The 107518-nt window shown below is 43.4% G+C and overlaps 2 protein-coding genes across 4 annotated transcripts; one reads left to right on the top strand and one right to left on the bottom strand.

Annotated features, from left to right (window-relative positions):
* Positions 1-4493: 4493 nt before the first annotated feature.
* mllt10 (MLLT10 histone lysine methyltransferase DOT1L cofactor) lies at positions 4494-76966 on the bottom strand. Of its 3 annotated transcripts, XM_041861661.2 has the most exons (20): positions 76710-76966; positions 69454-69616; positions 63785-63864; positions 61130-61184; positions 57110-57219; positions 56932-57035; positions 55846-55939; positions 51654-51746; positions 39260-39355; positions 38707-39040; positions 36675-37376; positions 18744-18898; positions 10840-10957; positions 9575-9656; positions 8028-8227; positions 7708-7857; positions 7552-7616; positions 7145-7422; positions 6834-6915; positions 4494-6279 (listed from the first exon to the last, which is right to left on the bottom strand). In XM_041861661.2, the coding sequence occupies exons 2-20, from the start codon at positions 69614-69616 to the stop codon at positions 5989-5991; spliced, it is 3252 nt and encodes a 1083-aa protein (XP_041717595.2). In that variant the 5' UTR covers positions 76710-76966; the 3' UTR covers positions 4494-5988. The 3 variants fall into 3 exon arrangements, with proteins under 3 accessions (XP_041717595.2, XP_041717596.2, XP_041717598.2); XM_041861662.2 differs by lacking the exon at positions 76710-76966 and having other exon boundaries at positions 7579-7616; positions 69454-70393; XM_041861664.2 differs by lacking the exons at positions 51654-51746; positions 76710-76966 and having other exon boundaries at positions 69454-70392.
* Positions 76967-82645: 5679 nt separating this feature from the next.
* Positions 82646-88835, top strand: skida1 (SKI/DACH domain containing 1). Its single transcript, XM_041861665.2, has one exon. The coding sequence runs from the start codon at positions 83081-83083 to the stop codon at positions 85760-85762; it is 2682 nt and encodes an 893-aa protein (XP_041717599.2). The 5' UTR covers positions 82646-83080; the 3' UTR covers positions 85763-88835.
* Positions 88836-107518: the final 18683 nt, after the last annotated feature.

The following is a 107518-nucleotide window of genomic DNA, read 5'->3' as shown; positions in this document are numbered from 1 at the left end:
ATACAAAGAGTTAATTAGAAGACCCAATGTATTTAAAGACACACACACTCTCTCTCTCTCCCTCCTCTCTCTCTCTCTCTCTCTCGCCTGTCCTTTCTTTACTGAACCTCCCCAGTTTTTGACTACATTCCACGCTCAGCGCTGTGCTCTCAGTATCTTTCTCTCTCTTTCTGTGCATCTGTGTGTATGTGTGTGTGTGTGTGTGTGTGTTGGGGTCACTGGACCACATGTAGTGCTGCCTTTCCCCACCCTTGAAGAGACTGGTGATAGGTGGAGGGGATGGGGGAGGGGTCAGAGAGAAGAGAGGGGGTGTTACAAGGCCTAGATTGTAGGCTGCAAAAAAAATAATGGAAAATTGCATTTATGCACAAAATCTATTCACACATCCATACTCTCTCTCTCTCTCTCTCTCTCTCTCTCTCACACACACATGTTTGTTTTACTATCCTTGTGGAGACCAAACAATTGATTCCCATTCAAAATAATATTTTTCCTAACCCTAAACCTAACCATTAACCTTAACCACTACCCCTAACCCTAATTGTAACCATAACCCTAAACCAGCTTTTTTCCTTGTGGGGACCTGCAAAATGTATTTTCCTTGTTTTACTATCCTTGTGAGGAATTCTGGTCCCCACAAGGATAGTAAAACCCAAAACACGCACACAGGGCCTCCCTGCATCTCCATAATAAATGAACTCCCACGCTCCTGCAGGTGAATGGGTCTCTGTGTGCGTGGCGCAGCCTGCGGGTGCCTGACTAAAACGAATTGCCCTCCTCATGTCTGGAGATTACACCCATTTTAAATCCTATCCCCTTGACATCCGTTACAGCTGGAATTATTTAACATAGCCTTATAGGAACGACTCAGGCCCTTCCTGGACTAGGTTCTATTATTAATTATTATGAGTCCAATAATGAGCCAATGACGTGTCTATTTTTACCTGATGATCTCAGATCTATATCCCGTCACATTCATCATAACCATGCAGGATTACATTAATATCTGCCATCCTAGGGTGTCTGGGTCATGACAGTTCATCTTTCATCCTGATCCTGAACCGAGAAACACACAGGCCCGACCAGACCCGGTAAACAGACCCATTCACCCATGCAGCCTACACTGACTTCATAACGTGATATGTTCTATTTATCCACCAATCACAGTAATCAATTGATTAATCAATTAATGTTGATCCTCACAGGGGGAACTTAAAAGCATGCTATTGCTAACATTGACCTGCATTGGTTTTTGGTTAGGAAATGCTAATGGTAGTGCCTACAAAACCAAAGCATGGATTACAGTTTCGCGTTGTCCGTAAACTGATTTCAAGGTAAGGAAAGAAATATGTACATTTGTAATTCAGCTGAACCATCCCTTTGAATATTATTTGAAACATTCATCAGTTGATAGGCTACAGTAGAGCCTTCTACAACAAAGGGCTCTGGACTGCAGTAGGCCTTAACTAAACATGAAAGCATTACAAAATAAAAGTAGCCTAATATAATCTCGTCAGAGAGTGCTCAGAGTCAAAGTAGATACAGTTATTGAAAATGAAAAGGCCTATAAATAGATGCGTGTAGCGTTGGCTAAATTAGTCTAGATGTAGCTAACCTGCTTCTACAGTGCTGCTGCTCACGTTGTCTCATGCGACAACGCACGTTTGTGTTTACTGTGTTGCCTGTATTTCCCCATTGCGATGGTGAAACACATGCACGGTAAATTATGCATTTAGGCTATATTAGTTGGATTTCTAAATAGGATATTTTCAGAGTGCAAAGTCTAAATTTAACGTAAAATAAACAAATACATTTCAGAACAAAATATCTGGTTTATTTTAAGGCTCTGTGGGCTGCTATAGCCTACATTGAATCGTAGTTTAGTGGTGTGTTCTGCCGTTTTCCAGTTGTCAGCGGGGTGGAGTTGATCTGTAAACCGAGCGAGGTGCAGCGGACTGTGGTTATAGCCCACAGTCCTAACCGTTGACTTCGGCTCCAACATGGAAAACGAGAAACTGAAGACTGATCACCGTTAGTCAGTCCGTGTCTGAAATGTCTCACAGTTTAAAACAGAGTTGCACTATAAACAATATATTCTAAAAACAGTCGATGGGGAATAGCAGAAATAAAACAAACCGACTGTTTTTAGAATATATTGTTTATAGTGCAACTCTGTTTTAAACTGTGAGACATTTCAGACACGGACTGACTAACGGTGATCAGTCTTCAGTTTCTCGTTTTCCATGTTGGAGCCGAAGTCAACGGTTAGGACTGTGGGCTATAACCACAGTCTGCTGCACCTCGCTCGGTTTACAGATCAACTCCACCCCGCTGACAACTGGAAAACGGCAGAACACACCACTAAACTACGATTCAATGTAGGCTATAGCAGCCCACAGAGCCTTAAAATAAACCAGATATTTTGTTCTGAAATGTATTTGTTTATTTTACGTTAAATTTAGACTTTGCACTCTGAAAATATCCTATTTAGAAATCCAACTAATATAGCCTAAATGCATAATTTACCGTGCATGTGTTTGACTTTTGTTTTCACCATGGCATTTAAAATAGGCCTATTATAATTGAGTTTACATGATCAGATTTTGTGTTTGTAAAATGTCAAATGTATTTGTTCAATAACAAATAGTGTAATAATTTAAGGCACTTCAATCATGAGGTTTTGAGTGATCATTTCCTAAATATTTCAACAAATTCTAAAATGGACATTATTTCATAGGCTACACACCAAGCCTTCCAATGTATTTGTTGCTTGATATAGAATGAGAGAGTAGGGGTAGAGGCCTTCTCCCCTCTCTCTAGCAAGCTCTCTCTTCCCATTCTCTGTGAGCCCTGGGCAGGCAGAGTGGCTGGGAAATCCCCCTGCTCTGGAAGAGGCCTGCTGGGGTTCAGGAGTGGACTACAGAGAGATGAAGATTAGGAAAAGAGAGGAGACAGAGAGAGATTAGTGTCAGATGGAAGCTTTGCATACTGTCTGTACTGTACATACACACACACTAACATCCTTCACTCAGTCGTATAGGTAAATAGCTAGAAAGGACATTAGAAGTCTGTGTGTGTATTGAGGGGAAGAAGTATAGGACAGAGTAGCCACAGAGAGTAGGAGTAGTAGTTCTAGGAAGAGATGAGTATGGAGAGGGGTAGGATGGGGGGATGGACAGAGGAGTGTCAGTTAGCAGAAGAATACAGGCTGTCTGTGTGTGAAGAGGGATGAGGGAGAATCCTGCTGCTTCTCCTCAGGACCATTATCCTACAGGAGAGGAACCTGTGGGGGGTATCCTATACACATAGGTCTGATCCCGTCAGCTGCTCCCAAAGGCTTCAGTGCTTTCCTCTCTTCTATTCTCCTCTCCTCTTTCCCTCTACCCTCTCCCCATACCCTTTCTCTTCTCCTCCCTCCCTTTTTCCTCTCCTTTCCTCCGTTCCTGGCCCTAAACACCTCTGTCAGAGCGATCTGGTTCTATGCTGAACAGGAATCTTGGCCAGGCAGTTTTCAGTGGATCATCCCCCTCACGACACGCACACAGGATTAACCCCCTCACGACACCCATCCCATAATAATTTAAACCAAACTACAGCTGCTAATGGTTTTCCGCCACACTCTTGAGTTATTCTAACTGGTAATTATATGATTAATTTGAATGACTAAATTGAATAACTCATTAGATGTTTAAATGAATTACTAAATGCATGTTTAATTATTACTTAGGACTTCTTTTGAGCTCTTCATCTGGACATTTTGGGCCAGTTTCCCGGTCCCAGATGAGCCTACTCCTGGACTAAAAAGCTCAATGGAGAATTGTGTGTGAACCTGCACCCCTGATGTTCTGGGGCTTAGTGTTTGACTTTTGATCAGGCACCTCGTTGGGCAGCATGGTTGTCCTCCCTTAGCTGTCCCCCCCCCAGCTGTTCGGGAAGCAGTGGCTGCTGGGAGGTTATCAATGATGGACGCCAGCTCTGCTCACACTCCTGAAGGGGAATGCTGTGAATGGATTGAATGAGAGGGAGGAGAGGAGAAAGGGGTGATGTCGAGAAGAAAGACGGGGGAGGAGAGAAGGAAAGTGGTAGACAAGGAGGTAGGGAGGGGGCATGTTTAAACAGCCTGGACTTGAGTGACAGGGCTGATAGAGGGTGGGCGGAAGAGGGGGGTTGAAGAGTTGCTGGGGGGGCTGAGATGTGAGGGGTAAGTGAGCTTTTAATTTCCCCGAGCAGAAGCAGATGTAGCAGAATGGTACACACACACACCGCTAGGCAGCGGGAAGGCATCAGGGACAGGGGAGCACAGTGTGTTTGTGTGTGTGTGTGTTTGTTGGGGCAGGGGACCCTGGACCAGTATAAAATGGGCATGCAGAAACTGTTAAACACTAGAGAGAAGACGGCTAACGATAGAGAGCGAGAGTCAGTGTTTATCATCATTTCATCCGTCCAGAGATAGAGGTTAAACAAAGAGAAACACACGTTATTAGACAGCAGGCTTAGAGGAGGTAGATCTGTTCTTTATTCAACCAAAGTGTAAAAATGCTGTTGACAAAAAGCACTTGAACAGGGCTGTTAATCAAGCTTTAACCGTCTTCCCACTAGCTACACTGTGACTCCTCATCTTTTCACCAACAGTCTCTTTCTTTCTTTATCCAGAACATATAATTATTTTGGTGTTTTGAAATACAAACATTTGAGGAGGTTTTATGATTTTTCAGTTGTACAAAATTGATCCAAACAAAAGTGAACACAGATGGAAACGTGGTGCCCAGAGGTGGCGTATAAAATGATGGTGCAAAACGAATAAAAACAACAAACCAATGTCCCTGCACATATAAAAATAAATTAATACTTTGTGTCCAGTCACCATCGCCTGTTGTCTGGTCCTAAGATTTTCACACACAAAATTAGGCTTCATTGGCTATCCTTCACACCAACACGGCCAATCACAATCACTTATTTACACCCCACAGCCAATGAAAAATATATATTTATTTACACAAACGACGTCAAAACTGTGGCATTGAACCCACGCCCCTTCCCACAATAACAGCTATGTACACAATCACCACCACCAACCACCTCCATCCGCCAGTAGTTCAATCTAATCTCAATACACAACTTTTTTTCCCCCCATCAAAAATGTTTACAGCAAGATTTGGGTGTGAAACTTTAAACAGTAGTATAAAACAAATGTTTGAAGAACAGTGGGTACTTTGAAAATATAGCATCCTGTACCCATTATTACATAAACAAATGCTAAATAAATAAAAACAGAATTTATAAAGTTGGCTTCAGTATTTTGTGAACGCATCAAAATCCATTTCCTGGCTTCCAGCTTCTCAGAATGTTGCATGATCTGTTGCCTGGTCAATGCAGCTTGACAGCCAGTAATATGGTGAGAATGGATGACTGACAGGTCGAGGAGCATGAGTAACCCCGCCCCCTCGGCCTTAGGCACTTGGGGAATGGACCCTGACTTGCCAGTCCTGACTGTTGTGGATTCCTATTGGCCGATGCTGAGGGTTGAGGGACCCTGATAGGCTGGTGTGTGAAGTAGGTAAAGCAGAAAGAGAGTCATAACAAGGCTTCCATGGCTGAGCGGTCAGTCAGTCTTACATTAGAGTGGTCTCTGGTTAGGTCTTATGCTGGTCCATACACTCAGACAGACAAGAGGTAACAGCAGTTACATGTCCAGTGCAGGACTCCTCCATCTCATAAAACTGTAAAATGTCATAGTTCCCAGACCTCATCTCTCCAGCAGAGCTATGAGTCATCGGTCAGCTGTGTTAGTGTCCTCATAGTTTTTGTAGTTTAAAGTAATTGTAGTTCTGTGGGCTAGCTTGTGTGCTGAACGCACAGTACTGATCAGAGTTCATATGATGGTGGAGACCCCTGAGAGATAGAGAGAGATGGATAGAGGAGAGACAGAGATAAAAAAAAAAAGAGAGAGAATGAGCAACAGAAAGAGCAAGATTGCTGTTTTGTGGGTCAGGTCTTCTCCTGTCCAGTGACTCCTACAGCCTTCTCAGCCAGCCGGGGCTTCTGTGCAGTGGCGTGTGTGTGTGTGTCGGGGTGTGAGTGTGTGTGTGTGTGCAGTGCCAGGAAGGGGTTGGCGGTGATGGTGCCCTGGCCATGGGAGGAGGAAGGGAGGGAGGTGATTGGCAGCTGAGCGGAAGAGAGAGCGATGGAGGGAAGCTGGGAGGAGGAGGAGAGAGACTGGAGTTGGTGGAGGTCCTGTTGTTGCTGCATCAACTGGTACAATAACACCTGCTGCTGTTCCTGGAGGGAGGGGGGAGGGGAGGGGAGGGGGAGGGGGAGGGAGGGGGGAGGGGGAGGGGAGGAAGAGGAAGAGAGAGAGGGGAGGGGGAGGAAGAGAGAGAGGGGGAGGGGGGAGGAAGAGAGAGGGGAGGGGGGGAGAGAGAGGGGGAGGGGGGAGGAAGAGAGAGAGGGGGAGGGGGGAGGAAGAGAGGGAGGGGGAGGGGGGAGGAAGAGAGGGAGGGGGAGGGGGATGAAGAGAGAGAGGGGGATGGGGAGGAAGAGAGAGAGGGGGAGGGGGAGGAAGAGAGAGAGGGGGAGGAAGAGAGAGAGGGGGAGGGAGAGGAAGAGAGAGAGGGAGAGGGGGAGGGGGAGGAAGAAAGAGAGGGAGGGGGAGGAAGAAAGAGAGGGAGGGGGAGGAAGAGAGAGAGGGAGGGGAGGAAGAGAGAGAGGGAGGGGAGGAAGAGAGAGAGGGAGGGGAGGAAGGGAGAATTAATCATGTGACCTTGGAACTCTGATAAATAAGCCTGCTGTGTTTAGTACAGTGGTGCTAGGTGTGTGTGTGTGTATGTGTTTACCGCAGAGGGCTGTGAAGACAGTAGCTGTTGTAGTTGGTGCTGGTGCAGTAAGAGCCTCTGCTGCTCAGACAAGGCACCCAACCTGAAAACACACAGACATATACACACACAGTTAGAAAACTACAACACACATACACTCTCTCCCCTGCTTTTAGCAGTAGCTGAGCTGCAGGAGAAAGTATAAGGGAATCAATTTGAAGCCAAAAACAGACAGACATTTCAATCAATGGAAGGACAGGCAGACAGAAAGACAGACTACCAGGTAGCCAGGCAGACAGACTCAGACAGACAGTCAGATGTAGTGTACCTACCTGTTGTTAATGGAGCTGGAGATGGGCAGAGTGGCGCTGGTTCCCGGTGCAGAGGTGTGTGTGTGAGTGTATGTGTGAGGGCTGGAGGTAGTCTGTATGACTCCGTTCAGAACCCCCACTACCCCCCCCATCCCTAGCCCCGCTCCCCCTCCCAGCATCATGGTTCCCATGGCAACCCCGTTGAGCTGAGGTGGCTGGGGGGGGCTGTGAGAGACGGAGGGGGGGGTGGACAGAGAAGAGGTAGATCCACCACTACTACGACCACACGACACGCTATCCTGAGAGAGAGAGAGAGAGAGAGAGAGAGATAACTTTGTTAACCAGTATCTCCTATGCAATCTCTTACCATTCCAACAGCCCTCTGTAATGACAGTATAACAACTAGTGTGCTAGCTGGGTTCACTCACTATGTGCTGGAGCTTCAACTGCCTTACCTGAGCAGGTATGGGTAGAGAGGAGTCACTCTTCACATCTGTAACACACAACATCACACAGGCAGGCAATGAGAGTGACAGTTTGTATGCGTGTTTGTTAGGGTGAGGCGGTAATAGGAGTGTGTGTACCTTGGGCAGCAGCAGTAGGAGTGAAAGGCACAGACAGCTGAGCTGACAGGAGCTGCAGTCGTTCTTTCTTCATGGTGAGAGTTTTAATCTGGTCCTCTAGACGCCTGTTCTCCTGCTGCAGCTGGTGGAGGGACTTCAACATCCCCAACACTACCACAGAGAGAGAGGGAGAGAGTAGGAGAGAGGGAAGGAGTGACGGGGGGACGGGACGGGGGGGGGCACTATATTAAACCAATACAATTTAAGTATCCAAACAATGCAATGATAGGCGAGTAGATTATATTTGATGAATAAAGTAATGTACGTGTGTGTGAGCTCACCATCTCCCTGTGCTCCTTGCTGCAGTAGGAACTGTTGTCCGTCGCTCCACTGTCTCTCCAGCAGCTGTTCTATAGAGGTGGCCACCGGGGGTGCTGTGTCTCCTCCACCTCCCTGACCTGACCCTAGCCCCCCCAAACCCAACCCTGACCCCAACGACCCTGCTGGGTCATACCGGATCTGCAGCCCACCTAGAGGAGAACTGGAGGGAGAGCGGGAGGGGTGGGTGAGAGAGGAGGGTTGGGGGGGAGAGAGAAAAGGATATTAACAACCAAACATAACATCAATTTGTCCTTAAAGTGTGAGCTATTGAAAAGGGGGAGAGAGAGAGAGAGAGAGAGAGGTGTGTGGTGGGCACCCACGGTGCAGTAAATCACTGAGTTTAGACTGATGAGTGAAAGAGAGAAATAAGATGGGGAGGAAAAAGAGAGAACTACACACAACGAAACCAAACAACTTATTGGAAAATTCAGCTAGTAAATGTTCTCCCCCTTATGGAGCAAACTGAAGGAAACCTTTTTCTTCTTAAAGGGAAGATAGCAGAATTAGGTTGCTGATAACATTCTGATTTGTTTCATCCTTCCAACAAAAAATCCCAATATGACATTTCACTTTTCATTTGCATTGTGGGAGAAATGTATATTTAATCTGAATTTGACCTAAGAAGTAAAGCGTTCGGAAAAGTGATGTCAAGAGAAGAACACACAAGTGAATACACAGCAGGAGTGAAGCCACTGTCCACATAAGACGGTAAAGACCCACATCATACAGAGTCCTATTGTTTTAGAAATATATTTTTGGCACTGAATAAAGCCAACTTACACTATATATACACAGGGTATGTGGACACCCCTTTAAACACACGCTATTCACCATAAAAACAGAGAAAAAGGCAAACTATCTTTGTAAAAAGATAAACGAGCAAAAAGAAACGCAAGCGCAGAGCTGAAGGACCTTTCCCACCATCACAGAGGAGAGATGGAAACACCTGTAGGGGGAGGAGAGATGGAAACACCTGTAGGGGGAGGAGAGATGGAAACACCTATAGGGAGAGGAGAGATGGAAACGCCTGTAGGGGGAGGAGAGATGGAAACACCTGCAGGGGGAGGAGAGATGGAAACGCCTGCAGGGGGAGGAGAGATGGAAACGCCTGCAGGGGGAGGAGAGATGGAAACACCTGCAGGGGGAGGAGAGATGGAAACGCCTGCAGGGGGAGGAGAGATGGAAACACCTGCAGGGGGAGGAGAGATGGAAACGCCTGCAGGGGGAGGAGAGATGGAAACGCCTGCAGGGAGAGGAGAGATGGAAACGCCTTTCGGGGGGGGGGGGAAGAGAGAGGGAAAGAGACCAGAAAGAGTGTTTGTGGGAGGGAGAGAGAGAAACCCACACACATAAGAGGCCAGCAGAGGGGAAGAGAAGAGAGGAGAGGAGAGGAGAGGGGGATGGGCAGAGATTTTTTTGTGTGGAATGTAAATAAGGGCTCACTGGTAATAGGGGGAGTGTGTGTGTGCTCACTGGGTAAAAGGGAAAAATGTGTGTGTGTACTTACCGCGGACAGAGGGTGGTCTTGGGAGAGACTCGTCTGGAGAAGCCCGGAGCTCCAATGCTGTTTCCATCTCCTACCTCCTGATCTATACACACACACAAACAGTAAACAACACACTTACCACACTGTGATTGCGTCTCTCTCTCTCTCTCTCTCACACACACTTTCTCTCGCCATCTCTCTCTTCTCCCTCCAGGCCAGACGTCTCTTTTCATTTTCCTCTGCCAGAGTAATAAATCACACACACACACCAGCATGCACACACACACACACACACACACACCAGCATGCACACACACACTCACACACCAGCCAGCATGCACACACACACACCAGCATGCACACACACACACCAGCATGCACACACACACACCAGCATGCACACACACACACACCAGCATGCACTCGCCTCCACTTAAGAAAGTCAATCTTAACTCCGATTTTACCCCCTTCCCCTCTTTTCTTTTCCTTTATTTTGAACCCTTTCCATACTTCTACCAGCAGCCCGTCATTCAAAAGCACAAACACGCCCACGGTCAGTTGCAATATGGTTAACCCCTAGAGATAAGGGAGGACCAATGGCTGCAGGTGGTACTGAAACACCAGGAAACACTTTATTCCCCACTTTTCTCCTGCTCCTCCCCCTTCAGCCCGCTCCCCCCCCTTTCCTCCCACTCCTCTCCCTTATTCCCACCACTCCCCCTTTTCTCCCACTCCTCTCCCTTCATCATCCCACCCCTCCCCCTTTTCTCCCACTCCTCTCCCTTCATCCCGCCCCTCCCCCTTCATTCCGCCCCTCCCCCTTCCCCCCCTTCAGCCAGCTCCTCCCCCTTTTCACCCACTCCTCCCCCTTCATCCCGCCCGCCCCTCCCCCCTTTCTCCCACTCCTCCCCCTTCCTCCCCCCTTTCTCCCACTCCTCCCCCTTTTCTCCCGCTCCTCCCCCTTCCTCCCGCTCCTCTCCCTTTTCTCCCGCTCCTCCCCGTTCCTCCCGCTCCTCCCCGTTCCTCCCGCTCCTCTGCCTTCATCCCGCTCCTCCCCCTTTTCTCCCTCTCCTCACCCCTTTTTCCTCACGACCTCCACAAGCACACCACCTTCACCACCCACTCACTAAGTGCTGTATGTGTGTATGCATGTGAGTGTGTGATGTAACCTGAGCAGTGGGTCAGTGGGTGTTGTGATCTCTGAACCCTCTGTAGACCATGGAGCGTGATCTATCCATGATCAAACACACACACACGCACACACACACACACACGTTGGTGCCAACCTGCGGGGGAAGCCTGAGACTGTGCGATGAGAGCAGCCATGGCAGAGTTGGGGTTGAGTCGGTTTCCAAACATGTGGGAGGGAGCCATGTTGAACACTGGACCTGGTAACCCACTCACCTACAGGGGAGAAAGAGAGACTCAGTTACAATATATGGAGGATGACTGGATGGAGTTGGTAACATAAGGGGAGACGCACACACACCCACTTCCTTATTTCAATTTGCAACGCACGCACACACACTGTGCTTGGAGTAGCTCCAAGTCCTCTATATGTAGTAAATAGGCGTGATATCCTGCTTCCCTGGGCCCCCTCTCCGCTCAACTATGTATGGGAGGTGGGGGTCAGGGAGTGTGTATGTGGGGGGTGGGAGTTGGACTTGGAGGGTGATTGGTGGAATTAGAGTATGACCGCCCCCCACCCCCCTTCTCCTCCATGGTGCCTGTCAGATCACATCACAGTAGAGGAGACAGAGAAGGGAGGGGGGGAAGGGGCAGAGAGGGGGACAACTGGGCAAATAGAAAGAGAAAAAGAAGAGAGGCGGAAAATAGAAGCCCCTGCTCATTTGGAAGGTGGACGGGCTAAGAGTTCAGGGGTCAGAGATGGGGGGCGTAGCTGGAGTGGTTCATGATGTTCTATGGAACGATATGAAACATGAGCCCATAAAAAACTTAGGGCTGGCACAATTACAGTATAACTGTGTAAACGACAATTATGGATGAAGACAGTCATGAAAATAGAATCGCCTTCATAACCGTAAAAATAATCAAGTATATATTTTGTTTTTAGGTGTGTGTGGAAAGAACAGCTGACTGAAGGCAATCGTGCGGTTGAGTCCGTTTCTGCCTTAACATGGACTCTACAGTAACATGGACTGTATAACTTGATGAAACTTTGTTGCTCCTTGCTGAAACAAGCAAGGTGTTGTAGCAAACAAGTCTTTGGTTGCCAAGGAAATGCCTCCCCTCCCTGTAGCAACAGTCAGGAGTGGAGAAAATGTGTTTAGAAAAAAACGAGGGCTGTCCAACTAAACAAAATCTTGGTCGACCGAGAGCCATCTGTTCTTTCGACCAATCGATTGGTGGAAAAACGTGTGTTGTTCCATATATAGACACATCCTATGTGTTTTAATCACATTTCAATTTATAAAGCCAGGCACATGTAACAGTTAGGCTGTTGATTATAGACCTAATTAAGTTGGGGTTTCCTCTCCTCACTTTTCTTAGACAATTAAGGCAAGGGCTGTTTTCTCGTCTCCTAACTCCGCCGCATTGTTCTCAACACCAATATGCTGGGTAACTTTGCTATTATGCACATAGCATACAGTGGGGAGAACAAGTATTTGATACACTGCCGATTTTGCAGGTTTTCCTACTTACAAAGCATGTAGAGGTCTGTAATTTTTATCATAGGTACACTTCAACTGTGAGAGACAGAATCTAAAACAAAAATCCAGAAAATCACATTGTATGATTTTTAAGTAATTACTTTGCATTTTATTGCATGACATAAGTATTTGATCACTTACCAACCAGTAAGAATTCCGGCTCTCACAGACCTGTTAGTTTTTCTTTAAGAAGCCCTCCTGTTCTCCACTCATTACCTGTATTAACTGCACCTGTTTGAACTCGTTACCTGTATAAAAGACACCTGTCCACACACTCAATCAAACAGACTCCAACCTCTCCACAATGGCCAAGACCAGAGAGCTGTGTAAGGACATCAGGGATAAAATTGTAGACCTGCACAAGGCTGGGATGGGCTACAGGACAATAGGCAAGCAGCTTGGTGAGAAGGCAACAACCGTTGGCGCAATTATTAGAAAATGGAAGAAGTTCAAGATGACGGTCAATCACCCTCGGTCTGGGGCTCCATGCAAGATCTCACCTCGTGGGGCATCAATGATCATGAGGAAGGTGAGGGATCAGCCCAGAACTACACGGCAGGACCTGGTCAATGACCTGAAGAGAGCTGGGTCCACAGTCTCAAAGAAAACCATTAGTAACACACTACGCCGTCATGGATTAAAATCCTGCAGCGCACGCAAGGTCCCCCTGCTCAAGCCAGCGCATGTCCAGGCCCGTCTGAAGTTTGCCAATGACCATCTGGATGATCCAGAGGAGGAATGGGAGAAGGTCATGTGGTCTGATGAGACAAAAATTGAGCTTTTTGGTCTAAACTCCACTCGCCGTGTTTGGAGGAAGAAGAAGGATGAGTACAACCCCAAGAACACCATCCCAACCGTGAAGCATGGAGGTAGAAACATCATTCTTTGGGGATGCTTTTCTGCAAAGGGGACAGGACGACTGCACCGTATTGAGGGGTGGATGGATGGGGCCATGTATCGCAAGATCTTGGCCAACAACCTCCTTCCCTCAGTAAGAGCATTGAAGATGGGTCGTGGCTGGGTCTTCCAGCATGACAACGACCCGAAACACACAGCCAGGGCAACTAAGGAGTGGCTCCGTAAGAAGCATCTCAAGGTCCTGGAGTGGCCTAGCCAGTCTCCAGACCTGAACCCAATAGAACATCTTTGGAGGGAGCTGAAAGTCCGTATTGCCCAACGACAGCCCCAAAACCTGAAGGATCTGGAGAAGGTCTGTATGGAGGAGTGGGCCAAAATCTCTGCTGCAGTGTGTGCAAACCTGGTCAAGACCTACAGGAAACGTATGATCTCTGTAATTGCAAACAAAGGTTTCTGTACCAAATATTAAGTTCTGCTTTTCTGATGTATCAAATACTTATGTCATGCAATAAAATGCAAAGTAATTACTTAAAAATCATACAATGTGATTTTCTGGATTTTTGTTTTAGATTCCGTCTCTCACAGTTGAAGTGTACCTATGATAAAAATTACAGACCTCTACATGCTTTGTAAGTAGGAAAACCTGCAAAATCGGCAGTGTATGAAATACTTGTTCTACCCACTGTATGTATATACACACACACACACACTCACACACTACCGTTCAAAAGTTTGGGGTCACTTAGAAATGTCCTTGTTTTCGAAAGAAAAGCAATTTTTTTTGTCCATTAAAATAACATCAAATTGATCAGAAATACAGTGTAGACATTGTTAATGTTGTAAATGGCTGATTTTTTAAGGAATATCTACATAGGCGTACAGAGGCCCATTATCAGCAACCATCAGTCCTGTGTTCCAATGGCACGTTGTGTTTGCTAATCCAAGTTTATCATTTTAAAAGGCTAATTGATTATTAGAAAACCCGTTTGCAATTATGTTAGCACAGCTGAAAACTGTTGTGCTGATTAAAGAAGCAATAAAACTGGCCTTCTTGAGACTAGTTGAGTATATGGAGCATCAGCAATTGTGGGTTCGATTACAGGCTCAAAATGGCCAGAAACAAATAACTTTCTTCTGAAACTCGTCAGTCTATTCTTGTTCTGAGAAATGAAGGCTATTCCATGCGAGAAATTGCCAAGAAACTGAAGATCTCGTACAACGCTGTGTACTACTCCCTTCAAAGAACAGCGCAAACTGGCTCTAACCAGAATAGAAAGAGGAGTGGGAGGCCCGGTGCACAACTGAGCAAGAGGACAAATACATTAGAGTGTCTAGTTTGAGAAACAGCTACCTCACAGGTCCTCAACTGGCAGCTTCATTAAATAGTACCCGCAAAACACCAGTCTCAACGTCAACAGTGAAGAGGCGACTCCGGGATGCTGACCTTCTAGGCAGAGTTGCAAAGAAAAATACATATCTCAGACTGGCCAATAAAAAGAAAAGATTAAGATGGGCAGTCTGAGATATGGCTTTTTCTTTGCAACCCTGCCTAGAAGGTCAGCATCCCGTAGTCGCCTCTTCACTGTTGACGTTGAGACTGGTGTTTTGCGGGTACTATTTAATGAAGCTGCCAGTTGAGGACCTGTGAGGCGTCTGTTTTTCAAACTAGACACTAATGTATTTGTCCTCTTGCTCAGTTGTGCACCGGGGCCTCCCACTCCTCTTTCTATTCTGGTTAGAGCCAGTTTGCGCTGTTCTGTGAAGGGAGTAGAGTACAGTCATGGTCAAAAGTTTTGAGAATGACACAAATATAAATTTTCACAGTCTGCTGCCTCAGTTTTTATGATGGCAATTTGCATATATTCCAGAATGTTATGAAGAGTGATCAGATGAATTGCAATTAATTGCAAAGTCCCTCTTTGCCATGAAAATAAACTTAATCCCCAAAAAACATTTCCACTGCATTTCAGCCTTGCCACAAAAGGACCAGCTGACATCATGTCAGTGGTTCTCTCGTTAACACAGGTGAGAGTGTTGACGAGGACAAGGCTGGAGATCACTCTGTCATCCTGATTGAGTTAGAATAACAGAATGGAAGCTTTAAAAGGAGGGTGGTGCTTGATATCATTGTTCTTCCTGTTATCCATGGTTACCTGCAAGGAAACACGTGCAGTCATCATTGCTTTGCACAAAAAGGGCTTCACAGGCAAGGATATTGCTGCTAGTAAGATTGCACCTAAATCAACCATTTATCGGATCATCAAGATATTCAAGGAGAGAGGTTCAATTGTTGTGAAGAAGGCTTCAGGGCGCCCAAGATTGTCCAGCAAGCGCCAGGACCGTCTCCTAAAGTTGATTCAGCTGCGGGATCGGGGCACCGCCCGTGCACAGCTTTCTCAGGAATGGCAGCAGGCAGGTGTGAGTGCATCTGTATGCACAGTGAGGCAAAGACTTTTGGTGGATGGCCTGGTGTCAAGAAGGGCAGCGAGGAAGCCACTTCTCTCCAGGAAAAACATCAGGGACAGACTGATATTCTGCAAAAGGTACAGGGATTGGACTGCTGAGGACTGGGGTAAAGTCATTTTCTCTGATGAATCCCCTTTCCGATTGTTTGGGGCATCTGGAAAAAAGCTTGTCCGGAGAAGACAAGGTGAGCGCTACCATCAGTCCTGTGTCATGCCAACAGTAAAGCATCCTAAGACCATTCATGTGTGGGGTTGCTTCTCAGCCAAGGGAGTGGGCTCACTCACAATTTTGCCTAAGAACACAGCCATGAATAAAGAATGGTACCAACACATCCTCCGAGAGCAACTTCTCCCAACCATCCAATAACAGTTTGGTGACGAACAATGCCTTTTCCAGCATGATGGAGCACCTTGCCATAAGGCAAAAGTGATAACTAAGTGGCTCGGGCTTAATCCCATTGAGAACTTGTGGTCAATCCTCAAGAGGCGGGTGGACAAACAAAAACCCATAAATTCTGACAAAGTCCAAGCATTGATTATGCAAGAACGGGCTTCCAGGATGTGGCCCAGAAGTTAATTGACAGCATGCCAGGGCGGATTGCAGAGGTCTTGAAAAAGAAGGGTCAACACTGCAAATATTGACCCTTTGCATAAACTTCATGTAATTGTCAATAAAAGCCTTTGACACATGGAATGCTTGTAATTATACTTCAGTATACCATAGTAACATCTGACAAAAATACCTAAAAACACTGAAGCAGCAAACTTTGTGAAGACCCATACTTGTGTAATTCTCAAAATGTTTGACCATGACTGTACACAGCGTTGTACGAGATCTTCAGTTTCTTGTCAATTTCTCGCATGGAATAGCCTTCATTTCTCAGAACAAGAATAGACTGACGAGTTTCAGAAGAAAGTTGTTTCTGGCCATTTTGAGCCTGTAATCGAACCCACAATTGCTGATGCTCCATATACTCAACTAGTCTCAAGAAGGCCAGTTTTATTGCTTCTTTAAATCAGCACAACAGTTTTCAGCTGTGCTAACATAATTGCAAAAGGGTTTTCTAATGATCAATTAGCCTTTTAAAATTATAAACTTGGATTAGCAAACACAACGTGCCATTGGAACACAGGACTGATGGTTGCTGATAATGGGCCTCTGTACGCCTATGTAGATATACCATTAAAAAAATCAGCCGTTTCCAGCTACAATAGCCATTTACAACATTAACAATGTCTACACTGTATTTCTGATCAATTTGATGTTATTTTAATGAACAAAAAAATTGCTTTTCTTTCGAAAACAAGGACATTTCTAAGTGACCCCAAACTTTTGAACGGTAGTATATACACAGCTCTGGAAAAAATTAAGAGACCACTGCAAAATTATCAGTTTCTCTGGTTTTACTATTTATAGGTATGTGTTTGGGTAAAAATAACATTTTTGTTTTATTCTATAAACTACTGACAACATTTCTCCCAAATTCCAAATAAAAATATTGTCATTTAGAGCATTTATTTGCAGAAAATGACAACTGGTCAAAATAACAAAAAAGATGCAGTGTTGTCAGACCTCGAATAATGCAAAGAAAATAAGTTCATGTTCATTTTTAAACAACACAATACTAATGTTTTAACTTAGGAAGAGTTCAGAAATCAATATTTGGTGGAATAACCCTGATTTTCAATCACTGCTTTCATGCGTCTTGGCATGCTCTCCACCAGTCTTTCACATTGATGTTGGGTGACTTTATGCCACTCCTGGCGCATAAATTCAAGCAGCTCGGCTTTGTTTGATGGCTTGTGACCATCCATCTTCCTCTTGATCACATTCCAGAAGTTTTCAATGGGGTTTAGGTCTGGAGATTGGGCTGGCCATGACAGGGTCTTGATCTGGTGGTCCTCCATCCACACCTTGATTGACCTGGCTGTGTGGCATGACGCATTGTCCTGCTGGAAAAACCAATCCTCAGAGTTGGGGAACAATGTCAGAGCAAAAGGAAGCACGTTTTCTTCCAGGACAACCTTGTACTGGCTTGATTCATGCGTCCTTCACAAAGACAAATCTGCCCGATTCCAGCCTTGCTGAAGCACCCCCAGATCATCACCGATCCTCCACCACATTTCACAGTGGGTGTGAGACGCTGTGGCTTGTAGGCCTCTCCAGGTCTCTGTCTAACCATTAGACGACCAGGTGTTGGGCAAAGCTGAAAATTGGACTCATCAGAGAAGATGACCTTACTCCAGTCCTCTACGGTCCAATCCTTATGGTCTTTTGCAACCCTCAGCCTGGCTCTTCTTTGCTTCTCATTGATGAAGGGCTTTTTTCTAGCTTTGCACGACTTCAGCCCTGCCCCTAGGAGCCTGTTTCGAACTGTCCTCGCCGTGCACTTCACCCCAGCTGCCGTTTGCCATTATTTTTGTAGGTCACTTGATGTCATCCTACAGTTGTTGAGTGACATTTGAATGAGTTGGCGGTCATCCCGGTCAGTAGAGTCGTTTTCGCCCTCTGCCGGTCTGTAGCTTTGTTGTCCCCAATGTCTGCTGCTTGACCTTGTTCTTATGAACCGCCGTCTTTGAAATTTTAAGGATGAAAGCAACCTGACGCTCACTGTATCCCTCTGCCAGTAAAGCCAGAATTGAACCCTTCTTTTCCTCACTCAAAACTTTCCTTTTCAACTCTTTTGGCATGGTCAATATTTATTTTTTGATTAATATTACTTTTGAGGTACTATTAGCACTGTTTTTACCATCCAGCTGATCCTATTGCAAGAGAATAGTGATGACCACAGCAGTGGTTTTTATACTTTTCCTCATTAAATAAGATTTGGTTCAGGTGAACACCTAATCAGTACCTAATTCAGTAGAATGAGGTGTGCCTGTGTTGGAATTCAACAGACACTGGAATGGAATGGCTGTCATACATGTAGAGATGCTGATTTAAGAAAAATGTGCAGTGGTCTCTTTTTTTTATTTTTATATATATATATTTTTTTTTACAGTGACCGCGGGCATTTGGCTGCCCAATAACCATCATCCAAAATTCCAAGACTGTCACAGCCCTAAAAACTCCTCTGTCATCCTTTTCTAAACCTATTTAAACTTAATTTAACTAGTATGTCTCTGACAGTAACGTTGATCTGACTCTGTTCAGTACAGGCCTAGTCTGTGTGTGTGGTGTGTGTATGTACTCACATGGGGGGATGCTGTGTTGGTCATGGGGGCTGTGGCAGTGAAGGGGGTGGGAGGAGCTAGGGAGGGCGTCGGCTGTTGCTGTGGCAACTCAGAGTTAGCTCCACTCATAGAAGCAGGTCCCGCCCCTGACGACACGTCACCACTGGAGAACGCACCTACAAGGATTGACATCACCGTCATCATCATACCTTTTATCATCATCATCATCATCATCACTATAAATCCTTTTTCATAATCGTAAAATAAACTCATCATTGTCTCGTGTTTATATGAGTTGTATGCAGTACAGTAGTGAGTGTGTGTATGGTACCATTAACGAGTGGGCTGGACCAAATCAACAACACATTCTCACACATGCCAGGGGTAGGCAACTAGATTCAACCGCAGGCTGATTTTTGTTGGAGTGGATGGTTAGGGGGCCGGAATATAAAAATTAGAATTTGTACACCGCAAATTGACCACACCTAGGCCCAAAAAGAGACTGCCTTTGAAAATAACAATAATTGCATACCTTAAATACATTAAGACACAATCATATGTCTCTTTTTTTAAGCATGGGAATACTTGGGAACAGATTTCCTAAAATATTTTTTAAATATTTTTTTTATAGCTGAAAACAAAAAACTACGGGCCGGTTTTGGCCCATGGCTGCCTGTTGCCGACCCCTGCTGTACACAAACACACAACCACATATTAAAAACACACCCGCACACACACAGGCATACACACACACACACACAGTAGGTGGCCTGTCCTGCCACTGACCCAGAATAACAAGCAGAAATCTGATGACTCACACGTTGTTCTAACACACACAGCTTTTCATACTGGGGGGAAAGGGGAAGGCTCCATTCATATTCATGTTACTCCCCCATCACATGCCCTCTATCTGTTAAGTTGTTGCTGCTGCTGTTTTATTGATTTCACACACACACACACACACACACACACACCCCATAACCGGTATAAACTCTGCCCCTGCCCCTTAGTGACCTCTAGGGAGGAGGGGTGAGAGGCCCCCCTCACCCCACAAAAGGCTGAATGGCTGTGGGCAGCACACATTCACTAGAGGAACAAGAGTGCTTTGTGCCTGAGAGAGAGAGAGAGAGCGAGAGGGAGAACGAAGGAAAACGAGAGATCATGTACTGCAGAAACTCCAAGACTACTCCTCAGGTCATTCAAACACAATAGAACACAGCTCATAACCTATGCAATATTGTTGAAAAAACAATCCACAATTACCAGATATTAATGTTAAAATCAGACTACACTGACTAAATTACACTACTTCATCCGATGCCATCTTAAATTATATACAAATCTAACATTATTACAAGCCAGTCTTGTAATTGAAAATTCAAAAAATGGGGTAGACATTGCTACCCTTACCCTATTGCTATCCATATCCCAAAGCTATCCTCCATTTACTACTGAGCCAATAAATTAATGGTGGGGTTACATTTATCATGTCTACACAGGAATACATATGCTTTTATGGCCTCTAGTTAATCATCAACAACACAGAATAAAGGATGGATGGATGGGTGGGTGTGTGTGTGTGTGTTCACGTTTTACTATACTTGTGAGTACCAGAACTCCTCACAAGAATAGTAAACCAACTAAAATTCAGAGAAGAAGTGAGGACATTTTGCCGGTCCTCACTTGTAAAAAAGCAATTTTAGGCTTAGGGGTTAGGGTTAAGGAGAATAGTCCTCACAAGTATAGTAAGACATAGCTCTGTGCATGTGTGTGTGGACCAGCCGCATTGGCGTAGGACTGTCCAATCGGTAATCAATCAAAGTGATCAATAAGGACTTAACAACATCACCATTCCTCACCCCTCTATATATCCCCCCCCCTCCCCGGAAACCCCTCACCCCTACTAACCCCCCCTCAGCCCCTCACCCATCCTCCTCAGGCCCGGGACCACCACGTCTCAGCCTCCAATAACGTGTGTGTGTGTGTGTGTGTGTGTGTCAGGGTTTCTGTTAGGAAAATGTAACGCCTTACAATGTGACCGGGAAGATTTTCATTTACCGGCCATTTGAGATATTTACCGGACCCATATGCATTGGGTGCATAACCCATTAGGGCATCCACCCACGGTGCTCAGAATGACAGAAATCACATTTTGATTACGGAAATGCATCTTAACAGAACATGCAACTCATGTAATGAAGCAGCCAATAAAACGTCATTTTCAAACGTTTGCCAAAATGCAATTTGTGGGAAAACACACCATTCTAAACAGCGCACCTGATAGAAGTTCCATATATGACAGAGATTAATATTTCTGTTAGAAACTTAGAAAGAGGGGGAATCTAAAGATGCAACAACTAGGATGGGTTGCTAATATGAGTAGGATTCTGCCTTTGGCTTTTGGACAACGAAAGAAAGTTGATCAGGGCATAAAATAAACACCCGCCAAAATCGGGTAGATTTAGGTATTGACGAGTAAGAATGTCTATTTCAGCACCCACTTTGGCGGGTGGTCAATTTGCAGGGCTCTACAGTGCGAGCATTCAATTCGCGAATAAAAATGGTCAAAAATCAAGCATAAGCAAATTAGAGTTAGAGTTACAAAAATGCTGCAATAGCTGTTTTCAAAGTATTTCTGCTGTTTTGTTTCACAGCTACTAATTGCACAAATAAATTATAATCCTATGTCCCACCTCTCGCAGCAACACTGCCTGGCAGGGGAGCTGAGCTCACTGAGTGAAGTGCGAAGTGCTGAGAGATTCATTTGGAGGCGTTGCACACAGGCAAAAGTTGGTCTAATTTGACTTTGTCCTCATGTTTCTTGGCTATTTACATTGTTTTGTTCACAAGCTCGGTTGTTTTTCAAAATGTTAGTTTGAGTCTGCTGCTTCAACTGATAGCAAAGAGTACACAGACATGACTCAAGTAGCCCCGTTACAGGCCCTGATATTTGGATTAAAAAGACTTGAGGTCACAATTTTTTTTATGAAATTCAGCAATATACCACATCACTTCTTCCTAATACATTTCTTGTTTTAGAAAAAAAATGTAATTATTTTCATCTACCTTCCACAGTGGCTGGTGGACCCAAAATAAAATGTTAGGCCCTGGTTCATATGAAAACCAATAGAACAGGAGAGAAATGGCATAGCAGTGAGTCCAATAGGGAAGTAAATGGAAATAAATTTGCCAAAATTATATAATTACTCCTGTCTATACAGAAATAAAATACTTCAAAATACTTCACCAGAAAGCATGACAGCTACAGAGGAATTGATGATCATTAGTTTATTTTAAATTATTGAGTTTCGGCTGTCAGTGAAAAGCATAACAAATGTGAAGATAATGTGTCTTGAGCATAAGTTAAAATGTTGAGACAAGAAGGGGAGGGGTGTGTGGTGAAGATATAGGCCAGTCTCTCTCCAGAATGGCTCAGCTGTCTCCCGCCAATTCTTGCGCATTCATTGTTTCATTGTGTGAATTGTTTGCCCTTTCATACATTTTTCTTTTATTTTTTTACATCAATTCCCCATTACGTCACCAGTAGTAAATGTAACGTTAATTCCCGTCATTTGGTTACATTAATTTCTGTTAATGCAAGTATTAATTACAGTCATTTACCGTTCTCATTCTCGGACTGGAAACGCTGTTTGCGGAGTTCACAACCCGCTATACTTGTGAGAAACAAGTTTTGGTTTATTTCATAACCATCATTTACGAGATTTGTACATTTTTTCATTGTTAGGAGTGCTCCATGTGAGCAATGAGCATGTGTCTGTTTTCTCTGTCCTGATAATGTTGAACGAGCGCGCACACCTGAGCACGCATAGAATTACCTGGCCTGCTGCGTAGAAATGTAGGAAACTGTTTTTATTTTAATATCCATTGCGAATGATAATTTAAATGTAAATTATATATTAACTATAGTTCCTCACAGTAAGCTATTTGAAAAATCTTTCCAACAATCTCCCCCTCAATAATCACAAATCCTCAGTGTTACATTGGCCTATAGGCTAAGAGTTCCATGCACTAATTACTTTAGCCATCAATGAATCACGGTGTATCAACGCGTCCATATGGTGGAGGCTGGTGATCTCGCATTAGTTGACTTTTAACTTTGAGATTTTTATCATTTTAATTCAGAATTTTATAATCAACCACGTGACAATGATTTTGAGAAACGAAAACGTTATTATTGAAATGAATCTGTTCCACGAAAAAATTTGCATATGAAAATTATAACTGGCACGCAGAATGGTAGAAATAATAATAATAATATGCCATTTAGCAGACGCTTTTATCCAAAGCATGGTAGGAACAATTTCAAGCTTCCCCAACATGAAAACTCACGCGCCGCCTATGAAGTCTTTATTAAATAATTGCCCCCACGTTTCCATGGTGGGATTTTGCCTATAGGCTACTTTGAAGCAAGGTAAGACATGCCTCATAATATAAAAAATAAAAATAAAAAAAACACAAGAAATAGAAATAAGGACAACGGGAGAAAGTAAGAAGCTATATACAGGGTCAGTTCCAGGGTCAGAAGCTATATACAGGGTCAGTTCCAGGGTCAGAAGCTATATACAGGGTCAGTTCCAGGGTCAGAAGCTATATACAGGGTCAGTTCCAGGGTCAGAAGCTATATACAGGGTCAGTTCCAGGGTCAGAAGCTATATACAGGGTCAGTTCCAGGGTCAGAAGCTATATACAGGGTCAGTTCCAATACCATATTTACAATGTGCAGGGATACTGGAGTGATAAGAGGTAGATATGTATAGGGCTAAGGTGACTAGGCATCAGGATGTATGATAAACAGAGTAGCAGCAGCGTAAATGAAGACTGTATGCAATTGTGTGTGTGTGTGTGTGTGTGTGTAGTCAGTATAAATGTGTGTGCATGTTATGTGTGTGTTGGAGTGTCACTGTGCGTGAGTGTGTAGAGTCCGGAGAGTGTGCATAGAGATAAATACAAGGGTCAACTCAGATAGTCTGTGTAGCCATTTTGTTAGCTATTTAGCAGTCTTATGGATTGGGAATAGAAACTGTTCAGGAGCCTGTTGGTGCACTGGTACCGCATTCCGTGCGGAAGCAGAGAGAATAGTCTATGGCTTGGGTGGCTTGAGTCCTTAACGATTTTTCGGGCCTTCCTTTCACACCGCCTGATATAGAGTTCCTGGATTGCAGGGAGCTCGGCCCAGTGCTGTACTGGACTGTCTGCATCACCCTCTGTAGCGCCATGCGATCGAGGGCGGTGCAGTTGCCATACCAAGCAGTGATGCAGCTAGTCGAGATGCTCTCAATGGTGAAGCTGCAGAACTTTTTGAGGATTTGAGGCCCCATGCCAAACTTTTTCGACCTCCTGAGGGGGAAGAGGCGCTGTCGCGCCTTCTTCACGACTATGCATGTATGGACCATTTTAAGTCCTTAGTGATTTGGACCCCGAGGAACTTGAAGCTCTCGACCCACTCCACTCCACTGCAGCCCCGTAGTCCACGATCAGCTCCTTGGTCTTACTGTCGTTGAGGGAGAGGTTGTTGTCCCAGCACCACACTGCCAGGTCACTGGCCTCCTCCCTGTAGGCTGTCTCATCGTTGACGGTGATCAGGCCTACCACCATCGTGTCGTCAGCAAACTTGATGGTGTTGCATAGCCACACAGTCGTGGGTGAACAGGGAGTATAGGGGGGGGACAAAGCATGCACACCCGTTGGACAATGAGCGGTTTAAAATGACTGAATATGTCTGCCAGATCACCCAGTCTTCTGGTTTGGTGGAGACCCTCACGCATAGTATGGTGTTGTTATTGTCGAAGCGTGCATAAAATGTGTTGAGTTTGTCTGGTAGAGAGGCACCGTTGGGCAGATCATGGCTGGGTCTTCTTTTGTAATCCGTAATGGACTGTAGCCCCTGCCACATGCGATGGAGCCTGTGTAATATGATTCCACTTTATTTCTATATTGTCCTTTTGCTTGTTTGATGACGCTGCGGAGCTCGTAGCGCGACTTCCTGGACTTGTTCCAATTCTCAGCAGTAGTATCAGGGTTGTCTGCGATGGCCCAGTGTGCGGTAGCCCGGTCCTTTAGCGTAGCACCAACCTCGGTCTTAATCCAGGGCTTTTGATTGGGGAGGCAGCGAACCTTCACGGTGGGGACAACGTCACCGATACATTTCCTTATGAAGCCGGTGAAGGTGGTTAGCTCGTTGATGTTATCGGGGGAGTCTCTGAACATATTCCAATCAGCGCTAGCAAACTGACCCCTGTAGCATAATCTCTGATTCTGATCACCATTTCATAACGGCACGAGTCACAGGTACTTCCTATTTGAGCTTCTGCTTGTAAACAGGAAGCAGGAGTACGGAGTCATGATCTGATTTGCAGAATAGTGGACGAGGGAGCACCTTGTATGCTTGCTTGTGGGTAGAATAACATTGGTCTAGGACTATCGCCCCTAGAGGCGAAGGAGACATGTTGATGGAAGTTTGGCATCATGTGTCTTAATGATGAGGAATTAAAATCATCAAGACTACCACTGCGCTCAAGACAGAAAAAACAATTGTTGTTGTTGATGAAGAGGCACACAACTCCCCCTCTCGATTGTCCTGACTCTACTGTCCTGTCCGCTCGGTGAATGGAGAATCCATCCAGTTGGATAGCCATGGGGGGTATCTTGTCCAAAAGCCATGCTTCAGAAAAGCAGAGAATATTGCAGTTACGAAAGTCCCGTTGGTAGCAAATCCGCGTTCAAAGGTCATCCATCTTATTATCAAGTGACTGGCCAATAGAATAGGGAAGAGGTGGCCGGTTTTCCCTTCGCCTTAATCCTGCCAGGATTCCCCCTCTCTTGCCTCTTGGATACCCTGAAAATTGGGTCGGAATTACAGAAAGAGCCCAGGGCAGATGAGTCGAAGTCGTAATTGGGGTAAATGCTGATCTTATGTTCAAAAGTTCCTGTCGGTTATAAGAAATTATAGTGGATACATTGTGAAAATAAAGTACAAAAAACACAAAAATAATCACTAAATAGAAAAGTTGTGTCAGAGCTCGCAGTTTCAATTACCAGTTGAGAAATAAAAATAGTAGCTCTTTTTAATTGTGACCCAAAACAATTTTTTTGCGCGATTGCATTTAGGATTGTTGAGCAATGAATGGCCTTATAAAACCATGTTTTACTCCAGCAACAATCATCTGAGGAGCTGCAGGATAAATCCTGCTCAAAATAGGCTCTGTATGCTGTGCGTGTGATAGTTGTGTTGGATAAATAAGATACATGATGACTAACGAAAATACACATGCCAATTTAATTCCACAAAATTATACAAATTAACCTATAGACCGATAAGCATGATGGTGAAATGTGTTAGCATCGACTGGTATTTCCATCAATTAATAAAAAGCATTATTTCTTTTCTCCAGGTCATTTTGACCAGCAACAGTTCTACTTTTCGGCTTTAAAAAAAAAATTGTCCAAAAGCCGGCAATTGCCAGCTAACGGAAACCCTGGTGTGTGTGGTTGTCTCCAATCATCAGGTTTCTCCAGGAGAGATGTATGCAGGGTTAGAGAGGGTTAAGCAGAGGAGAATACTACCACACGGAACAGCAGCCAACATCAGATCAGACGGCTGGAGTCCTGCCTGTACTGCAAAACATGAAGACCACTTTAACCCAAGCAACCCTCCTGAAGACATTAACCAGCACTGATTAACCTCCACGCACACAGACCCTCCGTACTATGAAACATTAACTCAGCCCAAATCTATCCCCCTTTCACCTCCATCCATCAAACACACACACACGTTCACACACACACATTCATTGAACTAAAACAAAAGAGAGTATGCCTATAGTGAGAAGCCTGCAAGGCAGACTCTAGACTGTGACCATTAAGCCACATTTTGAGACCTTGTGACTTGGCTGTGCAATTAAAAAAATGTATTGGTCGCATCGGTGCGGGCTGCACATTCATTCACCTCACTCAAAACGTCCTATTTTTTAGGAGGCTAAAACCATGATTTGGTCAAACAGTAAAGTACATTACCCTCATGATTCCTGTAATGAAATTGTCTGCCTGTCCGTCCCTGTTTTGCTGGGGCCTGCTGCTGTGTCGAGTGAGCCACTGTCTCTCCTTTCCCGGGAGGAAGAAAAGTGTTCTTATTGAATAAAAATTTTCAATCCAATTGCTGTCCTGTTGTCACAGATGGAGAGAGGATGTTCTAAGCCTTCTGTAGGTATACTTTTTATTTCCCAACTCTCTATGAGCTCAATAGCAAGTAATCAAATCAAATCAAATGTGTCACATGATTCTTAAACAACAGATGTAGACTAACAGTGAAATGCTTACTTGCGGGCCCTTCCCAACAATGCAGAGAAATAAATAATATTGGTAGGGATAAAGTGACTAGGTAACAGGACAGATAATAAACAGTAACAGCAGCGTATGTGATGAGTTAAAAGAGTTAGTGCTAAAAGGGTCATATGCAGATAGTTAAATAGTCAATCAATAGCTACCCGGACTAACTATTTAGCAGTCTTATGGCTTGGGGGTAGAAACTGTTCAGGGTACTGTTGGTTCCAGATTTGGTACTGCTTGCCGTGCGGTAGCAGAGAGAACAGTCCATGACTTGGGTGGCTGGAGTCTTTGACAATTTTCAGGGCCTTTCTCTGACAACGCCTGGTATAGAGGTCCTGGATGGCAGGGAGCTTGGCCCCAGTGATGTACTGGGCCGTAGCCTTGCGGTCGGATGCCAAGCAGTTGCCATACCAAGTGGTGATGCAGCCAGTCAAGATGCTCTCAATGGTGCAGCTGTTTAACTTTTTGAGGATCTGAGGGCCCATGCCAAATCTTTTCAGCCTCCTGAGGGGGAAAAGGCGTTGTTGTGCCCTCTTCACGACTGTGTTGGTGTGTGTGGACCATGATAATTACTTAGTGATGGTGACACCGAGGAACTTGAAGCTTTCGACCTGCTCCACTACCGCCCCGTCGATGTGGATGATGGCGGGATTGTCCCTCAGTTTCCTGTAGTCCACAATCAGTTCCTTTTTCTTGCTGACATTGTGGGAGAGGTTGTTGTCCTGGCACCACACTGCCAGGTCTCTGACCTCCACCCTGTAGGTCGTCTCATCGTTGTTGATGATCAAGCCTACCACTGTTGCGTCGTCTGCAAACTTAATGATGGTGTTGGGAGTCGTGTGCGACCACGCAGTCGTGAGTGAACAGGGAGTACAGGAGGGTACTAAGCACGCACCCCTGAGGTTCCCCTGTGTTGAGGATCAGCGTGGCGGATGTGTTGTTGCCTACCATCACCACCTGGAGGCGGCCCGTCAGCAGGTCCAGGATCCAGTTGCAGAGGAAGGTGTTTAATCCCAGGGTCCTTAGCTTAGTGATGAGCTTGGAGGGCACTATGGTGTTGAACGCTGAGCTGTAGTCAATGAACAGCATTCTCACGTAGGTGTTCCTTTAGTCCAGGTGGGAAAGGGCAGTGTGGAGTGCAATAGAGATTACGTCGTCTGTGGATCTGTTGGGGCGGTATGTGAATTGGAGTTGGTCCTGTGTGTCTGGGATGATGGTGTTGATGTGAGCCATGACCAGCCTTTCATAGCAACAGATGTGAGTGCTACGGGGCGATAGTCATTTAGCCAGGTTACCTTGGCGTTCCTGACCACAGGGACTACGGTGGTCTGCTTGAAACGTGGGTATTACAGACTGGGTCAGGGAGAGGTTGAAAATGTCAGTGAAGACACTTGCCAGCTAGTCAGCGCATACTCAGAGTATGCGTCCTGGTAATCCGTCTGGTCCTGCGGCCTTGTGAATGTTGACCTGTTTAAAGATCTTACTCACATCGGCTACGGAGAGCGTGATCACACAGTCGTCCAGAACAGCTGGTGCTCTCATGCATGATTGAGTGTTGCTAGCCTCCAAGCGAGCATATTTACCTCGTCTGGTAGGCTCGTGTCACTGGACAGCTCACGGCTGGGATTCCCTTTGAAATCTGTGATAGTTTGCAAGCCCTGCCACATCCAACGAGCGTCAGAGCTGGTGTAGTAGGATTCGATCTTGGTCCTGTATTGACGCTTTGCCTGTTTGATGGTTTGCCGGAGGGCGTAGCGGGATTTCTTATAAACATCCAGATTACTGTCCCGCTCCTTGAAAGCGGCAGCTCTAGCCTTTAGCTCAGCACGGATGTTGCCTGTAATCCATGGCTTCTGGTTGGGATATGTATGCACGGTCACTGTGGGGACGACGTCGTCGATGCACTTATCAATGAAACTGGTGACTGATGTGGTAAACTCCTCAATGCCATATATTTTACAAAGATATTTGACATGGCTTTGAGATACGGAGCGCGCAAAATGCGCATAGGCCTCATTGGACGGTAGGCTACAACTGCAACGTTATTTTGGACATTAAAATGTACTGCTAGATTAATACATGGCTACTATGACTGGGTATTATCTTTTTATCTGAAGCCCTATTTTAACAGTAAAACATAACAACAGTATAATTGTCTACCCAAAATGCATTACAATCACTGGATTAGGTTGCACATTAAAATACTTTGAATCACAACATTATTAGATAAAACAACTTATTTCTTCAATACCATCATTGTAGACTATTACACTTTTTTAATAAAGCACTGTGAATGACTTTATAACATGATAGGCCTACAAATTGTTTATATTGCGTGGATGCCGCGGAAATAAATAAGTGCGACCAAAAAATGGTCTGGTGTCACAGTTTTTCTGATGGTGGCACCAGCCAAAAAATAATTCTCACCAGCCAAAAAATAATTACTAGGCCTATCATGTTATAAAGCCATTCACAGTGCTTTATTTAAACATTCCAAATTGTAATTCTCCCATTCTCCTCTGCAGATCCTCTCAAGCTCTGTCAGGTTGGATGGAGAGCATCGTTGCACAGCTATTTTCAGGTCTCTCCTGAGATGTTTGTCGGGTTAAAGTCTGGGCTCTGGCTTGGCCACTCAAGGACACGCAGAGACTTGTTCCGAAGCCACTCCTGCATTGTCTTGGCTGTGTGCTTAGGCACTGTCCTGTTGTAAGGTGAAGCTTCGCCCCAGTCTGAGGTCCTGAGCGCTCTGGAGCAGGTTTTCATCAAGGATCTCTCTGTACCTTGGTCTGTTCATCTTTCCCTCGATCCTGACTAGTCTCCCAGTCCCTGCCACTGAAAAACATCTACAAAGCATGATGCTGCCACAACCATGCCTCACCGTAGGGATGGTGCCAGGTTTCCTCCAGACATGACGCTTGGCATTCAGGTTAAAGAGTTCAATCTTCGTTTCATCAGACCAGAGAATCTTGTTTCTAATGGTCTGAGTCCTTTAAGTGCCTTTTGGCAAACTCCAAGGAACTCTGGAGCGTGACCATCAGGTTCTTGGTCACCTCCCTGACCAAGGCCCTTCTCCCCAAATTGCTGTTTGGCGAGGCGGCCAGCTCTAGGAAGAGTCTTGGTGGTTCCAAACATCTTCCATTTAACAATGATGGAGGCCACTGTGTTCTTGGGGACCTTCAATGCAGCAGAAATGTTTGGGTACCCTTCCCTAGATCTGTGCCTCGACACAATCCTGTCTCAGAGCTATACGGACAATTTCATTTAACCTCATGGCTTGGTTTTTGTTCTGACATGCACTGTCAACTGTGGGACCTTATATAGACAGGTGTGTGCCTTTCCAAATCATGTCCAATCAATGGAATTTACCACAGGTGGACTCCAATGAAGTTGTAGAAACAGGATGCAACTGAGCTCAATTTCGGGTCTCATAGCAAAGGGTCTGAATAATAATGTCAATAAGGTATTTCAGTTTTTTTATTTTTAATAAATGTGTAAACATTTCTAAAAACCTGTTTCGCTTTGTCATTATGGGGTATTGCATGTAGATTGATGAGGAAATGTTTTATTTAATCCATTTTAGAATAAGGCTGTAAAGTAACAAAATGTGGAAAAAGGGAAGAGCTCTGAATACTTTCCGAATGCACGTTAGATACAAAAGTATGTTGCTGACAGTTGTATAAATTCGAGCACACAGCCATGCAATCTCCATAGACAAACATTGGCAGTAGAATGGCCTTACTGAAGAGTTCAGTGACTTTCAACGTGGCACCGTCATAGGATGCCACCTTTCCAACAAGTCAGTTCGTCACATTTCTGACCTGGTCAACTGTAAGTGCTGTTATTGTGAAGTGGAAACATCTTGGAGCAACAACGGCTCAGTAGCAAAGTGGTAGGCCACACAAGCTCACAGAATGGGACCGCCAAGTGCTGAAGTGCGCAGTGGGTAAAAATCGTCTGTCCTTGGTTGCAACACTCACTACCGAGTTCCAAATTGCCTCTGGAAGCAACGTCAGAACAATAACTGTTCAAATTAAATTTTATTGGTCACATACACATATTTAGCAGATGTTATTGCGGGTGTAGCAAAGTGCTTGTTCGTCGGGAGCTTCATGAAATGGGTTTCCATGGCCGAGCAGCTGCACACAAGCCTAAGATCACCATGCGCAATGCCAAGTGGTGTAAAGCTCGCCGCCATTGGATTCTGGAGCAGTTTAAATGCGTTCTCTGGAGTGATAAATCACGTTTCACCATCTGGCAGTCCGATGGACGAATCTGGGTTTGGCGGATGCCAGGAGAACGCTAACTGCCCGAATGCATAGTGCCAACTGTAAAGTTTGGTGGAGGAGGAATAATGGTCTGGCGCTGTTTTTCATTGTTCGGGCTAGGGCCCCTTAGTTCCAGTGAAGGGAAATCTTAATGCTACAGCATACAATGACATTCTAGACGATTCTGTGCTTACAACTGTGGCAACAGTTTGGGGAAGGCCCTTTCCTGTTTCAGCATGACAATGCCCCATTGCACAAAGGAAGGTCCATACAGAAATTGTTTGTTGAGATCGGTGTGGAAGAACTTGACTGGCCTGCACAGAGCCCTGACCTCAACCTCATCGAAAACCTGTGGGATGAATAGGAATGCCGACTGCGAGCCAGGCCTAATCGCCCAACATCAGTGCCTGACCTCCCTAATGCTCGTCGCTGAATGGAAGCAAGTCCCCACAGCAATGTGTCAACATCTAGTGGAAAGCCTTCCCAGAAGAGTGGAGGCTGTTATACAGTGGCTTGCGAAAGTATTCACCCCCCTTGGTATTTTTCCTATTTTGGTATTTTTCCTATTTTGTTGCCTTACAACCTGGAATTAAAATGGATTTTGGGGAGGTTTGTATCATTTGATTTACAATACATGCCTACCACTTTGAAGATGCAAAATACATTTTTTGGTGAAACAAACAAGAAATAAGACCAGTATGACCTGGCGGCGTAGTGTGTTACTGATGGTAGGCTTTGTTACTTTGGTCCCAGCTCTCTGCAGGTCATTCACTAGGTCCCCCCGTGTGGTTCTGGGATTTTTGCTCACCGTTCTTGTGATCATTTTGACCCCACGGGGTGAGATCTTGCGTGGAGCCCCAGATCGAGGGAGATGTCTTCCATTTCCTAATAATTGCTCCCACAGTTGATTTCTTCAAACCAAGCTGCTTACCTATTGCAGATTCAGTCTTCCCAGCCTGGTGCAGGTCTACAATTTTGTTTCTGGTGTCCTTTGACAGCTCTTTGGTCTTGGCCATAGTGGAGTTTGGAGTGTGACTGTTTGAGGTTGTGGACAGGTGTCTTTTATACTGATAACAAGTTCAAACAGGTGCCATTAATACAGGTAACGAGTGGAGGACAGAGGAGCCTCTTAAAGAAGAAGTTACAGGTCTGTGAGAGCCAGAAATCTTGCTTGTTTGTAGGTGACCAAATACTTATTTACCACCATAATTTGCAAATAAATTCATGAAAAATCCTACAATGTGATTTTCTGGAGAAAAAAAATCTCAATTTGTCTGTCATAGTTGACGTGTACCTATGATGAAAATTACAGGCCTCTCTCATCTTTTTAAGTGGGAGAACTTGCACAATTGGTGGCTGACTAAATACTTTTTTCCCCCACTGTATGTGACTTCTGAAGGTAATTGGTTGCACCAGATCTTATTTAGGGGCATCATAGCAAAGGGGGTGAATATATATGCACGCACCACTTTTCCGCTATTTATTTTTTAGAAATGTTTTAAACCAATTGACTATTTTGTGTATGTCCGTTACATGAAATCCAAATAAAAATCCATTTAAATTACAGTTTGTAATGCAACAAAATAGGACAAACGCCGAGGGGGATTAATAATTTTGCAAGGCACTGTAGCAGCAAAGGGGGGGACCAACTCCATATGAATGCCCATGATTTTAGAATGAGATGTTCGACGAGCATGTGTCCACATTCTTTTGGTCATGTAGTGTATTTTTGATATTACCCTAATAAAGTTTTGAAATGTTTGTGAAGGTTTGGTGTGGTGTTGCTATTGGACTATTATACTGCAGGCCTATGATATAAAGGCAGTGCGCACAGGTGCTCCAACTGACTTCGACAGTTGAACTTGAGGTGAGGAAGAATGTGTTTAGGCCTACCAGAGTTATTACTATAACAATATAATGCTTATCTTTATAAAAAATATTCTAATTGCAAATTAACGAATTTGCCTCCTTCTGTATGCCTATATCTGTATAGCAGACACAGTAGCCTATCTGACAAGTATAAAGAAATGCATGTCGGTGTCGTAGCATGCCACCTGCATATCTCTATCTCTCTCGCTCTCTCTCTCTGGGACTAGGCCTAAGCTTCTCTTCCTTTATATTTATTTTTTAAAATATTAATACAGAGGACACCTAAGCCAATAGGCCTATGCATGCAATGCCCTGATGCATTTAGTGCTCAAATCTCCAGCAGCTGAACCATGAAGAGGACAACTACTGTTTTAGTAAGCCACATTTTTGCATTTGCTACAGATCGAAACACAAGGAATAGTGTTTTTGTAATTAGTTTTAAGCTGTTTTTAAGGACACGTAAATGTGGCTCATTTGGCCAATATCCCTCGTTTATTCATGACGCTGGCTGCGTTGGTGGTCACTGGACGGCCTAATGGGTTACGCACCCAATGCATATGGATGACCAGTAAACTTCTCAAATGTCCGATAAATTAAAATCTTCCCGGTCACTAGTCTGGCGCCTGAAACCCTGACACACACACACACACACACACACACACACACGCACACACACACGCACACACGCACAAACACACATTCACACATATAGCTACAGGTGAGGGGAAGGAAGGGAGAAGAAACATGGAGAGCCTATAGAACAGGGGAGCACCTATAGATCCAGCAGAGGTCAATGAAACGCAGACCGTGGGGGATAGGACGCTGCCAGATTGGTGCACATTCAACAAACCTGATCTAACAAAGTGGATATTTGTCAACTCCGTCATGACTGATGTATTGTAACAGGCCCACAATGTGGTTACTAAAGTCTGATTTTGATATATTTGGCCGTTTTCGCTGCATAACATTTAGAAGTTGTTCCTTTTCAAGTTTAGAAGTGACTGCTAAATGCTAACTCCCGTTCGTATAAGCTGGTGGCATAGCTAGCATACAGAAATCGGTGGTGGTAGTCAAAGTAGTTTTTAACTGTAATGAAGTTGATTGGTGACAATGACATTAACATGTATTGGGGTTAAAATCCATACAAGCAATATACTCTGATTTTTACCATAACATACTGTGAAATACACATATAAACAACTGCGTAAATGTAGGCTAATTTTGCTTGGGGTCAATGAGCAGATTTGGGATCTTTCCCCCACGCGTTTCCATTGTTTGGTTAGAGTTCCATTGAGATCTTTACCGCATCTATAGAACAGAACAGGAGACAGCCTATAGAACAGGAGACAGCCTATAGAACAGGAGAGAGCCTATACAACAGGAGAGAGCCTATACAACAGGAGAGAGCCTATACAACAGGAGAGAGCCTATACAACAGGAGAGAGCCTATACAACAGGAGAGAGCCTATACAACAGGAGAGAGTCTATACAACAGGAGAGAGTCTATACAACAGGAGACAGCCTATACAACAGGAGACAGCCTATACAACAGGAGACCGCCTATACAACAGGAGACCGCCTATACAACAGGAGACAGCCTATACAACAGGAGAGAGCCTATACAACAGGAGAGAGCCTATACAACAGGAGAGAGCCTATACAACAGGAGAGAGCCTATACAACAGGAGAGAGCCTATACAACAGGAGAGAGCCTATACAACAGGAGAGAGCCTATACAACAGGAGAGAGCCTATACAACAGGAGAGAGCCTATACAACAGGAGACAGCCTATACAACAGGAGACAGCCTATACAACAGGAGACAGCCTATACAACAGGAGACAGCCTATACAACAGGAGACAGCCTATACAACAGGAGACAGCCTATACAACAGGAGACAGCCTATACAACAGGAGACAGCCTATACAACAGGAGACAGCCTATACAACAGGAGACAGCCTATACAACAGGAGACAGCCTATACAACAGGAGACAGCCTATACAACAGGAGACAGCCTATACAACAGGAGAGAGCCTATACAACAGGAGAGAGCCTATACAACAGGAGAGAGCCTATACAACAGGAGAGAGCCTATACAACAGGAGAGAGCCTATACAACAGGAGAGAGCCTATACAACAGGAGAGAGCCTATACAACAGGAGAGAGCCTATACAACAGGAGAGAGCCTATACAACAGGAGAGAGCCTATACAACAGGAGAGAGCCTATACAACAGGAGAGAGCCTATACAACAGGAGAGAGCCTATACAACAGGAGACAGCCTATAGAACAGGAGACAGCCTATAGAACAGGAGACAGCCTATAGAACAGGAGACAGCCTATAGAACAGGAGACAGCCTATAGAACAGGAGACAGCCTATAGAACAGGAGACAGCCTATAGAACAGGAGACAGCCTATAGAACAGGAGACAGCCTATAGAACAGGAGACAGCCTATAGAACAGGAGACAGCCTATAGAACAGGAGACAGCCTATAGAACAGGAGACAGCCTATAGAACAGGAGACAGCCTATAGAATAGGAGACAGCCTATAGAACAGGAGACAGCCTATAGAACAGGAGACAGCCTATAGAACAGGAGACAGCCTATAGAACAGGAGAGGGGGAAGAGAGAAAGAGATAAGCTGGCAAAGAGGAATGAAAGAGGACACGGTAGAAATAGAGAATAAAGGCAAGAGAGAGAATAAGGGGAACAAATATGGTGATTATGAGGGATAGAGAGAAGAAAGCCAGAAGGATGCAGAGAGACATTTCCTGCAGCAGAAGGGAACTCCAAAGCATTGACTCAGTTGCCAAGCAACAGAACACAAGATGAAACGAGACAGAGAGCACTTCAGTGTGCGTGTGCTGGTTTGTTTCAGACGGACAGACACACAGACACACGAGCAGTGTAGTCCAGCAGGGTTATAATAATAATAATAATAATTGGTCATTTAGCAGACGCTCTTATCCAGAGCGACTTACAGGAGCAATTAGGGTTAAGTGCCTTGCTCAAGGGCACATCGACAGATGTTTCACCTAGTGGGCTCGGGGATTAGAACTAGCGACCTTTCGGTTACTGGCACAATGCTCTTAACCACTAAGCTACCTGCCGCCCGGGTTCACAGCACTCTAACCCTCCTCTGCTCTCTAACAGTCTAATACAAGATCTACTAATTGCCTGTTCAACCCTCCTCCCATCTCCTCTTCCCTCCCCCTCTTCCTTCCATCTATCCTCTCCTGTGCTTTTCTCTTCCCACCCTCCCCTTTAACCCCACCTTCTCTCCAGCGCTGAAGCTCAATACTCTCCAGTGGTTTCCTCTCATCCTTTCCTCAGCTGCTTTAGGCAGCTCTCTCCTATTTAGCCCACAGTCATCAGTCTTCACCACAACATTACACGGCTGCTGACACAAAACATGCTTTGATAAAATAAGCAATGAAAGAGAGTGAGGTAAGTGTGTGCGTGTGTCCTACCGGTGCCAGAGGGAGTAGAGGTGACTCCGTGACACGGCAGACTGCCGTTCCTCAGTAGGGAAGGAGACTTCTGGATCCCACCGCTAATACCAACACCCAGCAGACCTCTCTCTCCTACTCTCTCTCCTCCACCTCCTCCGGGCCGGCCTGGCAGAGCGCTGGTAGAGGAGGGGGAAGGAGAGGAGGATGAGGTGGCGCAGAGAGAAGAGGAGGGGAGAGGTAGCGGTGCTGTGTGGTGCTCAGGTCCGTCTGTAGCCTTGCCGTCCGGAACACTAAAGCAGGGTCCGTATCGGTTCCTCCAGTTTCCTCTCTTCTTCTTCTCCTTCACCCCTTCTTCTCCTCCTCCTTCTCCTCCTCCCCCAATCCCTGGCCCAGAGGAGGAGGCAGCAGAGGAAGAGGAGGATGATGAGGGCCGTTTGTAGCCGGCTGTGGAAGCAATGTTCCCCGTCGGCTCGCTGTGAGAGTTCTCGTACAGTTTACCTCCGGCTACGCAGCCAGGAAGTGACATCATTGAGCCGAAGGTGCTGAGCGACGCCATGCACTCAGAGGCCGTGACCTCACTGGGCTTCACTAGGCAACGGCTGAAAGAGGGCGAAGAGAAGGAGTCCCCGCCTCCGGAGCGCAGCGACGGATCAGAGAAGCCCAGGAAGTCAGAGGTGGGAGGAATCAAGGTGGAGGACGTCTTATTGGACAGCAGGAGGGCTGGGAGAGAGAGAGAGAGAGAGGAGAAGCTGTTTGGAGACTTAAAACACACACAAGCTAAGTTTCCATCCGATTGGCGACAGATTTATGCAAATATTCTCAAATCTGCATAAAGAAAATATGCGCATTTTCCCACCAGTGGTGTGTTTCCACCAAACAGACTTACAATCAATAAGTGATGACATAGTGCACACAAAAGTACTTTTTCGCTTAAGTTTTCATGTACCGAATAAACATAGAAAAGTTCAATGTGTTTGCATCGCATTTTCAACTCTACCGATAGTTTTGTCACAAAAACTGTTTTGTTAAATAGCAAATGTGCCTACTCTGGCACGTGCGATCTAGCCAACAGCTCGCGGATACAGTGCGCGTAAGCTGTGCAGGTAGTCTAGCGTACATGATGATGACGATTTACTTGTCAAACAGCAGTCAAGCATGGATCATCATGTCACCAGAATAAGACCCTCGATATTTATTAGAAAGGAGCATCAACCGATGTCATGCACTTTCACCACACTGTGAAGTTCAACATCATTTATTTAATCTGTAGCATAATAAACTTTATGGTTTCCTGAGTGGTAGTGGGAGGACCACACACCATATCATCGCGTAACTCCAAGTTTACTTCAATATGAGGGTTATTATATCAATATTTGCACACATAGGTGTTTCCACCATCATTTCTCACAATTTATTTTACCGCCACAAAAAGATCCCACCATGTCGAACAAACAAATGATCTGTCGCCATTTATAAAATTACACTGAAAATTCCTGTATCCATCACAGCTGTCGTTATTGTTTTTATACAGTATGTCTTTACTCGCATAAAAACTGTGGATGGAAAGGTGGTTCCACACACACACACACCCTCTGGCACTGCCAGACACATAGAAGCACCAGTAACTGATAAGATAGCTATTTTAACTCCTCTCGCTTTCTTTCCCTCCAATAGTCATCCCCTTGGTCCTCAGTCTCCTGTTGGACTGTGAGACTGTTTCCCCACTAGATGCCACTTAAAACACGTCAGCCCTCCAGACTTGACCCCTCGAGGCTGACACACACACACACACAAGCTGCCACAGGGGGCCGGAGTCAAGGGAGACTCATGGCGTCTGAGCGCTCTAGTGTGTGTGTGTGTGTGTGTGTGTGTGTGTGTGTGTGTGTGTGTGTGTGTGTGTGTGTGCGCGCGGCGGAGCTCCCAGATTACAGGAGCCAGGGTCTAGCCAGGGAGACGACGCTATTATCTTGGCCATATGCTAACTCTGGCCAACATCCAACAACTGTCAGACACAGGCACGCCGCACACGTAAACAGTGCATCAATCTCACCTTGATGAAAGGTTCCAGTGGAGGAGGCGGCAGTGGAGGAGGTTGCCGTAGTGACCACAGCAGAGGGGAGGGGCTTCCCAGGTGTGAGGGACTTGCGTCCGCGCTGAACACCAATCCCTTGGCTAATGCTCTTCTTGCCCTGTTTGACCTCCGACCCCGGTTTGCCTTCTGAACCTGTGGGGGGGCAGTCCTTAGCACCCCCGGAGTGCACCGGCACTTCCTGGAAGTTGGCGGTGGTGAAACGGGCAGCACTGTCGTCCAATCGCTTTTGAGAGGAGGCGGGCATAGAGGAGACTCCTCCTCCACCACTGCTGCTGCTGCTGCTGTTGTAACTCTGAGAGCGGGATGAGGAGAGGAGAGGACAGGAGGAAAAGACAGGAGAGGAGGGGGAGTATGTGAGAGGTCAGTCCTGCATAATGCCTAACAGAGCTAGTCAATGTTCATCTGACATTAAACCCACAGAGTGAGACAGTGAGACGGAGAGACAGAGAGAAAGAAAGAAAGAGAGAGAGAGGGAGGGAGGGAGCTGGGCGCAGAGGAGGAGAGAGCTCACCTTGTCTGAGGCAACCATGAGAGTTGGCGCAAGGGAAGGGGAGAGCTCTAGAGTCTTCTTGTATTTGGGTTTGTGTCTCTCCCTCTCTTTGTGTTTCTGAGGAGAGAGAAGGGAGGGATGAGCGTTACGGAAGGACAAGAAAGCGGAGGATGAGACAGATGAGTGTCTGGGTTGCTCTGGTCCCAAACCTATGGCACTGCTTCTGAAAGAGAAAATTAGAGCGAAAGAGAGAGAAAGGTAGAGCGAAATAGAGAAAACTGATCTTTAATTCACAGCCCCAGTCTGAGGTGAAAGGATGGTTCTACTGCAATGAAAAGAGAATAAAAAAACAAAGTGCTTAAAACAGAAGAAAGAGATTAAAATCTGCAGACACTTGGTTTTTTGTCTTCTTAGTGAGAGACTCCACCCAACCAGATCCATGGCCTAAACCCCTTAGAACTCAATTTACACCCTTAGTTACACACACCCTCACTTCTCTCACCCCAGAGGGCCAAACCCCCTGCAGGTGTGAAAATATGCAGTGATCCTGTGAGACAACATGAGACTTAACATGCTACTGACAGACAGCACCATGACAACCATCGACCCTGCCCCCAGCATCCCTCTCTCTTTTCTCTCCACCAACCCTCTCTCTACCTCAATGCCTCTGTTGTCCTCCTGTCTTTTCCTTCACTGTAGCTTCCAATATTTCTTTCACTGTAGCTCCCAGGGTGTGTGGGTGTGTCAGGGCTGGTAGCTCATTGTAGCTAACTATACATGTGTCTGTGTGTGTGTGTGTTTAACAGGGTAGGTTCCCGGGGATTTCCCTTGTTGTTTCTCATTAACATTCCAGCGGTAGGTGTTGATGGACAGAGTTAGGCTGAGAGGGTCAAATGTCCACAAACACATCCACTTTTTCACTTTGCACACTTGGAGAGACTCCCCCCTTATCAGAGCTGGAGACATGGAGAAGAAAAGGGAGGGAGGGAAAAGAGGAAAACAGGGGGGAAATAATCCACCCTAGCCTGGCAGGAATTCCCTTGGGCAGTTTCCTGCAGGCTCTCTGACCAGCCGGTGTGTGTGTGTTTCTTGCAGACTGTATGAGTGGCCTGAGGAAGGAGAGGCTTTTAGCCCCTTGTTATTTGGCTGCAGGGTTTGGAAATAGATAGGCGCACACACACACACACACACACACACACACACACACACACATCTGAGCCTTCTGACCCCTGACCCTGGAATGTGGAGGGGGTAGGAGGGAGGGGTCCTCTTGCTAATGCAAATCAGGCTGTGTCACAAAAGCCAGGGCAAGGAAGGGAACACTAGGGACTGGACAAATGTGCCAACTCTGCTTATTTCACACGCACACACACCACCACTGCTCCATTAAAAGAATCACCCCAAAAAAACAGAGCAACAGGCTCACTCATGAGTCATATTCTAGTTGACTGACCATGTAATACAGGAGCATGCTCAATGCACTCACATATTACATGGTATTGTGAACAATGTTAGCTAAAAACTCAAGATCTCGAAAACATCAAGTTCAGAAAATCAATTGGCTTTCTTTCGCAGTCCAAAAAGAATACAGTGAAAAAACTACCTACAACTGAAACACACAAAAAAACTGGCAATGGACTACAGGCACATTATCCAAATCAGGAAAAACTCAGACGTTTTATCGAATGAGGTGGAGCGATAAGGAGTGGGCCAATCGGGTGAGGGAAACAGATTGATGGAGCGGGTGACTTCCTCTGATGTCATAAAGGAAGAGGATACATGGCCAGAGACCATGGTCCTGTTCATACACCTTAAAGATGAGCTCAGAAACATGACATCAAAGACAGCGGAGCAACTTCCTACTTACAGACATTAACAACAACTAAATTCTAAATCGACCGAGACTAATTTTTTTGGGCTCTACTCATTCCAGGCCTTCCCTCACTTGAGGTGACACCCAACAGAGGCAGTCTAGGCAGGTTAAAATGTTTATTGTTGATTTCTGGAAGCAGGAACTCCCGATACTGTGAACAAGTACATCATATTTCTGGGTCTACCTTTAACCATGCATCTTTCCTTTTTTCCATCCTATATGTAATCACTGATCTAATATGGATGGATAGGTGAAAACTAGGGTTCCACTACATAGATTATACCTACACTGTCATGTCAGATAAGTGGTAACTACGGAAGGGAGGAAGGATGGATGGAAGGATGCATGTGTAAGGTATTAGAACAGGCCCACAGCCAGAATAGAGAATCGATGACGCTGGACAGAAAACCATACGCTCTCTCTCACACAGTAGTGGCGTAGTCGGCTGAGAGTCTATGCCACTAACAGGACTGTGACTGATTAACTCTGACTGGTTTATAAAGTGTTGGTTAGAGACCGAGATCCCTGGTGCCTCACATGATAATTCAAAGGACCTAGGACAAGGGTGTCAAACAAATTTTTCCCAGAGGGCCGCACATAAAATGTGTTCTAACTCTTCACCGTCAACATAAAAAAAAAAATATTTGTCCTCTATCCATCACTTTTGAAATGTTAGATGCTCACTGACTGTCTAGCTTTCGCATCAATGACTGTTAGCAAGTCGGACAGAAGAGACTATAATTGTAGGTCCATAATAATTTCTACCCAGTTTCGATTTGGATTTTGTCATTTCAATGTTGATCGCGATCATTTTTCCACAGGGGAAAAAATAAATACACTGAACAAAAATATAAAACGCAACATGTAAAGTGTTGGTCCCATGTTTCATGAGCTGAAATAAAAGATCCCCGAAATTATCTGGTCACACCAGAAACTGACTGGTTTTCTGATCCACACCCCTACCTTTTGTTGTTGTTGGTATCTGTGACCAACAGATGCATATCTGTATTCCCAGTCATGTGAAATCTATAGATCAGGGCCTAATTTATTTATTTCAATTAACTGATATCCTTATATGAATTGTACTCATTACAATCTTTGAAATTGTTGGATGTTCTGTTTATATTTTTGCTCAGTGTATATACACATACATATATATACAAACACATACATACATACAGTTGAAGTTGGAAGTTTACATACAGTTAGGTTGGAGTCATTAAAACTTATTTTTCAACCACTCCACAAATGTCTTGTTAACATACTATAGTTTTGGCAAGTCGGTTAGGACATCTACTTTGTGCATGACACAAGTAATTTTTCCAACAATTGTTTACAGACACTCCAACAATTGTTTACAGACAGATTATTTCACTTATAATTCACTGTATCACAATTCCAATGAGTCAGAAGTTTACATACACTAAGTTGACTGTGCCTTTACACACCTTGGAAAATTCCAGAAAATGATTTCATGGCTTTAGAAGCTTCTGATAGGCTAATTGACATCATTTGAGTCAATTGGAGGTGTACCTGTGGATGTATTTCAAGGCCTACCTTCAAACTCAGTGCCTCTTTGCTTGACATCATGGGAAAATCAAAAGAAATCAGCCAAGACCTTAGAAAAAAAATCGTAGACCTCCACAAGTCTGCTTCATCATTGGGAGCAATTTCCAAATGCCTGAAGGTACTACGTTCATTTATACAAACAATAGTACGCAAGTATAAACACCATGGGACCACACAGCCGTCATACCGCTCAGGAAGGAGACGCGTTCTGTCTCCTAGAGATGAACGTACTTTGGTGCGAAAAGTGCAAATCAATCCCAGAACAACAGCAAAGGACCTTGTGAAGATGCTGGACGAAACAGGTACAAAAGTATCTATATCCACAGTAAAACAAGTCCTATATCGACATAACCTGAAAGGCCGCTCAGCAAGGAGGAAGCCACTGCTCCAAAACCGCCATAAAAAAGCCAGACTACGGTTTGCAACTGCACATGGGGACAAAGATTGTACTTTTTGGAGAAATGTCCTCTGCTCTGATGAAACAAAAATAGAACTGTTTGGCCATAATGACCATCGTTATGTTTGGAGGAAAAAGGGGGACGCTTGCAAGCCGAAGAACACCATCCCAACCGCGAAGCACGGGGTTGGCATTATCATGCTGTGGGGGTGCATTGCTGCAGGAGGGACTGGTGCACTTCACAAAATAGATGGCATCATGAGGAAGGAAAATTATGTGGATATATTGAAGCAACATCTCAAGACATCAGTCAGGAAGTTAAATCTTCGTCGCAAATGGGTCTTCCAAATGGGCAGTGACCCCAAGCATACTTCCAAAGTTGTGGCAAAATGGCTTAAGGACAACAAAGTCAAGGTATTGGAGTGGCCATCACAAAGCCCTGACATCAATCCTATAAAAAATGTGTGGGCAGAACTGAAAAAACGTGTGCGAGCAAGCAGCCTTACAAACCTGACTCAGTTACACCAGCTCGGTCAGGAGGAATGGGCCAAAATTCACCCAACTTATTGTGGGAAGCTTGTGGAAGGCTACCCGAAACGTTTGACCCAAGTTAAACAATTTAAAGGCAATGCTACCAAATACTAATTGAGTATATGTAAACTTCTGACCCACTGGGAATGTGATGAAATAAATAAAATCTGAAATAAATAATTCCCTCTACTATTATTCTGACATTTCACATTCTTAAAATAAAGTGGTGATCCTAACTGACCTACGACAGAAATTATTACTAGGATTAAATGTCAGGAATTGTGAAAAACTGAGTTTAAATGTATTTGGCTAAAGTGTATGTAAACTTCCGACTTCAACTGTATGTATGTATGTATGTATGTATGTGTGTATATATATATATATATATTGTGACGTCACGAGAGGCTACACAGCTTTCAGCGGGATTGCTCAAGTAGTGCCAGGAGACAAGGTTCAAACAAAACAAGGATTTTATTATAGGTCTTGGGAAATTAACGAAAATATAACAAAATTCTGTTCTCTTGTGGCTCTTTAAGGGTTAACAGTTCAGGGATGTCTCTTCCACATCCAAAATCATAATTCTCACTCGCTCAGATAACTTTCCCCAGCCTTACTGTAGTCCACGTTGCAGCTAGTGGCCAACCCAGCAAAAAGTCCTTCCAAATGTCTCTCACGTATTTCCACAGGTGCATATATCCAAAGGTGAGTATTTTCCCAAAGGTAAGTATCTCCAAATCCTTATATTCCCATGGAAGTGGACGTGCAGCACTCTTGTCCTCCAGAGAGCCCAGGTTGGAGACTGTGTCTCTTCCCTTCCCACCCACCCCCTCAGTGTGTCTCTTCCCTTCCCAAACACCCCTCAGTGTGTCTCTTCCCTTCCCAAAACTTCAGCTCATCAGCTCCTCATTTGTTTCAGCTGCGTGGGAAGATTGGCCATAGAGGGGTGGAGTTCCCGACCATACCAGCAGATGGAGCCATAGCTGTCTGGGTTTGCAGCCACCTCAGGGGATGTAACGTCCCTCCAGGACACAGCCTCTCGTGACATCCACATCCCCCTCTCGGGACCGACGTCCTCGTCGGGGTAAAGGCAGCGAAGAAGGCATCACGCCGGGAGAGGGCGTCCGCCTTGCCGTGGTGCTTGCCAGACTGCTCTCTCTTCAACTCCTCCAACTCTAGGACCAGGGACTCAGCCTCCTGTTGTCTCTCCTTGAGTTTCTTACTGAACGCATCAGCCTTGGTTTTAGCAGAGTTTAGCTTCTGTTGAGCAGCTTTCAGTTCCTTCTCTCTCTCTGCCTCCGCATTCTTCATCTTGTTCTCCAACACCTTGTACTTCTCCTCTGCCTTCTTCTGGACCTCCTTACTACTGCGCAGGGTCTCCTCACACTCCTCGATGGTCCTGCGCAGCCTCTCCAGCTCCTCCTGTTGCTTAGGGAAGGAGCTCTGTTGGAGTTTAGCCTGGAGGATATCTAACTCTTCTGTCTTCATGTCTAACTGTTGCTTTAACAAACGATACCTCTCAGCGGTCCCCTTCAGACCAGACAGTTCTTTGTCCAGATTCTGTAGCTCCGTCTCTGTGTCGGTCTGGGCACCTGCCATCCCTATCAGAGCCCGGGCGGGAGTGAGTAACTCGGAGGATTGCACCGGAGCCTTCCCAGGATGAGTCTTGCCTCTCCGTTTCCGAGGTACTCGGGTTATCCTCTCCTGAGACTCTCTCCAGAGTGGGTAAAAAGGCTGGGCAGTCTCGGCCCAATTAGGACAGGGACGGGGAGGGAATCAACCACCCCCGCCGTCATGTGTATGGTTCCCCGTGTGCTGGTCATTGTAAGTTCAGTAATGGGGTATTCTCTGGTGTCCCCATGGACACAGGAAACTGGGAGGACTTTCCCCGGGGTCAGACACGTTGGGCCCACCAAATCCTTACGCACCAGGGTGGCCCGGCTACCAGAATCCAGTAAGGCCTCCACATCATGGTGATTCACAGTTACCGGGCAGGTGGGGGGTCGATCTGGGCCGCCATCTACGACTCCCAAGAGCGAGGCAAAACGGTGTGTGGGTGCTGAGCTGGAGGACTCCGCAGTGGGCATAGGTTCATCGGCTGGTTTCCCACACTGCCAGGAGATATGTCCCATCTCCCCACACCGGTAACACTGTCGAGTTTCCCCCTCCTGGTGTACTCTTCTTGGACCCGCCTGGTTTCTGGCTCCCCCTGGAGCCGGGATAAGTCCTGACATGGCTGGGTTCGAGACCTTGGGGTCCTTTGGACGGGTTCTTCCCATTTGTGGTGGGGCCGCACTCCTGGGGTCTTTTCGGGAAGCATTCAGCATCTCCGCTGTGGCCTGGTACTTTTCCACAGCTTCCACGGTCAGATCAGCCGTGGTCAAGGCCTGTTGACTGATGAACCGTTTTGCCTCATAAGGCAGGGCGCGTAGGTAACGATCCACCACAACGGCCTCCACCACCGCCGCTGCTGTATTCCTCTGCGGATCCAGCCATTTCCTTGCGATTCGGACAAGTTCATGCATCTGCGCCCGAGGAGGTTGGTCTGGTTGGAAGGTCCAGCTGTGAAAGCGCTGGGCCATACCAAACTTTGTGAGTCCATATCTGCTGAGGATCTCAGACTTCAGGGCATCATAGTCAGTAACCTGGTCAGGGCCCAGGTCCCGGACAGCATTCAGCGATTCCCCGGTTAGAAAGGGGGCTAACAGACCAACCCACTGTTGCTTGGGCCAGGCTTCCCTAGTGGCCGTGGCCTCAAATGCATGCAGGTATGCCTCAATGTCATCGGTAGCTCCCATCTTAGATATAAAGTCACTTGCCTTTATTGGGCGGGTATTTTGGACCACCCTCTGTCTCTGCAACTGCAATTCCTCTGCCTTCAGAAGGTTGGCTTTCTTTTGCTCCTCCAAGAGAGCCACGTTTGCTTGCATCTGGGCTTGCTGGCCAGCAACAAGGGCTTTCAATATGTCCTCCATTTCAGTCGGGCGGGGAGCCTACGGCCAACTTGGAAAACTGGGTGATCAAACCTTCGGTATCCTCCTCTGACATGCACTATTAACGCTTGAGCGTGCCCGTATTCTCCACCATCTGTGACGTCACGAGAGGCTACACAGCTTTCAGCGGGATTGCTCAAGTAGTGCCAGGAGACAAGGTTCAAACAAAACAAGGATTTTATTATAGGTCTTGGGAAATTAACGAAAATATAACAAAATTCTGTTCTCTTGTGGCTCTTTAAGGGTTAACAGTTCAGGGATGTCTCTTCCACATCCAAAATCATAATTCTCACTCGCTCAGATAACTTTTCCCCAGCCTTACTGTAGTCCACGTTGCAGCTAGTGGCCAACCCAGCAAAAAGTCCTTCCAAATGTCTCTCACGTATTTCCACAGGTGCATATATCCAAAGGTGAGTATTTTCCCAAAGGTAAGTATCTCCAAATCCTTATATTCCCCATGGAAGTGGACGTGCAGCACTCTTGTCCTCCAGAGAGCCCAGGTTGGAGACTGTGTCTCTTCCCTTCCCACCCACCCCTCAGTGTGTCTCTTCCCTTCCCAAACACCCCTCAGTGTGTCTCTTCCCTTCCCAAAACTTCAGCTCATCAGCTCCTCATTTGTTTCAGCTGCGTGGGAAGATTGGCCATAGAGGGGTGGAGTTCCCGACCATACCAGCAGATGGAGCCATAGCTGTCTGGGTTTGCAGCCACCTCAGGGGGATGTAACGTCCCTCCAGGACACAGCCTCTCGTGACATCACAATATATATATATATATATATATATATATATATATATATACACACACACATATACATACTACCGTTCAAAAGTTTGGGGTCACTTAGAAATTCCCTTGCTTTCGAAAGAAAATCATTTTTTTTGTCCATTAAAATAACATCAAATTGATCAGAAATACAGTGTAGACATTGTTAATGTTGTAAATGGCTATGGTAGCTGGAAACGGCTGATTTTTAATTGAATATCTACATAGGCGTACAGAGGCCCATTATCAGCAACCATCAGTCCTGTGTTCCAATGGCACGTTGTGTTTGCTAATCCAAGTTGATCATTTTAAAAGGCTAATTGATCATTAGGAAACCCTTTTGCAATTATGTAAGCACAGCTGAAAACTGTTGTGCTGATTAAAGAAGCAATAAAACTGGCCTTCTTGAGACTAGTTGAGTATCTGGAGCATCAGCAATTGTGGGTTCGATTACAGGCTCAAAATGGCCAGAAACAAATAACTTTCTTATTTTATTTTTATTGACCAGTCTGAGATATGGCTTTTTCTTTGCAACTCTGCCTAGAAGGTTAGCATCCCGGAGTCGCCTCTTCACTGTTGAGGTTGAGACTGGTGTTTTGCGCGTACTATTTAATGAAGCTGCCAGTTGAGGACCTGTGAGGCGTCTGTTTCTCAAACTAGACACTCATTTATTTGTCCTCTTGATCAGTTGTGCACCGGGGCCTCCCACTTCCAGCTACAATATCCATTTACAACATCAACAACGTCTACACTGTATTTATGATAAATTTGATGTTATTTAAAAAATTGACAAAATAAATTGATTTTCTTTCGAAAAAAATGACATTTCTAAGTGACCCCAAACTTTTGAACGGCAGTGTATATAGTACCAGTCAAAAGTTTGGACACACCTACTACACATTCAAGTGTTTTTCTTTATTTGTACTATTTTCTAATTGTAGAATAATAGTGAAGACATCAAAACTATGAAATAACACATATGGAATCATGTAGTAACCAAAACCGTGTTAAACTAATCAAAATATACTTTAGATTCTTCAAAGTAGCCACCCTTTGCCTTGATGACAGCTTTGCACACTCTTGGCATTCTCTCAACCAGCTTCATGAGGAATGCTTTTCCAACAGTCTTGAAGGAGTTCCCACATATGCTGAGCACTTGTTGGCTGCTTTTCCTTCACTCTGCGGTCCAACTCATCCCAAACCATCTCAATTGAGTTGAGATCGGGTGATTGTGGAGGCCAGGTCATCTGATGCAGCACTCCATCACTCTCCTTCTTGGTCAAATAGCCCTTACACAGCCTAGAGGTGTGTTTTGGGTCATTTCACTGTTGAAAAACAAATGATAGCCCCACTAAGCGCAAACCTGATGGGATAGCGTATCGTTTCAGAATGCTACGGTAGCCATGCTGGTAAAGTGTGCCTTCAATTCTAAATAAATCACTAACAGTGTCAATAGCAAAGCACCCCCACACCATCACACCTCCTCCTCCATGCTTCACGGTGGGAACCACACATGCGGAGATCATCTGTTCACCTACTCTGTGTCTCACAAAGGCAGTTGGAACCAAATAGCTCACATTTGGACTCATCAGACAGATTTCCATCGGTCTAATGTCCATTGCTCGTGTTTCTTGGCCCAAGCAAGCCTCTTCTTATTATTGGTGTCCTTTAGTAGTGGTTTCTTTGCAGCAATTTGACCATGAAGGCCTGATTCACACAGTCTCCTCTGAACAGTTGATGTTGAGATGTGTCTGTTACTTGAACTCCGTGAAGCATTTATTTGGGCTGCAATCTGAGGTGCAGTTAACTCTAATGAACTTATCCTCTGCAGCAGAGGTAACTCTGGGTCTTCCTTTCCTGTGGGGGTCCTCATGAGAGCCAGTTTTATCATAGCGCTTTATGGTTTTTGCGACTGCACTTGAAGAAACTTTCATAGTTCTTGAAATGTTCCATATTGACTGACTTTCATGTCTTAAAGTAATGATGGACTGTCATTTCTCTTTGCTTATTTGAGCTGCTCTTGCCATAATATGGACTTGGTCTTTTAACAAATAGGGCTATCTTCTGTATACTAACCCTACCTTGTCACAACACAACTGATTGGCTCAAACGCATTAAGAAGGAAAGAAATTCCACAAATTAACAAGGCACACCTGTTAATTGAAATGCATTCCAGGTGACTACCTCATGAAGCTGGTTGAGAGAATTCCAAGAGTGTGTAAAGCTGTCATCAAGGCAAAGGGTGGCTGCTTTGAAGAATCTCATATATAAAATATATATTGATTTGTTTAACACTTTTTTGGTTACTACATGATTCCATTTGTGTTATTTCATAGTTTTGATGTCTTCACTATTATTCTACAATGTAGAAATAAAGAAAAACCCTAGAATGAGTACTATAGATAGATAGATAGATAGATAGATAGCAGGTAATCATTCTTAAAGTCATTACTTAACGTATTGAGTTCATATATAAATATATTAATATTTATAAATATACACTGACTGCGCAAGCAGCAGAACTTCTGGTTTCTCATTTTCCAGAATAAAATATCCACTTTTCATTACGTTCAGACCACATAATAGGGCAACAATACACTGAGTATACCAAACATTAGGAACACCTTCCTAATATTGAGTTGCACCCCACCCCCCCTCTCCTTTGCTCTCAGAACAGACTCAATTAAAATCGGGGCATGGACTCTACAAGATGTCAAAAGCGACCCACAGGGATGCTGGCCCATGTTGACTCCAATGCTTCCCACAGTTGTCAAGTTGGCTGGATGTCCTTTGGGTGGTGGACCATTCTTGATACAGGAAACTGTTGAGCGTGAAAAACACAGCAGCGTTGCAGTTCTTGACACACTCAAACCGGTGCGCCTGGCACCTACTACCGTACCCCGTTCCAAGGCACTTAAATATTTTGTCTTGCCCATTCACCTTCTGAATGGCACACATACACAATCCATGTCTCTACTGTCTCAAGGTTTACAAATCCTTCTTTAAACCGGTCTCCTCCCCTTCATATTCACTGATTGAAGTGGATTTAACAAGTGACATCAATAAGGGACCATAACTTTCACCTGGATTCAGTTGAACAGTATGTCAAGGAAAGAACAGGTGTTCTTAATGTTTTGTATACTCAGCGTATGTGATTATACAGATATACTAATCACAATATTTCACATTGTTCGTCTGCATAATTAAAATCTAACACTCATTTGGATGAGACAAAGTCCCACTTGATCAATAGTTATTGCTCTCGTATCCTATGGTGCCAATGACATCTATAGTGCCACCAAATGGTCTGGTGCAGCCTTCTAAAGGTTGTAGTGACTTTATATTCACACAGCTTCTAAGGACATATAACATAAAGGTTTACATACCAAATTTCATGACCCCATGTGCATATGTTCAGTTCTTAGTGCCCTGGTGTGATATGGTGCCATCTAGTGGTGTAGCATGGCCGAGTTTGAATGCAGCAACTATTCATTCTCAAATTAATTAGAGGCTAATTAATTGAGTCTATATACCAAATTTGGAGTCAATCTGATTTATGGTTCATGAGAAGATCTTTAAAGTATTTTTAGCTAGCATATGTCCTAACGTGCATCGATTAGGTACAGTGCGGCCATATTTGAATGCAGCATAAAAAAAATATGTAAGCCATTAAAGACTAATGAAATGAGTCTAAATACAAAATCTGGGGTGAATCTGACGTATGATTCATGAGGAGAAGATGATTGCAGATTATTTTGAGCATTATCGTTACATATGCAAAGAATGAGTTGTTAATAGTTTCTTGTTTTTTTTAGATATCAACACCAAATTCAGTGTGGTTCATTTTAGGGACGTCCATGATAGCGATGACAAGTTTCAAGTTGATAGGCCACTGTGGAGTGGATTTACAGTGGTTTAAATGGACACGTGAAATCATATTTTTTATTTGACAATAACGCATCCATCTTTTGACCAATCACTTAGCTTTTCTCCAACTAAGTTAAGACATGTATCTACATACTGGTGTCATTTTGTCCTATGGTTTTTGAGAATGTATTTTATCTTCGCTTTGAACCCCAAATAATTTTTGAAACCCCTGACCTAGGACATAAACTCACTCAAGCCAACTAACTTAGCTAGGGCATTTATATCCTTAGCTGTATCTCTGTGCTGTGTGTTGTTCCCTCTGTCTACAGTAGGTGAGTGTGTGTGTATGTTCAGAGAGGGCGTATGGTTGCTGTGTCCATCACAGTCACGTAGAAATAGAGTTACTAGATGTTGGGGCTACCTTACCTTGTTGTCTTGGTGGTCAGGGGGTTTATCCGAACACTGAGAGGAAGAGTCACTAAGGCTCTGAGCCCTACTACCTCGGGCCCTGCTCCTTCGCTAAAAGGTAGAGAGGAACTTCACGTTACTAGAGTAGACCCAAGCTAAATAATGACTAAATAAATACATGAAAGCTAAATAATAAAAAATAACTAGAAAGTAGACGGACAGAAGACCTAAGTTAAATAAAGACCAAATTAATAAATAAAGGAAAGCTAAATATAGGTTTATTAATATAGTAAAACAAAATATCAACAAAGAGACATGGTTGTACAAAAAAAAAAAAAAAAAAAAAAGAGGCATTATCATGAAATGGTGATTTGGAGCACAGGCAAATGCATCTCCTTCTATATTATGCACACACGCACACTGAAGGGACCCTTCCCCTGTTCTACCTCTCTCAGGCGCAATATACCAGCAGCAGACTATTTCAAGTTGATTAGATTTACCACCAATCTATTCAAGGAAACAAACATTGAGCTAGACCCATTCTTGTTTACTGTAAGAAAACACCATAATTATTTATGGCCCCATTGACCGCATAAAGAGGAGTATTAATTTCAAAACATCACAATGTCACTAGTCCCAACAAGAAGACAAATCCAGTAAATGTCACTCATCAACCCATGTGGCGTCTTATGAAATCCATTCTAATAACATTGGTTTGTCTGTCCTTGATTCCTCGTGCGTTTCTCATCTCCTCTATGCTGTACCAGCCTAATTACATCAGGCCATACAAAGCCATTACACAGGTTCAATAGCATTTCTTAACAAGCATTTGTTAACATTGTGTGTGTGTGTGTGTGTGTGTGTGTGTGTGTGTGTGTGTGTGTGTGTGTGTGTGTGTGTGTGTGTGTGTGTGTGTGTGTGTGTGTGTGTATGTTAGTGCTGAGCGATTAGTGCTTTTTGAGGTCGGTTCAGTTTCGGTTCAGTTAGTAACAAATAATCACGTTTTCGATTTAGCTATTACTTTATTTTAAATTTTTTATTAAATGCATTATGAAATAATGACAAAATGATTTGAGCTTTTTAATGGGTTTCCAAAGCAAAAAATTGTGAACATTCAATTGCCAAAACATTCAATTGTCTCTGTCTGGTCCACATTGGGTAGACATTAATAGAGAATTAGGAAATTACTATGAAATAATAAAATATTTCAATTCTGTATATAAATTAGTTATTTGATTACTATTATTTTTCATTCCTTAAATTCTTAATCTTATCTCTGCACAGGCAGTACCAGCCAGACAATCAACAATTTAACGTTATCTCTGTGCTCCCCATAAGGTACGGTCTTGGACCAATTTAGCTAAGCTAGTAGCTAGCTGGCTATAAATAGTAGCTGCCTAAGTATGCTGCAGAGCTGTCTGACGAAATCATTTGACTAGTTCTTTAAAGTAAATAAGGCATAATTTTAAGACTGCTTATTACCAACTACTACAACTTTCAATCGAGCAGAGCTACAGTGGGGGAAAAAAGTATTTAGTCAGCCACCAATTGTGCAAGTTCTCCCACTTAAAAAGATGAGAGAGGCCTGTAATTTTCATCATAGGTACACGTCAACTATGACAGACAAAATGAGAATTTTTTCCCAGAAAATCACATTGTAGGATTTTTAATGAATTTTTTTGCAAATTATGGTGGAAAATAAGTATTTGGTCAATAACAAAAGTTTCTCAATACTTTGTTATATACCCTTTGTTGGCAATGACACAGGTCAAACGTGTTCTGTAAGTCTTCACAAGGTTTTCACACACTGTTGCTGGTATTTTGGCCCATTCCTCCATGCAGATCTCCTCTAGAGCAGTGATGTTTTGGGGCTGTCGCTGGGCAACACAGACTTTCAACTCCCTCCAAAGATTTTCTATGGGGTTGAGATCTGGAGACTGGCTAGGCCACTCCAGGACCTTGAAATGCTTCTTACGAAGCCACTCCTTCGTTGCCCGGGCGGTGTGTTTGGGATCATTGTCATGCTGAAAGACCCAGCCACGTTTCATCTTCAATGCCCTTGCTGATGGAAGGAGGTTTTCACTCAAAATCTCACGATACATGGCCCCATTCATTCTTTCCTTTACACGGATAAGTCGTCTGGTCCCTTTGCAGAAAAACAGCCCCAAAGCATGATGTTTCCACCCCCATGCTTCACAGTAGGTATGGTGTTCTTTGGATGCAACTCAGCATTCTTTGTCCTCCAAACACGACGAGTTGAGTTTTTACCAAAAAGTTATATTTTGGTTTCATCTGACCATATGACATTCTCCCAATCCTCTTCTGGATCATCCAAATGCACTCTAGCAAACTTCAGACAGGCCTGGACATGTACTGGCTTAAGCAGGGGGACACGTCTGGCACTGCAGGATTTGAGTCCTGAGCGGCGTAGTGTGTTACTGATGGTAGGCTTTGTTACTTTGGTCCCAGCTCTCTGCAGGTCATTCACTAGGTCCCCCCGCGTGGTTCTGGGATTTTTGCTCACTGTTCTTGTGATCATTTTGACTCCCACGGGGTGAGATCTTGCGTGGAGCCCCAGATCGAGGGAGATTATCAGTGGTCTTGTATGTCTTCCATTTCCTAATAATTGCTCCCACAGTTGATTTCTTCAAACCAAGCTGCTTACCTATTGCAGATTCAGTCTTCCCAGCCTGGTGCAGGTCTACAATTTTGTTTCTGGTGTCCTTTGACAGCTCTTTGGTCTTGGCCATAGTGGAGTTTGGAGTGTGACTGTTTGAGGTTGTGGACAGGTGTCTTTTATACTGATAACAAGTTCAAACAGGTGCCATTAATACAGGTAACGGGTGGAGGACAGAGGAGCCTCTTAAAGAAGAAGTTACAGGTCTGTGAGAGCCAGAAATTTTGCTTGTTTTCAGGTGACCAAATACTTATTTTCCACCATAATTTGCAAATAAATTCATAAAAAATTCTCACTTTGTCTGTCATAGTTGATGTGTACCTATGATGAAAGTTACAGGCCTCTCTCATCTTGCACAATTGGTGGCTGACTAAATACATTTCCCCCCCCACTGTACCTCACGAACTGTCTCTATCCCTCGTCGTTGTGTTTATTCCTCTCCCATGCGCTCTGTGTGTAGGCTATCCGTCTCTGTTCGAGCCGGAAAGAACATGCGCAATGGATTATGGTCATTGTAGTTAATTACCACATTTCTCAGCTGAACTAGGTAGAATATTTGCCTAATGAAAACTACAACTCCCTGTAGCCCAGCGTCCCACATAGTTCTTGGAATTCAAGTAATTGAACCGAAGTCGGTCAATTAGTTGTTTAATAACCGGGGGGGAAATGTGTGTGTGCGTGTGTATTTTCCCCCTTGACGGATGTTAGGGGTGGAGCACAAAATCTGCAACACAGCAGGGGCTCTCGCTCCAAAGAGCTCTGAGGGAGTGAAAGAAGGAATGAGAGAGGGAGAGAGCATGTGTATGTGAGTGGAAGCATTTATACTGTGTCTGTGTGGAATGGTGTATACTTATGTTAATTGGAAAGCATCTCTTTGGCCACTTGTAACCCTAACCCCAGTACCCCTCACCCACAGCCCCCTACCTTCTCCCAGCCCCCAAATTCTAACCCGGCATGGGCATAGCACACAGGGAGCTGGGGGGTGGAGGGGACAAAGGGCCTGGGAGGCACTGCTGATTAGATGGGGGTTGATGGGAGAGGGAGGAAGTGGGGCTGGAGGGGGGAGAGGGATGGGGCTGGGGGAGAGAGGTGCTGGAGAGGGGGAAAGAGAGGAGGTGCGAAAGAGGAGAGAGGGAATGGGTTGATGGTTGGAGGGAGAGAGAGAAGGGAGGGAGGGATAGAGAGAGCAAAAGGTAGGGAGAGAAAGAGAGAAGAGAGGGGCTAGAGGAGGTAGAGATGAACGGATGGCTCCCCTTTCAGTAGGTGTAATTGGCAGAGAAGAATGTCAAGTCATTCAAGAAATGAAAGGTATTCCCCAGTGTGTGTGTGTCCATGGCATGGAGTGCCAGTGTGTGTAGGGGAAATGCGGGCCTTCAAAAAGCTTACAGTTTTTGTTCTGACAGACAGAGGGTTAGGAAGCAAACTAGATTCCAGGTTTTTTAGGTAAGACCACTCTTCTTCCCCCAGCACAGTAAGAACGTTAGGAAAGTGAGACAGAATACACACAGAGAGAGATAGAGAGATATATCTTACCAGTTTGCTGTAGTGGTACTTGCAGTAGCCACAGTACTTGACGTTGTCTGCGTCCGACCCCTGCTCCTCACACAACAACCCAGCAAACTGGGCACTGAGGAGAGGACAGAGAATACGTGTCAAGAGAGAGAAGGGGATAGAGAGATGTGACAAAAAGTGAAAGGAGAAGACATAAGAGACAAGATGATATACACTGAGTGTATAAAACATTAGGAGGAATGGGATTGTCATTAGGACTTGATGCTGTGGTCCATATTATTTATTTATTTAAACCTATGACACCTGTATGTTTCTGCAATTGAAATGCATGTGTGTCTACATCAAAACGTTTTATTTGATGGTGTGTATGTCTGTAAGTTGTTACAGTATGTCTGATATTTGTCTCAAACATTGTTCCCCCTGCTGCTGTCTTGGTTGGACCAGGTCTCTCTTGAAAAAAATCTTTGATCTCAATGAGACTAACCTGGATAAATAAAGGTTAAATAAAAAAGAATTAGGAACACCTGCTCTTTCCATCACATAGACTAACCAGGTGAATCCAGGTGAAAGCTATGGTCCCTTATTGATGTCCCTTGTTAAATCCACTTCAATCAGTGTAGATGAAGTGGAGGAGACAGTTTAAAGAAGGATTTATAAGCCTGGAGACAATTCAGACATGGATTGTGTATGTGTGCCATTCAGAAGGTGAATGGGCAAGACAAAAGATTTAAGTGCCTTAGAACGGGGTATGGTAGTAGGTGCCAGGCGCACCGGTTCGAGTGTGTCAAGAACTGCAACGCTGTTGGGTTTTTCACGCTCAACAGTTCCCCGTGTGTATCAAGAACGGTCCACCACCCAAAGGACATCCAGCCAACTTGACAACTGTGGGAAGCATTGGAGTCAACATGGGCCAGCATCCCTGTGGAGCGCTTTCGACACATTTACATTTTAGTCATTTAGCAGACGCTCTTATCCAGAGGAGTCCATGCCCTGACGAATTCAGGCTGTTCTGAGGGAAAAGGGGGGCAACTCAATATTAGGAAGGTGTTCCTAATGTACAGTCAGTGTATATTACATACAAATTGTAGGTTTTTGAATGAAGCTCACCATGTGACATGGAAGGCTTGTCGGCAGCCATGTTTGTTACAGGTCATGCAGGCTCCGGTGGCAGCTTTACTCTCTCTGCCCTGGTCCTCACAGATATAACACTTCTACACACACAGAGGAAATAACAGTCACACACAGAAATGTAGGGATACAAACAGACAGAGTGAAGTGTGTGTACCTTGTTGTAGCGATCGTGGGGTACAGACTGCAGTACGATGGGTTCCATGGTGGAGACGTTAGCAAACTCCACTTCTGGGATATAGAGGGCACACACCACATGGGCCCAACCTATACACACACAGAGAACAAACATCAGCACACATACTATTACCTATTCAAACACACACCACTTGGGCCCAACCTGCACACAGAGGGAAGAAACAAACAAAATCCCTTTCCATTTCAATCATTGTGTTCCTGGGAATGGGAAAGGTAGCTGACTAACTAGAGCAGGAAAGGGCAGTGGGCCAGTTGAATGAGAGGTCAGATTGTGGTGAATCCTATATCCCCCCCTCTGTTTTCTCTCTTTTCCCTGTGTTCCAGGAACAACAATAAGCTTCAACTTACAGTTGAACCTCTGACCTGCCTTTGACCTAGCCGGGGGGTGGGGGGGACAAGGGGGGGATGAGAGGGGGAGGAGGAAGAGGGTGTGAAAGGGGATGTTGTTGTTTTGAAGTCCCTCCAAGAATCTGGCAGAGGACTATAAAACAGGGCCATAAAACCATACAGTCTCCATGGACACGAGCATTGACGCACACAAGCTACTTGTTAGTTTGCAAGCTACAGGTAGAAACTTTGTACAGTTGGCTAAACATAGTGGTAAGTAGACCTAATGTACTTTTTTCTCCAACCAATACAGGCCTACCTAGCGAAGTTAGCTAACATTATCCCCTTTTCAACATTGTTTTTACGAGTGTTTAATTATAATTCCTGCTGACAGACATGATATAGGCAACAATGATTGATGGACCATGTCAAATTGGCTAGCTAGCTAATAACAGATCCCGTCAATGTGGCTAGTTAACAAGCTAACTTTCATGGGACAAACTATTGTTTGATTTGCTTGCCATCCGCACATTGACTCGGTACCGGTACCCCCTGTATATAGCCTCATTATTGTTATTTTGTGTTACTTATATATTTTTTACTTTCGTTTATTTAGTAAATATTTTCTTAACACTATTTTCTTAAAACTGCATTGTTGGTTAAGGGCTTGTAAGTAAGCATTTCACGGTAAGGTCTACACCTGTTGAATTCGGCGCATGTGACAAATAAAATTTGATTTTGATTTGATCTATAGTGGCGATGACAGTAGTACGACTGACAACTTTAACAGGACGAGGACTTGCCGATGTCAAGCTCTTTCTAAAAGTCTCATCTCTGATGAAGCAAGCAAATTATGTTGTTTGCCTAGCTAGCTACATGCAAAATGGATAGGTACCTTCACGTATCTGAAATTACATGATTATACATGTTTACTGATCATGAAAAGCAGTTACTTGCTGTAAAGATGATAGAGCTAAATGTGTGCAATTGTTTATCATGGAATAATGTGGACACCTGCTTGTCAAACATCTCATTCCAAAATCATGGGCATTCATATGGAGTTGGTCACCCTTTGCTGCTATAACAGCATCCACACTTCTTGGAAGGCTTTCCACTAGATGTTGGAACATTGCTGTGGGGACTTGCTTCCATTCAGCCACAACAGCATTAGTGAGGTCGGGCACTGATGTTGGGCGATTAGGCCTGTCTCGCAGTCGGCGTTCCAATTCATCCTAAAGGTGTTCGATGGGGTTGAGGTCAGGGCTCTGTGCAGGCCAGTCAAGTTCTTCCACACTGATCTCGACCAACCATTTCTGTATGGACCTCGCTTTGTGCATGGGGGCATTGTCATGCTGAAACAGGAAAGGACCTTCCCCAAACTGTTGCCACAAAGTTGGAAGCACTAAATTGTCTAGAATGTCATTGTATGCTGTAGCGTTAAGATTTCCCTTCACTGGAACTAAGGGGCCTAGCCCGAACCATGAAAAACAGCCCCAAACCATTATTCCTCCTTCACCAACCTTTACAGTTGGCACTATGCATTGGAGCAGGTAGCGTTCTCCTGGCATCCGCTAAACAAGATTCATCCGTCGGACTGCCAGATGGTGAAGCGTGATTCATCACTCCAGAAAACGCGTTTCCACTGCTCCAGAGTCCAACGGCGGCGCGCTTTACACCACTCCAGCCGACGCTTGGCATTGCGCATGATCTTAGGCTTGTCTACAGCTGCTCGGCCATGGAAACCCATTTCATGAAGCTCCCGACAAGCAGTTTTTGTGCTGACGTTGCTTCCAGAGGCAGTTTGGAACTTGGTAGTGAGTGTTGCAACCGAGGACAGACGATTTTTACGTACTGTGCGCTTCAGCACTCAGTGGTCCCGTTCTGTGAGCTTGTGTGGCCTACCACTTCGCAGCTGAGCCATTGTTTCTCCTAGACATTTCCACTTCACAATAACAGCACGTACAGTTGACAAGGGCAGCTCTAGCTGGGCAGAGAAATTTGATGAACTGACTTGTTGGAAAGGTGGCATCCTATGACGGTGCCATGTTGAAAGTCACTGAGCTCTTCAGTAAGGCCATTCTCCTGCCAATGTTTGACTATGGAGATTGCATGGCTGTGTGCTCGATTTGATATACCTGTCAGCAACGGGTGTGGCTGAAATAGCTGAATTCACTAATTTGAAGGGGTGTCCACATACTTTTGTATATATAGTGTACATTCCATCTATGTTTACAGTCTTCGCTGTGACCTCCTGGTGAACCCAGAGAGGAGCTGCCTCACAGCCCTGTTAACCCAAGCCTGGCTCGCCCCCTAATAAACACACACAACAGGAGCACACATCCCATTAATGAGACAAAACAAGCATGTGCTAACCACAGAACCTTGTTAGAGGCCAACAGCCTGTGTGTGTCAATAGTTGATGGGAGTACTCAAATCAAGGAGGCTCCATATCAGCGTTTCACAAACTAGGGGTTGCGACCCCATGTGGGGTTGCCTGATTTGAAAATGGGGTTGCGAGATAAACTCTGGACGAAAAAATAAAATTGGGCTTGGCTCACAGAACCGGGGTTACGTCAGGAACCTCCTGTAGCCACTAGATGTGGTTGTAATAAACAGACCAGTTTCTGTTTTCTTCCTACAAATGTGGCTCTATCTTTTGAACGGTTTAAGCTACAAAATATTATGACCCCATCAATGAAAGATAAGACTCTCAGGAACATGTATATGTCTGTTCCCCTCTACAAGGCCCACAAGCCATGCAGGACTCATTCGAACAGAGTGGACAAGACCATGCACTAAACCCAACTGTGGGAAAAAAGAACATCACTAGCTAGGTTTCCATCCTATTGCCAACAGATTTTCATGCAAATATTCTAAAACCTGCATAAAAACAATATGCTCATTTTCCCACCAGAGATGTGTTTCCATCAAATTGACTTGTTTGCGGATAAACGGCTGTGCGTGATGACGAGGTGCACATAAAAATACCTTTTGCGGTTCAATTCCCACGTACCGAATACAAAATACAAGTTAAAAGGTTTCCATCGCAATTTCAACTGTGCTGATGGCAGAAACTCGCACATGGCGGAGACTCGCACTTGAGCCTTTTACTTTCGGTTTTGGTCCACCAGCTTCAAAAAGCCGTAAAAATAATATATGTTGTTATTGAAAATGTTTTCAGCAATTTTGATGGTACAATGATTGCCTACAATATTATGTGCTTGTTTTCTCACATAAACTGAAATTGAGCGAACAGTGTAGCAACCAGGAAATGACAGAGCAATTTCTACATTGGCCGCTTGACCCGATTCCCACTAGATAACACAGCCACAAAGTCAGATGCCGGCCCAGCGGCAGAAATCAATAGGCGAATATCACAGCCAATCACAACACTGGCGGGTAAGTAATACTGTGAAGGACTATCGTTCCAATATCACTGAAATTACAATGCAAAATTATATTTAAAAATCCTTCAACGATCTGTAAGGGACACACAGTGAGACCCAGACCATTGCGAATTCACATGGAATTGTATTACTTTTTCGAAAGGAAAACCGATAAAAATGGCAGTTTAAACCTTAAGAACATTTTCCAATTTGTCACATCCCTACTCACAATATACCTATATCCCAGATAGATAGATGATTCTTACCTCCGTTATCGGTCCTCTTGAGGGCGCCGTCTTTGTGGGGGCACAGCTCACACCTCTGCAGAGAGAGAAACAGGAGGGAGGGAGACACGGGCAATTAGCAAAACTCTTTACCATGCAGATATACAGTGGGGAGAACAAGTATTTGATACACTGCCGATTTTGCAGGTTTTCCTACTTACAAAGCATGTAGAGGTCTGTAATTTTCAAAAATCCAGAAAATCACATTGTATGATTTTTAAGTAATTCATTTGCATTTTATTGCATGACATAAGTATTTGATCACCTACCAACCAGTAAGAATTCCGGCTCTCACAGACCTGTTAGTTTTTCTTTAAGAAGCCCTCCTGTTCTCCACTCATTACCTGTATTAACTGCACCTGTTTGAACTCTTTACCTGTATAAAAGACACCTGTCCACACACTCAATCAAACAGACTCCAACCTCTCCACAATGGCCAAGACCAGAGAGCTGTGTAAGGACATCAGGGATAAAATTGTAGACCTGCACAAGGCTGGGATGGGCTACAGGACAATAGGCAAGCAGCTTGGTGAGAAGGCAACAACTGTTGGCGCTATTATTAGAAAATTGAAGAAGTTCAAGATGACGGTCAATCACCCTCGGTCTGGGGCTCCATGCAAGATCTCACCTCATGGGGCATCAATGATCATGAGGAAGGTGAGGGATCAGCCCAGAACTACATGGCAGGACCTGGTCAATTACCTGAAGAGAGCTGGGACCACAGTCTCAAAGAAAACCATTAGTAACACACTACGCCGTCAGGGATTAAAATCCTGCAGCGCACGCAAGGTCCCCCTGCTCAAGCCAGTGCATGTCCAGGCCCGTCTGAAGTTTGCCAATGACCATCTGGATGATCCAGAGGAGGAATGGGAGAAGGTCATGTGGTCTGATGAGACAAAAATATAGCTTTTTGGTCTAAACTCCACTCGCCGTGTTTGGAGGAAGAAGAAGGATGAGTACAACCCCAAGAACACCATCCCAACCGTGAAGCATGGAGGTGGAAACATCATTCTTTGGGGATGCTTTTCTGCAAGGGGGACAGGACGACTGCACCGTATTGAGGGGAGGATGGATGGGGCCATGTATCACGAGATCTTGGCCAACAACCTCCTTCCCTCAGTAAGAGCATTGAAGATGGGTCGTGGCTGGGTCTTCCAGCATGACAACGACCCGAAACACACAGCCAGGGCAACTAAGGAGTGGCTCCGTAAGAAGCATCTCAAGATCCTGGAGTGGCCTAGCCAGTCTCCAGACCTGAACCCAATAGAAAATCTTTGGAGGGAGCTGAAAGTCCGTATTGCCCAGCGACAGCCCCGAAACCTGAAGGATCTGGAGAAGGTCTGTATGGAGGAGTGGGCCAAAATCCCTGCTGCAGTGTGTGCAAACCTGGTCAAGTCCTACAGGAAACGTATGATCTCTGTAATTGCAAACAAAGGTTTCTGTACCAAATATTAAGTTCTGCTTTTCTGATGTATCAAATACTTATGTCATGCAATAAAATGCAAATTAATTACTTAATTCCATCTCTCACAGTTGAAGTGTACCTATGATAAAAATTACAGACCTCTACATGCTTTTTAAGTAGGAAAACCTGCAAAATCGGCAGTGTATCAAATACTTGTTCTCCCCACTGTATACTATTGATACACACGCAAGCATGTACCCTACCTACTTTCTTTCTCTCTCTCACACACACACACACACTTTTGGGTAATAACTGATCCAACAAATAGGTGTAAGGGGGTTCCACCCCATAGCTTTCACATTCGGTTCTGTCATACTACTATGCGGAAGGGAGGGCCTAGTTGAAATCAAGCCTCAGCTTCTCCTACAGTACAAACACACTATCTACTGCCCAAGACTGCTTCCCTTTCCCATGTGTCTGTGTCTGTGTGAGAGAGTTTTTCCTCTTCCTTTTCCCGCCAGTTTCCGTCCACACAATATCAAAGGAGACTATGACAGCACTGTTTAACCATTTCTACAACCATGATGAGGAAAGGACAGACAAACATGCCGTTTTTCCCCCTATGAGAAATACTCTGGGGTGTTTCTTAGGCATGTCTGTTGCTTCCACGGACATGACCGGCTCTGTCACTGTAATATTAACCAATGTACTACTTGTTTGTTTTGGATTCTTTAATACAAGCACCACATGGTACTCTTTACTACCAGGTAGTAAAGCTGGGTGATATGGACAAAACTCCATATCACCATAAATTAATGTGATAATGCTAAATAGCATAGGTTTAAGTTTATAACATTAATGTGCAACAATTTCTTTTTTTTATCCTTTAAACTACTACTAATAGTTGTAGCCATCAATTGTCCCACTAACAATCACCCACATTAGCAAAGTTATTTCATTTCAAACCTCACATTTCTCTAGTATAGGCTACTTATCGTAATGAACAACATATGCAAAACGCCTGCGATAAGTGATCGGTGACAATTTTTGGTTTATTGTCCCAGCTCTACCATGTAGTTGCCAATTGTGTTGAATTATTTGAAGTAAGTACCAGAGAGTACCTATTTATACCACATAATTTCCTAGAAAGTACCAGCTAAATACTAGTGGAAGCTCTATCATAAAATACAGTGCTGAGAATGCATTGTTGATATTCTATTGGTCAGACTCACCACTCTGGCTGCTCTCTCCTGAGATTCACATTTCCTGCAGAACCAGGGTCCAGTGGGCACCTGCACGATGCCATAGCACGCTGCAGAGAGGACAACACTGAGTTATTAACCACAATACCCTCATATCTCACACTAGGGCTGCACAATATGGGCCAAAAAATGTGACGTGATTTTTTTAACCTTATATTGCGATTTGACTTGCGATATATCTGAAAACACTTGGGTGAACGGTTGGAATCATAAAAATAGAACAATTTATATTAAGAAGCTAAATGTAAAGCAGCATCGTTCTTGTTTGGAACAATCAGATGAGTGCATTTGACCTGACAGAACAGCAAGCAAACTTAGAGAATCTAATAGCGGGGAGGAGGAACTGCTCTGCTTGAGTGACAGGGGGTGAGGCTTTGTGTGTGTGTGTGTGTGTGTGTGTGTGTGTGTGTGTGTGAAGCAGCAGGTGTAGGCCTATACACCAAGCTCATGGTCAGACTGTTGTTGCCTGATCTGGACCATTCATGGTTGGATTGGAAACGTTTGTAGCTAATGTTCTGTAATATAACAGTGCCTTCGGAAAGTATTCAGACCCCTTGACTTTTTCCACAGTTAGTTAGGTTACAGCCTTATTCTAAACTGTATTATACAAATAAAAAATACAAATATCCCATTTACATAAGTATTCAGACCCTTTACTCAGTACTTTGTTGAAGCACCTTTGGCAGCGATTACAGCCTTGAGTCTTGTTGGGTATGACGCTACAAGCTTGGCACACCTGTATTTGGGGAGTTTCTCCCATCCTTCTCTGCAGATCCTCTCAAGCTTGGTCAGGTTGGATGGGGAGCGTTGCTGCACAACTATTTTCAGGTCTCTCCAGAGATGTTCAATCGGGTTCAAGTCCAGGCTCTGGCTGGGCTACTCAAGGACATTCAGAGACTTGTCCAGAAGCCACTCCGGCGTTGTCTTGGCTGTGTGCTTAGGGTCGTTGTCCTGTTGGAAGGTGAACCTTCGCCCCAGCCTGAGGTCCTGAGCGCTCTGGAGCAGGTTTTCATCAATGATCTCTTTGTACTTTCCTCCGTTCATCTTTGCCTCGATCCTGACTAGTCTCCCAGTCCCTGAAGCTGAAAAACATCCCCATAGCATGATGCTGCCACCACCATGCTTCACCGTAGGGATGGTGCCAGGATTCCTCCAGACGTGACGCTTGGCATTCAGGCCAAAGAGTTCAATGTTGGTTTCATCAGACCAGAGAATCTTGTTTCTCATGATCTGAGAGTCTTTTAGGTGCCTTTTGGCAAACTCCAAGCGGGCTGTCATGTGCCTTTAATGAGGAGTGGCTTCCTTCTGGCCACTCTACCATAAAGGCCTGAATGGTGGACTGCTGCAGAGATGGTTGTCCTTCTCCCATCTCCACAGAGGAATTCTAAAGCTCTGTCAGAGTGACCATCGGATTCTTGGTGACCTCCCTGACCAAGGCCCTTCTCCCCCGATTGCTCGGTTTGGCCGGGCGGCCAGCTCTAGGAAGGGTCTTGGGGGTTCCAAACTTCTTCCATTTAAGAATGATGGAGGCCACTGTGTTCCTGGGGACCTTCAATGCTGCAGAAATGTTTTGGTAACCTTCCCCAGATCTGAGCCTCGACACAATTCCTTCGACCTCATGGATGGGTTTTTGCTCTGACATGCACTCCCAACTGTGGGACCTTATATACAGGTGTAGGCCTTTCCAAATCATGTCCAATCAATTGAATTGACCACAGGTGGACTCCAATCAAGTTGTAGAAACATCTCAAGGATGATCAATGGAAACAGGATGCACCTGAGCTCAATTTCGAGTCTCATAGCAAAGGGTCTGAATACTTATGATAAATAAGGTATTTCTACAAACCTGTTTACGCTTTGTCATTATGGGGTATTGTGTGTAGATTGTTGAGGATTTTTTTTAAAATTCCTTTTAGAATAAGGCTGTAACGTAACAAAATGTATAAAAAGTCAAGGGGTCTGAATACTTTCCAAAGGCACTGTAACTCTGTAATACCAGGTGCAGACACAGTGACTGTACTGACCCAGTGACCTCAGGTAGTGTTCAAACCCTGTACACAGGCAGGCCTACAGTTCTGGGTCATGGAGGCTGGTTATGAGAGTCTGAACATGCTGCACTCCAGATACCTTTGCTGTCCTCTCGGATTATCTCACATCTCAGTCCACGTAATCCACTTTAAATCAACAGTAGGGCTGACCCAATTTAGTCGACTGTTTGGTCGATAGGCTGTTGGTCAACCAAGACTTCTTTAGTCAAGCAGTCGCAATTGCTATTTTTGTTCATGGTGCACAAGACACCTGTCTGATTCGCACCTGTCTGAGTGGACTGATCCATTGCAGAGGCCACGGGGATGGCACAGTCTATTACTCCAAGACATGTTATACTGAAATTGTATATGGTTATATTGTGTAAAAATAATGTTGCAACACTAATAAATCTAATATTATTTTATAACAAATGCGCTTTCTCCCGCGTTGGATACGGTCGCTGTCCGCGGTTCTGAAACATAATCTTCAGTGCGCCGTAGAATTGGTGCCTTTTCCTATGTTGCTATGTGCATTATAGCTAAATTAACCAGCATATTTTGATTGAGAACAATGCGGCAGAGGCAGCAGCAGCAAAGACAAGGAAACAGTCCTTGCCTTAGCCTAATTGTCTAAGAAAATTGAGGAGAGAGGAAACCCCAACTTAATTAGGTCTATAATCAATAGCCAAACTGTTAAATGTGCCTGGCTTTATAAATCATCAATATATATCTACAGAAATAAGACAGACCTTGCTTCTATTGCCTGTTTGAGTGTTTGTTTAATAGCATACTGATTCCGTGAGCACCAAGCCTCATGCAACGGCAAAATGTTGGATAAAGCATTTTCACAGATTGGGCTGTTTTTAATCTTTGCTATGCTGTAATAAAAGGCTACACAAATTGTTTTTGTTAGAACAGACTGGTATAACTTATAACTGATTTACTGTTGTTTACACTGTCCCAAACAGACAGAAAATAATATTGTAATCCAACAGCACCTGTTTGTCATACATAATATACACGCAGCTCTCGCTCCTATACCCTCCTTTTTCTTGATCTCCTTCTTATTGTTATTATTACTATTATTATTATTATGATCATCATTATAATAAGTAATGTCATTATCATTAGTAGGCTTAGTATAGCAGCCTTGTATAACCACCATCGAGCTGTAGGCCTTAGAGCGCGTCCTGTTTAGTCTTAATACTGTAACTTACTTAGGCCTATATTTCAATATATAGGCTACTGTATCAATCAATGATTCATTCGTTCGTGCCATCACACAGCATACAAGACATTCATGCTTTGAAATGTAATCAAGCATTTTAGTTTTACAATTAAATAACAACGGGAGCTTTAAATAATTAGCCTAAACAATAAACCGCAAACGAATGCATGCAATTGTTTTTAATCTGCTGTAATAAAGGCTTTATATATATTTTGTTAGATCAGACTCTCAGTTACACTTATTTATTTAGTGTTGTTTACACTGTTCCAAATGGTCAGAAAAGGTAATAATATTGTAAACTAACAGCAACTGTTTGGCACACATAATACTCACGCAACGCTTGCTCCTATACCTTCCTTTTTCTTGATCTCTAGTAGTTTCCACAATTATTTCAAATGTCTTCCATAGATCTGACTCCCCTTTCCCTCCTGAGCAACCAGTAAACATTCGCCTGTTTCGAGTTTCTTTTTCATGTCCTCCGCATCCATTTTGCTGTCACGTGTTACTGTGTTCAGAGTTTGTTATAACCAATTTATTGATGTGATTATGATAGACTATAGGTCAGGCCCTATTGGTCACATGCATGCTATGCTTACATGTTTCATGTAGAGAGAGCAAGGGTTGAGGGAAGAGTGAATGTTTTTCCTAAACAAATTAGGGATTTCAGTAACAGAACTTTTCACTCAGAAACAAGTAAGAAACGAAATGGCTGAAATGATTTTGCCGCTTTAGCACGGACAGGACAGAGCAATAAACACTTGCAGTGCTACCTTTTTGCTACAGTAGGGAGGAGAGAGAGACAATGTGGGCCAGTCACACAGGCACTGGCTATCAATTTTTTTCAGCACAGTGTGACCATCAGGCTCTTTCGAGCCATTTGTATGTCTTAATTACTTAATCAAACAGTGTGCTTAAAGCGTCAGACAAGCTCAGTACACATGTAGTTTATCTTATTCAAACACATCGGTTGTGTGTCTATTTATGAAAAAATAAGTTTTAACATTTCGATTGGTCGAAAGAACAGGACGACTCTCGGTCGACCAAGATTTTTTTTTGGGGGGGGACAGCCCTAATCAACAGAAATAATCCACTGATAATAAAAAGGGTAACGTTGTCTATTGTTGTGGACAGAGGGGTCAGCGATCGTTATAACAGTGTCACAGTGTGTTGGTTAGCTACTGATTACATTTAGACCTAATTAATTCACATATAAAATGAGTGTGTATTTAATAACAAGGGTCTAAAGCATGTACAAATAGCTGTGTTTAGTTATATGGGTATGAGGGCAGATATTCAAATCACCAGAATTATGACAACTAAGACACGAAGCATGACAATGATCACTAGTTTCTCTCTCTCACAAAGCCAAAATCACAGTATTGACTGGATACCAGTCGGTCAGCCTAGTTCTGATCGTGACTTAAGTCAACAGAATCTGAGTGCCGTTGACATTGTTGTTTGGATCTATGAAAACATCTGTCTTGTTTGGGTGTAGTGTGTTGCAAACAATATTAAGCTAGCTACATAGCCTGGTTCGTTCTGTATAACAACTTAGCTAGTTCCCTAACAGCGTGGCACTATTGTTTACAAAACGTATCTAGCAATACATAGGCAAATATGATTTAGTAGTTGGTATCATTACGGATATAATGTGGTAATGTGTATCATTGGGTAAGACAATATAGCTAACATGTTAGCTACATTCTACGAATTGTATAGCCAGGATAATATTACTGCCAATGTTGACAACTGCAGAAATTGTAGTTACTTTAGCAAACTCCATACCTACTAGATAGGAAGGCTAGCTAGGTAGCGTAGGTATGGAGTTGGCTAAAGTAATACATGTCTGTAGTTGTCAAGATTGGCTGTAATGTTATCCTGGCTATACAATTCGTAGAAATCAGCTAACATGTTAGCTACTTTATCTTACCCAATGATAAACATTACCACTATACGAACGCACAACTGTGGATTGAATAGAACTAACGTTACCTAACTAGCAATATAACCTTGGCTACTGGCTACCTGAATAGTTCGCTATCTAGCTAGCTAATAGCTAAACTAACTAGGGTATGGGCATCACGGAAACCGTTTACCGTTTAAAAACCAAACGGAAGCAAACATTGAAAACGAGCGTTTCTATTGGACAAATGCATGTAGGTCACTCCCGGTTTCGTTCCGTTTGCGTCCATTTAATAAACGTTTTGCAACAGAATCGACGTAATGAATACACCCCAGCTAACGTTGATAGCTAGCCAGCTTCATGGCAGACGATCAGCGAAAGCTAGCCTTAGTGAGTTGTTAGCTAGCTCGCTAACGTTAGTTCTCGGATGTTAGTCAAGCAAATTTCATGTTACATGCATTTGACTTTATTCGGTGTTTACCTTGATGGACTGCAACATTGCAGCCGTGACCGTCACAGTAGACGAGAGGATTTTCTGCCCAACCTCTCTCGTCTGAGCACACGCAGCAACCTCCAATCATCTCCTTCATATTATTCGCCAAAAAGTCGTTGTCCGCTGCCAGGCACAGCTCGCCGGAGACCATCTACGGAGAAAGTGTACATGCGAAGACAACAAAGATGAGCCTAAACCTTTGCAGAAGATCCTCATCTACCCACTGTGACAACGCTTTAGGTCCCACTTGGCCGAAAGGTCATGTTTTAGTCGTGTTTACATTCCGTTTCGACACCGTATTTTTTCCACTTCAGCGAAGGCTACACACGGCGCGAGCGAGAAGAAGCGGCCCGTCGGGAAGTGGAAGTGCGTAATCACTAATGGCCCGTGACAGGGCAGAAAGGATGGATGTGATTGGCTCAGAGAGTGTTGCCAGTGTGCGTGGCGCCATTTTGACTCCACATGGCCTTTTAAAACGAATGTGTTTGCTTTGGAAACTTTTGTAACGCTAGCTACTGCCATGGGTGGTTTTTACAAATGGTGAATTGCGATTGGCAACATTGTATCCACCAAATACCAACATGAGGTATTTAAAAATATGAATTATGCCTACCTTATCATTTAAAAAAACACGTATGACTATTACTCCATTGTTTGTGTAGGCTATTGTTGTCATTGAAGATTTTGTAAATAGCCTAAAGATGTAGGTAAGGCCTATAGTTTAAAACCATGTTTAGAAAACCTAGACATAATTTTGCTCTCAAAGAATATAATGTCATTCATTGAGCACTAAGACACTGTAGGTATAGAAATCAAATGCTATTTGCATATGAAAATGTCATGGTGCATTGCATGATGCATGTGTGGTCCAAGTTTTTTGTTGGTTGCACACACTATTAGCCTATACACATCTGACAGTGTGCCCGCTGCCTTTACATTAGGCCTGAATAAAACATAGACGTGTTTGTTTGTGTCACTGTCATTGCCTTGCCAATTAGGCCTATATGTCATCCTCTGTGTGTGTGTGTGTGTGTGTGTGTGTGTGTGTGTGTGTGTGTGTGTGTGTGTGTGTTGCAAAATGGATTAAGGAATAGGCACAGTGAGGGAGAAATGTATGTGGAACTACTCTTGGGTTAGAATGAGTGGGGTAATTGTATACAGTCAAATTTGCTCTCAAACATTGCTGATTGATACTTAAATTAGAGAAAAACATGAAATAATATTTTTACATATGTGTTTTTGTCTTTAACTCTTGGAAGACTCAATAGTCAAATTATGAGCTAAAATAAATCCCAAATAATCTATTAACTGTTTTTTTTTTACACAACTGGGCATATCAAATCAAGATTTTTTTCAACATTTTGTATTTTTATTAATCAACTCAATAAATTACTTCCCCTTTACACACATGAAATGCAAAAGCACACTTCTTTAAACAAGATTGCATTTCACTTTTGTTTTAAACGTTGTAATGACATAATCTTGGTTGAATCAATCAGAGAAACTGCACTGTGCATGGATATATTCTGCACGCGCTCTGCTGGCGGCTTGCATCACCGTCCGGGAGCCCGCTCCCTCCCGGTTTGGTTTCCAGAGAAACGTAATGACTTGCCAATAATGCGCGAGAGCACACGAGCGTCTTCCTGTGTAATATGGAGAGCGAGAGGTCCCCGGGAGTGGGCTCCCTACTGTTGGCTTTAATTTCAAATTGCTCAAATGCTCCAGTCCACACTGGGCTCCGCACAAAACAGGGGGAAAATGGGAAGAGGAGGGAAAAAGAAAAAGGAAAAAAAGTGAATTGTGTGTGGCAGGGGAAAACCTATTAGAGTTGGCGAGAACAAAGGAAGGCGAGGGGGGGCAGCTGTAGGAGGGTTGGAGGCTACTGAAATAGCAAATTATTTTTACAACTTGCACTTGATTAAGTCTAAGTCTTTCCGTGCATGTGCTCTCTTCGTGCTCAGAGAGAAGAGGGTTCATGCATTGGCGAGAGAAAACGACCTATTCGCTGCTTCCTATTACAATTCAGTGCCTCTATAACGGGTTTGCTTATGGTAACAATATAGCGAGGTTATCTATTGGCTTCATTTTAGTGACCAACACATATAACATATAGGCCTATAACAAACATAGGCCTATTATGTTATTAGGTCTATACGTTATTTTGTACTAAATAGTAGGCTAACCTTGCATGCACACATTAAATTAAGATTTTAACTTTTTTAGGCCTATAGTCTAATCCATGGCACAACATCACAGTTACTTTTGGTCATGAGCCTATATACAGTTCAAGAACTTCGGTAACCTATATTTAATTAAATCGTGAATATCCTCAATATTTCAAATTCCAAACTTGAAAATGGGCTATACATTTTTGAAAGTATTTAAAAATGTATTTGATAAAATAGCCTACTGAACTGTAATGTCTTCTTGCATCAACATCACATTTTACCATGTAAAATGTTGTTGGGAGTTCCACACCTCATGTGACTTGTTATTGTTTGTTGTGGTTGGTGTTTGAGACATGGGGGTGAGCTTCATGTTTCACTCTGACCTGACAGATGTTATCTCCACTGATGTAGTACACTGTAACGGTTAAAGAGAGACATTTGGAAGGAGAGACATTTCTACATCTGACCAACTTTCCCAAACATGTTTTCTGTCAAGCAGTGCCATGCTTCTTTGGACTCGGATCCAAATTCATCCAAAGGCTGAACATCTATTATGGTTGATATCTTGCATTTGATCTCAGATGTTATATATTTCTAGGTAAAGTTTTGCACATGTTTAGAATATTATTTATGATGTATAGTATTTGTCAGGGTCAGGTCTTTCCTGTTGAGAACCTCGACAACATAGCAGTGTGAAATGAAACCCTTTTAAAATGAGAAAAACTAAAAATGAATTTACCCCATTCACATTTCCAAAACAATGCATCTAAAAAAAAAAAGGAATGTTCTTCTCTCGTATTACACTTGGCCTATATGGTTTTTAACCGAATTAAGTAAACCACATAATTATATATTTATTGTCTTTGTCTTTACACACCCCTTTTGTATCGCTTGTCACATTCCATTAACTGTAGGCTACGTCTATAGGCCTATGCTCAATGATTGGGGAAATTGTTAAAAGCCTAAATATTTTTAAAGCTTAAAAATGTAGGCTACAATATCAATTATGAAAGGGAGATTTTTTTTCCTGAGTCAGTGACATGACAAAAAAATAAAACCTCGATCTAAGAAATGTTCAATGTTGTGTGAAAGAAATTGGGAAATTAGTAAATAATAAATATGTCTGGTAGGCTGCTTTCAACGTGTATTTTAATCGTTTGGACAGCGTTTCGAACCAAACTGGGTCTTCCTCAGTTTACCCTCTAGTCCAGCACCTGGGTGTTTTTATGGATGTATATACCATCCTACAAAAGACATTTGGAAAACACCATCTACTATCAATGAATTATTGTATTAAATATGTCCTCATCATGTCCCCCCACATTGTAGGCTACCACTTCAGACAAATGATGACCAACAGTATCTGGCAGTCAGTCCTCTGTTCAGTCGAGAGACTGCTTATTAACACGGGCAGAGACCATAGGCTACATTAAACCAACATGACACTGCATGACTGTCCTGTTCCATACGACACTCATGGTGATGGGGGTTGTCTTGCATGCAGCCTGTAGGCCTAAAGGCTGTGGGGATTAAGTGGGAAAACCGAAGGCTCCGCAGAGTAAAGACCTATATATAGAAGGCATGATGCACATGGTGGAATACGAAGTCAAATACATCGCATAGGCTACCTCTATAATTATGAATATTTATATAAAATATATAACAGCTAACCAACATAAATTAATTCATATGTATTATTTTTGTCTAAATATCGACCAAATAATTAGCCTATTTATTTTATCTTCTGTCGTATGTTAAACGTCTTACAATTATTTCCCACCCAGGCAACATTTTAAAACTTTCACACTGACTGTTCATGTCAGAAACCCTCTCTCTAGTTCAGAACTAGAACAAAACTGTGGATGGGACATCCGGTCTATGGGGGAGACTGAACCAGATAACGTGGAGGGTAAACCAGGTTGAGGGGTGAGAAACTATAGGTGTAAAAGATTGTTTAAGACCAGCCTTCATCAAACTGACTTCAGACAGCCGAATCGGCCTTGTTGTGTATGATGAACATTGACGCTCGATCAACACGGTTAATAATTCATGTTCAGATCATGGAAGGAGGGGTAATGATCAACTCCTCCCTCCCTCCCTCACACACACACACACACACACACACACACAACCTTGTTCATTAATAAAAAGGCCACTACAGAAATTGGATCTTATTTATGTGTATCGATTGTTAGGCTGCCACTGTAATATCATATGAAGTTGTGGCTTATGGCTCTCCTGACAGAGATAAGTGGAAAACGTACCGTCAACTGCTAAGAAAGCTTTCATGATTGCATAATGTGCAACTTACATACAGTTTTCTATTTTTTACTCGAGTACCTTCTCCTTTGATCTATTCTTTGTTTTATTGTTCGCCTCGCCTCCATAGGTGGCTGTTGTTCATTATGAGTAGCTTGTTGACAAAGAGATGATTAATCAACATGGTTTTATATTGTCTGCACTCATTTTTAAATAATGAAACAACACAATAATCATCCAACGACACACGCACGCACGCACGCAACCACGCAACCACACACACACACACATACACACATTCACCAACTCAAAGTTCTATAGTGCACGGAGCTGAGGATAAGCTGACGCATGGCAAGGCTTCAGTGCCTCATTCAGTCCTCTGTCTGTTGGTTCTAACAATAAGCCAAACGTATAATTACACGGTATGTAATGAGTGATTAGCGAGCTGGGCCAGAGTCTTCACAGCCCTATGTAGTCTGAGATATATGGCGTGTTGATACTCCTCCGGATGGAAGGCACATGTTAACCAGCTTTTAGTTAGCCTCTGCTTGGTGATAAAATCAAAATTGAATCAAATTCTATTCGTCACATGCTTCCTAAAAAATAGGTGTAGACTAACAGTGAAATGCTTACTATAATATGCATTGCGATGACCATCTCGTCTCTCTCTCTCTCTCTCTCTCTCTCTCTCTCTCTCTCTCTCTCTCTCTCTCTCTCAGCTAAGGAAGCACCTCAGAGAGAAGAGAGCTGCATTTTCCTTTCATCATCATCATTAGGCCATAACACTCCATGAATGAGTTTGGGCGCATTTGCTCTTCCACCCTCCACAACTGTTCAATGTATGAATCTGAATTACGAGAATGGGCTAACAGGTAGCCTTGCTATCTCCATATTTAGCTTTTTTATACTTTTTCCCAAATCATAGTTGACGTAGGAAGCTACAGTAGGCTAAACATAAACACTACCCGGCGGGTCTGTCCACTATGCAGCCGGCCTCGGTGTGTCCCAGCCCCGTCTGAGTGGAAGGGGGACGTCCCTATACAACCTCAGGCCTGGAGGATTAGTTCACGGGTTACACAATAGAGCCATACACCATCCATAGGCTACACACAGCATATTTCCTCATGCTAAGACCCATTGACGTCCTTATGAATTATTTATTGGTACGTTGATAGGTTACAAATCGCTAGGCTATATCCCTGTTCATAAAATAGACAGTGTTCATTTATTGTGCTGTGATTTGTGATATGTTTCAGATTTTAAAGAATGTTGACATTTGACAGACGAATATAGCACACGAATATTGTTGGTCATCAAAAATGGATGCACCAATTATTTGATTTGAAATGTTTTTTTTTTTTATGAGGACTAATGTTAGATCAAATAGTACAATTATAATTCTAAAATGTTGGTCAAATAATCATGCTGCAACTATATTACCACACCACTGTCAATGAAATACAGTAGCCAGCTACATGATAATGGCCTATGTTTGATGATTGTAATGTAGGCTATATTAAATGATTGTATAGGACTAGGCCTATATTAAATTACAGTTCACATCAATTCAATTATTGATTTAAATAAAAGCAGCATGATTGGGCTATTAAGCTGGTAGAGATGGTATAGTGGTAAATTAATTGGGCTTTGAAGTAAAGACTGAGTTGCAAGCTACATGTTGAGCTTTCCCCTATAAACATGAGAAAGTAAAAAACATGAAATGCACGCAAAGTTATGTGTAATATACACGAAAAATCTTTTTTGTGTGTGTGTGAAATAAACCTCCGTCCAAAACGTGTGGCATTCACGAAAGGTCAAGGGAATGGGTCGTGTGCTTAGATCTGACAATAAATCACATTCTCCACATCTACTGGAGCAGTGGTGATGCGTCAGACTCTACTGTGGCAACAGCCTGCATACCTATTGGACATAGGCCTACATCCTCTCCTCTCTGGTGCCCACCCCCCCCAGCCACAACACGCTCACACTTCAGGCTCAGATTGCATGTAAAATCGCATTGTTAGGAGGGATCGGACACAGGGAATTCATTTGTTTTGGCATGGCCAATGAATTTGTACCGTAAAAAGCCTATCTACAAGTGCCTCGACCAAGTGTATCCATTAAACTCAATGCAAAATTAATGACTTGGGGCAGGGTGTGGGAAAGGGACACGTTTAATAAAATACACACTAAGTTGGGTGTTAGAGAAGCAAGTTGGTATCAAGGTTTAAGGTTTTGGGATTTCAGAGTTTGGGTACAGTGAAGCACTTTTAGAGCAACGGGTTTTCTTTCTACCAGCATTGCTTTTTAAGAAATCAACCGAAACACGAACGGGAGTTATTCAGCTATTTAATCACGGTTGAAAGATAGCCATTTTGTGGTGTGGTTTTCCCACATGGGAAACACACACATACACCTAATATAATACAATAGCTACACCAACAGGTTTTAAAGCCTTGTGCCTCAACATTTCCATGTGGGCATAATTTTGTTAAAATAACTGCATTTACGTGTGTAATGGAAGGCCGATTTGTGTTGTTTAATCCTATTGATTACACTCAAATATTATACTGTCTGTTTGGCCGATAGGCCGATATTTTCTTCTTCGTATTCACTTCACAAGTATCTCAAATAGACTATACCTTCGTGCAACCACATCCTGTAGGCTGTAAAGTTCAAGAAAAGGCTTTAGAAGTGTAAACGAGAGGGAAACATTACTCTTGTTCTTTGTTCTTCATCGTTTTCCGAGAAAAGCGTGGACGTGTGTGAGAGTGCGTGCGCGTGTGTGTGTGAATGACTAAGTGTGTGTCCTCTTACCTTCCACTCGCTCTAATCTGCCAATCTCCTCCATCAGCGCAGCCATGTCCTCGCCAAAAGCACACGTGCACATTACAACAAACATATCTATCCGCGCGAGTGATGAATGTGCGCCCCGGGAAATGCACGAGGCTAGTCTGCGGGTCGGGTCTCTGGTCGCGGTATTCCCCCGGTATTATCGAGCTTCCATGCAGCACGCTGATGTAGCCTCGGCTCTGGAGCGTGAGTCATATGCAGTCCACCGGCCTGACCGGCTGAGCTCAGAGGGAGAGAAGAGAGGGACCGAGGGGGCTCCTCTCACAATGGGCCGGAGAAACGCAGGCAACAGTAGCCACAACTTCTGAATAGCCTGTAGCAGCTGATGGGAATATCGATGTTAAATAGGTTACTGAACTGCAACACAAAACGAAAGAGCAGCCCAAACTTTTAGCCTTTATAAGCAAACAGTGTAATGGGTAAACAAATGCGTGGTAAAAAAAAAATTTAAACTTTCAAACTCAAAACGTTATGCAGAGCAAGAAAATACCGAGCTGCAATAGGGAGGTTCATAAAGAGCACAGGGGAATAGCACGGACCATGAACAAATACACAATATATAATTTGGGGTTTCAAATCAAATCATTTATTTTTTTGTATTTTGGTTAATTCTTCAATAAAAATGGTTCATTGGTTCATTCTGTATAAAAATGATGCGCTGTAGGCTTCCCCATACGCTGAAATTACACAAATGAAATTCACAGTAGGCCTAATTTACCTTGTTAAACATAATAATGATTCGCGGGTCTTTAGCCTACAATATCAGTGAAATTATATTTACATTTTAGTCAGCTGGTTGTAGGCTATAGGTAACGGGTTAACAAGTTACCCCCGCCCCCCAAAAAATATAGTCTACTTTGTCAAATTTTTTAATTGCCCTTTGGGTTCTGCATCATCACACCATTTAAATACCTGTTGCACGACCAAAAAAATACCTTATTTTTTACGCGCCATTGATTCATTCAGGGAACGTCCATAAATGTATATTCAAGTCAATGTAAGAAATTCTTGGAGAATGGATCGAGGAGTAGGGGCCTGCAAATCATCGTGTCAATTTCTGCATAATTTTTGATAGCCCTATACATGATTCCCCCTGCTCCTGTGAACGTGTCACTTTACTTAATTATTATTGTTTTATTCATAACAGGATCGTTAACCTATGACAGCAAACATTTTTGTTATAAGGGCTAAAAACGTTCAGTGTCCAATCAGACTAGATTTATTCTGTTGCCCTGTAAACCCTGTGATTTGCTGTATGCCGACATTCCCTCAACAGATAGGCCTTATATTTATGTCTGTCTGGCTACTTCTTCAGGCCGAGTGACTTCAGATGATGTTCCGAACAGAACAGTGATGACAATGAAGACATCTGTATAAAGTGTTGATGAAACTATGAACGTTTTTAAATCTGCAAGGCGAGATCAAACCATATGCTTTATCTGTAGCCATAGTGTGGGTAAATGCACAGAACGTCCAACCAAACATTGTAGTTAAACTCTTCTCCCGCCCGGCTATCCTTGGCTCCCCGTGGCCGGGCAGAGCTGGAGAGGTCGAGCCGTAATCCCCACGGATCAGGCCTCAGGGTGGAGCTCAGCTAACAGAGGACCCTTCTCCTTTGTCCATCCGAAGGCAAAACAATTATCCACACACACTGCAAAAGCTATAGAATACTTTATGCATGATAACTCTGTTCACTGAAGATGGTACAAATGGGAAAAGTAATGTGGGCTGGGTTGAATTACAGTTGTCACACACACACACCCACACCCACACCCACACCCACACCCACACCCACACACACACACACAGTATTTCGCTGCTAACAATTCAGTCCCATTCAAAATCCTATTTTCCCTAACCCCTAAAACTAACCCTATCTCCTAACCTTAACCCTAAACCTAATTCTAACCTTAACCCTAAACCCCCTAGAAATAGCATTTGACCTTGTGGGGACCAACAAAATGTCAGAAGTTCGTCAAATGTATCTTGGTTTACTATTATTGTGGGAACTTCTGGTCCCCACAAGTATAGTTAAACACGTACCCCCCCCTAAAGTTCAGCATCGATAGTAATGTCAGGTAATTTGGACTCCCGACCCCCCCACACACACACACACACACAGTCTTGTACAGCTAACCTTGTGGGGACACACTATTCAGTCCCATTCAAAATCATATTTTCCCTAACCCCTAACCCTAACCCTAACCCTAACCCGTACTCTTACCCTAACCCTAACCTTAACCCAAAAACCTAACCCTAGCTCCTAACCCTAATCCTAATCCTAATTCTAACCTTAACCCTAAACACCCTAGAAATAATATTTGACCTTGTGGGGACTAAAAAAATGTCCCCAGTTGGTCAAATTTGTGTTCGTTTAAACACGTCCACAATACACACACACACGAGGTGAAATACCATATCAACAGGACAAGTATCTCATGTATATTGTGCCTTCGTCTACGGCTACTTAATACACATAGGCTACTTACCATGTATATACGCTACACACACAATTCAGGTAAAACCGCGAGCACAACGCTCAGCCTTTGCTCTCAGCAGGGAGCTACAGGCCGGGATGTGCTTCAACTTGTACCTGGCCCTGGATCACAGGCTGCTAAGTAAACACACGTAAATTAATGTGCAATAGTGGTCTAAAAGCGACTAATGACTTGACTGGACTGAAGCAGATAAGCGTAGTACAAAAAATGAGTCAGGAAGTTGTGTATTTCTTTATGTGGAGGTGAGACTGGAGTTCTTATGTCATTAAATATGACTGAGATCCAGTGAATAGGGTAAATCATCACAATGACAACAACCACTTCGTTGACATTATAGCCTATAATAATATAACATAAACAAACAAATAAAACACTCCCCAGTATAGCCTACTTTTCACAAATAATCGAAGTACATTGGAGCCCCTTAGTGGAAAAGCACCTACCAACAGAGCTACATCCCTGCCGGCCATTCCCTTCCCTACCCTGGAGGAAGCTGGGCCAATTGTGCGCCACCCCATGGGTCTCCCGGTCGCGGCCGGCTACGACAGAGCCTGGATCTCTAGTGGCACAGCTAGCACTGCGATGCAGTGCCTTAGACCACTGCGCCACTAGAGATCCTGGTTCGAATCCAGGCTCTGTAGTAGCCGGCTGCAACTGGGAGACCCATGGGGCGGCGCACAATTGGCCCAGCTTCGTCCAGGGTAGGGAAGGGAATGGCCGGCAGGGATGTAGCTCTGTTGGTAGAGCATGGCGTTTGCAACGCCAGGGTGGTGGGTTCGATTCCCACGGGGGGCCAGTATGAAAAATCAAAAAAGAATCTATGCACTCACTAACTGTAAATCGCCCTGGATAAGAGCGTCAGCTTTTTTAATGTTATGGAATTAAACTGCAAGGACAGGATGTAGAATTCCAAAGTTCTCATCCCAATCCTCTGCATCTTGGTCAAGTATTTATAGACAAAGATTATATAGCCTATACCCTATGTGGAGAGATTTCGAGGGTTAGGCCTCACTATGGCTATTCTAACCCACGACCATGTGCGTCAGAAACAGTTCCCATGATTTGCATGTTCTCTTTTCGTTCAGTTCACAATTCAACCCGTCGGTATAGCGCCATTGCCGGTGCTTTCTCCTGATCATCTGCGGGGTCACAGAGAGCTGCAGCTCGGCAGCGAAGCCTATACCGTAAATGTACCGAAATCAGCATATAACCAAGGGAGATATACTTGTACAGGTTAAACCGTCATCATTTACATTTTTACATTTACATTTTAGTCATTTAGCAGACGCTCTTATCCAGAGCGACTTACAGTTAGTGAATACATATTTTTTATACTGGCCCCCGTGGAATCGAACCCACAACCCTGGCGTTGCAAAACGCCATGCTCTATCAACTGAGCTACATCCCTGCCGCCATTCCTCCCCTACCCTGGACAACGCTGGGCCAATTGTGCGCCGCCCATGAGTCTCCCGGTCGCGGCCGGCTGCGACAGAGCCTGGATCATGGATGATCATATATATCTCCTATGCATGCTTGTTGTCTCACACGCATGCTTGTTGTCTCACACGAACACAAACAACAACAACAACAACAACAACAACTACAACAACAATTAACAATCCATTACAGGCCTCTTTACATTAGGAGGAGGGCGCAGTTAGTGATGATATGGCACAGTGTCACATTTCTCCTCTCACCCTCACCCGGCTCTGCTCTCAGAATATCAACCCATTATCAACATATGCATGTGCATAATAGAGCCTTAAACAGGTGTGTGTGTGTGTGTGTGTGTGTGTGTATTTTACCAAAATGCATACTGATATGCCTATGTGCAATAGGCCTATAATAAACCTGATATTAATTATTATCAAGTTTGCAGAAGAGGCAACTCTGAGCGTGCACTTTTACAGCAAGTGAAAGCAAGAGCTTTTCCCAGACTAAGCGCCCGTCACGTTGCTCGTGTTTTTATCGTGGTGGACCGGGGAACAGCAGACTTGGTGGCCGGGATAGAAATAGCATATCTGTCGGTTTGGAATGGGACCGCGAGAAAGACTGACCATTAATACCGAGGTGAATGACAATGCACGCTGCCCCCAATGTCTCTCCAAGCCCGAGAAAATAAAACTACACCGTATGGAACAACGCCAACTGTGAAGAGATACACACACACATACCCACACACATTCTAACACACGCACTCTACACACACGTGCATTGTAATGTTGTGATATAGATGTATTATACATTTTGAAGTGTATATATGTAGTGGTAGAGTAGTAGTGTAATAATGTGTTGTATGATGTAATGTTTTTGTTGTTGTTGATGCAATTGCCTTAATCTTGTTTGGACCCCAGGAATGGGGATCCTTAATAAATATCAAATATAAAAGGAGGGCACACACAGACACACATTGACCATTCACCAAGTTTGCAACCTAAATGCATTTAACAAAATGTAGAATGGTATCGAAAACTAATCAAATATAACACAATTGTGTACGTAGGCCTATGTTTGTATTAATTCTGAAATAATAAAGCCGCCCACGCATATATGTGTCGCTATGCGTAACGGTTTGGCCAAATCGACGTTAGAATGAGCTCTCCTTTCAACCTCGAAATTCACGACAGAACTAAAAAAGCTCATGCCAAAGAATAATTTCCTCGAGTACCCCGACATAATTTGGGAGTTCAAACTGCGTTCTACTCAGGTGAAAAATGTAAATCTCTTTGTCTGAGTCCATTTGAAAGAAGGTTACAACAAATGTTCACAATAGCATTAGCAAGGGGGTTAGCCAGATTGACAGACGTCTGAATTCAAACACGCCTGAATTCAACCATGTATGGTTTGGGAATCATATGACATCTATTGGCCTATATTTATTTGAAATAATATTTGTGCTCTCAATAATCCCACGTTGTTTGACTGACAGCGCTATAGGCATAAATCCATAAATAGCCCACTAGCAGGATATAGGAGACGACTTGCCCGTTTCAGCAACTTCAGCTATACCACTTAATCTCTTAAAAAACAATATTGAAATATGAACTTTTCATAGCGGCATTATTTAGCATATTTAACAAACGGAGGTGGGGGTACAATGGTATGGTAATCAACGGGGGGTTTGAGAGGGGGAGGTCAGGGGGTGGAATATCCATTTTTATTGCATCACCTGTCAGCGGCGTCCAATAAGCTTCGAGTCTGAGGGCATTAATTGATGAAGGTGTCTCCGGGCTCGTGCACTTCCCCTCTGTCATTTTATTTGTGGCTAACCCCGAATCCAGGAGAGCAGCTGCATTTAGGCTCTTATTCTCTCTCTCTCTCTCTCTCTCTCTCTCTCTCTCTCTCTCTCTCTCTCTCTCTCTCTCTCTCTCTCTCTCCTTCCATCCCTCCCTCCCACCCCCCTCTCTCTCTCCCTCCCTCTCTCTGTGTAGCTCTCTCCCTACCCCTCTCTCTTTTTATCCTCTCGTTGTGGCAGTGGTGTACACCTTCCTGTCGTGGTGCCGGTCAGAGGGAGTGAGCTGGAGAGGAGGAGAGACAGGGGATAGCAGACAGCCAGCAGCCGGCCTGGCGGTAATCCCTCGCATTCCTCCACCATGCCTGGTCCGGGGCAGGGCCCGGGGACTGATGCTGTGAACCCATCCGATACCACTCCATTTAACTCTGCATCTCAAAGTTTGCCTGTCCATGACGCAGCGTGGAGGTAGGCTACTAGGACGCATAAGCAGCGGCCGGCGCGTCAGAATGCCTTGAGCTCTAAACAGGGAGTTTATTCCTTTCTTTTCGTGGCTGCATGTATACAATTGACCGAGCTAAATGCTGAGATTATTACAATAGAGAATGAAAAGCAACATGGGAGACCTGAAGTTTGGGTTTGAGGAAATGCAGGGAGTGAGCCTGGGATACCTGCTGATAAAAGGAAAACAAATGTTTGCCCTCTCCCAGGTCTTCACCGACCTGCTGAAAAATATTCCCCGAACTACCGTGCACAAACGCATGGATCACCTGAACGTAAAAAAACACCACTGTGATTTGGAGGAGCTGAGAAAGCTCAAAGCAATAAATTCTATTGCTTTCCACGCGGCTAAATGTACTCTGATATCACGGGAGGACGTGGAGGCGCTTTATTTCTCCTGCAAAACCGAGCGCGTGTTAAAATCCAACAAAAGAAAAGCAAAGAAGGTCAGTTTACCGGAGGGTGTGGGGGAAGGCAAGCTCCACGCAGACACGCACCCTGCCGGGTTATGGAGGGAGAAAGTTTGGTTAAGTTTGCACAGCGTTCCACAGACTCTGTCCCTCAAAAACAAAGCCGGCAAGAGAGAACAACCAACCTCCCGCCCCGACTCCAATCTACCTCAAATTTACAATAAATCCCTCGGTCAGGATTACTCCTCTGTCACCAAATCATCATGTAAACCCTTTAAAAACTATGAAACCACTGAAATACCGGGCAATTGCGTCGCGTTTAGCCAGGGACATTCGTTTTTCCGGAGTGTGGTGAGCAGGCAGCCGGTGTTGTTTCAGTCCGCCATTGCTGCTCAGTCCAGGCTCTCTGCAGCCGGCGACCTACTTCACAAAAGGAAGAGGAGGCGCGAGGGGGGCGGCGGCAGGGATAGGGGCAGCAGCGGCGCGAGGCAGTCATGGAGCAGGAGCAGACACACACACTCACACACGTATTCTCACATACACCACCCGGTGCTCCTCGTGCAGCCCAACAAGTGCTGCAGAAAGCCCAAAACACACTACAACCACAGCGGTACAACTCTGAGCCATTTTCACATTGGACACGAGTTTTACCTCGACCACCGAGCTCACCATCATCGTCACCCGCATCAACATGTGGGGGGTTTCCCGGAGAGCTACAGCAGTGACACAGAGTCCAGTTGTTACTCAGAGCGGCTCAACAACGACTCCGACTTCGGATCCAGTTTATCCACCAGCAGCAACTCTGGGACCTCTGATGAGGAGGATGAAGAGGAGAGCCCGTTGGAGAGCTCTGAGGTCAGTTCTGAAGAGGAGAGTTCATCTCAGTCTGACAGCAGCTCTGTGTCCAGCCAAGTGTCTGTTCAGTCTATCCGCTTCAGGAGGGCCCGGTTCCCCTCTCTCAACACCACCAAAAATATCACCACTAGAACTCTGCCTAATGCTCAATCTCTCTCCACTACTCTCTCCAGCACTAGAACTCAGTCGAACTCTAGAACTCTATCCAACAGTAGAACTCTCTCCCACACTAAAGCACCTTTTCTCCTGCAGCCTACCTTCCACTACAGCCATCAGCAGCAGCCATCTAGACCGGTGGGCCAGTTTGGAACCAGCCAGGTGGACTATGCCAGTCCGAGGAAACAACAGAAATATGACTTTACAGCCAGGGAGGCCAAGCAGGATGCACAGGCACCCAGGTTCAGCTCGCCTTTCAACCGGGGGAGTTATTTCACTAAGAGGAGAGACAGGAAGGTTCCTGAGACCCAGGTCCTGTCCCAACGAGGGATAAAGACAACCGAACCTGTGTCCAGAACAGTTTATGCACTGAGCTGCTCACCTAATCCCAACGGGATCAAAGCGGTTCCTCCACACAGGACACCGGGACACGCAAAGAAATGCCTCCCAGTCCTGAGCTCACACTGCGCCCATGACAAAGACACAAAGTACCCCAAGCCTACAAACAACAAGGTTTCATTAGCGACAAATCTAAAAAGAGAGGTGAGAATCAGCCCCAACCTGAAACTGCCCTTTCTGCTCAAAACCATTAAGACCGAGCCGCAGGAGCTATCAGTGGCCGCGGGTCCCCTCCCTGAGCGCCGCAGGGCGGTCAAGACTCCCCCCTTCAACCTTCAGAATGTGAAAATCAAAGTGGAGGAGAGCTATGATGAATACGAACACTACAGCCAGGCCTCCGGGTTCCAATGCAAAGGAGATGAGGCGGATATCAACAATGGCCAATACCCCGGCGGCAACATCAAACAAGCTACTGGCTGTTTCAACAACGAGACCAAAGCCATTGAAAGTTCTGCTGGGGCTCCCAAGTCCTCCTCCGGCTTGCAGGAATGCGGGAGCACTCAAGACACCCCTTGTCCTGAGGAGGGGGAGTATAAAAACGGAGCTGGGTTCAGGAAAAACGACAGGAGTCTGGTGCTGGGGAAGAAGCCTGGAATTTCGAGGGTGCAGCCGAAACAGAACGTGTCTAAAGTTGACAGGACATTATCTTCTCGTCCCGCGGGCAAAGCCGAGATTTGTGAGGGAAATACTGAGGTCCTAACAGGGGCGAGTAAACGAAAACGCCCGTTCAGTAATGTAGCAGCCCCTCTGAAGAGGCCTTTCAGCTTCATGGCGAATTTCCCCGCTCCTCCATCCCTGGTAGTGGGCAGAGACGGGGATTTAAGCCCTGCTTACTCTCTGAACTCTCTGGGGGGACCCCGGCCTCCTCCTCGCTCTCACCCCGTGTGGCGGTGGCAGCCTGGCGGTCTGCCTGTCCCTCCCCCACCCGCTCAGAGAATCAGGAAATGTTCACGTTTTTTTATTTGACAAAAACAAAAGAAATAAAAAACACCTGGATGGAAACCTACCTTGACTACAACTTAAGTCTTAAACTGAACGGGAGGCTCTAATGGCTTGCGTCCTTCAGTTGTTTTTATTTTTATTTTATCCTTTATATTATGTAGTGGATTTACAACGTTCCTCGTTGTGGAGTTATAGATCAGTTATACACTGCTATTCTCCATATCGCGCGGACCATATTTGAGACTCTCTACCAATGCCATTGGGCGATCCCTCCTCATGGATTTATTCTGACGAACTAACTCTAAATAAGCTATCTATCATAAGCAATAGGCTACACGGTTTGGCAAAATGTGTTTACATGACTTCCTCTCGGATCTATTTTCTCTTCGCCCTGACGCTGAGCGGTTGGATTGTCCCAGGGTTTCAGTGAAGTAAACATTTAGTTGTGCTGTAGGCCTACTCCCTTTGTGGTGAGAGAAAGAGAGGGGGAGACTCCCTCCCATAAAAATCACAGCACTCCTATATGTTGGTCTTCTTTACTGTATTTTTCTGACATCAGCTTTAATTTGGGTAAAATTGGGTTTAATCAACAGATTCAGGGTTTTCCGTTGGTAACATGGTTAGGGCTACTACTATTGTCTGTCACCTTAGCCCTATTATGAGCTGTGGTTGTTTTTTCCCCTATAGGATTTCTAAAACCTTACAGAAACCCTAATTTTATGCTTGCCAGAGTTTGGGTAAATGTTATCTAATTCAGATAACTATTTTTGAATTCGATTTAAAATGTCAATTAATTTATCCAAGCAAGTCCAAATTCATAATGTTCTTTGGACAGGCTATATTGAATAAGGCAGAATTGTGAGGGAATTGACCCTTACTCTGGTCTGGCTGGTGCTTGCAGTTTTTCAGAGTGTTTGTGATCTGGTTTCCAGCGTTGTTTGTATTTATGAGAGTATTTCCTGGTAAGCTTATGTTTGGCTGTAGTCAGACAGCCACCAGCGCCCATATAGGCTCCAAAACACTGCAGGCCTTATGTACAGACAATCACACAGAGAGAGACGGCATTTTGGTGGGACATGTTCCTTTATATTACACGTTTATTTGTCAATTAAAACATGCCGGAAAAAAATGAGAAAAACAGTGAAAATTACACTCCTGTCCAAGACACTGTCGTAATACCAGTTTGGGGTTTGCGTCACACTAAAACAAAAACCCAAACACACCAAAACGATGTCATACAACACACCGAGCCTAATATAATTTAATTTAGAAACAACACATGGAAGCACAAGTAGTAGGCTTACATGCTTTTCACTTTGACACACTCTAGGGTCCCATTTCCGCTTGACGATTGTAGGATAGCCTACATTATGAGAGAAGTAAAAATAATATACATGTAAGATAAGGTAGGCTGCTAGCTTATGTCCACTTAAATATTTCACCTAAAATGTATAAATGTATAATTGGTTATTTGTGGCCATCCACAGCCTACACATGAGGTTGGATTATTTTCTATTTGGGTCAACATGGTACTAGAGCAGTTTATCAGTTGTTTATTGTACCCTTGTATCTGCAAGAATAAATAAAATGCCCAGCACAGCACGTTGCTGTGGAATAGTTAGCTATTAGCCCAGTGGGTAAATGCATAATTACCAGTTAAATTCTGCTGTGAAGCCCGCGGTGCTGAATTGACCTGGGAAAATCTCCAGCCATACAAAATTATTAAAATAGAGTATACATATTATTACAATACATACATACATACCTGCAGTCAGTCGAAAATGTAGGCCCAAACACAAAGCTGGTTGTGTCCCTTTGTTATGATAGCATTGCACTCTGTTTTACACAAAAGTCCATGGCCTTCTCCATGTCCCCACTTCAACTGATATAGTCTATAGGCTGTTTTCTCACATGAATCAAGTCAGAATAATATTGTCTAATTTTGCCACATAAACATGTATAAATCTAGCCTTTAAAAATGGACGCGCGATGAATGTAGGCCTATATGTCAAACTTTTTTCATTGACCCTTATTTTAAACATCCTGATGTTGCTAATTAATACACTCAGAATAGACCAAAAAATAAGAAGAAAATTCTGTCACATTTAACTGAAGTTGCACCTAAAAAAATGTTGATTTGGTGAAGTTGTGGCTAAGAGTTCGTTTTTCTCCCTGTGACAATGAGAGGCCGAGCCAGCCTGACAGATAACCACAAACAACATGCCTGATGATGTCAGGATTCTCACATCAACATCAGCAACAAAGACATTCGATTGGTGATTGTAGTTAAGAGGGAAAAACGCGCCGTTTCACCCAATGCTCAGAGTTTGAATAGATTGATCTGTGTGTGACATGCACCTCTACCACCCCAAGCCTGTAGGCTTCCCATACCATAGTGCGCACTTCCCTTGTAGCGAAGGTAGAGAAGCATTTAACAATGGCAAATTTGCCTCCAAACTAAACACAGCCATTTTATTCTCCATTTGAAAATGACGTAATCTCTCTCCAACCTAGAGGGAGTTAGGGGGAGGGGAGGGAGGGGGATCATATGTTGCACGAGGGAAGCTTCCACCACGTAATCCCGTGTCAAAGTGTACTGGGCCAGAGAAGGGATATACAGCGCAGCGTTCAGAGAGGGTACACACACACGTCCCTTTGTAGGTACTCGCCAATTCTCACGCCGATCACAGAGAACATCACCCGGGCAAGGAGATGGTGGTAGAGGCGTTTAGGGAAGACTAAAAGAGCTCTGACAGTGACGCTATCAATGTAAACAATTGCATGGTGTCGCAGCTCGAGGCACAGGGCTCTTTCTCCCTCTTTCTCGTTCTCCCTCTCGCTTTTCCTCTCAGCTCCAATCCTTATCTTAGCTTTTTGATACAATACTTGATTGAGGTCAGGGTTTTGACATGAAATTTGAAGTCACTGGTTGTTTATATAAAAAACGGAATATTTATTTTTGTGAATTACTGGGTTTTTGTATATCATTGTTGTTTAGGATAAAGCACTCGAAATGAAAAACTTGAATGTTGGATTTCTGAAGCACTTTCCCTTTCTTCCGAGTTATGAATTACTCATTAAAGACATCTGAGTGTGAGTGACGCTGCATTCTCTTTGTTGTGAGTTGAACAATAACACACTTCATTCATCTTGATATTACACTGTATGCCTATATAGACTGAAACGTCACCAAGAGGATACCATGTTGGCAGAGCATTGGTTCTGTGGACAAATGTGTAAATCAGTGCGTATTTTGGATTAGGATCTATTGGTGCAAGGGAACACTTTTACTATCCATTGGGTTACTGAAATGTAACTATGACCCACAGAGATATTACACTGCCATGCTTGATACACACTATAGGCCTACTTCTACGTAATTATTGACATATTGGCCTAGTGAACATATAGGCCAAGTCAATACAACAGTCTAGTACACACACTTCTAGACACAAACCTGTAGCACTCATGTGGGCCTATGAGTGCCATTAAGGCCGTACGAAGGGTTTCACAATTGATATCCACACGAATATATGATCGACTCGTAGTGCATAGTACCCATTCACAGCCGACAACATCTCCTCCGCCATGTTTGTTTCTCTGTTGCGGTTTTGATTAATGGGATTTTATGGTATGGTAAACCAGGAGGTTGATGGGTGGACCCCGGGGTAGAGGGCTGTCTAACCTAGGCCAGGCCTGTCTGCCTGGAGGCCCCGCGGTAGCCTACGGGTGGAGGTTAGCCAGTAGGCTGCAACAGACGACTATTGGAGATCAATTCCAGTGCGGATTGCGAAACAATAGACTGTAACTTCTATAGAATAACAGGAGATAGGCAGAGAGGAATTAAATGAGTTAAACCACTAGTTGGATTAAGAAAAAACTCAAGCAATTTACAAAAGGGGTTGACTATTCTAAATCTTGCGCCATCGCTGCGTGGGCAGTTATTGCATCCAAGGCACTCAATACAGTATTCTCCCTGCTGTCCTTGTTTAGAAAACCAAGTTATATGAGTAACGCTGAAGGACACAGCCTGAATCAGGGTCAGCACAACGCCCTGAGCTATCAGACAATTAAATACAAAAGACCGATCAAAGCTGTCAGTAGCTTTTATTAAATCTCTCAACTGTACAAAAATAAAATTAAAAAAAGATTGTTGCCTGTCATTAATTTCCTCTCAAACGGTAATTGAAAAGACTATTCAAAATCACATAACTCAAAATACTTATATGAATTAATGAACAAATAGAAAATTGAATTAATTAGGCTAATGATTTAGATTTTAAGTTTTATAGGGCCAATAGAAAACACACACACAAGTTACTAGCTTCAGTAAAATACAATTTAATCTATATATAGGCTAGTTTTCATTGGTCACTTGTGGGAAACAATTGTGTCAATTACGCATCGTTAAAACAAACTTTTGATATAAAAGAATGGCTGCTGCACTTCTTAGCTTTCCTTTCCCATAAAAAAATGGACACACATTTAGTATCTCGACCTTCTAGTAAAATCCTGCATTTAAATCAATGGGAGATTTCCGTGAGAGTTCGGGTTACACGAGCATATATCACTTTGGACCCATCCACAATGGCTGTAATCAATAGGCAAATGCTGCCGGTGTTAACCCATCCCATGCAGTCTGATAATGCCTGATCCTACACACCATGAAGACCAGAAATCACATAGCCTATCCGTTGGCCAAGTTACGATATGTATTTTGTGCACTTAATCGTCCAAATTACCAATAATCTTCATGGAATAATAATAGGGCTTACTTTCAACACATATATTAGGCCTAGTTCATTCTTTTCAATAGGTAAATGCAGCCAGACCAAAGTAGGACTATGTGATCTTGAAGCACTAGGCCCTAGCTGACCATGTACAGCAGAAATCCACAACTGATTTGGCTATGCAGGGTGTTGTACCAACGCCTGAATCAAATGACCTAACTACTGAATAATGGTAATTCCATCCACGAATTGTATTAGTTCAATCATTTAAATAATTATATTCATAGAAGTATAATTCTTTTGAAATGAATAGATATTGAAACCACCTAATTATGTTGCTATAGCAAGAAAGAAATAGCACTGCTGCCTTAGACACTATACAAATTCACCACTGCCACACATGATGATGTTGTAACCTGTACTTAAACTTCTAAAAAAGCCTACACATTATAGGAGAGTGCACCTAATATCTATGGAGGTGAAAACCAGTGAAAACGCAATTATCCTCTTCACATCCATAGCTCTATATAGGCGACCCATTACCCTGCATTTCAATCCTGCAACGGTATTTCACTGAACGGCTTGGAGAGTCTTCTGGAGGTGAGGGATATGCTTTTTGAATTACACTCTCGTTCAGGGATGTAGCTCAGTTGGTAGAGCATGGCGTTTGCAACGCCAGGGTTGTGGGTTCGATTCCCATGGGGGGCCAGTATGAAAAAATAAAAATAATAATGTATGCACTCACTAACTGTAAGTCGCTCTGGATAAGAGCGTCTGCTAAATTACTGAAATGTTCATATTATAATGAGCTAGTCTTTTAAAAACGTACTATAGAGAGTTGCCTGTGTGTGTGCTTGTGCGTGCGTGCGTGTGTGTGACCTATATAACCTACTCCATAAGCGAAAGCTCGTAGACCCGGGGATTTGTACCGTCCAGCCCCGTTGAAACAGACGAATGTATATGCTAAACCGCTACACCACGAACCATCATTTCACCGAGAGCAACTCAACCTCAATCAGAACAAACGTTTTCACTTCAGTCCGTATAATTCAAAGACCGTATAAGTGAAACACCCATAGCTTTTATTGTCTCACTGACAATGGTGGTTATTTACTTAACCGACGGGCGTCTGTTTTACAAAGCTGACTTCTGTAAACACGCTGGTTTGGTCTCCATTGGCAGAACAGCAGAGTTAGCAGCCATGATAACAGAGGTGTGATCATAACAGCACATCTCCTCTTCACTTCCATATGAGACTGACTGCCTGAAACCTGCATAGAGCCCTGCAGTGGAGGCGAAGAGAGAGGACGAAACATGGGCATAATCTTTTCTAATGTTTAGTCAACTCGTGATTCAAATCTAAAATTGAAGAAATTCTCCAAAGTCCGTGTCTATACATAAACTAATCTATAAATTCATGTTAACCCTTTTTGAAAAATTGGTGAAAGTTTTATTTTTTCAGCAATTTTCTGTCATTAAGTTGAAGCTTTTTCTTCTGTAAATTTATTTATTTATTTATTTCACCTTTATTTAACCAGGTAAGCCAGTTGAGAACAGGTTCTCATTTACAACTGCGACCTGGCCAAGATAAAGCAAAGTAGTGCAATAAAAACAACACAGAGTTACATATGGGGTAAAAAACATAAAGTCAGCAATACAACATAAAATATATATACAGTGTGTGCAAATGTAGCAAGTTATGGAGGTAAGGCAATAAATAGGCTATAGTGCAGAATAATTACAATAGTATTAACACTGGAATGCTAGATGTGCAAGAGATTATGTGCAAATAGAGATACTGGGGTGCAAAAGAGCAAAATAAATAACAATATAGGGATGAGGTGGTCGCGAGTAAACGAGAGCTGAAAAGGAAAGTAAATATGTAGTATTTTTTATGCAATTTCAACTTTAAGCACAAAACTATCTTATCTTTATTAGAAAATATAGTGGTGGGGAAATGTGTTTGTAGTTTATTGTGCAGGACACAATGCGTCCCAGATCGAAGCGCGCTTCATTCAGACTTTTGGAGACTTTTGCATTAATTTGATTTAAATCCCATTATTCACTTGAATTACCATAGTTGTTGAAAAATCAACCCTTGACTCACATTTCACATTTCACTTCAGCTATGTTTGACATCAAAGAAAGGAGTTATTGAGTATATATTTGCTTATAGTGGCATACAATTCTTAAAGTTCTCAGTGGCATGTTACAGCACACAGTATTATTATTGTGTGATTCCACAGAGTTGCTTCAGATTGTTCATCTGAGGCCAGAGAGATGCTGTGGACTGCCCAGCAAGATCACCCGTCATACAAATCAGTATTCGACGTCCATCGATGTCTGAGGACATCAGGAGATGACGTGGAAACTGGCCACTAGGGGCAACAGTGAGCGCTGTTACCTTGAAGTAAGCTTTCTAAATTGCGATTTGGACGGGGATGGCGGATGGGTAAGGGTCTGCCTCTAGTGCCAAAGGTTGCATGTTCGAATCAAGTAATATAAAGCCGCTTCTGAGAATTTTGTTTTAAGCCTATCCTAAATTTGAAGTTCGAGAAACATATGAGACCGTGAGAGCTGAGAGACTGCCTAAACTGTACACGGTTCTGCTGTGGCGAGGGACGGAGACAGAGAGAGACACCCACAAACAATTTGAAAACAAATCCAATTTTGATAAACTCCCATATATATTAGGTGAAATACCACAGTGTGCCATCACATCATCAAGATTTGTGACCTGTTGCAACAAGAAAAGGGCAACCAGTGAAGAACAAACACCATTGTAAATAGAACCCATATTTATGTTTATTTATTTTCCGTTTGTACTTTAACTATTTGCACATTGTTACAACACTTCACATAGACATCATATTTTGTGAGTGCAATGTTTACTGTTCATTTCTGATTGTTTATTTCTCTTTTTTTTATTATCTATTTCACTTCCCATGCCAATAAAGCCCTTTGAATTTGAATTGAATTGAGAGAGAGAGAGAGGAGGGGGGTAGAGAGAGATGCAGAGGCCCACGTAGCCCAGTCCACAATCCAGAAAACATGGTTGCCTGATCATCCACCTCCTTCTGCGGTAAACCTTAACCTCTCCACCGCGGTGTAGCTATATTTATTTCAGTCAGAGAAAGTTTGATAAATATACATTCATGGGTTTATGACAGGCCTATAGAATAACGTGTTCTACAGTTAATCCCTGGTGAAGGCCTAGACGCCTATAGGGCATACTGGAAGTGTTGTTGACTACTAGGGCATACTGGAAGTGTTGTTGACTATTAGGGCATACTGGAAGTGTTGTTGACTACTAGGGCATACTGGAAGTGTTGTTGACTACTAGGGCATACTGGAAGTGTTGCTGACTATTAGGGCATACTGGAAGTGTTGCTGACTATTTTCCTAATTTTGCCTGTGATGCACTGTGAATAAAATGGCAACATTTTCAATGAACATAGGCCTATTGCATTTTCAGATTAAATGTTAAAACACACAGTCTCTCATTATAAATTAACTAGGCCTCATTTTAAAAGATAAACGTGCGGAGGTAATATGAGTTTTCTTTAGTCATAATATTTTTAAATATATAGCCTGTTCACAGTTATGTTGAAAATAACCATAGCTCTTAATGTGATTTCAATTAAGGTTTTATAATGAGATATTTCAGTCCAATACAGACAGGCCTCGAACAAAATTGGAGCGAATAATGTCATGAGAAGTAGTTCAAATTACATAACATGGTTCAAATTATATAACAATGCATGGATGCATGCGTCAAAAGACACAAAAGACCTCCAGCGTGAAGCTGAACGCTTGCTCGAATATTGTAGCCAATGAGTTCATGAAGCCAATTTATTTGGGGCATATTTCAAAGGCGCCTGTTTTCGTCTGGTTAGAATGACGTGATCCAAAGACATTTGGGAAATCATGTTGGTTTCAGAAGCACCCCAAGCCTTCAGCAATATAATCGACAGGTTGCAGGGAGAGGCGAGAGGCTTTTCCTGATCGCGAGGGAGCGGGGCTGCATAAGGGGCTCGTGGGTCGAGTGGAAAACCGCCTGGCGGAGGGCTTGAGCCTGGTCATGGAGCTCAGCGCGATTTTAAAGCTTCTTATGCTGGGAGGACAAGGAACATGTCGGGAAAGGCCTAGACAACTCCATGCAAAACGTCAGCCTCATGATTCAGCACAAAATCCGGATTGGAGTTCTGCGCATAAAACTACTGTAGGCCTATTCTGCACTGATCTCTTAAAGCTTCGGCTATACTTATATCCAGGCGCTGAGAGATCCCATAAGGGCCTATAGCCTAGGGTGTATTTAGATAGTTAAGGGTAAATAAAAATGAGTTACCATTTATGAGGATATGCTTAGACTGATTGCAATCCTTATTCAACTGTTTGTTAAAGGCCCAATGCAGCCCTTATAATCTCTATATAAAATATTTTCTGGGTAAGAAATAAGTACCTTACTGTGATTGTTTTTCAATCAACATTGTCAAAAGTAAACATAAAAAGCTCTGTAGCAAGAGCAATTTGTCAAGCAAGAATTTGGCTAGGACTGTCTGGGAGTGGTCTGAATGGTGAGGGGAAAACTAAAAAGAGAGGGTTGGAACTCAACCCACCAAAACAGGTTGAAATTTCAGGTGTCTTTTCAAAGCTCTTACACTAAAAGGAAATTATCATAATTTTCCCAATTCCACAGTATTATTCCAACCTCATTGTGTGGAAATATATATAAAACAGAGGAAAATCATGTTTTTGACTGCACTGGGCCTTTAAGTATAATTAGGCTTAATTAGCCTAAGTAAATACCTGCATTCATGTTCGATACTTTTTTATCATTATGTTTCAGGTCTTTGTATTTATACAGCTACATGTAGCCTATTTATATTGGTAATCAATACAATAACAGGATCACCCATAGGCTAATCATTTACAAACATTTTACTAATATAAACTATAAGCCTAATCAGTTCATAAGCAGACCTTCAGCAAAAGTGTTTCTTATGAAAGTTACAGCCGTGGAAAAAAGGTCTGCCTCGCATCCTCTCCGAACAATCCCATTTCTGAATACATCTGAAGCGGATTAACACCGGAGCCCCGAGTGACCTCCTTCGGGGTTAAAGGACTGATTTCACAACGACCCCAAACAGGCATAAGATAAAACCTACCATACCAATTTACAGGCATTGTAGTCCCTGTTTCATTCTCATTATTTACTATTATTATTCATATTATTGAAGAATTGTTGAAGGTATAGGCTATTATTCTCGTACGGTCCACATTTTTCCATCGAGTAATAATTGGTCTACCTGAATTTATAGTTTAAATTCCTCTAGTCCATTTCTAATCCTTATTTTAAGCTATAGCTTCAGAACAGCTGTTCTACAACTGACTTAAATGTCCAACTATAGCAGCTGAAATTATGATAGTGATTTCTCTTGAGTATTTCTCCTCTCTTGAAGCGCCACGGCCGATGACTCTAACATGATTATATTGATTATAGCTGAAATCTATATAACAGGGCTGCGATCAACTATTTTATTTATTTAGGCTAAATAATTGTATTTACCAAAAATAGTCCTCTCAGCAACAATTGTCAATGTTTAAATGGGATATTTAAAATGTACTGATGAAAAACAGCCATCGTAACACATAGGCTATAGAATTTACAGAAAAACATTAGGCTATTGGACAGAGAGATAGGCCTACATCAAATCACACTAAACTGCCCTGTGATGTTTGGAATCACTTATGCCAGATTACTTAATAGGCTATAGGCCTATAGCCTCTTACACAGGCAAATCTGAGGCTCAATATAAACTAAGTTAAATGTGTCCAGAATATTTGTTCACAATTACCTTTGAAATATAAATGATGTATAGGCCTAGGCTACAATACATGAATATTATTCTATAAATTGTTATGTAGGCCAACAGCAGCTACAGACAATATTCCCAACAGAATCCACAGAACCAGTGTAGCCTAATGCATCGGTTTTACTTTGACTATCTTCCATTGCATATAACGATAAAACGTAAACATTTTAATTGACAAATAGCCTAATACAAAAAAAGTATGTCGCTCCATTCTGCATTCTAAAATGACAGCTCAAACACGAACATTCTCGTCATTGATAAACACCATTGTCTGTCCGATAGGCTGTGGCCGCGTCCGCGTGCCCGCCTGCGGGGATTTATTAGGAACAATCTCGTCCAGCGGTGACCTTTGGCCCCTCATACCACGGAATCAGGCTCCGCGGTATGCGCTGGGTGAATGCCACGAACGTACCAACGAATAGGCCTATATAGCTACAAACAGTCTATTGATCTATAGCCAAACAAATTATTAGCTCATAGTTATTCATTAATTCATAGCAACAAATAGGCTAGCCTAGGCATATCATTAGGAAACATTTCCAAAGCAACGTTCAATTCATGGACACAACCTTGCCACAGTCCCTTCATTTTGAGATGAATTATATTTTATTAGGCCTATACTTTCTATCTTAATTTTTTCTTAATTAATAACTGAGTAGCTGAAAAGTAATTGAAGTCAAGTCATCAGCTTTGGAATGAGCATGCAGTAAAGCCTGAAAAGGAGTGCCACGGAAAACAGTAGGCTATTGAACACGAAATAAAAGGAGAAACATGAAAATGTCATTTCTGTGCCTAGCAGATTTGTGAGAAAAGAGGGATGATATAATTCATAGAAGCCAAACACTTACAGCCTAAATATGGACTAGTGCAGCAGGCTGATACTGTATGTCAAATACATTTTAATTGGAAAAGCTCCCTTTTTTTCACTTTAAAAGTTATATTTCTTAATAAGCACAATAGGACCCATGGCTGTCTGGCTCTCCTATATCCTACCACTCAGGTTTCAGCCAACTTTTGGACCACTTCTTTAAATTGGGTATTTGGGTCTGGAAGAAAGTGGAAAAGCAAGGGATTCAGTATTATATTTAACCCTTAAGGGAACGCAATGCCTATAGCTGTTGTGAAGCAACGTAAATTCAACCCACCTCGTTAACGCTCCACGAAATCAAACAGGGCAGGTAGCTTAGTGGTTAAGAGCATTGTGCCAGTAACCGAAAGGTCGCTGGTTCTAATCCCCGAGCCGACTAGGTGAAAAATCTGTCGATGTGCCCTTGAGCAAGGCACTTAACCCTAATTGCTCCTGTAAGTCACTCTGGATAAGAGAAAAAAAAAAAAAAAAAGTTATATGAATGAATTGAATCCTTATAATACCACGTGACTTGACCCTCACGGCGTTCCGGTTTTGATAAGATCTGCATGTCACGGTGGATCTCCGTTAATGATTTGGTTTGATTGGGGCTTGTTTGGAGGGTAATCCGGCCGGGGGACACGGAGCGTCAACGGACCTAGTCGAACAGTTTATAGGCCCAATACTTCAAATATGTGGAACTTCAAAATATGTAGGAAGCTACCTTTGCTTTTGCTGGAATCCAATATGGCTAACGAAATATCCCTGGTTCATAATACAGGTTAAGCCTGCTGAAAAGAAGTCAAGCCCTTTTGTGAAGGTACTGTATAATACTCACCCATATGTCAAATTATACAGGCTATTCTTTGATGTGTTCGGAAACAGGATGATGGTGAGAGGTGTCTGAAGCCAATCAAGCAATTATCAGGTTAAAAAATATATAGCCTATGATGTCAATTAAGGGAATAGCTAGTGAAGAACGTGATCCTTTTGGAGGTTGTGTTGAACTTTAGTGACATATTTTATGATCTAATTGTCTTAAAATGTGTTAAGGACGCGTTCAAAGTTAAGTCAAAATGTAGGCCTAATTATTTCCAAATTCTATTAAATAAATGGAATATTGATCAGTAAAATATCAAATCGATCAGCAGTCAGGGATGTGATGTACAATCAGGAAATAAAGGCCGGTCCATTGAGATGATTTTTGAAATAAGACAATCTGATTCATTAAGAAAACGCACCTTGGGTGACACCTTGAAATGTTGCAGTGCCTTCACCTCAACTACCTCATTAGTCCTTTACTGGCTTGGTCATTTAAATGAATTTGGCTTATTTTATAAATACATATTTTACTGATTCAATAGGCAAGCCTATCCACAATATAGGCCGACTAAATGTTCTCAAGTTCTATAATAGCATTAACAAAACAAAAGTTTGATACCAACATTCTTACGCTTTAGCAGACTAGTTTAGGCTACTTGTGGTTTCGTGTAGACTATGCATATGCACACAGTAGCTGTAACTGTTTATAAACGATGTGTAGGGATTACAGTTTCCGTTTATTACAATTCAGTTATTGTTCTATGTGCATATCTTTGATCTGCAGGCTAATGTGCTGGTTACCAAAGTGATATAGGCTGTGTCCAATGTGGCTCAGTTGGTAGCGAATGGCGCTTGCAACGCAAGGGTTGTGGGTTCGATTCCCACGGGGAAAATATGCACTCACTAATGTAAGTCACTCTGGATAAGAGCTTCTGCTAAATGACAAAAACTTAAATGTAATACATATAAGGCAACTTGAAACTGTTGCCAGTTAATTTTTTTTGTTAAAACTTAACTCTCAAACCTCATTTGACATGAAAATACCAACCTCCACCAATCTTAAAAAAAAAACAGAAACAGTCGGTGAATAACTGGCTATATTTCCCCCCCATTATCAGTCCTGTCTTCTGTAAGAGAAACAAAACAAAAAAAGGCTTTCAGAGTGGGACAATTATGCTACTAAATCTAAATCGGATACTGAGAGTGAGTCTATATCAGCGATTTAGGCCTAAATCATCATAATATGGTAGTATTATAGCATTGGTAAATAATTTGATGAATCCTAATTGAATAAGCAGACAGGTCAGTAAGATAAAGGTGTATAAATAAATATGTGAAAGAAAGGATGGCAGACTGAGAACAATAAGAATAGGGGGGAACATGGCTTCAGAATAATTACCCATATCAAAACCAGATATATCATGACTAAGTTAATGATTCATTTGCACATCATATTGTTTGTTTGAGCAGATTATTTGAGACTTGCTTACTTAGAGTTCAGAGAGAATCCTCGTTTCATATTACATCGGTAGTCATATAGTTCCCATGCTATATGGGGTGTTACATTCTGCAATTGTGTTTTAGAAAAGACTCTAATGTGGTCAGTCCTTTATATGAAACATTAGAAACGAATTGTTTAGGAAAAGGATGGATGACTGAAATAACTATTGAAAATAATAAAACTGCACTGATAATTGCATGGCGGGCATGGGCAATTAATTCAGTTAATGCTGATAAAAGTTCATACAATTCTACTCAAACGTATACATTCTGAAATATGTTCATATCTGTGTAACATGGATGTGACTATCTTTTTCATTCATTTAAAAGATAAAAACCAAGTCGTTATCATGCCCAGTTTTGTCACATAGGAAAGGGTGACAGTTGAATACACAATGCATTGTTGCATAATTTTAACCTGACAATATGTCTGCATGTGTCACGAATTTATAACAGGCCTAGATTCTTGTTTTGAAAACACTTGTCATTACATTAGAACACTTTAACGGGATATCAGCTGTTACACGTTCTCTGTGCGATGTAAACAACGCTTACATAACGCAGTAATAAAATATTTCTCTACCGCGGGAGAGCGATCTGTTCTGCTGTGCTCGGTGCAGTGGTCATAGAAGGCTACACGGAGAAGATGCGTCTCTCTGCGTGCGTGCTGCACCCTGCCCCCCTAGATAGATAATGTTTTGTGAGCCTTGGTGGGCTGATAATTAACTGATTATGTAATATTGTATAATTCAACAAAAAAAAACAGCAAGGACAACGAATTGCCTAACGGTGAAATGATTTGGACTTGATTCTGTCTGCAGTTAGACTATTTGTTGGTTTTGTTGAGTGAGAATATATCGCCTATAGTGTAGACGGGGTGTTAATTCTATGAAAAATGTCATTTTTAACAGTGAGGATAAAATTAGGCTTCCACTCGGAAATAAGACACACAGCTATTCCCCAGCCCCTAGTATGCGATGACACAATCTACGAGCGCCCCCTCCCGGCCACAGAAGGGTGTGACGCGCTCTCTTAAAGGGGATGTCAGGGATATCAGAAATGAAATTTAAGGTGGAACGGGAGAGATACAGGCGCATTTTGCAAGGGATTCATAGAGCCCGCAACGAGTTGGTGTAAGGCCTCCGTGGAGTCATGTTTCTTGCTATTTAGTGTTTTATACCTAAACACATTGACATTTGTAATATTGCCGTGTTTGAGTCGGCAGTGTGTATTAGCTGTTGATGGATTCGAAACTATTCAAGCTTCAATCTTGGGTCTATAATGAACTGCTCATAGGTGCATGGCAGTATATTAGATGTTGTTGCATGAAGCTAAATGATGCGCAGAAGTGATCCCCTATGCCAGGGTTCCCTGCATGCCGAATTTGGCCCTTAGGTGGTTTCATTTGGCCCCCTAAGTTTACTGAGCAAAAAAATAAATAAACGTTTTGTTTTTCACTTCATTTTTTCATTATTGGACATAAAAGACTAAAAACACCAGGAAATCAGCTCCAAGTGATTTTAATGTAAGAAATCTGTTCCCAATATTCTCACGCATAATAGAGAGACACGTGATTGTATACAAATGCAAGCAAGGTTTGAAATGGTTATGTTTTAGTCAAACATTATATCTGTTTGGGCTTCTTGTAGTCTATTTGCAGTTTACAAATTATTTGTAATTATGCTCATGCCCGACCATCCACTCAGCAAAAAATCGGCCTGCGGCTGAATCTAGTTGATGATCCCTGCCCTATGCTACCCCGTCACTATCAATAACAGAAACGACACCAAGGCCAGCCAGAGGCAATTGAGAAACATAAGGCTCTGTGCATAAACCTAATCTCAACCACTATTTCCTTTTTCCAGGTGATTTTTCACTAGTCTACTTAGCTAGCTAGCCTATACTCTCTACCAAAACGGTCACATAGCATACATTACCAATAGCTTCCATAATAATATAACAAAGACAGAAATCGGCCTATTCAAATTAAATTCACAGCAGAATCCGTAAGAAAGAACTGTGTAGGCATAAAAGCAGGAGGATACCGACTCTAATAGGATAATCGAAAAAACGTTAAGAAAAAATATTTAGTAAAAACTAGCCTACAGTCTTTCTAAATGGGGTAATGGGCTATGCAGGGAATATACCTACACTCTTACAAAAAAAGTTATAGGCCTATCAAGAACCTAAAAGGGTTATTCGGCTGTCAGCATAGGATAACCCTGTGAAGAATCCTTTTTGGTTCCAGTTAGAACCCTTTCCACAGAAAGTTCTACATGGAACCAAAAAGGGTTTACGTGGAACCAAAAGGGGTTATCCTATGGGGACAGCCGAATAACCTATGTGAACCCCTTTTTTCTTAGAGTGTATGATAGCCTCTATATATACCTCTAATGGCTGGCTATCTGAACAGCGTGTTACTACTGGTGTTAATTGTCACAGCGTCTTATCTCACCTCAGACTTTCAACTCAGGTTCACTCCGCTGCTCTGGGGTTGACTCAACCACACTGGAGCGAAGCGCGCGCTGGGACAGTTTACCTGTGTATGGACGCAGGATTACATGTGTGTGATGCAGGATTTGGGCTCAACTCTAATCACAATCAATTCAATTAGCTATATTAAATGAAATTACACAGATCCAGCCTACCTAGATCAATGACTAACTGGAGATATGTTTTCTTTTCTTTTGGGGGCAAGACATTTACAGTAGCAGGTGAGCAAAACTGTATTAGCCTGGGCTAAATCTTAAAAATAAATTAAGAAAACTTTTGACAAAACAAAGGAATACATTTTACTTCATTCCTAAATACAAATAAAAACTATAACCATTTTGTGAGCATTAGCACGTGTATTTCGTTTCCTCATGTCCCTGTATTTGATCCTATGAGATTAATGCCGCAACTGATAAGTACAATTTATTAATAAAATCATATCAAAGGGCCAAAGCATAATGAAATCCAATAGGCCTAATATTTGGTAAGATAATACATCGTTTATGTGGCCAAAAACAACGGAATGGCGGTCAAAAACACCTCGGTAACTCTGCTTAAATTACTTCCGATGGAATGTAACACCCATTTCAGACTGAATGAACTGCAATGTTTATTTAACTTTACGCGAAAAGATTACTCTCCAGTTAAATAAATAAAAGCCCACCTTTCATAAACGAAAATGTAGAGACATTTCCGTAATAATGTAAAAATAATATACCTTTTAAACATCACCCTAAAGTCTAAAGGATGCAATATTTTTCATCAAATACATCAGGGCAAACTTAATTAAAGGGCTTGCAGGGACTAGTTTGTGTAATTGAATGCGCCTGTGACGGAGCTGGAAGAGGTTGTATGTCATTTGTGATTCTATTTTCAATCTCCTTTAAGTAGCATATAGTTTTAGTGGTGTCCTGTGTGTGTTTGGCCGCCTTAACACTTCCTCTCCCGAAAAAAAATAGACTTCTCAATGGCACTACCTGGAAAAACAGGAAACATTCATTAATAAAGCCCACAAGACAGTCAGATGGTGAAAATAATGGGAATGCACAGTATTCTAAGCAGACAAAGTGCTTTATTGTATTTGAGCGAATGGAGTATATTATTATTATCATTATGTGTTGAACAATAAACATCATAGAACATGAGTTAGCCTCCCTCACAGAACACAACAGTTTACTCCCACTGACCACATTCACCACCAGCAGACAGCAATACACACACAACGCTTTAGCAACGCTTAGCAAGGACTCTGGGTCACCATTACAGACTTGACACAATCTACAGGGAAGATCTCTCACCAAAACCTTTATAGTCATCTAGTCGGTCTGCATATTCAATCCAACAAACTACTTATTTATTTTGTAACAGTATTCTGTTTTATTGGAGTTGATTCCATGAGTATTATCGACTTCAAATCCTTTCTGAGGGATTGAGAAAATTCAGCCCCTGCAGATTCTGTCAAGCCAAAGTCATCATGTCTTATTTCCCAAAACAGTTAAAACTCCACAGATAAACCTCACACCCGTCTGTCCCAATAGCTGTGAACATTAACACCCATCTGTCACACACACACACACCCCTCCAAACGTTCTCCCATTAAAAAATTTACAGATTCAATCAAACCGGTACATTTACACCGTACAATATTTTAAAGCTAATATGTGGGGTCGTTTTGACTGTAGATGGATGCACATAGATAGGAAAAGTTGCTTTTGGCAAAATGGTGGGTTTAGTAGGGCGACATCGGGACCTTTATGCAGAGGGTGAGGGTTGAAGGATCAGCCAACAATGGACAAAACCAGCCACCTATATCTTAATGGACTGGGGCTCAGTGGGGATGGATAGATGTATTATTGTCCAAGTCTGTGACATGGCAGAATCTTCTCTATGGATCCAGCCGCCATCCTCCTACAGCAAAAAAACCCACTGTTTTCGCTCAGAAAGTGTGCTCACAATGACTACAGGAAGCCATCAAGGCCAAACAGAGCTGTATCCTCTTTTTGAGTCCCATTCGTGAGGAAAGTGAGAGCCGGTCAGTGGGTGGGAGGTGGAGCAGGTAGACGTTTTCCCTTAACCTAAAAGGTTAGGGCTTAGTGAGCAGTGACGATGCAGTGACATTAACATAAGATGGTGGACAGGGGGAGCGACTCCTAAGAGTGTAGACTGCATCTGAAATGGCACCTGATTCCCTAAATAGTGCACTACCCTTTGACCAGAACCCAGCTAACCCTAATCCTAAACCTACGTGGGATGTTGTCAAAATAATTGCAATGTTATAGGGAATATGGTGGCATTTCACACACTCAAACTTGAGAAGAAGCCATCAGAGGACAAGCACGACGAACACCATCACGACAGTCACAGACACGGACACACACACCACAGCCACAATGCACACAAACAGGTCTCTACTGAGACAGAAGCAGCGAGGAACAAATGGTTAACATCAGCACAGCTGCCATCTCCACACCAGGGAGGAGGTAGACGTTGTCCCTAGACACTGATCTATGTTCAGATTTGCAGTTTCCCCCCAAATGGTAAGGTTAGGATTTGGGGAAGGTAAGCTAGATCAGTGCCTAATGACTAAGTTCTACACATAAAATAACCTCCACATCAGAGACGGACATTTTAGTTTTTTTGTTTGAAAACTGAAAGTCAATAAAATTGTCAATTTGACTCCATAACAATAATAGATTGAAAATACCTACTACACAGGGATGGAGAAAAGGTGGGAAATAAAAGTGGGGATACATCTCAAAGTAACCACCCTATTATTAAAATAACCTTTTAACGTTGTAAAAAAAAAAAAAAATGTAAAAAATGTAAATAACTTGGAGGATAAAGGCACACCTCTTACACAGTGTATATGATGAAAACACAGTTTAAAGCATGGTAAGGAGAGACTCAGATGGGGTTAAGTCTAGGAGAGCTACAATAGATCTAAACAGCCAAGACATAGGAGAAAGAAACCGTATTCCTGCAACATGCATTTGTTTTGTTTTTACAGTACGTACAAGCATTGTACAAATTCAAGCAGTATCATTCTTCATATAACACAACACTGTCATTCACTCAAAGGGTGGTGCTTTAAAATACAATTATATTTAATGACTTAAATGCAATGTAAAAATATATGTGAATATAATCTATGCATCTAAAACAAAATGGAAGCTTTTTGCTTGGGTTAGAATAGTAGAGGAGGACGATGTCACTGGTTTAAGTTGGTTACCCATCACAGATACAACACCACAGACAGATTCTTCTCACTTGGTACAAGTTAGAGCCATATATAGAGACATAAACAGTATACACTGAGGAAAACATTAGGAACACCTGCTCTTTCCATAACATAGACTGACCAGGTGAATCCAGGTGAAAGCTATGATCCCTTATTGATGTCACCTGTTAAATCCACTTCAATCAGGGTTGATGAAGGGGAGGAGACAGGTTAAAGAAGGATTTTTAAGCCTTGAGACATGGATTGTGTGTGTGCCATATAGAGGGTGAATGGGCAAGACAAAATATTTAAGTGCCTTTGAATGGGGTATGGTAGTAGGTGCCAGGTACAACGGTTTGAGTATGTCAAGAACTGCAATGCTGCTGGGTTTTTCATGCTCAACAGTTTCCCGTGTGTATCAAGAATGGTCCACCACCCAAAGGACATCCGGCCAACTTGACAACTGTGGGAAGCATTAGAGTCAACATGGGCCAGCATCCCTGTAGAACGCTTTCGACACCTTGTAGAGTCCATGCCCTGACGAATTGAGGCTGTTCTGAGGGAAAAGGGGGGTGCAACTCATTATTAGGAAGGTGTTCCTAATGTTTTGTACACTCAGTGTGTATATGGCTCTGGTACAGGTATAATGATATTGCGTTTCCCTTGTTAAGACCACGGCAACCAGTTGGGATCGTGTGCATAACATTTGGTTCCTTTTTGTGCAAAATATACAAATTTACCAAGTCAATTCAAACCTGCCAAATTCAGAGATAAACAACAAGTCTGAATAACAGGCATACAACAATGTTAAAAGGAGAGGCTGACAGGTTGGCATGACGTCACCACTTAAACAACAAAAGCGTATTTTTCTACAACCCAGCACCTCTTCCCTATCCCCCTATCCCCCCAACAACAAAAGCGTATTTTTCTACAACCCAGCACCTCTTCCCTATCCCCCTATCCCCCCCTCCTCTCATCAAACACTGAGACACACGTCCGAGTCAGGCCTGAACCATATGTAGAGATCTTTGTCTGTCTCAGGGTTCTCCAACTCCGGTCCTGGAGAGCTACTGGGCGTGCAGGCTTTTGTTGCAGCCCAGCTTTAACACACCTGATTCAAATAACCAACTAATCAAGGTTTTCAGTCTGGACCACAATTAGCTGAATCAGGTGTGCTAGCGCTGGGCTGGAGTAAAAGCCTGCATACCCATTACCTCTTCAGGGCCGGTGTTGGAGACCCCTGAGACAGACAGATGTGGGTAAGACTCTGGTTCAGGCTGGTGTGTGCTGGTATGATGCCAGCGGTAAACACTAAGCTGTCTGTCCATCTTTCCTGAATGCACCCCTCCTCTCTCTCTGCTGCTCACTACATTCAGGCCCTGTCCCAAACCCACCTGTAGTCCCTCCTACCCCCTAGTCCCTTCCAGCCTAGACACTTTCCCTAGTCCTTACTACACCCCCTACATCCCCATCAGAAATCTTGGGGCTGAGTTTGATAGCTTCAAACAGTGCTTTTGTTGCAGCGCATGTAACAGAACAAGAGATCCTATCTTTAACAACATAAAAGTGCAACGATTTGTTTAAGGTGCTGATGACAATGCAGGGTCAAAGGTCCATGAAGTATCACACCACCGCCCTGCCCTGTCCCACAGGAAGTCAGACACACCAACTTCCTAATGTCACTTCCTGGTACCTTTCCAGAATGACACAAACCAGATCAGTCAGTGATGTCATGCTGTAAGACTGTAAGACAGGGAGCTGACCAGCTCCCTGTCTTACTAAACACAGCTCTACTGACCAGCTCCCTGTCTTACTAAACACAGCTCTACTGACCAGCTCCCTGTCTTACTAAACACAGCTCTACTGACCAGCTCCCTGTCTTACTAAACACAGCTCTACTGACCAGCTCCCTGTCTTACTAAACACAGCTCTACTGACCAGCTCCCTGTCTTACTAAACACAGCTCTACTGACCAGCTCCCTGTCTTACTAAACACAGCTCTACTGACCAGCTCCCTGTCTTACTAAACACAGCTCTACTGACCAGCTCCCTGTCTTACTAAACACAGCTCTACTGACCAGCTCCCTGTCTTACTAAACACAGCTCTACTGACCAGCTCCCTGTCTTACTAAACACAGCTCTACTGACCAGCTCCCTGTCTTACTAAACACAGCTCTACTGACCAGCTCCCTGTCTTACTAAACACAGCTCTACTGACCAGCTCCCTGTCTTACTAAACACAGCTCTACTGACCAGCTCCCTGTCTTACTAAACACAGCTCTACTGACCAGCTCC

This window comes from Coregonus clupeaformis, chromosome 34, assembly GCF_020615455.1.
Source record: "Coregonus clupeaformis isolate EN_2021a chromosome 34, ASM2061545v1, whole genome shotgun sequence".
Taxonomy (NCBI): Eukaryota; Metazoa; Chordata; class Actinopteri; order Salmoniformes; family Salmonidae; genus Coregonus; species Coregonus clupeaformis.
This window is presented reverse-complemented; position numbering and strand designations above follow the sequence as displayed.

Bases quoted from the DNA above. Each gene is read 5' to 3' on its own strand.
- mllt10 (XM_041861661.2), bottom strand. From the start codon at position 69,616: ATGGTCTCCGGCGAGCTGTGCCTGGCAGCGGACAACGACTTTTTGGCG. The intron at 39,041-39,259 runs GTGAGCTCTCTC...TCCCGCTCTCAG, and splicing joins TCATGGTTGCCTCAGACAAG to AGTTACAACAGCAGCAGCAG. The intron at 6,916-7,144 runs GTAGGTACACTA...GTGTGTTTTCAG, and splicing joins TCCAGCTCCATTAACAACAG to GTTGGGTGCCTTGTCTGAGC.
- skida1 (XM_041861665.2), top strand. From the start codon at position 83,081: ATGAAAAGCAACATGGGAGACCTGAAGTTTGGGTTTGAGGAAATGCAG.